General features: G+C 36.4%; 4 protein-coding genes and 1 long non-coding RNA gene across 8 annotated transcripts; 2 read left to right on the forward strand and 3 right to left on the reverse strand.

Moving 5' to 3' along the window:
- Positions 1 to 3,649: 3,649 nt before the first annotated feature.
- On the forward strand, positions 3,650 to 7,782 carry htr7a (5-hydroxytryptamine (serotonin) receptor 7a). Its single transcript, XM_067455567.1, has 2 exons — positions 3,650 to 5,031; positions 5,513 to 7,782. Exons 1-2 carry the CDS (start codon positions 4,424 to 4,426, stop codon positions 6,336 to 6,338), a joined length of 1,434 nt encoding a protein of 477 aa, XP_067311668.1. The 5' UTR covers positions 3,650 to 4,423; the 3' UTR covers positions 6,339 to 7,782.
- An 18,336-nt stretch (positions 7,783 to 26,118) lies between these two features.
- On the reverse strand, positions 26,119 to 56,170 carry kif20ba (kinesin family member 20Ba). Of its 4 annotated transcripts, none has more exons than XM_067455572.1 (35): positions 56,072 to 56,170; positions 55,622 to 55,735; positions 55,419 to 55,508; positions 55,203 to 55,322; positions 54,835 to 54,973; positions 53,306 to 53,490; positions 53,168 to 53,219; positions 52,850 to 53,062; positions 51,173 to 51,284; positions 51,004 to 51,075; positions 50,768 to 50,914; positions 50,525 to 50,681; positions 49,584 to 49,844; positions 49,211 to 49,350; positions 48,977 to 49,106; positions 48,615 to 48,822; positions 48,166 to 48,215; positions 47,880 to 47,999; positions 47,353 to 47,500; positions 45,657 to 46,629; positions 44,409 to 44,547; positions 44,203 to 44,325; positions 44,043 to 44,103; positions 43,799 to 43,924; positions 43,163 to 43,281; positions 42,909 to 43,064; positions 42,648 to 42,824; positions 38,011 to 38,139; positions 35,566 to 35,655; positions 34,258 to 34,470; positions 33,284 to 33,328; positions 27,535 to 27,609; positions 27,173 to 27,266; positions 26,925 to 27,061; positions 26,119 to 26,643 (listed from the first exon to the last, which is right to left on the reverse strand). In XM_067455572.1, the coding sequence occupies exons 2-35, from the start codon at positions 55,727 to 55,729 to the stop codon at positions 26,566 to 26,568; spliced, it is 5,187 nt and encodes a 1,728-aa protein (XP_067311673.1). In that variant the 5' UTR covers positions 55,730 to 55,735; positions 56,072 to 56,170; the 3' UTR covers positions 26,119 to 26,565. The 4 variants fall into 4 exon arrangements, with proteins under 4 accessions (XP_067311673.1, XP_067311671.1, XP_067311672.1 ...); XM_067455570.1 differs by having other exon boundaries at positions 33,284 to 33,331; XM_067455571.1 differs by lacking the exon at positions 56,072 to 56,170 and adding an exon at positions 55,925 to 56,015 and having other exon boundaries at positions 33,284 to 33,331.
- A 1,121-nt stretch (positions 56,171 to 57,291) lies between these two features.
- On the reverse strand, positions 57,292 to 64,174 carry ankrd1a (ankyrin repeat domain 1a (cardiac muscle)). The gene is made up of 9 exons (XM_067454598.1): positions 63,761 to 64,174; positions 62,199 to 62,378; positions 61,978 to 62,103; positions 61,357 to 61,464; positions 60,482 to 60,580; positions 60,275 to 60,373; positions 59,972 to 60,070; positions 57,936 to 58,034; positions 57,292 to 57,664 (listed from the first exon to the last, which is right to left on the reverse strand). Exons 1-9 carry the CDS (start codon positions 63,785 to 63,787, stop codon positions 57,551 to 57,553), a joined length of 951 nt encoding a protein of 316 aa, XP_067310699.1. The 5' UTR covers positions 63,788 to 64,174; the 3' UTR covers positions 57,292 to 57,550.
- A 12,627-nt stretch (positions 64,175 to 76,801) lies between these two features.
- On the forward strand, positions 76,802 to 87,898 carry pcgf5a (polycomb group ring finger 5a). The gene is made up of 9 exons (XM_067455574.1): positions 76,802 to 77,006; positions 78,553 to 78,801; positions 79,646 to 79,742; positions 79,843 to 79,898; positions 80,113 to 80,172; positions 80,277 to 80,422; positions 80,551 to 80,649; positions 80,947 to 81,036; positions 84,715 to 87,898. The coding sequence occupies exons 2-9, from the start codon at positions 78,690 to 78,692 to the stop codon at positions 84,760 to 84,762; spliced, it is 708 nt and encodes a 235-aa protein (XP_067311675.1). The 5' UTR covers positions 76,802 to 77,006; positions 78,553 to 78,689; the 3' UTR covers positions 84,763 to 87,898.
- Positions 87,899 to 97,436: 9,538 nt separating this feature from the next.
- On the reverse strand, positions 97,437 to 100,162 carry LOC137090652 (uncharacterized). Its single transcript, XR_010907936.1, has 5 exons — positions 99,929 to 100,162; positions 99,567 to 99,608; positions 99,163 to 99,230; positions 98,864 to 98,987; positions 97,437 to 97,905 (listed from the first exon to the last, which is right to left on the reverse strand). It is a non-coding gene; the product is annotated as an uncharacterized lncRNA (long non-coding RNA).
- Between the last annotated feature and the right edge of the window lie 10,353 nt (positions 100,163 to 110,515).

The raw sequence follows: 110,515 nt of genomic DNA on the forward strand, positions 1-110,515 counted from the left end.
AATGTCATTGCATTAGATTAAAATACTACTACTACTACTACTACTAATAATAATAATACTAATAATAATAATAATAACAATAATAATAATTTTACTTTTGCATTTACTTTTTAGCAGCATGGTCCCGGTATGGTATTATTTTAGTCAATTTATGAGTTCAGTTGCTCTCAACTGTACACATGTAAGAAGAAAAAAAATAAGTGTAGTTCAAACGTAGCTATCTGTATGTATGGGTAAATGTATTTATTTATTTGCCACAGGGAGGCGACAGCGCAGCTTTTCTAAATAAAACTTCCGGTAGGCTACTTTACAAAACAAGAGCACTGCTATTCCATCTGCTTTCTGTTTATTTATTTATTTATTTATTTATTTATTTATTTATTTATTTATTTATTTATTTATGCTCAAAAGTGTTTTACTTGGGGTGTACACTTTCCACAATACTTCTATTGGACCCACAGGCCTATTACACAAAAATGGGAGAGATACAGACACCTTCAGAACAAATAATAACACACACTGTGTTAGCCTACAATTTAAAACAATGTTTAACCATGTCCAGTTTTTTTCTTTCTTTTTTCAATTAAAGTGTCCTATATGGTTAGTCTACTATTTTTAATAAAAAGGTTTCCACAGAAACAGCAAGACAGGGCAGGAAATATCGAACAGTTCCTTTGTTTACATCACAGGACTGAGCCTTTGAGCTTTGAGATTGGGAAGGCCATCGTTTCCTTTTAATCTCCTCCATATTACTTTCTCCTCCATATTACATATTACTTTGCATTCTGTGAAGAATTAAAATGGGTACGATAGGTTTTGAAGTCTGGGCCGACTTGCGCATAATATCTAGCCTGACAAGCCAGACCCACATCAAGATGTTTGACACTTGCGGGCAAATTAAATTTGCTGCCGCTTAGGGTGCGTCTAGATTTCTAGGCTACATAATATCCACTCTGTGCTATCATGTCTCTGGACCGGAGCAGACGGTGTGCTGGCTGCTAATATGCACTAATATGCAACCAACCACTTCATTCGCCCAAGTGAAAAGCATATTTACACTGTCTGAATTGTTCCCTCCCAGCTAGCAGGGAACGTTCTCTGAAAGTTCTCTGAAAGTTATCAAAAACGTTCTTGCAGTAACGTTATTAGAACATTGTGCCAACGTTATTTGCTATTGAGTAACGTTCTAAAAACATTAGCTATAAAACTTTATTCTTACATTGTTAGTGGGATGTTTTAAAAACGTTACTACATTAAAAAAAATATATTAGTCATTACAAATTAGTCATACATCTTTTTTCTCAAACTTCAGATACATAATTTTTTATATCCAGAGACAACTTAATGACACTTAAATGCTATTTTCGTGTATATATTTATTTTTTTTACAATCAGAAGAAAAATCTAGTAAACTAATTATGTATTAAATATAAATGTAATATAAATAGTCAAAGTCAATTATAAAAGTGGTTTTAGCTTTTTTTTAAGAAAGAATAAGATGTCAATAAACAAAAGCAAGTACATTAAAGGAGAAAACAGGAATATTTTATTTGATCATACTTCACACCCTTGTAAGAATGTTATTTAACGTTCTTAGAACCTAATGAGAACGTTAATACAACCATCACCATGTACAAAATAGTAAACATGTCAACAAGTGACTGATTTAAGCCGCAGCTTCAGCTTTTATTTATAATATAAGGGGCAGGACACTTTAGAGAGAGCACTTGATTGGACAGAAAATCGGATTATAGTGAAGTGCAGTGCAATCATATTGGCGGAATTGAGAGCCATTAAGTTTTGAATGCTTATATGTTCTAAATTCGAGCACACTTACACACTTACAGATAACATTAAGGCTAACATATTAACATTTACATGTGTTAATTTAGCAGACAGTTTTATCCAAAGCGACTTACAAATGAGGAAAGCAATACAAGCATCAAACACAAAAATATGGCAACAAAATGCAAGTGCCTTGTACTTTTTTTAAATAATAGATATATAGTAAGTGTTCATGTTATTGTAAATTAAACAAATAATGGAGCATCAAAAACTCTAGGAACAGTTGCCTGGGAGAAAAGATTAGACTTGGGAGAAAAGATTTTTAACTTAGTTTTAAATTCAGATTCTGATTAAACTTATCTGAGGGAAACCAGAAGACTATTCCACAGTTTGGCCCAACAACAGACAAAGCACGGTCACCTCTCAACTTTAATCTAGATCTCAGGACCATCAACAAACTCTGTTAGAAGACCTGAGAGATACAGTGAATTTAACAGTGAATTTAGACTTAAAAGTTCACAGATATATTTAGGAGCTGATCCAGTAAGAGTTAAAAAATTAAAACATAACATTTTAAAATAAATTCTGTAATGGACTGGCAGCCAATTCAAAGGGCACAATATAGGGGTGATATGATCAAACTTCCAGGTCACAGTCAAGAGCCTGGCAGCTGCATTTTAAACCATCTGAAGTCAATTTATATTAGATTGACTAATTCCAATCCAAAGACAATTACAAAAACCAAGCTGAGATGACACAAATGCATGGGTCACTCTCTCTCTAACTCTGGATAGGATAAAAGGCTCTTAGCTTTAGATCGCAATCTTAATTGAAAATATTTAATTACAGAATTGATCTGTTTAACAGATTTAAGTGTAGAATCGAAAATGACACCCATATTTTTCACAGAAGGTTTTAGGAGACCTAGTCTCCCAAAGCCCTCCACCAGCTTGGAACATTCAAGGTAAAGGTCAGTGAAAATGATTTTGCGCCTCGTTGGGATACCGCTTACTTGAAGAATGCAAGCTTCCGTATGGCACGTGGGTCTGAAGTAATGAGCTTAGGTATAGGGATGTTGAGCCATTGGTTGTTCTTTAGGCAAACACCAGTGCCTTGAATTTGATGCAAGCAGCAATTGGCAACCAGTGTAATTTTATAAGAGGTGTGATGTGCGCTCTCTTCGGCTTGTTAAAGACCACTCTTGCTGTCGTATAACAGTTGCAGAGGTTTGACAGTCAATGCTGGAAGGCCTGCCAAAAGAGCATTACAATAGTCAAGTCTAGATAGAACAAGAGCTTGTGAGAGAGTTGTGTAAAATGCTCTGATAGGAAACGCCTGATCATCCTAATGTTTTATAAGGTAAATCTGCAGGACTGGGCAGTTCTAATATGTGATCTGTGAAGTTCAACTTATCATCTATCTCAACTCTAAGGTTCCTTGCTGTCCTGGATGGAGTTATGGTTGACAAACCTAACTGAATGGAGAAGTTGTGAGGAAGTTGGGTTGGCCGAGACCACAAGCAGTTCTGTCTTTACAAGGTTTAGTTGAAGGTGCATTCATCCAGAAAGAAATATCTGTCAGGCAGGCATATATGCAAGCATCTGGCTGGAATGAGAGGTAGAGTTGTGTCATCAGTGTAGCAGTGACAGGAAAAACCTGTTTCTGAATAACAGATCCTTGTGATGACATTTAGATGGAGAAGAGAAGTGTTCCAAGCATTGAGCCCTGAAGCACCTCTGTAGTGAGATGCTATGATTTAGACACCACTCCCCTCCACAGCACCACTAAAAGCCAAAAAACTTAATGATATCATGGGGACTTTAAGAATTTTATAATTAAATGGGGTGTGCTGGCCTGCTGAAGAAGAATGGCAAAATAATTATTTGATTACCATAATCTTAACTGACAACATTTTAATATAGTAGGAATGACACACATTTATCACGATTCTAAACTGCCATCGCGTACACTGTAAAAAATTTGTGGTGGTTTTTGTTGGTTTAACTTAAAAAAGTAAGTAACCTGGTTGCCTTAATATTTTGAGTTTATTGAAATTAAAAATTTGAGTTGATACAATGAAGGAAATTAGTTTAATAAATAGAAACTCAAAATATTTTTGTATCTGAACCACATAAAAAATGTGATAAATCATGAAAATAGCACAATTTTCACTGCATCATCAGAAATAACACACACATAAGTACCCAATATGCTTACAAAATGTTTTAATAATATTTTAATAAAGGTCGTCGAATCTCAAAAAATGTTCATTGTATTAACTCAAAATTTTTATTTTAATGAACTCAATTTTAAGGCAACCAGGTAACTTTTTTTCTAAATATTTTTTTACAGTGTAGAAATAAGTCGTTTTATCTTCCAAAATCTTATGTTTTAGTGAAGGATAAAACTGATATCAGTTTGCCAGAGCACTTGCTTAAAAACAACATGACAAACTTCTCTCATTTTTGTCAGAACATTGTGTGCAAAAATGACGAACCATCTCCTCTAAAAATAGAGAAATTATCCGCTCGTCAGTGACTGATCGCTAATCGGAGGCGCATCAGTCATTGCGCGCGCAGCTGTGATTTCGTGCCATCATCGGGCGCTCTGAAAAGTTCATGGATAAAAGGAGCACGGCATGGTGCTGAGCGATACCAACAGAACTATTGTCGCGCAAAGCCACAGACAAACTATGAAGCCCTTCATGGCCGAGGAGCGCGCGAGAGAGACAGCTGCATGTCTGGAAGCCTCTAACGGTATGATGATCTCCGAGATTCTCGTCCCTCGATTATTCAAAATTGCGCACGAATCTGGAGAAATTGCAGTGGGTACGGGCTCCGGTTCCTTGGAAATGAAGCCCTCCAGCTCCTCTATCCTACTGGAGATGATGGAGGTGGCAAACGGCACGCGCTGCGCAGAGCAGATCCTCAGCTACGGAGAGGTCGAGAAGGTGCTGATCGGTGGGGTGCTGACCATGCTCACACTCATAACCATCTGCGGGAACCTGCTCGTGGTCATCTCCGTGTGTTTCGTGAAAAAGCTACGGCAGCCCTCCAACTATCTGATCGTGTCTCTCGCGCTCGCGGACCTCTCCATTGCGCTCGCGGTGATGCCGTTCGTCAGCATCACGGACCTCATCGGTGGCCGATGGATTTTTGGCAAGTTCTTCTGTAACGTGTTCATAGCCATGGATGTGATGTGCTGCACCGCGTCCATCATGACCCTTTGCGTTATTAGCATCGACCGGTGAGTTTTATTAATAGCGGACTGATTTTGTTCATCATAATCATCAGCTTATTGATACATACATACATGACAAATGAATTGGCAACACTTTACAATAACATTCAGTTTGTCATCATTAGTGAATAAATTATCAATAACTAACAATCAACAATAATTGCATTTATCAATTAATTATAAAATAAAATATAAAAAGCCTTACCTTATTTTATTTTATTTCAGCTAATTGCCAAGTTGCCAACACTTCTTATTGTCATTTAATTTTAAATTGATGTACTAATTTAAATTGAAAAAGTATACTTATTAAAATTAAATTAAAACAGAACAAACACAAATAAAACATTCAAAACATGAATAAAAACTATAATAGTATCTCAGTGATACTAAAATAACAATGTACTGAATAATATATTACAAAAACTCCTGCTGCTTAGTTTTCTATGCGTTTCTGCATCTTTTCATCTGTATTTTTCCTCTATCACAGGTACCTGGGCATCACCAGACCCCTAACATACCCTGTGAGGCAGAACGGATGGTGTATGGCAAAAATGGTGCTTTCTGTGTGGCTGCTCTCAGCGTCAATCACCTTGCCACCGCTCTTTGGCTGGGCGCAGAACGTGAACGATGACCGCGTGTGTCTGATCAGCCAGGACTTTGGCTACACCATTTACTCTACAGCTGTTGCCTTTTACATCCCTATGACTGTCATGCTGGTCATGTATTACCGCATCTACCGTGCCGCCAAACTCAGCGCTGCCAAACACACCATAACTGGCTTCCCTCGTGCAGGACAAGAGGAGGAAGAGGAGGATGAGGTGGAAGGGGCCGATGGCACGGAAGAGCCCATGGGTGTGGATTGCGTAACCGTCGCCATCAAGCTTCAAAGGGAGGTGGAGGAGTGTGCGCGTCTGCCTCGAATCCTGCGAGGAGTGGGCAGGAGGAGCTCGGACCGCAGGAGCATTTCCATATTCAAACGTGAACAGAAGGCAGCAGCCACACTTGGGGTGGTGGTAGGAGCTTTCACCGTCTGCTGGCTCCCGTTCTTTCTCCTTTCCACGGCCCGGCCTTTCATCTGTGGCACAGAGTGTAGCTGTGTCCCACTGTGGGTGGAGAGAACTCTGTTGTGGTTGGGTTACGCCAATTCACTCATCAACCCCTTTATCTATGCTTTCTTCAACCGCGACCTGCGCACCACCTACCGGAGCCTGCTCAGCTGCCGTTACCGTAATATTAACCGCAGACTGTCAGCCGCCGGCATGCATGAGGCCCTACGGCTGGTGGAAAGACCGGAGGTGGTTGTCTCTGGGTGACCCGAACTGTGACAGAGCTCAGAGGTTAACATTTGCATAGAAACTCAAAAGCCTAAATGGTTATGATGGCATTTAGGACGTGCCAAGTTTGGAAGGTGTCACAGTGTACTAACAGTACCTACACAGTCAAAACAGAGGCCACTTCAGACAGAGGCGTGCATTGTGGTCAAATCAGTAGCATTTTCTCATCTTTGCTGATAAAGGAACACAATATGGCATTTCTTTAGTAGAATAGCAGTGAAAATACATCTTCTGATTAATGAATCTGATTAATCAAAGAGTCCAGCTTCTATTTCAATTTCAGACAATTTAAAATAACAGAAAACAAAACAAGAAATGGACCAACCCTTATTCATGTTGTAACAAATTATGTACATTTAAAACTGTATTTTTTTCCTGTTATATTACCTTAACAGAAATTTGCAAAACAAAAAACAAATTTGTGGAAAAAAGTATGGATTGTTTTTTTGTTTTTGTTTTTTGCTATTGGAGCGAATTTTAATGCAAAATGTATTTATGTTGTCTCCTGTTCACCGCTATAGAAGTTTACAGATTTTGCTTCTGAGAACCCTGGAAATGTGAAATGGGTCCATATATACAGCAAATGAATTCCATTATTCATATACAGGACATGTGTAATATTGCACCAGGATCGTGATATCTTGTCCCTCGAAGGATTTGAGGGAATCGCGATATACAGATCAACAGTACTGTAGAAAGAAATTGGTTTAGCTTTATCCCTTCTTGAGAACAGAAAACCACTATAGCTCCATTTCTGCTTTAAAAAACGTTTATCGAGCTGTGAGAAACTCATTTGTCAACTGTCGGCACCTGTTAGCTCACTAAGTGTGATTCATCTGTGTCTGATTCTTGCGACTTAATGCTAAACACAACTAATAATTTCTACTTTCAGTCTGCAAATGCTCATCCCTACAAAAGCACTGATTTTATGCATTGATGGAAAGTGCGTTAAAGCACAGATCTAATGCCAGCTAGCTTCTTTCTGCAGCTGCGGTGAAGACAGAAGGAACAGGAGTGTAATCTGATCACCGATCAGTAATTAAAGGGATTTTGATGAGATTGACGCGGGTCTCTTTTTTTTGTAGGCAGCTATTCTTAGTTTGATTCTGCATGGATCTTATGCAATTAGCTTTTATATCACTAGTATTTATTTAGAACACATTACAGAAAAGAATCATCTCGTGATCAGATTCACTATTTTGAATCCCTCAGAATTACTTGTGCATAAAAATAACATCAACAAATTTGCAATGACTTTGTATGGTGCTGTCAAAAGTCTGCTTGTGTAAATATCAAAAGCAGATGCACCAAAATGTAAAGATGCCTATCTAATGTGTCTTTATCGGTGTATACATGTTTTAATCTCACTTCTTGTGCATCTTGTCCGATATGAGTTGGAATAAAGGATGAGAAAATTGGAAAATTGTGTACTTTTGTTTACAATTCAAATAAACTCCAGAACATTGGCAGATCTCCATAATAAATAAAACTGAACTGCTGCCTATAGTTACCCCACTTATAAGAAAATGTTCCCATTAGGATGCCATTTATGACTGCACCATGAATATTGAATACATCCAGGCTGGATAAAGAAAAGAAAGAGAAGCGAAGTGCATGGGAGGTGTTCATATTCACTTAGAATCACTAGAGCACTTGTTATAACTCAAATCCAATTAGTTGGCCAGCCCTGAAGGTCCTGCTGGGAATTCTATTTTAAGGGTCCATCGTGCCTACCTGTGACAGCTACCTGCCGCCCGTGAAAGGTTCATTCACAGAGGCTGCACTGCTGCTGATGATGAAGAAGTTGATGATGATGGTCATGATTTTACACCATGTTTCAGTCCGCATGAATCTACTCTGGTCCATGAGTATTGTATGAGCTCCTGCTGACACAAATAAATCATTTCTGCCTGCTGAGATTCTTATGCTAAGAAATAACATAACATAAAGGCTGATGCCGCAGTGGTAGATGGACTGGAGGACTGTTCAATTATAGGTCAGAATAATTCCCTCTCATTTCACCCCACTGAGAAAATCCTTTCAGCCGTGAGAGCAAGAGAAGAGAATTTTGAGTGGGCATAAGCACCTGTGACACATTTATTTTTATCTTAATTCCCTTTTTTCCACCGGCATTATGGCGTTCTCTCCATTCATCATGACAGATGATCAGTGGTGAGGGTTTATAGAGTCCATTTCTCCTTATGAACACTAATTATATATATATATATATATATATATATATATAACCTTTTCATGATTCCATAATTTTTTGAGGAATTTTGGGTGTTCATGAGCTGTATGCCAAAATCATCAGTATTAAAACAATAAAAGACCTGAAATATTTCAGTTGGTGTGCAATGAATCTAAAATATATGAAAGTTTAATTTTTATTACATTATGGAAAATAATGAACTTTTATCACATATGCTAATTTTTTGAGAAGGACCTGTATATATATATATATATATATATATATATATATATATATATAGTTGCATAAATTAATTACATTTGGAACCTGACGATTTATTCTGAAAATCACATTAGGCCCAGCTAAATTATCCTGCTGAAATATTTTCTGTGAAACTCGTTTGCATCCTTGGCATTTGCACTTTGTCAAGTGCTTAGAGTATAGGACTCTGACCACAATAAATTATAATCATAATAAAACAATATCCTCTTGCTTTCCTCTCGTCTTGCTCTAGAGGCAGTCAGTGGATTGTTGAGCTGCTCTTTACGTGATTTATGTGCTAGAAAAATAGATACATCTGCATTCTTCATCAGTCTGCGTGCCATTTACATATGAAGTGCCTCAGAAGTATGTTGGTCACAGAAATGTCTTAGACTACCTGCTGAAAGAAAGCGAGGGAAATGAGAGCGCACAGAACAGAAAAATAACAAGAGGCTTGATCTGTGAGCACTCTGCGCACTTAAGACTGATTAGCTCATACTTGTGTTTGACTATGCTTTAAAAAAGTAATAAATATTCAAGCTAGTTTATTTCACTACAACAGTAATCATAGACACTGCTCATGATTACAGAATTAGCATTATATACACATTATTTAATAATCAGTGGCATTCAGAAAACAAAAATAATGACATCTTCAAATTGGTGTTCTGATTTGGCTGTTTACTAAAAGGACTTTATCCTAAATCTTACTCTTCTGTGCATGGTGAAGATGACTTTTACTCACAAATCTACTCCGATCTGTCTAATTGCTTCTGTCTGTCACTCATTGTTTTCAGCAGAGTGGAATGTTTTTTAGTGTCAAACTGCAGGGCTTTTTCCCGCTGCACTGATGTGATAAGCTAAGAAAAAAACAACAACAACACAGAACCACCCCTTTGAAACAATGTAAAAACATATGTTGTCATAACTTATTGAACATATAATTTTTTACAGTATAGTTTTATTGCTGCCACATAAGTCTTGTACCGTTGTCTGTTTTGTCTCTTTTGCTTCCAATTAAAGTTGCAATGTGATTTACCTCGTAACTGGCTGATGCAACATTTCAATGCAACATTTTTGACGTTTTTTTAATTTGTATTAATCTCTAAGACAAAAAATGTATGAAAAAATAATTCTGGAACCAAGGCCACTGAAAAAAAGTAGACAGGCACAAGTGCAATCTTTTGAGAAGTTTTCTGTAACTGTTTTACATTTAAAACACATTTAAAATAACATTGAAATGTTTTTTTTAACAGAATCCATTTTTAAAGAACTACAACGAATGGCTCGTTTGGACTATACGGTACTTATGAAGTCACAATGTCAACTCATTTAAATAATCCACGCCTTAGGAAAATTAACCATGGTTTTGTGATCAATTACTGTTTGTATTATCTTACTTTTCAGACAAATATCCCAATTAAATGGTGGATAACATCATATTCGTATCTATAATGTTTAAGAAAATTATATAAAAAAAAACCACTCTGAAACGCCCTGTGAAATCCATGCTTGCAAAATCTGTGTATGAAATACGTTCTGCACGATCCTCTTGTTCGTTAACATTGTCAGGGTCTGAATGAGACGTGAACTGATTTGAAATTAACACATCCTTAAAGTTGCTGTATGTATATTTTCCACTCTACTAAAGCATGAAAAATACCATAATATGTTAGCAGATATTTAGGAAACATGCTAAGTTCACATACTTGTTTCTCTAAAAAACAATGCTTCCGCCAGTTTCAACACGCCAGGTTGCCAGTTGGCGGAAAACACAGCGCATGCCATGAAAGCCAGCAAAAAAAATTGGGGTTAGAGGCTCTTCAATAGTTTGAATTTAGACTGCAGTACCCATTTCAACCACTAGTCAATAGTACATACTGCACCTTTAATATTTACACTAGAGAAGAACTCACAGTTATGGAGGGGCGGGACATTTCCTTAACACCTAACTGGGACAGCAAACCAATCAATTTCGTATTTCGGAAGGAGGGGCTTCATCGAAATCGGTGTGTTCAAACTTTTTACAGTCTACGTTTCGAGTCAGACTGGGGAAAGAGGTGCTGTGATAATGCAACATTTTTAGGAAATATGTGTTTGTCAACAATCTAGCATTAAATCATATTCTAGTGCACTCTAAAAATGAATTCGATACTTTGTAGAAAGATATAATAGGATCACTTAAAAAAAAGCACAAAATAAATCACCAACTCTTCATGAAAGAGACATGTTTGATGTGATCCGTGTACAAACTGCATATAACAAACTGTTTATTGCCCTATATTCTAGAGAACATTAGTCTTGAAGTGCCTGGAAATGTAAAGCTGCCCACTGCAAGACAACACCTGTCCAGATACTGATACGGGCACACGATAGGTAGAACAATATAAGAAAGCATGTCAATCTCTGGGAGTATTTAAGTCTCTATAGCCAGTTCCCCTCTGTGAGGCTGATTACAGAGGGCTTAGCTCACCACAGCCATCCCATAATCTCACAGCATGGTCACAGGAAGAACACATCCACATCCACACACACTCTCATGCTCTATGATACATATCTTATTTCATATTGGATGTTTTGAGGTATCATTTGTGTCCACATGCACAAACACTGACCACCCAAAGTTTAATACTTTAATGCTTTTTTCAAATCCATAACTCTAATTACATAGTTGCCTGCTATAGCAAATACTAATAACATTATATTGTATAGCAACCAGACTGTGAGTCTTATTATAGTATCATCTTCCTTTATATCTGGAATATCTTTCTGATGTAGAAGAGATTATCGACAATAGTGTGTGTGGGATATCCAGGTGGAAGAGAGGGGGGAGAGCAAACAGAAACAGGAGGAGGAGAGAAGAAGTGTATTTATAACTAATGCTTATATCAGATAATGGCAGAGTTATTTTTACAACACAGGAAGACTCTTCTGAAATATCATATATCATTTAGGGAATGCAGGCTAAAATTCTAGACTAAAATGACCAAGACTCCCATATTTGGATCAAATCATAACCGCACACATGCCCGTATGTTCTTCAGATGTTCCTACGCATCTAATTAGTGCATTGATGCATATTAATGACATATATTCCACTAGGAATATATGGCTAAATGTTGCATTGCAGATATGATTGTGCACATAACATCTTTAATAACTCACTTTTTATTACACTTTTTTATTGAGAAACAATAGCCTATGTGAGAAACAGGTACACAAACAGCTCTTCAGGAAACCTCTTTAAAATGGTCAGACCTTAATTTGATGCATCAAAATGATTCACACACACACACACGCACGCTCGCTCGCTCGCTCGCACGCACGCACGCACGCACGCACGCACGCACACACACACACACACAGTAGTTTGTATTTTGACCGTATATATTTTCAGCTTTATTTAGTGATAAAAAAACATTGAACAAATCTGTGGCTACTGAATCAACATGTGACTCATTTATTAAACTGAGTTATCATTACTTTCAATAACCCATTTTATGCACGCACACACACACACACACACACACACACACACACACACACACACACACACACACACACACACACACACACACACACACACACACACACACACACACACACACACACACACACACGTCTGGTTCACTATCTTTGTGGGGACTCTCCATAGATGTAATGGTTTTTATACCGTACAAACTGTACATTCTATCGCCCTACACTGCCCCTGCCCCCAGACATAAAAAAATGTCCCCGCAAGGACAATGAGTTTAAATTTAAAATTAAGTTAATTTTATTAAGTATATTTTTAATTATACATTAGTAAATATGCTAACATCAATACTCGCAAGTGTACTGTTTACAGTTTTTTTTTATTCGCTTTGGTACTATTTTCACAAGCAAGGTGTACATTTTCAAAATGAGTGAACATAGAGCAGAATAGAGTATAAGGGATGGATAAAATGGATGGAATCAAATGCAGCATTTTACATTGCATTATATGCCATGTGATACTGTACACAGATTGCCATGGTAGAGGCTGCCACATTTCTGTAACTCACCCTAATAAAGCTCAACTACAGTAGATTCAGTCATATGGCACAGTGAGAACATTTACTCTATTGGCAGCAAACTCTGCTCTATAGCCCAGAACCTCATGGCTGTGTCATAACTTTATCACACATTTTGATAACACACTTAATAGATACTATTACAAACATTATGGATTCAGTTACATAAGTTAGGTAATGTAATTATATTTTCTTATGTTGCATCTGTGGCCTGTGTTACTGTAATTAATTCAGAAACGAGGGTGATTTGAAACATCTTGCATTGTTTGCTGTTGGATGAACAGATTGTTAAAAGTACTGAATTGAAAAAGGAGCATACAGTTGTGTTTCAGTGATTAAACCAAATGTTCTTATTACATATTACAATAATTTTGTGTTTTAAACAAGGATAATGTGGGCTGAAAATATGTGCAAGTGAATTAAAGCTAAGGTTTTGAAAGAATGACTAGCTGTGTTACAAGTGTGATCAGTTTGGATTGAAAGTGTTTTGACAATGTACTCCTTACTTGTGAAAATAGTATCAAAGTGAATAAAAAAATTAACTGTGGACTAAATTGGCCCACTTTTTACACTAAAAAGTATACAGGAACAAAGGTATACAGGTACTTTAAGTAGGCTACAATACAGTGTTTTGTTTGTACTGCAACTATACTACAAGTGAACATATAGCTATACTGACAGTTTACTAGTCAAATACTTTAGTATTTTTTAGCTTATGAAAATACACTGGAGTTTGGTAGTTTTATACTGCAAGTATACTTAAAGTTATAATATAAGTTTTCTTTAAGTGAACATATCTACTTATAGTTTACTATTTGTATATATTATTTTTCACTTGAATTATAGCCTACTACTGTCATGCTAATGTGTTTTGCGCTCTGTGAGTTTTTTTTAATGTTATTTCTCTGTATTTTTTTCGGTGTCCTGTTTCCTGTGTATTTTTTATAGTTCTTTGTAGTTTTTCATGTTGATTAGTCTCCTCAGGTGACTCCCCGTTTACCATACCCTTTGTTATCTTGTTAACGCTTTAGTCTTGTATGTACTGTATAGCCCTTGTTTTCGCTGGTTCTCTGTTGGTCGTTTTTTGGTGTTGCAGGTGTATGATGTTCCCTGTTCTCTGTTTTGCTAGTTTGTTTTGTTTCTGAGTCCTTTTTAAAAAAAAAAAATTTTTTTATTTTTTATTAAAGTCTCCCTCATCTCTGCCTGCCGTCTGTTATTTCCCAGTTTCCTGACAGAACGACCGACCTAACATGGATCCAGTGGGGAGATTAACGCGCCTCCATCAGGGAAAGCTCAGCAGGTTGGCTCAGTTTGGCTCGCCTGACTAATATGTCCGAGGAGTGCCTGATGATCTTTTTTCAGAAGGGATTGGCCGAGCCACTCGGTTCATGCATGCCACTATGGGGCCCTGACAGGATGTTGGCGTGCTATGTGGCCCTTGCACTACAGCTGAGCGGCTCAGTATTGGTGGCGGGGGTTGATCCTAGATCCCAGTAGCCATGATCTTGGAGGAGGAGGAGGAGGACTTTAGGGCAGCACAGAGGTTCGTGAGACTGATATCGAGGCTGGAGGACATGGCACTTCGTTCGGTGCCAGCCACTGGCATTCTTGCTGTGGGGTCAGGCCTGAGAATTTCAGCCAGGATGCCCACCACATCTAGGCCTTCAGCCCATACCCAGAGCCCAGTGACATCCTCTGTCTCCATCCAGCGCCCAGAGATGGCTCAAGCCACTGACCAGTGTCCAGATATGGCTCAAGCCACCGACCAGCGTCCAGAAATGGCTCCATCCACTAACCAGAGAGGACTTCATCCCCTGTCAAGAGCCCAGAGGGGACTCCGTCCACTGCGCCTAGCCACTGACCAGTGTCCAAAGAGGGCTCTGTACCAGACTGTATCCTCAACCAGCGATCTGCAGTCAGTCCAAGTCCTCTACCAGTCCTCTGTCTGTGCCCCAGCCCAGTGGTCTACACAAACCCATAACCATAAAAAGCCACCTGGCCAGCCTGTGTCACACTGACTACCTGAACAGCTTGTGCCACCCAAGCCACCTGACCGACCTGGCTCTTACTGGTCACTTGATCTGCAATCTCTGCCCTGGAGAGATTTTTTCCCCCTTACTATGGAAGTCAATGGTTGCTCTATTGGTTACAAACATTCTTATCTTCTTTTGTGTTCAGCAGAAGAAAGAAACTCATACAAGTTTGGAAAAACTTGAGGATGAGTAAATGAAGGCAGAATTTTCCTTTTTGATTGAACTATCCCTTTAATTATAGTAGATCTCTATCAAAAGATTGAGCAAGTATAGGCCAAATACTACTTTTCTGTCAGTAAAAGTCAAGTATACATTAATGCAATTTGAAGAACTACAGAAAGTTGACTAAAATCACACTTTCTTGTTTTTAGTTTAAAAGAAGGATAGCACACTTGAATAAACATATTTTTCGTAAGGGGTATCAATATCTTTTAGTCAGGCCTAAGCAGGTTTTATTAAAAGCATTAAATGTGTAATATGCATTACGGTTCAGGTTTGAGAAGACTATTAAAATGATTTATTGGCTTACCTTACACACACAGAGTCTGAAAGTAATGGATCTGAAGTGATGGGTTTCTTTCTAAAGCCAAGTGGATTAACTTAATTAGTCCAGTCAGCAACATAACTACAGCAGAGACATTATACGGCTTACGTTCTACTGTTTTCTGTACTTCAAGGCTGAATGTTTATGGGAAGCCTTAACTTTGGGTTATTTTGAGAATTTAATGTCTACAAGAAAGATGTTCATGAGATTTTGATATGCTGATATTTGAGAATGGGATTTGCTGACAATTGGGTTTATTTACACCTATTTTCCTAAATCTTTCTTTTCACTTAACCCTTGACATTTGGTTCTCTATTGCTTCTCTTTTATGTTCTTTCATGTTCAAATTTTTACTGTGCCCCTTTCTGCCAAATTAAGCCCCCCTATTTTAATGAAATGCTTCTGTATGATGCCAATGGTATTTTGTAAAATAGCAAATGATACTTTGTCACTTTTCATCAGATTATGGAGTCGTGGAAAGTTCACTTATTTAAATAGACTATGTCGGAACTGTACAAAGAAATCAATTCACACATGTAATATCATGTGGAAAAGAATATATTATATTTACATACTATATATTAAATTACAATAGTTATGTACATTTAATCAAAAGTGAAATTAAAAATACTTTTTCTTTAATTTTAAATAAAAGCTTTGAAATGTCCTATAAAAAATCAGCATATTAAAGTAACAGTGAAAGGGACACGTGAAGGCCAAAACTCATACACGGAATTTTTCCTCTGCATTCAACCCATCCAAGTTAGTGCACACACACGAGTAGTTGACACACACTGCACACCAGGGCACTGGGCAGCCGCTTAGAATTAAAACTATTATTATATAATTAGCCATTTAGAAATTAGAATGATTTCTGAAGGATTATGTGACAACGAAGTAATTATTTAGTAATGATGCTGAAAATGTAGCTTTGCATCAGTAATAAATTACAAATAATTAAAATAGATTAAAATAAGTGTTATTTTCAAATTTTGTACAATGTTTTTTTTAATCAGTATATATTTTGACAGTATATATTTTCTGTTTTACTTAGTGATAAAAAAAAAAACATTGAACAAATCTGTGGCTACTGAATCAACTCATTTATTATAGTTATCATTACTTTCAATAATCCATCTCTCTCTCACACACACACACACACACACACACACACACACACACACACACACACACACACACACACACACACACACACACACACACACACACACACACACACGCACGGTTTCCATGTTTTATTGGGACTTTCCAAAGACATAATGATTTTATATAGTAAAAACTGTATAATCTTTCCCCTAACCTTATCACAGGAAACTTTCAGCATTTTTACATTTTTAAAGATACATAATTTAATGTGATTTATAGATTGTTGTCCTCATGGGGACCAAAAATATCCCCCCAAAAATATTCCATAACTTGTTTTTTTACCAGGACCACACCGTCTATGGACTACACGTACGCACACTACTAAAGTACTTAAGAGAACTACAGGATAGAAAGAGAAAATTGATTTGCAGCCAGGATAAATTAAGGGGAGTCCCTGAGGGGCTGACAGTTTGAGACCCTTTTGACCTAGAAATCTGTACACCATACAAGATCGACCAGCCCAATTTGGAAACTCAAATCTTGGAACATATTTTAAAAGAAAAAGTAATTTCATAGCTTTTATTGAGTGACCTTAAAAGGGGCAATATAAGACAGAAATAGTGCTTTTGAGCCCGCTGTGTGTCCTATTCACGCTCTGCAGAGCATGGCAAACAAGCATGTGAACACAGCAATCAAGACAAAATGCTCAACATTAACCGCAAAATGACAATAAAACATCTGAATAATAAAATAGACTAGTTTCACTCAAACATTGGTCTCCCTCATGCTCTTTATTTAGTTGTAAAAATGAAATTGATGCCATGTTACTTAAAGGTCAAAGCATCAGCGGTAATAAGGGTGGCGACCTTTAATGCAGACGGTCAGATCTGAGCAGACAGCCATCTCCTGCACTTCTGCTGCTTCAGGCGATTTTCTATGAAATGTCACACGCCATTCACCTTGGCCACATTTTCACAAGAAACCATACTGACAATCCCAGCATAAGTTTCAACGGTTATTTTACAAATTTCTATGGAAAACTGTTATGATACTTCTCAAAACAAGTCATATCTCACAGGTTGGGTGTTCCCTTTTAGCAAATTTTCTTTAAAATTATTTTAAAGTTAAATATATCTGTGTTTAACACTTTAACACTGGTTTGTGCAACAGTAATGCTCATTTAAAAGGCTTTATTCCCTTGCAATAATGAGTAACACTGAATTTTTACAGTCAAACAAATGCAATTAGATCTCGTTTTAAGTGGCCAGACGGAAATCTGTGTTTTTTTTGTCTGGCTGCCATATAGTTTAACTGCCTTTTATGTAGTTTTAAACATCATTTATGTCTTTGTGGTCAGAGAACAAAAGCAAATCCAAGGCCAAGTAACCCCCTGAAAAAAAGCAGAAGTATTCTTTTGTACTTTTTTTTTTACCCAGAAAGAACCAAGTTAGACTTTAATTAAGTCCAACAGCTATTTTTTGTAGCAGAGGCGATAAAATATGATTGAACGTGTTGTCTTGTTTTTTGATTTAAGGTTCCTACTTTCACATTAAATATTCAACTAAAGCACATACACAATTGGTCAAAAGTTTCAATATATTTTCTTTTTCCAGCAGCTAAAATAAATAAATAAAGGTTCCAAAAGTTTTTTTTTTTTACAGCGATACTGCACAGAACCATTGTTTTCTTTGTATGCAGAAAATGTTCCAAATCTAAATAACCTGATCTTTATGAAGGATGCAAGACATTTATCAATGTTTTTGAACTTTCTATTTATCAAGGAATCCTGAATAAAATGTATTATAATTTCAATTTTCCACAAAAATATTAAGCAGCAGAACAGTTTACAAAACAAGAGATGTTACTTGAGCATGGATCATGTGATGAAGACTGAAGACTGCTGAAAATTCTGCTTTACCTTCACAGGAGTACATTTCATTTCAAATAATTAAAATAGAAAAAAGATTATTTTAAATTTTAATATTACACAATATTACTGTTTTTTTTACTGTCTTTGATTAAACAAATGCAGCTTCGTTGAGCATAAGTGACATGCTCATAAAAAACAGTTAAAAAGTACTTTTTTACTTTTCAACAGTATAAAGTATCTTTAATTTAATTGACAAAAAATGAGGATGGTTCTCTAGTCTGATCAGACTCTTTTAAAATAATGCAAAAAAACCCTAATTATTTTACCTTAAAAAGATATAGTTCACCCAAAAATGAAAATGTGTTTATTACATTGTTCTTTCAGACAAATACAATCAGTTATATTAAAAAACGCTCTGGCTCTTCCAAGCTTTATAAAGGCAGTGAATGCTATTTCTCTTTTGAAGTTGATAAAATAGCATCTATCCATCATAAAAGTGCTCCACACGGCTCCAGGGTGTTAATAAAGATTTTATAAATCATGGACTAACTATCCCTTTAACTGAACAGTACAAGTCATGGCAGGAAGACGGAAGAAAAGAAAGAAGAAAAAGGTGTAGTAAGGAGAATTATTGAACAACAGCATGAAGTGATGTGGGGAAAATGAAAGGTGACAGTTTGTAGCCGTTCAGGGTCATCTTTGCAGTTCAGTTCATTTATTTATAAAGCACATTTAAAACAGTCACCAGGCTGACCAAAGTGCTGTACAAGCATAAGCTAAGGCAACAGCTAACTAAGGTACAGATTTAAAAAGAGGACAAATGAAGTCAAATACTTTATAGACATCGCAGTGATGATCCTCGGTACTTCATACATTCAGAGTTTTGAAATTTGTATTAGAAAAAGTTATTTAAACCTAAACAATATTATCACAATTGCAATTAGAAACATTAAGCAATTCTAGTTATGGCATAAAAAGGACCAGCATTTAGGCCTACACTGATCAGGGATCATTAGACCCAACACGACACAACATCCTACATGATAAATCCATTATGTTTATAGACAGTAAATACACTCGTAACTGTAGGGTGCTGGAGGTGTGAAAAGTGTTTAACAGCAGGTGCTAAATGCTATTGAACAAAAACACACAAATGTGTCACTGCTGTTTCTGATGTGTAAAAAAACAAAAAAACAACCTAAGCACTTCAGTAGCTGTGACCAGCTGTGTCTATGCTGAAAAAAATTATAATTTTTGTATTATTATAATTTTTTATTATAAATTATTGAATTAAATTATATATACAACATATACAAATAAGTTTGGACACATTACTATTTGTAATGTTTTTGAAAGAAGTTTCTTCTGCTCATCAAGCCTGCATTTATTTTATCCAAAATACAGATTTTTATTTTATTTTATTTTTTTACTTTTTAAAAAAAAAAAAATATTGTGATATATTATTACAATTTAAAATATTTGGTTTTCAATTTATCATATTTTTAATTATCATTTATTTCTGTGATGCAAAGCTGCATTTTCAGGAAGGTTACTCCAGTCTTCAGTGTCTCATGATCCTTCAGAAATCATTCTAATATTCTGATTTATTATGAGTGTTGGAAACAGGTTTGCTGCCTAATATATTTGATGAATAAAATGTTCAAAAGAACTGCATTTATCTAAAATAATTTTTTTTCAAATAATATAAATCTCCTTTACTATACATTTTTATCAACTTAACACATCCTTGCGGAATAAAATTATGGATTTATTTCCAAAAAAAAAAAAAACGGACCCCAAATGACTGACCAGTAGTGTATATTGTTGTTACAGAAGATTTCTAATTTTAAAACATTTGCTTCTTTTTTTTTATTTAATTTTTTTTTTTACTTTTTATTCATCAAAGTATTATAAAAAAGTATCACAGCTTATGAAAAAATATTAAGGGGGGGGGATGGGTGAAACACTCAGTTTCAGTCAATCTCATGTAAAACATGAGTACCTATAGAGTATTGCATCCTTCATATCTCTGAAAAGTCTTTAGTTTTGTTATATTTATAAAAGAAATATGGGCTGTACCCGGAAAAAAATGAGTGCCTGGAGGCGTATCATGTGGGCGGAGCTAAAGAATGACAAGCGCACAAAGCGGTGACGTCCTCAAACGTGGAGGAACCCAAAGCTATCGATCTCAGCTAATAGATATATGATCCAGAATCATTCGGAGGCTGAAATAAATTGAACAGGAGAAACAGCAACAGCAGGACGTCCGTCTCTGGGGTATGTACTGTATTTAGTGGCCTGTCAACATTTGTGTGTGTTTACTCGTTGTTGTGTGTTTACACAGTTTATGAGGACATGATTCGGTTTATGGATTCGCTTGTATGCGACTAAACCTTAGCAGTAGCAAGCAAAACGGTTTTGCACGTCAGACTAGTGTAACGTTATACAAACAATGGAGTCCGTTAGCGCATTTGACTGACGAAGCACACGATCGTGTCGTTTACTGATGTTTACTCAGGCGACGATAGCCAACAGCATAGACATTTGAAGCAGTTTTACTCACCGGCTGCTTCCAAAGCAGGACCGAACCTTTATCGCTGGAACCGCTCCGTCAAACACACACTTCTTTGGTATGATTTGGTGAAGTCCTGACAGCAGTGACTTGCTGTGCTGAAGCGTTGAAGTCGCTTGATGTCACAGAAAGGAATAAAGTGGAGTGCGGCGGGAGTGTATGGGCGTGCATTTCCTCTCTCTCGCTCTAGTCACGCGTGTGCACCCTACCGGGAGAAGAGCCCGTACGGCCCATACAAGGACCTTCCGATCTATTCATGTCAATCCGAGCCATACTCGGAAAAAAACTCTCCGAAACTTGTGAGAAACCGGAAGGAGTATTTTTGACACAGAAATACTCCATCAAACGTCCAACATTAGTTTTTGAAACTTTGTCTATGTTTAGGATGGGAATCCAAGCCTTTAACAGTGTAAAAAGCTCAGTATGCATGAAACAGCATATGTTCAAATACTTATTTGCAGCAGTATCATTCAAATGAATAGTTAAAAAAAATCATATATTGTGATTTCTGGATTTTACTTTTTTTTAGATTATGTCTCTCACAGTGGACATGCACATACAATGACAATTTCAGACCTCTCCATGATTTCCAAGTAGGAGAACTTTCAAAATAGCAGGGTGTATATGAATGCTCTCATAGACACAGCTGGTCACAGCTACTGAAGTGCTTAGGTTGTTTTTTTGTTTTTTTACACATCAGAAACAGCAGTGACACATTTGTGTGTTTTTGTTCAATAGCATTTAGCACCTGCTGTTAAACATTTTTCACACCTCCAGCACCCTATAGTTACGAGTGATTTTTTTATATATAGTAAAAAAAAAAATCGAAATCACCCCCTATATCCTCAAATAGGACATAATTCATCATTATTTTACACTATTTGCAGTGGTGCCATTCATTTTTAATAATGGATTGCTTGCTAAACACGTTACTTCATTTTTTTCCTTTCCTTTTTTGCCTTTTAACAGGAAAAAAAAATATTTATAGCATTGTTTGTCAGGTCTGTTACAGACAAATTAAGCAACAAATTAAGGTTGTTACTTTACTCTGGTAAGAATAGACCAAAAACTCCACTTGCTATAGCATAAGAGCACATGGCACTAATGAAATCAAGATTAAAAGACTTTTAAACAACCCACTGTGTGGTCAGTAATAGGCTACATTTTGTTTTTCAGTAACAATTTTTGTTTTACAAAATAACTCTTATGTGTAAAAACTTTTTAGATTAAAAAAATTTCTTAGAGAGAGCACACATACCCTGGTTAAGATCTTGCAAGTGAGAGAAAGGGATAATTTCCTCATTCTATAGTTGTGGGAGTATGGTATGGTAACAGATTTGATGCAAGATTTATGGACACTCGGATATTATTAAACAATTGAATGTTGTAAAATTAGGCTTTTATAAATAAAATGTTACCAAAAGAAAAGTCAAATAAAATAATTTGATTACACAATTATACACACACTTTAAAAAAATTGTGGTGCTTTTTGTTGGTTTAACTTAAAAAAGTAAGTAACCTGGTTGCCTAAAAATTTTGAGTTTATTGAAATTAAAAATTTGAGTTGATACAATGAAGGAAATTAGTTTAATAAATAGAAACTCAAAATATTTTTGTATCTGAACCACATAAAAAATGTGATAAATCATGAAAATAGCACAGTTTGGCATGTTTCACTGCGTCATCAGAAATAACACACACAAAATTACCCAATATGCTTAAAAAAATCTTTTAATAATCTTTTAATAAAGGTTCTTGAATCTCAAAAAATGTTCATTGTATTAACTCAAAATTTTAAGGCAACCAGGTAACTTTTTTTCTAAATAATTTTTTACAGTGCATGGACAAAATACCCTAATTTGGATAAGAAATGTTTTTCAGCTGTGACCAGGGGACACAAGATCCCGGGCCCTATGCATTGGCAGTCTTCATGGGCACCCATGTTCCCAAAATAAAATAGGCGGCGGCTATTTGTGCTAAGCAAAAATAGCATACTTTCTTAGCGATAATTACTAATTACACTAAGTGCAAATATAGCTGTAGATGCTATTTACAAAGTGAAATAGCTTTACTAAGTGAAAATAAATTATATTTACACCATATAAAAGTTATTTGCCATAATTGTAAATAGTAATAACATGCAATTTATACTTTATTTTGACAAATACAATTTGCACCTCAGTGTTGTTGTACATTAACAGGATGCAATAATAAGTGTTAATGTTTATATTTATTCAAATATTTAAATGGATGCCGCCTTAATGGCACAATAAAAGCCCCCCCCCCCCCCAAGCTAGGAGCTTTTTGCTTATTTTCACTGACAAATATTTGCAAATTATGTGGTGCTTTTCAGTCTTTAAGTATTTGTGATTAGATTGTAAACTTTATTTATTTGTGTGTACTACAGATAAGTATTCTCTAATTTTATATTGAAATATGTAGCATGTTAAAATTGTACTCTTATATTTTATTTTCTTGATTTATTAACGGATTACGCATAAAGGAAGATTTTTTCATGTAGAAGACGGATTATGTGGACTGTTTTTATTAGACATGGAGCGAGTTGACTGGAAAACTTATGCAATGTGAACAGACACTATCCAATAAATGCTTTTATTATTATTAAACATTTCATTAGACACTTTATTTCCACTTTTAGAACATTTTCTTATTTTTTATTCAAAGTAAATGGCTTTACGATATGGTGAAAGGGATATGAGCAAGCTCTGCAAAAGGCGGATTCGAAACCACGGGTCAGTTGCGTCAAAACAAAGATCCTTAAGCCTTCCACTGACGATGTTAATATTTGCATGTTTTTTTTATTATTCGGCGGAGCTAGTACGAATAGTACTTGCCAGCAAGGCACGCTATTTACTCCCAGTTTGACGCCCCAAAACATATTATTGTTATGGCCTGTAACATCTTGTGATCCATTACAATGAGTAACAAATTATCAAAATAATTAAGAATATAACCAATTGAATACAACAGAAAAAAATGGACTTTGGACAGCAACATGTATAGGACTAGCTGCAATTATAGAATCACCCATGATGAGCAAGGAGGACGTCTTTGACTTTTGGGCCATGTCTCGCGCATGAGTGCCGATTTGACAAGATGGAAGCCTGTTTTCGACATGAAAAAAAAGGAAATTGCGCAAAAATCTCAATTGTTCAATTAAAAAGTCGTAATTATTTTATTTTATTTTTAAACTCCCAATTCTGACCCGTTTTGAAATTGGGTTGCAGGGAAAAGACAGAATTGTGAAATTAAAATAGTTGGAATTTCTCTTTTATTCCGGAATAACTCTTTTATTCTGTTGTGAAACAAAGCTTCCATAACAAGACCTGTCAAGTCAGGAAAATGCGTTTTGGTACCAGATTAATTTAGTGTAAATAAGCTACTTTGTGTAACTCAACGCTTTCAAATGGTACATGAGGTCAGAGATCCTCCACAGACATTTAAAATGTAAAGTTAAAGTATATTATATATATATATATATATGAAAGTATAAATTTATACTTTTATATATATACTTTTATAATTAAAATATATACTTTTAATTTATATATAAAATTAGAGGCCTATTCATTCTGAGGTTAAAGGGTTTTTTTTTAAAAAAAATTTAAAATCTACTTAAACCTACTAGCAGGCGCCTTGACCGTATAGCTCCATTTCTATTTTATCAGTGTTAAGAAATTCAACTTTTAAAAGGAATATAAAAAATGCATATCGAGACTACATCTACCTTTTCCATATCTCCACTGCCTCATATGAACACCCTGCCTAACTCAGTTTTCCTGTTTTACTGCATGTCATTTAATTTATTTAAACTGTTTTTTATTTTATTTTGTGTACAACTAAGAGGCGGCAGGATATGACACCTCATTTAACAGTACACAGTCACTCCAGCTCTAGAGATCAAATCCTCACCCAGGCACAAATAGGGCAAGATGGCGCATGTGACGGCGCATCAAATTGCCTCACCGTCCAAATTGGTTGGATTAAAGCAATAAGATACACAAAGTGGAAATCTTCACTGAGCATTCCTCTCGACGGTATCACTACTTTGTCTCAGACCTATTTAAAGCGCATCTCCTGATGAGGCCAAGCAATTAGACCCATCCCTACAGGCTCTCCATTCTGCCTCTCTTCAGCACTCGACAGAGTGGCAGGAAAGATAGAGCTGCACTCTGCCTGTTTATCATTTCAAATGATGTGGTAATTTTCTGCCCTAAATTATAGTTGCAGCAGATGATTATTACTGCATTGTTTGCCAGGCCTGGATGCCTCGGATCAGACTGATGCTTTCATGCCTCCCTGCTGTTTTCTGCACGCAGAGGAAGAGACCAAAAAAAGAGAGACTACACTTTGTGTCAATTAAGTGACGCAATAAAATGACAGGGACAATGACTCACCTTGTGCAAAAACAACCAAAAAAACAAAACAAAAAAACAACACTTACTGAGTGACATTTTACACACAAAACTCCTAATTACAGTCTCTCTCATCATGACACTACATCACGCACTTAAGGTGTGCTGAAGTAGACAGGAAGGAAATGCATATAAGAGCATGCAATCAAAACAGACTGTGAATGTAGTTTTTAGACCTCATTCCTAATGGTCACACAATTTGAACAAGATAAATTGCACAAAAAGCACAGCTGGCTGCACGTGCTAATTCTGCATTACTGTATTTACTTCCGCTTCTCATCTCTCTTTATTCCTCCTCCAACAGTCAGTTTTCACTCCTCCATTTTGTCTTCACCACATGCTCCCACACTCTCACAACTGTGATTCACCATTGCAACAGCCACCCCGTTCATATCCTGTCAGTCAGTGCCAACAAAGAGATAGACCTGTTCCCAGTTCCTCACCCTTCCCCTCTCATTCCATCTTAGATAAGCACACCGAAATTAAATTACCCATCTGTTACATAAGCATTTGTTCAGTAATTCAAACGAATAGTCCTTTGGGTTTCATTAGGCATCTGGAGCACAGTTTTACTGACGTGGTAATGGAGAGTCTTTATCATGTGAGTGGCATATATTAATGGTTTGTGACAGGGTGATAAACAGAAGAAAAAGAATATTGAAAAACAGGGAAAAAAACCCACAAAACCCCATAAACTTTTACTTTGTGCTATATTTTGTGCGCATGTGTATTTTTAACAATTGAAAAATAGAAAATAGTTAGAGGGAAACAACAGTTTTGCATTGATTTGCATGGAGCATAAGTACAATGTAAACGAATAACCGTGGTTTAAATGTGAAGCGAAAGTTTGTGTCGTTCTAACTCTAGCAGCAAAAATGTGTTCAGTCCTCCATACATGAGCTTATGAAAACTGTCAATCGTTTCAACAGTGGCACTAGTGTTAATTACATTTCCAGGATAATATATTATGTGACATATTTTATAAAAAGTAAAAAGAGAATTTGACAAATAAACCATAGGTATAATGTATGAAAAGTGCATCACATTAAAACAACACAAAAAGAAAAGACTATAAAGACTGGTATGATTTACAATACAAAAAATTTAAAATACAAACTAAAACAAAACTTTCCTTCCAGTTCATTTAGCAGTCCTAGTACGAAGACGTTTCTTGATAAGGTTTTCACTCTCTTTCTCCCCTGGATTTCGGCCAATGATCTATAAGGAAGATCAAATGTAAGCGGTTACTGAAATGCAATTTTACATTGAAATAAATTGAAAACATAGATATTTATACAAAGTACACTCATGTCATTCATATTTAGGTTATGTAAGACTTCAAGTAAATGCTGTTTCTGAAAAAAATTGTCAGTCTCCAAAAAAATATTAGGCAGCACAACTGCAAATAATGAAATATGCACAGCCTTGGTGAGCACAAGACTTCTTGATAAAAAAAAAAAAAAAAACAAGACACCAAACTTTGTTCACCATTACAGTACCTGATGGGCCGGTATGTCCATTGGGGAAGAGATATCTGGTCTGTCATGTTTTCGTTTGTCACGCTTGGGTTTAAGTTTCATAGACATCGCCCCTCCATCAGGGGACTTTCCACTCATCAATCCCATGATCCTCTTAGCTGAGACAGAGAAAGAATATGATTGTCATATAAACTAACAGGATGCCTGAGTATGACTAAATCTAGGAATGAACAAAGGGGCAATAATGATAGAATATGTTTAATCCTGACCTTTACTCCCAAGAAAGGTGGGAGAGCCCTGAAGAAAATCTCCAATCTTCTGGATCGTTTTTCCTCTTTGGTTTGACTCCTGGGAAGTTGAGGGCTATGAGGAAGGAGTTCATCAGTCACTGTAATCACTCAATAGTGCTCGAATCAGGAATCACAACTCTCCCAATCAAAGTCTTCAAGTGTGTGATGCATTGAGTCTGAGTCACTTTTTCCTTTCTTAACTCCTCTGTCCATACTTCCTTCCTCTACCTTATTAAAATCTAATAAATCTCAGTATCATACAGTGAGATTGATTTCACTGGTCATTATCATAGAATACATTTCTTAATACATTTACTTCAATAGAATGGGTTGTTACTCACCTCTTCCTGATGAGGCGTTAGGTGAGGAGTCATTCTACTCCTTATATTCCTTATGTTCTCACTTTCCACCCCATCCTAAGGAATAGCAAAGTGCAAAAGTAAACAAATATTAGGGAGTTAGGAAGGCTAACATAAGGCTTTGGTTTCGTTTAGGCCTGTTTCACACATTCTATGTCTGCAGAGCATGAGCAAAACAACATCAGATTTAGCACTACCGATTTTTACACCGTTCAAATGTATTATATTTTTTATAAAAAAAGAAAGGAATACCTATATTTTATACATTTTTTTACTTATATTCAGCACTTTTATTCATGCATTAATTAATCTAAAGTGACAGTCAAGTGTGTGTATGTATATATATATATATATACATATACATACACACACACACACACACACACACAGATCCTTCTAAATATTTTTGCATATTGTGATAAAGTTCATTATTTTCCATAATGTAATGATAAAAAATTTAACTTTCATATATTTTAGATTCATTGCACACCAACTGAAATACTTCAGGTCTTTTATTGTTTTAATACTGATGATATTGGCATACAGCTCATGAAAACCCAAAATTCCTATCTCAAAAAATTAGCATATCATGGAAAGGTTCTCTAAACGAGCTATTAACCCTAATCATCTGAATCAATTAATTAACTCTAAACACCTGCAAAAGATTCCTGAGGCTTTTAAAAACTCCCATCCTGGTTCATTACTCAAAACCGCAATCATGGGTAAGACTGCCGACCCGACCCTGTCCAGAAGGCCATCATTGACACCCTCAAGCGAGAGGGTAAGACACAGAAAGACATTTCTGAACGAATAGGCTGTTCGCAGAGTGCTGTATCAAGGCACCTCAGTGGGAAGTCTGTGGGAAGGAAAAATTGTGGCAAAAAACGCTGCACAACGAGAAGAGGTGACCGGACCCTGAGGAAGATTGTGGAGAAGGACCGATTCCAGACCTTGAGGGACCTGCGGAAGCAGTGGACTGAGTGTGGAGTAGAAACATCCATTGCCACCGTGCACAGGCGTGTGCAGGAAATGGGCTACAGGTGCCGCATTCCCCAGGTCAAGCCACTTTTAGGCTACAGAGAAGCAGCATTGAACTGTTTCTCAGTGGTCCTAAGTACTTTTTTCGGATGAAAACAAATGTTGCATGTCATTCGGAAATCAAGGTGCCAGAGTCTGGAGAGAAGGAAATGCCTGAAGTCCAGTGTCAAGTACCCACAGTCAGTGATGGTCTGGGGTGCCATGTCAGCTGCTGGTGTTGGTCCACTGTGTTTTATCAAGGGCAGGGTCAATGCAGCTAGCTATCAGGAGATTTTGGAGCACTTCATGCTTCCATCTGCTGAAAAGCTTTTTGGAGATGAAGATTTCGTTTTTCAGCAAGAGCTGGCACCTGCTCACAGTGCTAAAACCACTGGTAAATGGTTTACTGACCATGGTATTACTGTGCTCAATTGGCCTGCCAACTCTCCTGACCTGAACCCCATAGAGAATCTGTGGGATATTGTGAAGAGAAAGTTGAGAGACGCACGACCCAACACTCTGGATGAGCTTAAGGCCGCTATCGAAGCATCCTGGGCCTCCATAACACCTCAGCAGTGCCACAGGCTGATCGCCTCCATGCCACGCCGCACTGAAGCAGTCATTTCTGCAAAAGGATTCCCGACCAAGTATTGAGTGCATAACTGAACATAATTATTTGAAGGTTGACTTTTTTTGTATTAAAATAAAAAATGTTTTGCTAATAAAATATGCTAATGTTTTAGATTAGGAATTTTGGGTTTTCATGAGCTGTATGCCAAACTCATCAGTATTAAAACAATAAAAGACCTGAAATATTTCAGTTGGTGTGCAATGAATCTGAAATATATGAAAGTTTAATTTTTATCATTACATTATGGAAAATAATGAACTTTATCACAATATGCTAATTTTTTGAGAAGGATCTTTATTTATTTATTTATTATATATATATATATATATATATATATATATATATATATATATATATATATATATATATATATTTATAGTTACCAATGATTTATATCTTCACAAAATGCATCACTGTTTCCACAAGAATATTAAGCACCACAACTGTTTTCAACATGGATAATAAAAATAAATGTTTCTTGAGCAGCAGCATATTTGATTTCTTAGGGATCATGTGACTTTGAAGAGTGGAGTTATGGCTGCTAAAAAAATTAATAAATAAAAAAGCTGTTCAATCAGAAATAAAATATATATTTATAAAAAATGAAAATAGAAACCACTTATTCGAAATTGTAATACAATTTCACAATTCCACTATTTTTACAGTATTTTAAATCAAATAAATGCAACCTTGGTGAGCATAGACTTTACTTTAGTTTACATGGTAACAAAATGGTAATAAAATCTACACTGGACCCAAACCAGTGTTTAAGTGTTTAACCAATTTAAGTGTAGCTATAAATTGTTTAAATAGTCTGAATTCAGTCACATACACTGAATAAAAGGGTTTGTTCCAATCATTTGAAAATGATTGTTTCCATAAACCAAAGAAAATGTTGAAAATGTGCTGTTAACCTAAGTTGAGTGTGAATGCTGTAACCTCGAAATTATTATGTGCAGTTCACACACCACAGACAGTGAAACAGGCCTTAGTTGAATCAGAATGTTTGGCTGTGATTGTTCATGCAAGATGTGATTGATGTTATGATGATCACTGATGAACTAGTAATGAAAAAATAATTACCCAGTCGCAGTGGTTCATTAACCCTCTGCTGATGTTCAGGTCAGCAGGAAAATTTTACAACGTAAAATGCTAAATGCATACGGAGAAACACACAGCACTGAGTATCTGACTGATCTGAACCCTTAATCCCTACTGACAAAACACAAATTGGTTTCAGGTCAGCTGGAAAGACGGGCGCTGAAATTCTTGACACTCAAAAGAGCATAAACCCCTGAGGATTAGATGACAGATCTAGTGCCAAGAGTGCGCGGTGCATTAAAGCATCTTTAATAAGACAGCAGAGCATCTGCCCGATCCCTCTTTTACACACACATGAACAAATGCTACATGAAAAATATTCAAATCTGCTAAATAAATAAATGATTCAGTCTGAAAGACTTCTTAGTCTCTCTCCAGTGACTCTCCAGTCACTTTTCAGTCTCTTCATTTCTCTCTCTCCAACCTATCTGCATTTTTCCTCTATCACTCCATTCCTGTCACTATCTCTCTCTATCTAGACAATAAGATTGCATCTGTGACATTGCATGTGACAGCTAATGCCACGCTCGTAACAGCCGCCAACCTAAACGGGGCGGATCTCCGCCTGTCACACCTGTCACCTGCTCTCTGACTCGCAGGTTTGCATTAAAAGCAGACTAATGCCCTGACTTCCAGGAACTTGCCAAGTCATTCACTGTTCAATCGCATCAGAGGGAAACGCATGAAAAAAAATCAAGACCGATGGCTTGTTCTGCTGGTGTTTCCCTGCCATAAAATGATAAAGTGTAATTACAATAATTCAGAGGTGTTGAGGGTGAACGCATCACATGATTACAATGATTTCCCCCCAATTACATGTGAAATGTCATGACCTTGACGATTGTGTGGGTGAATGATGAATTAAGGGTCTACAGAGCATTATCTCCCAAAGCCTTTGTCTTTTATGCATCATGTAGAAAAAAAAATGCCCTGCCAGAGGGGCATGGACAGCTGTTACAGATAATGTTACCATAACGGATCTGTAAACTACATAGCAAAACCCGCTCCATTTACAGCCCCACCTTGATGAAAGGATATTAATTATTTGATGCATCAAAAGCTTCAGGGATAAATGAGTCATAAGCTGCATTTCCACCATCAGGAACCAAATGGTCACCATTTTTTTTAGGAACTTTAAAGGGTTAATAGGACTACTGGTAGTTAAATTTCTACATCTTTACACTTTATAGGTACTCTGTTAAAAGAGGTCTGGACTATGCCATGTTCTTCTTTTAATAAGTGAATCAGATGCCTTTAAAGCCAACATGTAATCACATTTGCAAACTTTACTTGTGTAATTTAACATTTCAGAGTATAACAATATTCAACGAGAATAAAATAGATCTTGCCTATCAGTAATAGACTGAATTGTAAATTCTAATCTATTAAATCTCAGAATAGAGCTGGCATGAACGCAAGTTTGCAGTTAATTATGAAGGACTAGTCCCTGATTGACAGCAGCTTCCACATTTGAGGAGGCTTTTAAACGTGAGACATGGAGGCTAAAGCTCATTCTTAGGAGCATTTTGATGCATCCCAGCGACAAAGCTTTTTCAAATCTATTGACAAATATATATATTTGCTATGATTGCTATGACCTTTATTACATTAACTGTAGTCAAAAATGTAGTACAACTTTTAACAGCTTTAAAGGGATAGTTGACCCAAATACGAATATTACCCCAAGATTTACTCACCCTCAATCTCTCCTAGGTGTATATGACATTCTTCTTTCTAATGAACACAATCAATATTTCCTGGCTAATCCAAGCATTATAATGACAGACCAAAATTTGGAAATTTGTCAGAAGTCTCCCCGGAGCTAAGTGGAGTACTTTTATAATGGATGCATGTACTTTGAAATTTTGGGCTGCCATTCATTACCATTATAAAACTTGAATTAGCCAGGACATTTTTAAAGATTACTCCGATTATAAGAAGGAAGAAGAATTATACTGAAAGAAGAATGTCATATACACCTAGGATGGTTTGAAGGTGAGTAAATCATGGGGTAATTTTCATTTTTGGGTGAACGATTCCCAAAAATATGCCCAAATACATTACTGTTCAAAAGCCAGATTATTTTGAGGTCTGGATTTTGAAGACTAGAGTAATGCCATATTTGATCACTACATTTTAAAATTGTAAATTAGAAAACAGTTATTCTAAATTCTAAAATGTATTACGTTTTTTTTTAAAAATCAAATTAATGCAGCCTTGGTAAGCAAAAAATAAATAAAATAGTTTTCAAAAAGTTGTATGGTTCAAAAACCATAAAACTGACCTCAAACTTTTGGATGGTAGTGTAGCTAGAGTATTTGGCTACTGGCTAACATCATTTCTGGCCTAGGTCATTGGAAAGTGTATTAAAGGAATAAATGACTCGGCAATGAAAATTCTGTCATTACATACGTTTTTTTTTTTTTCTTGTGGAACTTAAGAAAAAAAAATCTGAGGAATCATTAAGTAGCGCTATGCTGAAATGATATTTGCTTGCCATTAGACTTCTGCTTACTGACATCCAACCAGCACCACGAGATTTAGAGTACAGTTTTGTCCTTTTTATTTGTATGAAGTAGAGCTGCATTCAAATTCCTTAGAATACTATCTTTTGTGTTTAACTGAAAAGATAACTGCATATCGGTTTGGAACGAAAGGAGGGCAAACAAATAACAATTTTCAGTCAAAAAGTCAATTTGGATCTCATGTTGACTTAAAGGAAGAGCTCTACCAGTATCTTATTTAATGGAACACTTCCATCACACAGACTTGCACAAATTGATTTGGTGTGGAGGAAAACTACAGAGGGCAAAAACAGTAATCACATAATTTATGGATTTATACTTCTAATGTCCAGCTCAGTGTAACCTGAGGACATTAACATGACCCTTTGTGTCTTGGCTGTCAATATCTGGTTCCAGACCATTAGGAGTCCTGAAGGTGGATGAGCTGTTGTAGTAGGATTAAACAGAAAGAGGGTACCTGAGGACTGGGTTTCTTTTTCACCACGCTGCTCCTGCCTCCTTTCTGCTTCAAGCGAACAAGAAGCGCCATAAATATGGTTTGTGCCATTCAATTACAAAACTCTCTAACAATTACCAGCTACAGAGCATGTGAAAGCGTGACTCTGTTGCCAGGGACAACCAGTTTGAGAGCACAAGATTCTTTGTCGATAAGAGGTCACTTTAAGCAAAGAGCATTCTTTCAGTGTGCAACATAACATTTTTGAGAGAATAGCATAACCTACCCAGACAAGAGACTCGTAAGTGCATGGCTACCCTTATTAAGCGTGATATAATAAAATATCAACACCCTGTTTAGTCAGCATTTATGGTAGTTTTGTATTTGTGTATTGTTAATCCCTTTGTCTGAACAATTCAATAAAGTTTCCATAAAAAGGTTCCATAAAAAAGATTTCTATAAACCTACTGTGTATTCTATAACTATTGTTACTGCTCCCAGAGCGAGTGTCCGCAAGTGTTTAAGTTGCCTGTAGAGAGTGTGTGAGGTTAGGCCAAAGCACACTCAACCACACACATAAATATATTCTCACACTCAGAACTACATGCTTAATAGGACTGCAATTTTGCTGCCCATGCACAATGAATCCAATCGTTAAGTGTAAGTGAGCAAAATTAGAGCCTTGTTAATGACTAATTAGGGCAATTAAAGGGCTGCTGGCTGTGCAGATTAGGTCAGCAGCAGATGGTCTATAGATTTTTGAAGAATTTTAATAATAATTTTAAAAGAATTATGAGAGAGGATGAACTTTGTGTGACAAATCTGAACTAACATTATACTAAATTTCCCATGACTGTAAGGCTAGAAATGGAAAAGATTAGACATTTCGCTCAAGCACAAGATGATTGAAGGTCATTCCAGTCACAGCACTTTATTTTAATTTGTGTGAACTAAGAACTATTTTCTAAAGCCCCTCCATCTGATTCATTTCTCACCTTATCCATCTCCCCGCTCTTCCTCTTACGCGTGGGTCGGGAGATTTTAACAGTAACGGCAGAGACTTCTCCCTGCCGCTTAAGAGCGAAACGATCCGGCTGCAAAGGGCTGAAGGAAATTTCCAGCTCTGGACGTGGAAACCTGGAACGTCTTCCTGTTTCCGTGGAGATCTCTGATGAATCTAGCACCAACGGACAGCTAGCGGATGAACTCTGCAATATGAAGATTATCATCATCTATTTGATTATCATAATCACTGGAATGATAATTATGGCTGGTAATATTGTGAAATATTACAATTTCAACACCCGTTTTGTATTTTAATACAAAAAAATACATTATATTGCTTAATATTTTTGTTGAAATGGCTTCATTTTTGGTTACACTTTATATTAGGTGGCCTTATACTATTTAATCACATCAAAAAATATATACAATGTACTTATTGTGCTCATATTGTATTGCAAAACACTTTTGTTGATATTGAGGTGGGTTATGGGTAAAGTTAGGGACAGGTGTGGAGGTATGGGTCAGTTTAAGGGTAGGGTTAGGTATAAGCGAGGTGTCAACAGCGTACTTAATGTAAATGTAACTACAGAAATAAACTATAGCTGTAATTACATACAGGTCACTTTAAAAATGTAAGTACAACATAAAAACATGTATGTACACAATAAGTGCATTATAGCAAATTATTAATTTAAATGTTAGTACATTGTAGTCAAGGCCATCTAATATAAAGTGGGTCCACATTTTTCAAGTTTCTTTGATGAATAGAAAGATCAAAAGAACAACATTTAATTAAAATATAAATATGTTGTAATATAAATGACTATCCAGCAAGGATTTTAAATCATGATACTAAGACAATAAAGGAGAAATCTTACTGACGCAACATTTTTAAATGGTAGTGTTTTTACATAAACTAATACATATTTAGCATTTTAAGCTTAAATTATTGAATTTTAAATTAACATTAATCTATTATGAACATATATATGAATTAACATTGAAAATTTGTATATTAATAAATGAATATAAATCTAGGATAATTAAAAACTGAATTGTTTTATTGTTAGTTCATGATAAAACTTTCCCTTATTACAGATGGATCATTCAAAACTAAGAGAGGAATATGCATGTTTGTTTTAGAATTGCCCCCCCCCCCCCCAAAAAAAAATTGATCTGCTAAGTGCAAAAAAGTGCAACAAACTAAATGAAAAGCTAAAAGAACATATTTAACAAAATGTAATTGTGATTCAACATTGATTCAACAAGGAAATGATAACCAGGTATTTCATTTTTACCTGACTAGTGATAGATCCTCTGGTTCTGCTCGCAAGTTTGAGCGTACTGGTGTTCAGAGGCTTCACATCAGACAATTCGTCTTCCATCGTCTAGCACAGCAATTGAGACATTCAATAAATCAATAAATTCTAATAAACAACACATATCACCTCAGGTTGGTAAAAATATACATTGAGAACTCCCTGAATGAATACATGTGTTCAAATCAGTTTGGGGACATGATTCTTTGGAAGTCATGTAGAGAACCAAGAAGTAAAAAGAAATTAAGGACAGTTTTTATTCTACTGACTATAATTATACAATTCAATCCATATAAAAGCTCTATTCATATAACTCTCAGTTCCTCCTAGCATACAGAGAACTCAGCTCATCTGAGGCAGGGCTCAACATTGAGCCTGTTCATTTTTTCCATAATCTTATTCAATTTAGGCTATGCTTCAGCATTCATTTTATATTCATAAATTTGATCTATAAATTAAAATTAAAATAAGACTCTATAGGACTGTTACCAATCAAATTAAATAATTTACACTGAAAAATTAACACTGCATTAAAAGAATATACAAATAACAAAATGTCGGAAAGAATGTTTAAACCACAAATAGCTGGCCGCCTTGATAAGCGAGTCATTCATTCAAACGATTTAATCAAATTTAAAGGTTTACTTTAGTGATTTAGCATTAAAGGGTTAGTTCACCCCAAAATTTAAATTATTTAGTTAATTACTCACCCTCATGTCGTTGGACACCCGTAAGACCTTCGTTCATCTTCGGAACACAAATGAAGATATTTTTGTTGAAAGCTGATGGCTGAGAAAGGCTTCAGAAAGGCCTCCATTGGCATTCTGTACATTCCCACTGACCCACTCACAAAACCCATAAAAGGTACAAAACGTTACAAAGTCCATCTCACTACAGTGACTGTACAATCATTTTACGTTTTACGACGAAAATAGTTTTTTGTGCGCAAAAAAATTAAAATAATGACTTTATCCACCAAGATATTGTCTTCTGTGTAGGTCTCGGACGTGAACTCACGCGTCGCTCCTCTTCGCTTCCGGGTCATGTATCTGAATGGCGGATCTGCGTCATATTCTAGCGCATGCATCAGTTCACGTCAATAATTTGGTGGATAAAGTCTTTATTTAAATTTTTGTGTGCACAATAACTATTTTCGTCGCATTGTAACATTACAGCCACTGTAGTGAGATGGACTTTGTATTGATGTCTTTAGTGCCTTTATGGGTCTTGTGAGTGGGTCAGTGGGAATGTACTGAATGCCATTGGAGGCCTTTCTGAAGCCTTTCTCAGCCATCAGCTTTCAACAAAAATATCTTCATTTGTGTTCCGAAGATGAACAAAGGTCTTACGGGTGTCCAACGACATGAGGGTGAGTAATTAATGAAATAATTTACATTTTTGGGTGAACTTACCCTTTAAGCTTTTATATTTAAACTGGGTCATTAATGTAGTTGACATGTGAAGTGAAAAGGATAACTATAATGTATGGTGGAATAGCACTTTTGAGAGTACTTCGTCTCGGCACTCCTCCTATTGACGGAAATGAGAGGGGGAGGGGGAGATGTGAGGGAGGATGTTTCAGCCGGGACTTTTTACTGCACAAGTCAAAGTACTCTCAGAAGTGCTATTTTGCCATACATTATAGTTATCCTTTTAAACCCGCTCAGAAAAGCGCCACATTTTATTTTGTTTCACCATACTTGGTCGTTCAGCTATTTGTAAAACTGTATTTAAATAGGGAAAACGTGGAGGTGTTTGGTCAGGTCTAATTTGATCTCTGTTTGGTACCATTAGTGGAATAAGCCAAGTGCTATCAAAATGTCACCGCGCGTCAGAGCGAATAAGTGCACGCACTGAGACGAGAGAGGTATGCATCAACTCGTCTTAAGGGAATAACTGCTAAATATGAAAAAGTGGTGGAGTATCCCTTTAACTGAGTTTCTTTGTGTGATCTGTGCTCATTTGTTTTCGATTTCTCCTCGAGAGACTGCACAAGCATCAACAGCGCAACCTTGTTACCATTAGTTCATTATATTATATTATCCACTATCAATTGCCACTTACACTAAATTAATGCGGATTCGCTAGTTATTTTTGTGATTTTTACAGGATACTTGTCCGGTCGGACAAGTAAAATTCTCTTTCCCTTGCCCTTCAAAAAATGCACTTGTCCCGGAGAAGCGTTAATGTGGAGCCCTGTGAAGTACATTATATTAAAGTAAAATTGATCTTTGAAGGACAAGGCCACACTTTACTTAGTCATAATGATATTTTTACAAAATGCACAGCTATGACATTCAGAGCAAACCCACTTCAAATTACATTCTGGGACTTTTGACAGTGATTATATTTGTCATATGCAGACTCTAATGAATCATCAAAGCTAATGGGTGAATTGTCAGTAATAAGGCACTCATGTCTGACCTGGGTAGATGAGTTTCTGCAAAGTCTGTCGTCTATGACACTGAGCTTTTCCTTTAGTTTCTGGATCTCTGCGTCCTTTGCAGCCAGCTCTGCCTGCAGTGCCTCGGCCCTGCTGTCCTCAGTGAACTCCTGAGACAGAGACAGAATGTTAAAATATGTAAAAATGTTGGAAAGAACGCTTTATGTAAGAAGGAATTAATTATAGAACAATATAGCAAACAATCAAGTGGTAACACAGCTATTAGTTTAGCTTTTGACGTTTAACTTTTTCAGTAATACACATTAAATGTAGTCACGCATGATTTGACGTGATATGATAAGCGATTGTTAGATTTGTCATGTCATCCAAGATGTCTTTCTTTATTCAATCGAAAAGAAATTAAGGTTTTTGATTAAAACATTCCAAGATTTTCTCCATATAATGCACTTCAATGGACCCCAAACAGATCAAGGTCCAAATGACAGTTTCAGTGCAGCTTTAAAGGGCTTTGGTGTCATGAACTGGCTTTATTTCTTTTTTATACTGTTGTCTGAGGTCAACTAATGATGTTTGTGTGGTTTTTACATTCAAAAATATTGCTGGGTTTTGATGGGCATGCCGCACTGGAGACTTGGAAGTAAACACCCACGGCTTGGATTGGATAAGATTAGCATATTTAATGAGCTTCAGCTCTGCTGTCATATCTAGGCCCCTGTCAGTTCTCATGAGGGAGAGATTATTTTGAACGAGGCAACTGCAAAGATTTTCTCGATCACAGGGCTTGTAAATGTCTTTATCAAGTAAATACAATGATTTATTTCTCATCCACCCGCGATTGATTGGAATATTATTTCTGTTTCAAATAGCCCACAGGATCGGAATATATAAGTGCAAACCGAGCACACACACACAGACAGACAGACAGACAGACAGACAGACAGACAGACAGACAGACAGACACACACACACACACACACACACAGGACTACTATATACTACTACTACTATTTACTACATATAAAAAAATATGTTTTACTCACATAAGTGTGTTGCACCATTCCTGTCGGATCCAATATAGAAGGCACAACATTGTGTCTGCAAATCCAGCACTTGAGACTTGTTTACAAACAATTCCGCAGTAAAATGAAGCAAATACATGTATATGGTCTTCCCCACGTGAGCTGGAACTTCATTATAAATATGAATAAACACGTTTGTGATTTCACGTAATATGCAATTATGTTAAAAGGTTCACGCTTAGCGTAGGCAGAAGTGTAATGTAAGGAAGGAGGACTATATACACATATTAAAATGTCTTTGTGTCAGTTTATTGTTTAAAACATTGTGACGTCACGAACGCACAATACAGAACAGAGCAGGGGGAGCATTTGTGCTTATAAAACTTAAACTTTTTATTTTTTGTTTAAATGACTGATCGTTTCGTTAGATAAGACCCCCTCGTCATCGTCTGTTATCATTTAAAGCCCTTTAAAGCTGCACTGAAAGGACCTTGAATTTGAACCTTGGAATCGTTTGAGGTCCATTGAAGTCCATTACATGGAGAAAAATCCTGGAATGTTTTCATCAAAAACCTTAAAGCTACACTGTGTGATATTTTCCCCCATCTAGCGGTGAAAAGGTATATGACCAGCCAGAGAATATTATTTTCTGTTCCTCCAAGTTCCGATTTCGTTTTAACTCCTAGGGTGGCCGATTTAGTCCAAGATTAACATGGCTTCCAGGTCGAGCTCGTCCATGAGTGCCATCGAGTGTTAAAATGCGAAAGGCGAAGCTTGAATTTATTTCAAGATGGAGGAGCAACATGGCGACTGACATTCGAACCCCTCTCCCGTATGTATGTTCAATGGCATATTATAAACTTACGAGAATACTTTATTACTTAAAAGAAGTAAATATACATTAATGAGCACATATTTTTGAAAGAACTAAGTGTTTTTAGCTAAGAATAAACTAAACATGTTATACAGTGTAGCTTTAACTTCTTTTCAAATGAAGAAAAGAAGACATTGACATCTTGGATGACATGGAGGTGAGTAAATTATCAGTAAAAGTTTATTTAAAAGTGAACTAATCCTTTAAAGCAGCAGTCCATAGTTTTTCCTCTTAGTCGCCATCTCTGTTCGAAATCTGGAATTACATTATTTGTGGAATTACCAACTTTAAGCAAGGTGTGCCTCGGTATGGTGTGCACAGTGCGGAGGTATCCAATGTTTTAAAGGGGAATATGCGGCTGTCAGTCACTGCGCCAATGTGGATACAGTCATTCAAAATCACAGATTTTATTGTTTGAAAGTATGACCAATGTCATTTGAACAAGCAGATAACATCCACTTTTGTTTTGACCAGCTAAGTGAAAAAAAAGCATTTCTATGAAACGCGATGATTAAATCTAGCGTGTGCTTATCATATCACATCAAACCGTGCAAATCCTTTGTTTTCAAATTTTTTATGTTAACATCAGCATAGCGTGGCTACATATTTTAATGTGTATTAGGGCTGTAGTTCAGTTTCCATTTCTGTGCAGTCTAATTTCTAATCGTCATATACCAACCAATGAATGTGGAGTCGAGGTGAATTGCTCCCTCTCATAGCTAGCACAAAATAATTAATCTTTATTATAATGCACATAGCAAAACGAGAAAGGCACAACAAAGAAAACTCAGTAACTGTACGAATTAAGTGAACAAGTATGCTATTGTTAGTGTCTTACCTGTCCAGCAGAAAAAAAGCTGATTTAAAACATGGAGTTCACGCCAACTTTTAAAAGCCCTATATCCTTTTTTTCGTATGATCCTGGTTGTCTCTTTTTTCTGTAGCCACTCCGAGGTGCAAAAATGTATACGTTTAATTATATCAAGTGCCGTGAGAAAAGGCTATAAATCTCCATATCCAACATACTCACATGCAATATAGCCTACTAGCCGAGACACCTTCTTTATGTGTACAGATGTGACCTAATGATGCAAAAATATGCTTGAATTTCCAGTACTTGCTCAAAAATTTATTTAGGATAATTTTCACGGGCTGCAGCTTTAAGTAGATAATTCTGCGAACAACTGCAATTGCAGATTTCAAACAGCGATGGTGACAAAGAGGAAAAACTGCAGACTGCAGCATTAATATATTTTAAGATTCCTGTGATGGTAAAGCTGAATTTTCAGCAGCCATTATTCCAGTTTTTAATGTCACATGATCCATCATAAATCATTCTGGTGCTTAAGAAACATTTCTAATTATGATCAATGTTGAAAAATGGTTGTCCTGTGGGAACTTTCTGAAATTTTCTGTGGAAACCATGATACATTTCTTTCAGAATTTGTTGATGAATAGAAAGTTCAAAAGCATTAATTTGACATAGAACATCATACATGCCATAACTTTCCCTTTCAAACTATTTAATAAATTCTTGCTGTATACATTTTTTTAAGGTGCCCTAGAATGATCTGAAAATATGTTATATTGTTCTCTGATATCTACATAGAGGGTATGCGGCTTATTTAAGGGTAAAAATTGCCCGGATACAGTTTTACAGGTCCATTTACAACCCTATAAATTGTCCCTATGATGTAATGCTCTGTTTTTGCCTTATTTGGAAGGGTCATGAATATTAATGTTGAGCTCTGCTCTGATTGGCTTATTTCAGCAGCTCACACAAGTTTAGATGTTCAGCGAAGCGGCCCGTCCCGTGAGTCCTGACAGAATACAGACTGACTGAATGACACTCTAAACAGAACATCTTAAATAGAGATTGCTAAAATGCAGCCTACATGTTTATTCAGATCATCCACGCACGAGAGAGCTCGGGTGCATATGGTTGCAAGATTGCATGTTTAGATAAAACACCAGATAGTATACGCGTTCTTTTCACAGAAAATCTCTGATTGTGGTATTTAATTTACTGAAATCTGGCAACGGCAAGCACGAAGGCTGGAACGTTCTTCTTTAGACAAGCTAGACAATGCTGTCTCTCTAAGAAACGTTCAATTTAATCAGAAATTGTTTAAACAGTCAATAAGTGGATAAAATCGCTACTTGCTGCTTGCAGGAATAGACTTGGAATTACCCTTTATTCAGTTTAAGACGCTGAGCGAAGCTTGCTTGAAATGGGCCGAGCAAAAACAAACAAACTTGAATTAAATTGTTGTGGTATCCGATTATAATAAACATCAACCATGACTATTGACATTTTTGATCTGTGGAAAGGGTTTGAAAAGTCCTCATGTCCCAGGCTGTGCAGGGGACATGACATTTGTGTCCATGAGCTGCTGTTTTTGCTATCCTGGCGTGACTCATGTTTAACTGATGATTTGGCCACGAGACAATCAACATGTTCAGACAGATGCAAATGTTGGGGGCGTATGCATTAATGATCCCAGCGATTGCATCACAGTTGGTGTTATGTTGAGAAGCACTTATTTTTCCTTGGTGTTTTTCATGCACAAGATTTACATCAGAAGTAGGAGGCAATGGTGTTTGAGACTCACAGTACGTGATGTCAATGTACTGAACTCTTATTATTTCACCATGGCAATGTTAATTCAATTTTTCATTCTAGGGCACCTTTAAATCTTACTGACCCTAAACTTTTTGAAGAGTTTGTGTACATGGTGAGGTCTGTAACAGGCACTTTACTGACCTCTGGTGTTTGGGGGGTATTACTGGTCTGTATGATTTTGATCTGTTGGTCTTTCTCTGCATTGGACATGATGAGTTTCTTCAGCTGAACTTCCAAAGCAGAGACAAGTGTGTCTCTCTCTTTTCTCCACCTTTCCATCTCTTCCTCACGAGCAGCAAGACGTGTGGTCAAAGACTCCTAATTGACGCATCAAGAGAGTCATTCTCTCTTTGACTGAAAATACATGTGATATTGTCTCTGGAAACACACACTGCTCTTTACCATTTCAGCCTGTTGACGGGCATGCCGTTCTCGATCATCAGCGAATCGTCTCATGTCCTGGTTCCTCCTCTCCTCAGCCTCTTTAGCCTGACCAATCAGATCCAACTTCTCCTCCATCCACTTCCTGCGCTCTGCCTGGTGCTTCTCAGTGGCCAGCTACAAACATGAACCCCGTAGAACCAAACTATAAGAACTCAAGCTCACATTTTGTCTTACAGTTGAAGAGAAATTGAGAAAACATTTGGACACCAGACCTGTAAGCTCTCCTGGGCCTGAGTGGTCTGTTGTCTGGCCTGTAAAACATCATCAGAGATCGGTCTAGAATCTCTTTTGTTCCTCTGTTCAGGAAGCGCATCTCTTAACCTCACCAATTCTGGAAATAAATACAGTGTCATATCCAAAATCTGAGACCAAAACTAGGATTCAGTATTAACCATGAATCCTACAAATATACAGGTTTTGAAACCATTTTGTTGTTGTTGTTGAAGTTGAACAAGATTTTGCACTTATTCTAGGTCACTATCAAATAAATACATTTATGACTGGTCATGTGAACTCATGTACACGTGTTCAGATCAGACTGTCAGATGTTCTTGTTTTTTATTGAACATTCCATTGAATGCTGGAGAACATGATTATGTGTCACTGTCAAAAAAGCAAATTAAGGACACTAAATAGAGTGTCACTAAGGCCGATCAGAAATTGCTGAAATGTCAATTTTTCTATTAAACTTTAACTTCTTGTTACTATTATATTAGAATAAGCAACGCTGAAATACATTTGTCATATACACATTTTACTTTTTTCTGTGTATAATCCTTTATATATACATATATTTTGGTACAGTATTAATGTATCATGAATGCAATATTGTCCATGTAATTTCATACCCTGAGCGAGGTCATGTATCTGAATCTCTCTGTTGTCAAGCTCAAGGTCCAGCTGTGTCTGTGTTTCCTCCTGTTCCGTCAGAGCCAAACGCATGTCTTCAATAACACGCTCTCGCTCTTGCAAATCTGCAGAAAGCATCAATAAACATTAACATTTATTATTTTAATGTTGTACATTTAACATTCACACATTTAATTAAGCACTTAAAAATAAATGGTATCCATTGTTGCAAACAAAAGATACCTTTACATGCTTTCTGATAGAGCAGCAGATTCTCATCTGATTTTGATTCAGAGGATAGTTCCTGTTTTAGAAGAAAGAGAAAATATTCAAGCCGCAAGGCAATTTCAATAAGTGTTTCTGTCTTTGTGGTTTTAGGTATTCATCGCTGTATGGTGCTTACAGCTTTCAGCTGGTTGATGATGCGGTCCCTGTTGGCGATCTCATTCTGAAGCTGCGCTTTCGTCTTTTCTAGATCACTGAGCTTCAGTCGTAGAGATTTCTCAGAATCTCGCATGGAGGAGATCTATATCAAACAACATAAGGAGCTCTGACACATTTTGACCCAGATAGTAAAGACATTTAAAAGAGTGAAGAGTGAGTTCTCACCTCTTTCTGGACCTGCTGAATCTGTTTCTTTGAGTCACCAAGTTTTTCCCGAAGATCAGATGAATCATCTTCACGTCTGCGTAGATCAACAGCCAGACTGCTGATCTTACACACGCTAGTTTTAATCTCCTCCTTTAACCTGAGAGATGACATACACAAAAAGAATTATGAAACAAAACATAAATTGTTGTCTGATTAATTGGCCAGTATTTGGGTAATTTTTCTGCATCATTAAACTGTATCTCTTCTTTATCTACCTTTCCCTTTGATCAGTTCCAGATTCTACTTTCTTCCAATGAAGTTTGGTAAAATGTTGTATAAAATTTGTTTTCTTTTTACTTCCACATGGCTGTGTACATCTCATGTGCTACTAATTATATATTGGTATTATATTACCCACCCTGCTCTCTAGATATTAACATCAGCTAATGATAAATCTATGTTGGTCAACCACTTGTTAAAAGCTTTAAAAACAGACCATTAATCTGACAGAATCAGATAGTCTACATAATCTTGATTACAAATACATACTTTTCGTGCTTATCCAGAAAGAACAAGCAAACAACAAAAAAAAGCAGCAATCTTGTGCAATATCTTTGACAAATCAAGCAAAAGACAATTTCAAACAACGAAGAGCTACATTTCTTAAACAAAAATCTTAATATATTACAATAAAAATTTGTATTTAAAAATACTCTTTTATATTTTTTTTATTACGCTACCATTGTAAAGTTTTAAGTTTTGAAAGTAGTCATTTATGCTCACCCCAGAATATTTTAATCAAAACTAGAGTAAAAACAATGGTTTTCTATTTTAATATGTCTGAAATTCAAAGCTGAATTTTCAACAGCCATTATTCCAGCCTTCAGTGTCAAACGATCCTTCAGAAATAATTCTAATGTTATTATTAATGTTAAAATATTTTGTGGAAACCATGAAACATTTTTTTCAGGGACTTTGATGAATAGAATGTTTAAAGGACAGCATTCAATTAAAATAGATTTTTTTGTAAAAGTTGTAAGAACAATGTAAAAGCCATTACTTTCAATTTTGATAAATAATAATTTCTTTTAACTGTTGAATGGTATTGGAAATAAATAAGATGCATGCAAAATACAAAAATAATGAATTGTGTGTCAGTGTTTTGCAACAGTAATTAATCATTAAATTGGACTGATTTTGTATGGTGGTTTTAAGTGACTTGTGTTTAAGGAAACTGTATTATAGTTCAGGAGGAAAATAACTGACCGGTTGATCTCTTCTTGTCTCTTCTGTAGCTCTGCATCTTTCTGAGCGATGGCCTCCTCTGCCACAGCCAGCAGCTCTCTTCTTCTCTCCACCTCCCTCCTGCGCGCCTCTTGCACTGCTTGTGTCTCCTCCTCCTCCAAACAAACCTGTGCTTCCTTCAGTCTCTTCTGCAGCACTGAAAGCTGAGCCTCCTTTGACGCTAGGTCTTTCTCCCTCTGTGCAAAATCGGCCTCCTTCTCAGACAGCATGTTTATTTTGCTATTGATGTCCCTGCTTTTAGATCCAAGAGTGTTAGGGTTTGTCAGCCCCACCTCCCCATCTTTAAGCCCCTGCTCTTTAGACAGAACTTCTGCATCTTTCTCCTTCTCTTCCTGAAGGCATTTGACCTTCACCTCTAGTTCAGCTTTGACACCAAGAAGGGTGGCAACCTCAGCCTGCAGGTCACAGTTGACTTTTCTGAGGGCATCATAGTCAGCTGATGTGTTTTTAGACTGAAGCAAAGCAAAGGTTTCAGTTTTCTGTTTCAGTAGTGTAATTTCCTGTTCAAGAGTCAAAATGCGTTTGTTCTTTTCTCCCAGTTCACCATCTTGCTTAGCCATTTGTAATTTGGCAGAAGCAAGTTCTTGATACACACCTTTTAAAAGTTCTGTAGTGTTGCTAAAACTGGATACAACGTCTAGCTTCAAATTCCTGCAATCCACTGCTGTTGCCATAGGTTTGGTTTCCAAGAATGTCTGACACAACTTCTCTGATGGAATATATTCTTGCGAAACTCTTTCTTTCAGTTTAGACTTCAAATCCTGTATGCAAACTTCTAATGTGTGGCATTCCTGCTCCAGATCTGTGATCTGCTTGTCTTTTTGTTTGGCTTCAGCAAGGCAACATTCCAGCTGACCTTTGACCTCAAGAAGGGCGGAGTCTTGACACTCATTATCTGCAACATCATCTTGGTCTTTTAAGTCCTCCAGGGGACCTATGAAGAATAGAGAACTTTGAAAACACTTATATTGATGTGTCAATGTGACAAGCAATAAAACAATGTGTTTATTTTATGTGCTTAATATAACTGGTCCAACAAGGTATTTCAAATGTATTGCTAATAGACTAGCAACAAAGCCAGTGATCAATTTAATCTAAAATGCACTAGTCTTTACTTGCACATAAGCATGCAAATAAATTTCAATTATGATTTCAATATGAAGATGAAAGAGGGGTATTTAAATATAAAATCACTCAGTCTTTAAGTCTCCTGTTTATACACAGGAAGCACCTCCTGTGTGCCTGGGATGCTTTGATACAGTAAAAACATTTATTTTATTTTTGTTCTTTTTTTAAAAAAGTTATATGAAACTGAAGCATACTTTGCCCTGCTTATATGGCTTTCAGTGCTTTTAATTTTGTGCAATGTTCTCCATGTGTAAAATAAAAAATAAAAAAGTACTTTATTCATTTGAGATAAAAAAACAATACACTTCATAGAAGTGGTTTGAGATACAGGGCATGACATGAAGTGTGGTAACTTTTTCTAAAAAAAAAAAAAAAAAAAAAAAACTTTATTATGATTATTTCTTTATGCTTGAGAGCCTTTTTCGGACGTGGAGGTATCGTCGTCCTTTGACCCGATTCTCTCGGCCAGCCCCTCTGGTTGTGACAAAAGCTGGAAGGCACTTTTCAACACCTGGGACGGAGTCTGTACCTTTCTTGAGTGGGGGCTGTCCATCAAGCCCCTCTACTTCCTGACGCCGCTTTCTGGTTTCAGTCCGGGAGCTGGGCCGCTGCTCAGAGCAGGAACAATTGCGTTTAAGTTGGATGATTTCCTTTTTGATGGAGTCAATTTGAGTTCTCTAGAAATCCACAACAAAAGAAAGAAAAAAAATGAAAATGTTAGTTGCTGAACTAATAACATCAGATAGTAACTGTATTAAAGGAACAGTTCAACCAAAAATGACAATTCAATCATTACTTCCTCACCCGTATGTTGTTCTAAACTTTTACTTTGTTTTGTGGAAAAAAAATTAAGAATGCAATGCATATAGATCTTCTCTACACAACAGTCTATAGTGACAATAGGCCGTCAAGCTCCAAAAGATACACTACACTTTAAAAGTTTGGGATCAGTTAGATTATTTGAATGCAGTGCAACTGATATTAAGCAGCAAAACTGCTTAATATCAGTTATTTATTATGGACATTTAAAAAAAATGTCTAGATGTTCACACTCACATCCTGAGCTGTGTTTTCTTTATGTTGGTCAAGAGCTGTCTGGAGTTTGGAAACCATCTCATCCTTCTGTTTGCACATTTCACTCAGATCCCATTCCCTTTGCCTGTGGCTCTCCAGAGCCTAAAAGCAGCAGAACAAGCCACAGCTTCACTACAAGATTTTTACCATTTCTGAAGAAAGTAAGTGGCGCTTGCTTATGCAAAACACACAGTAATGCATAAACTCGCAGTCTGGACTTCACATTGTGTGATAAAGTGGCAGAGGCATTTTACAATGTCAGTTTTACCTTCTTAACCTCCTCCAGTTCATCTGACAGTCGGCTCTGGGTTTCCAGCTCTGTGAGGGAGTATGGGGCTTGGTGTTAGATCAAATGATTAGGAAGCCTGGTAAGTTGGAGTATGAACACTAAGCAAGTGTATGTGGTTACAGTGTTACAATAAAAGCACACAATATAAGCACTGCGTCTCACAATATAAGGTTCCCACACTTTCTGGACAATTAATTGACATGACTTTTCCAAGGAAATGTTTTGGTTTCACAAATAGCCTTTTCTAGCTGAAGAATACAAAATTAAAACATTTAAAAATTCCATAATATTTGTAGGTTCTCCAGATCATGGGGGACCAACCTTATATTGAGAAAAATATTTTACAAACAAGGGGTAGGAGATGCACAACATATTTCAGCGGAAGTGTGCAGGTGGAGATTTGGTGCATGTAAGCTCATGTTTCTCACCCTTTGATTTGAGTGACAACTGATTCTGAGTTTCACTGAGCAGTTCTGAAAGTTCTCTGACATTTTTCTCAAGGTCATGCAGCATTGTAGAGACTCCAGGGTCAGAGGTCACCAAGCAAGACTGGGCAGCTTGGGCATCCTGTCTGATTTCAGCCAGGTCATTGCTCACGGAGTCAAGCATGCTGTCTAGAGAGACATGGTTCTCCTCCTACACACAAATTCTCAAATAAAATTACTTTTCCCAAAATAAATAAGATCATCTTACACAGAAAGTATTCATGTTTGTTTTTGTTTAACAAGTTAATGCCATGTTGAAAGTATTTATGTAACCTTGAATATCTATTCAGAAAGCATAACTGAACCTCTGATTTCGTCGAAGCTGAAACCATGCTATCATCCTCCACAGCTGTTTTTCCCACCAAATTTTTGAGAATCTCCAGTCTCCGTTCACACCGTTCTTCAATCAGTTCCCTCTCCCTGGATATGCGCTCACTAAAATAGAAAAGACACAGAAAGCGGTCTGGGTCATCATAAAGCACGACCTGCAATTTGTTATAATTACACATAATTGAGCATGGGAGCCTGTGATCTCTGACCTGTAATCTTCCTGCATCTGGGAAATCAGCTCAGAGAATTCTTTTGTAACTTCATCTCGAACACGTGCTTCGAGAGCTAAGTGTTCGGCTTTCTCCATCCTCAACTGCTGCTGAATCTCCTCTATGAACTGCAGCTGGGCCTTTACATACAAACAAAACATATTGAAGCAGAAACCTCACTGTTATACAAACATAAAAACATGCAGCAAAAATATAAATACATGCATCAATAATTCTGTGACCTATTTAGATCAAATAAAGCACAAAGTCTTGTAAGACATTTGTCTTGTTGAATTTATGGCTGATGAAGGCAAAACTAAATATCTATGGCTGATTAGGACAAAAAAAATACCATAGATGTGACAGATCTCACCTCATAAACCTCTTTACTGAGCAGCACAGACTCTTTGCCTTCTACCTCAGCATCCAGTATTGTGTCCTCCATTTCACTTCCCTCTTCATCCTCCTCCTCCTCAGTGTCAGAATCTTCCTGGACATCCTCAAGGCTGGGGTCCCATCGTACCAGGGAGCTGCGTCGCATTTCCCGCCGATCAACGTTGTCGATAATGAAGGAAACCTCTCTGGCACTCCTTTTCACCACCACTGGAACATTCTTAGCGGTGAGGACCACCACCTAAAAAAAACAAAACAAGACAGAACTGTCCATAACATAGCTGCAAGTAACCATTCAGCATTTTAGCAGAGAGAGAGAGAGAAAAAAAAAACATTTCAGCAGTTTGAATGTCAAGAAACATGATGGGAAACCAATACAATTCTCCAAAAGTGTACAGTGTGTAGAATACAGTTCTCCAATACAGAATACAGTTCTTAAATATATTTTTAATGAGAATTATGTTCATCCATTAAATCTACCGAAACTTTGACGCTTAAAGTTCATAAACACTTAAAACTGTAAAAATAATTCAAAATAAAATTGAGTTTAGTCCAAATCCTCTGGAAAAAAAAAAAGATTGCTTTATATGACGAACAGATTTAATTACGGCTTTTATTCACATGCAAACATTGTATATAGAGCACATCAAATATGGTAAACGGAGGCTCAACTGTACAACCATATCACATCTCTTTAGAAATCTTGGATTAAACCGCTATATTCATATTGATTTATCTTACAATCTTCTTCATGGACTTTATGAAGCATTACAATTTGGAAATGGACTTTCAATTGAGAGAAAGAAATATATTCATACATTCTTTTAGATATTCATACAACAAAACATTCTCAGGGCCAGACATACAAACAGACAGAGAGAGAGAGAGAGAGAGAGAGAGATTTATTAGGATATTACATACCTTTTGAGCTACGGCAGAGAACTTAAGCACATTGAGTGTTTCATCATACATGGAGGCGCACTGGTTAATGTTTACTATCATACAGGCTTTGCCCCGGCCCGTAAAGTAGCCCTGCAGATAGTGAGTAAGTTTACTCTCTCTGAATGGAACGTGCTGTCTGAAAGGGAACAAATAATAATGATTAAAAGAGAAAGAAAAGGGAGGGGGGAAAAAAAGAAAGAAAAAAAAAAGACACTTGCATACCTGGCCTGCTGATTATTTCTGAGTGCACTGATGCATTTTCCCAGGCTGAGCAGAGAGGTGTTGATGTTTCCCGCCTCTTTTAGCCGTTCACCTTTATTTTGTGTCTTAGCACATCGCTCTGATCCTGCAAGATCACATAGTGCCAGCCTGGAACCAGAATACATACTTTTACAAACCATTCTGAAACACAACACAAACACCCTGTAGAAAGCTCAGATCAGAACACACAGACTCACTCGCTGACTGACTCAAATCTGGGTATTCCCACATCCTCCACCTTCAGGATCCGGACAGAGAAAATACTGTGGCTAAAAATCAAACAAAGAGGGACATAAAGTCAGAATAGCAGATCAATAATCAAATCCACCGCTTTATAACAGATAACCACCAGGAAGGAATTTATACCTCCTGCTAGAGAGAAGGTTGAGTTTAGTGCTGGAGATACTCTGATTCCTTTTGCCCAGTTTCATCACTTTTAAGGCTTCATCAGCACTGCTCACCTGAACCCATTTCAGATCTGGAAAATAAACATTTATGAGCAACAACATAATCTGCATAGGCTACACACAGTTTTCTTAATCAACCAACTGAATCAACTATAGAAATGTTATTATTGCTTTAAAAAATATATTGTTGCTCTAGCACCAGCACCTGGCCAGTTTTGGCTATTACACAATTCCAAACAAAGTCACTCTCTGGAGATGAGACAGAGAGTGATGGTACATTTATTTGGGGGGAGGGGGGAGTGGGGGGGTACTCTCTGGAAATGAGACAGAGAGTGATGAAGCCAATCAGGATATGGGGATGATTAGGAGGCCATGATGGACAGGCCAATGGGCAATTTTGGCCAGGATGCTGGAATTACACCCCTACTCTTTTCCAAAGAACATCCTTTTTTTTTTTTTTAAATCTCATCTAAAAGATGGTGCTTTACAGTACACTGTCCCCATCCCTATACTGGGGCGTTAGGACACACACAGACCACAGGGTGAGCACCCCCTGCTGGCCTCACTAATACCTTCACCAGCATATGGCAATAGAAACGCCAATGTCATAAGTTTGAATCCTAAGGAATGCATGAACTATTAAAGGGTTAGTTCACCCAAAAATGAAATTTCTTTCTTTAATGACTCACCCCAATGTCGTTTCACACCCGTAAGACCTCTGTTCACCCTCAGAACACAGTTTAAGATACTTTAGATTTAGTCCGAAGCCTTTCTGTCCTTTGAATGTAAGTGTATGCCCACTTGCTGTCCACGTCCAGAAGGTAATGAAAACATCATCAAAGTATTCCATATGTGACATCAGTTGGTTAGTTGGACTCTTGAAGTGTCGACAATACATTTAGGTCCAAAAATAACAAAAAATACAACTTTTTTCAGCATTGTCTTCTCTTCAGTGTTCCTCAAATAAAGAATCAAACGGTCATGATTCAAGATTCGGGTCGCGTGTCAAACTGCTGAAATCACGTGACATTGGCGATATGAATCAAGATTTAATCTGCTGATTCGCGATCGTTTGATTCTTTATTTGAGGTTTAAAAACAAACGCGGAAGAGAAGACAATGCTGAATAAAGTCGTATTTTTTGTTATTTTTGAACCTAAATGTATTGTCAACGCTTCAAAAGAGTCTAACTAACCAACTGATGTCACATGTGGACTACTTTGATGATGTTTTCATTACCTTCTGGACGTGGACAGCAAGTGGGCATACACTTACATTCAAAGGACAGAAAGCTCTCAGACTAAATCTAAAGTATCTTAAACTGTGTTCCGAGGATGAACAGATGTCTTACGGGTGTGGAACGACATTGGGGTGAGTCATTAATGAAGGAAATTTCATTTTTGGGTGAATTAACCCTTTAAAATTCTGTAGATTAATTTATATTATTTTTATTTTTTTTTGTAAAGATGCACATTATTACATTCCCATGATCCTAGCCTTAAAAGCAGGATTCATTTTGTTGTTACATGCAAAACTTTATTATTTCAGTATTCACATTTTAATTGGACACACCATCGGCTCCATCGTAATTTATAGAAAGAATAAGCAGTAAATTACAGAAGCAGGTGCTTCTTTACCTTTGATGAATGAGTTTCCTTTGACATCTTGACAAAGGCGGAGGTTAGTTCTCCGTGTAGCATTGCTCGCATGCTGTTCTAGCAAGTCGTGGATGTTCTCATTGTAGATCTCACAGAACGAGACCCAAATAGAAAACTTAGTGTGTATGTCCATATCCAAAGCCAAACTCCTCTCATTCACTGTAGAGCTTAAATCGCCGAGAGTGGAACCATCTAACAGATAAATTAAAAAATAGTTTCAGGCAGTCAAACAATTTAAACAGACTGCCAAGCACAACCTTAGAGATGTAGGTACTAGCTGAAAAATCCTCTCTTTACCTTCAAGATCAGACTTTGAGCTGTGGCAAGACATATTCTTCTGTGCATCAGTCTAAAGACAAGATTAAAAATAAAGATTCTGTCAAATGAAACACTCCTGCAAAAGCCAAGTGTGTTGAACTCAAGACATTACTGTACCTCTTTGAAAAGCTTGAGCAGGTTGCGTTTGGAAGCTGCTTCCTCATTTTGCTGCTCTTTGGTGAGCCTGATGAAATCCCGGCACCTTTGGGGTTTCAAGCACATCTGAGTGAAGATGCGACCATCCAGACTACTGAAGATCATGTTGAGGGAAAGAGGCAAGATTCCTGGATCTGTATCTGGACCTAAAACAAAAACGATCAGGACATTATGCTTGAATTTGAATATTTTAACAAAAGCAAAGCACTGTCAAATTTAGCATGAAAAGCATGTTTTGCTTTCACAAAATAAAAAATTCAACTTAGTTTAACTAACTAAAACAAAAATAAATGTCAAAATGTCATTGCTGTTTTTTCAGTGAAACGTTAGCATTATCTCTGATGGTGTATTCGGGAATTTTCCAATCAATTAGTCTGCTTAATTAAAACTCTGCACTTATCTTACAAGTTTACATTCAGATCTGCCTCCATTTAACCAACAACCAGATAGAACCATGTCCTCGGCACCATTCTTTTTTATTTTCAATACTACTTCAGTTTCATTATGTGACTTTAATAACCAAGATTAACAACACAGACCCAATTTTACAAGGTTGTAAAAAAGGTTGTCCAGATCAAATCAGATCGTAAAGGGTTAGTTCACTCAAAAAAAGAAAATTCTGTCATTAATTACTCTCCCTTGTGTTGTTCCAATGCTTTAAGATCTTTGCTCATCTTCAAACGAAGATATTTTTGATGAAATCGGAAAGCTCTGACTTCTCCTTAGACAGGAATTTAATTAACAATTTCGAGGTAAAGAATGGTATTAAAACCATTGTTAAAATAGACCTTGTGTCTCCAGTGGTTCAACTTTAAATTTATAAAGCAACGAAAATCATTTTTGTGCAAAAAAAAAAAAAAGGATTTTGTGAACAGTTTCTTCATGTCTGTGTCAGTCTCCTACGCAGTTTATGTTGGCCAAATCCTGCATCATCCTGCATATGATATGCAAGAATCATGGTGCTTGTCGGCATAGCCCTAACGTAACTCGGAAGCGCAGTACTGTATTTATTACATCAGCAGCACAGAAGACTGACACATATGTGAAGAATGTTTTGTTTTTGGTACACAAAAAGTATTTTCCTCACTTCATTAAATTAAGGCTGAACCCCTGGAGTCACATGGACTATTTTAACAATGTTTTTACTAGCTTTCTGGACCTTGAAAATGTTAATTACATTGCTGTCTATGGAGTTGTTAGAGAGCTCTCAGATTTAATCATCAAAAATATCTTAATTTGTGTTCTGAAGATGAACGAAGGTCTTACGGGACATGAGGGTGAGAAATTAATGACAATTTTCATTTTTGGGCAAACTAACCCTTGAATTTGTTGACCCTAATACACATTCCTGGCCTTTACTGCAAAACAATTATTAGGTGTACACTACTTCAAAGAAAATAAAATCTTTGTAATATTTAAAATGTAGCTTAAAATGTACTTTTTGACATTATGTCAATTACAAAAGAAAATGATACAAAAAATATACAAACCTAAAAATGTGAAGGTCTTTCCAGCATTGGTGACACCGTATGTAAAGACCAGAGAATTTTGTCCCTCTAGCACATCCTTTACAAGAGCCTTCACTGTGCCATCAAACATATCCTTCTGTGTAGTGTCTGGACCATAAACCTAAAAAAAAAAAAAACAAACAAAAAAAACATTAACATGTACATTTAACGTGTCAAAAAGTTGCACATTATAACCATGACTCAAGACAGATCAGTAGCTCAAAACAGAGGATTATTCTTTTCTAAAGATACATTTGAAGAATCAATTACTGGAAGATGGTTGTCAAAAAGTACTAGCTCACACAACCATTTACTATCTCTACACACTGTGTGCTGATGGGTCTGCTTGCCTGAGAGAACTGAAAACGTTGAGCTGTAACAGGCACTGATTTATCACTGAGCCTGGCAGAGAGAGATGACCTTGGAGCTTTGAGAAGTACAGTATCTGGAGGCTGAATGGCCACACATTCCTTCAAAAGCAGAGAGAAGACGCACCATATCAAAATGCATTTTGGGGTCCTTGAAATGTGTGAAATATGCCTGAACAATTTCTTCCTTATTTGTACCTGTGATTCTCCGTTCTCAAACTCAGCTGCTGAAAATGGTCTTATTCTAAGATAGACCTTCAAATGCTCCTTCTCCAGGTCAGAAGGGTCCTTCAAAAAAAAAAAAAAAATCAAGGATCAAACCATTTCATTATCATAAATTAAAAAAATCTGACTTGTTCATTAACTCGTCAGAGCCGTCTGTCATCTTAAACTTATGTTACCTGGAAATCTGAACACTCGCTGAACTCTGAGGACAGATTTCTCCTTAGATCTTCAACAACCATCATCTTCGGTCTTGCTGGATCATCCTTTAGCCCTGATTCCATCATCCTGCTCTAAGCATTTAAGAAAACATCACATTTGAGGATAAAATAGCAGCCTCTAACGTAATAAACAGAGCACAACTGTGTACACCCTTTTATCAAATCTGATGCTAATAAGACCCTTTGACATTTGAAAGGTCCCATTTATTTTTACACTTTCTCAATTATCTTACGTGCAATTTAACAGACAATGTAACTTACACGACATTGACAGAGGTAAAGTGAAATCTGGGGGGGAATGACAACAGAACACTCCCAAACTCACAATCTCAGACGTTCACAGAGTAAAGCCACCAAATAAGAACAGGTCAGCCAAGCATACGCATTAAATAAGTTAAGATAACTTACGGGGCTGTCAAAGGATAAAGTGTGTTTTATATTGCGTTTTTTGACTTCGTTGTGGAGTTTTATTTGTGTTGCCTCATCTCCCAAACAGTCGCGCGTACTTATTTTCAAATTCTACCAATCGGATAAGCGAGAGCAAATGCAAAGGCTGCTGGGAGTGCGTGGTCGATAGCATCATTGTGGCGCTATAAATGCGCAGAAGTTGGATTTGTGCATTTGGGTACTCAGCTATATATTTAACAAATCTACAAAATAACAGTAATAATAGCATGAACAAAAATCAGTAAAAAACTATATAAAAACGAAATGTTAATAAAATACAAATAGTAATAATAATACAAAGAAAATAAGCAACAAAATAACAAGGACATACACAGAGGGGTATTGAAATCAAATACATATCTTTAATTTCAAAAAAGAGGATAACATATCAAGGCTTTACAGCAGTCTAAAGTATTGTAAAGAAACCACATTCGTCCGCACCAAGCACGTCCATAGATATAATATACGTAGACCCCCTTACACTTACGCTGCCTATTGGAGCGGACGTATCTGCGCGGCGCCATCTTGGATGGGTCCCCAATGCGCCGCCCCCGCATATTTCTACTGAGGAAGATGTATTCTCAACTACAATGATCATAACTCCCCGAGTTTTTACCGGATTTTCACACGGTTTGGTTTGTTACAAACTGCAGAGACTTGGTTATGATACAGGACGCTGTCACACATTGAAAAATTCTGCTTTCATGTAGAAAGACTTTGTACAAAAATGTGTTATTTTGAAATGTTTGTTATAAAAAAGGTGGAAACACATGGTGACACATACAAAAACACTTTATTCACAATTGATTAAAATGATTACATTTACAAAACACAATTCATAACGGAGGCCCATGTACCCGATACCAAATCTTTCACAAATCCAGTCCAAAAAACCCAAAACAATACATTACAACAATAATATCCATCATAATAAACATTCTCAGACCAGCAATTCACATTCTGTTCCATTTCTGAAAACTTAGTTCAGTCTCTGTCTAGACATTTTCCCAGTAGAAACAGTCATGGACATTTTTCAAATTAATTTATAGGTTTAATATATATATATATATATATATATATATATATATATATATATATATATATATATATATATATATATATATATATATATATTCAATAAAAACACAGAACAAATAAACAAATATCTAACCACTCACACATGTTCATGTCTTGTGTCACTCCCTCAAGAATTTTTGCTCTCAAAACCAATCGAGACAAGTGATAAAACAATATTTACAAATAACCTCATCAATATTTTGAATGCTCTATTGCCAGCAATTAGCGTCATCATTGTAAAAGTCATTTTTTATTGTTTACCAAAGAAAGAAAGAAAGAAAGAAAGAAAGAAAGAAAGAAAGAAAGAAAGAAAGAAAGAAAGAAAGAAAGAAAGAAAGAAAGAAAGAAAGAGAAAGAAAACATTCAAAACAAAAGTTGAACATCTGGCTTTGGTGCTTCCTCTTCATTCAAGTTATTCAGAATGTTTTTTACACCTTTTTGCCATGAAAGCAGAGTCTCCATTGGTGTCTTTCCATCCTGTAAAAGACAGATAATTTTAGGATATAGCCATTAAAGATATACCTATTTAAAATAAACTTGTACAACTAAGACTTCTAAGGAACACAGTATGAGGTTGTTCTTTAATTATTTGTAATCTTTTTTTTTTGCATATCTTGCTTCTTAAATTCGATATTGTGGAGAGTCAGCATTGGGGCATAATCCTGTAGTGACTCAATCTGTCTCTAGAGGGCACCGTGTAAACTTCAACTTGTAAAGTAAAGATTGAATGCATCCTGATTGAACTTACGTTATTTTTGGCATGAAGACTGGCTCCATACATCATTAGCAATTTTATCATTTTAAATCTATTTATCCTCACTGCATCGTGCATTGGTGTGTCTCCATCCTACAAAAACACAGAACATTAGCATTAGCAACATGTGGGACAATGCATTACTAATATTACTCTGCATTATACAATGCATTACTTTGAAAGCCCAGTGTGTTGTCATTGGTCTACCGCTTAGTGCTTGTTGGAAACCAAACGCCTATTACCATATGTGATTTTTTTAGATTCAGATCTTCATCTGCATTTGTAAACAAAACAGGCCTCATTTAGGAAACAAACCTACAACCATTTCCTCGCAAAACTTTGCATTTATCAATATGGATATGAGTGGTGACTACGATCAAATCTCATGTCAGGTTTCAACTTGTGTATGCAAGTTTTTAAGCTAGCGTGAACTTGTGTGCAGAAAATCTGATGGAGAATTGTAATGAGAGGATTTTGTTCGCTTACATTATTTTCCTGACCGGCAACCAAAGCTCAATCAGTTATTAACCCTTAAGATTAGAATGTCAAATTAAAATTAAATTAAATTTGAATAGAACGGTGTCTGTGATTTTTTTTCTTTAGCTTTATATGAGTGAATAACAGCATAAACAACAGAAAATGAGGATTCTCACACATTCCGCACCTGCAGCGCTTCTGTGAACCGAGGAAAACAGAAATAAAGTAGTAAAAAGAATTATATTTAACAAAATAAAAAACTGTGTGACAAGTAGTATTGGCTACACTCATTTTTGTACACTAACACATTGTAGTTTTCTTTATCTTTTTTTAATCCAACTGATTGTTCAGGTGCCTCAGGCCTATCATGTGCACACATATTACATCCGTGTGGGTAGGAGCTGACAGTTGTGGGTTTATAGTATTAAAATCTTGGCTTTCCAATACAAACAGTCTGTTCTGAATTCTGTTCAATTGAAAGAACTTGTTGTCGAGTGAGGGGAAAATAGCCTAGGATAGCGGTTACAATGTTTGAAAATATTTTGTTTTATTTACCAGTATTTAATACACATATAAATTAATGTAATTATTTGCAATTACAAGGTTAACAGGTGTTTTTGGAGTAAGATCAATTTCTCTTTCTTGAGATTGTCATCTTGGCTGGGTTCTGTTTCTCCATGTCATAAACTCTAGGGGCAAGGCTTTTAAACCATTATATTTAAAGGGGTACTTCAGCGCTGGGAAGATGAATCTGTATTTAAACTGGATCATTAATGTCGTAGAAATGTAAAATTATTTTTGAATTTGGTGCTTTCTATACTGAGAAAAGACAGAAAATTTATTTTTGTCTCATGGGGATGAAAGACAACAATTCCAGGAATGCTTCAAGATCATTTGAATATACTCCACGGTTTCTATTGATAGAAAGCCATATGCTAATCGCTGAAGTAACCCTTTTAATGACGGTTGTTTTCAGCCGCCACATACGTCAATGTACAATCATTCGTACTATGGGATTGAGAGCATACTTATGTTTCATGAATCACACGTGAACCCTGTCAAAAGATGACTTCTGGGATCGGATCTGCGCTCGTTTCTACATTAGATTGATAAATGAGGCCCAATATGAGCCGTAAAAATTGAACTGGAGATCTCATTCTTTTGGAAGTACAGGCGAAGTGGATTTGCAGTGTTAAAAAACATCAACATCTTGACATGTTGATAACATGTACCAAACTCATCCAGGCCTCAGCTGCAACTACAGTGTTTGAGGCCAGATCACAGTAGATGAAGTTCGCAGGTAGCCAATGAAGAACATATGTAAATGTATGTAGGTAAGACTGAGAACTTGTTTCAGCAGTTCAAAATCATTTCTTTATTTTAAGAGGTAATAACTTTATTTGTCATGCACTTTGATCTTTAAATCGTTGTAGGCCTTTTACGATTACTAACAGCTATATTACACACTGTATGAAAGATAATATTTGAAAAAGCATAATAGTTGTACTTTAAAGCATTTAAATGTTATGGAAATGTGTAAAAATAATTCTTACCCTGTCTTTAGCATTTACATCAGCTCCACAGTGAATGAGATGCTCAGCACAGTCGTAATGTCCCGTCCGAACTGCAACATGGAGGGGAGTGCTGCATAGCTAAAGATACACAACTAGAGTTTAGTTAGTGCAAACTACAGTGCCACCCCAGAGGCACAAATTTGAAAACTTTAAGCACATTAACGCTTTATCATTGTTTGCTACAGACACTTTAGCATGTAAAGCATTAGAATGATTTGTGAGGTTATAACCACTGTCCTAATACCATCTGGTGTCATACACTCACAGGAGCTTTATATCTACCTTGTCTCTGGTGTTGAATTTGGCTCCTTTATTGACAAGCAGCTCTAGGGCAGGCAGGCTTCCACCTCTACAGGCCCAGTGCACAACTGAAGCATCCAGCTATTAACATAATTTAAAAAATGTTGCATCTCAGAATTATAATATAAAATAAATGTGAGATAATAATCTGTAGCACTGGTGAAACATCACATCAGCCATCTGTGCTACCTTGTCTTTTTGATCCATGGATGCTCCACTCTCCAGGAGCTTCTGCATGATCTCTGTGTGACCTTGTGCACTGGCTTTATGCAGAGCTGAGCGCTTAAACTGAGAGAGAACAAGTGAGAGTCAGTGGTGTTGCAGTTAAGTAAAAACTAAACTATGGTACTTTAAATAAAAGGAAAACAATTAAATATAAATAGGTAAAAAGAATTACTACAACTAAAAGCTGATATATATATATATATATATATATATATATATATATATATATATATATATATATATATATATATATATATATAGTCAAAATAAAATGTATTCAGGCACCTTCGACTTTTAAGATTTTACACTATTAGATAATACTATTAGATAATACCATTTTAGGTCAACCAATTAAGTATTGCTTAATTTTGTTTAGTATGTGGTGTAAAAGGTCACATTAGCAATTAAAGCAAAAACATTTAAGCAAAACATGGTCAGGTCAAAGTGTCCCAAATTTTAATAAATTTGACTTGTAATCCACTAAATGAATAATATTTGGGTATAATATGTCACAGTATACTTTATTTTGTGTTAATTACATTAATTATAGTGTCCTGCACCCAGTAGTAAAAATGTTTACTTGGTGTCTGAATAATTTTACTGTATATATAAAACCTAATATAAATGACCAGAGCACACAACAAAATTACTAAAATTAAAATGAAAGCTGAAAATAATAGGTACTTATGTAATTTTGATTAATAAAGACTATGATAGAATATAACATGGGATGTGTGTGTGTGTGTGTGTGTGTGTGTGTGTGTGTGTGTGTGTGTGTGTGTGTGTGTGTGTGTGTGTGTGTGTGTGTGTGTGTGTCTTTTTTTGTGTTACACACTTACATGATCGCAGGCATTGGGGTCTCCACCATCTGATAAATATTTCTCAACAACAGGTAGTTTATTCTCTGTGACAGCCTTCAGGAACAAATCCTGGTCCACTGTCTCAGGCTGAAAAAGCATTAGGCAATAATTACATCTCAAATCTGTACATTAAAGCTACACTGTGTGATATTTTCCCCCATCTAGCGGTGAAAAGGTATATGACCATCCAGTGAATATTAGTTTCTGTTCTTCTCAATTCCGATTTCGTTTTAACTCCTACGGTGGCCGATTTAGTCCAAGATTAACATGGCAGCCCCCTCTTCACATTCGACACGGTGCCATCGAGTGTTAAAACGCGAAAGGCGAAGCTTGAATTAACGGGTATGTCCCTCTTTGGCTAATGTACTTTCAAGATGGAGGAACAACATGGAGACCGGCATTCGAACCCCTCACCCGTATGTATTTTCAATGGCATATTATAAACTTACGAGAATACTTTATTACTTGAAAGAAGTAAATATACATTAACGAGCACATATATTTTTGAAGGAAAGAAGTGTTTTTAGCTAAGAAGAAAGTAAAAAAGTTACACAGTGTAGCTTTAAGGCTTTATAGCAATATAGAAAAAGAATTCCTTACCAGGATATCAGGCTCTGGCTGTTTCTTCGCCACTTGAATCTTCCTTTCCTTTCTCCTCTTCCTCAGCTCCAAAATGTTAAAGAGGTCTTCTACAGTTTCTAGTTTTAACTGTCCTGACCGGTCAACCTAAGAAAAATAAAAAGATAGATGTTTTTTTCATCATGCTACCGCGCAGAAACATTAATCCAAGTTCACTTTTATCAAGTTGTATTCATTCTTACATTGAGTTTGAGCTTTTCTTTGCTCAGTTGAATGTCTTTCTGGGAGGTGTCATTCTGGTCCTGTTGTGACTGAACACCATCCTGTTTCTCCTGAATGATGCTGGTCTCATATTCTCCTGCAGCAAATGCCTCTGCACAGGCACCCCCTGCCACCTTTCCCTCACCTCTCTTCCCAGTGACCTGTGATTGGATGTGACACCCATCAGTCTTGGATTTCTCATGCGTATGAACGGAAGTCAATGGAGCACATGCATCTGTGGTTTAGTGTGACCACAGCTTTTAAGCACTCAGTTTCTAGGAATGAACAGCTTCCAGCGAAAGAACAAGTGTGTAGTTTAAAGTAGATGTCATTAAATTCAGTGATTGTGTGGGTGGAGTGGAGGGAGTGTTCAGCTGTTTTGAGAACCTAAATAAAATAATTACACACATTTCTGCTGTTTAAAATAGGAAGACAGGCCTGTGCAGTTGGCTTATTCTAGACATCCTGGAACCTTCTTAATCGCTGACAGATATTTAATAACACCACATCACTCCCTCCCCCTCTACATCACACTCATTCTTTCTTTTTTCCCCTTTATGCCTTTCCCTTCTCTTATTTTCTTTCATGTATTTTCTGTTTCTTATATTCTTTATTTCTTCCATTTCTCTAAAGAATATGTAACATTTAATTTACTCTATATCCTAATTATTTTATGTTCTTAATTTCTTTCAACAATAGTTGTATTATATTGTAACTGTGTGCAGTGTAATATATTATATCAAATAACATATCTTTATTAATATATTTATTGAGTATTAATTTTAGCTTAAGTAATTTTGTTATCTGCTTTTTATTATTTTAAATATATTTATTTACCTTTATATTTAATCCTGTTTACCTTTATATTTAGAAAATCCTGTCATTATTTATTCACCCTAAATTGTTCTAAACCTGTGTGATTTTGTTCTTCTGCTGAACACAAAAGAAGATTATTTGAAGAATGATTTCAATCCCCATTGATTTCCATAGGTGTTTTTTTACACTATGTAAGTTAATGGAGACCAGCAACTGTTTTGTTACTTATACACTTAAAATGATCTTCCTTTATGTTCAACAGAAGAACTTAAAACAACTTAAAGTTAAGTAAATATTGACATTTTAATTTTTTTGTGAACTATCCCTTTAATATTGTGTGTAATTTGTTTTTGCTTTAAATGATTTTCCTATTAAAGTGTAGTAACTTAATTTAATTGTTTTGATAACGTTATAAATTGGGCTTAGTAAATAGTAGTTCCCAGCATGTTTGAACAGGACAGAATACATTTAGAAATTAAGTGTTAATTTATTTATTTATTATTACTTATATTTATTTTGTAAATGGAAAGACGTTTAAATTATAGGGTTTAATGCTGTAATTTGTGTAATTACAAATGATTAAATTCTTCAAACTAACCCAATATATTTTTTGGTCAAATTAACATAATTTAATTCATTAAAATTATATGCAAAAGGTTGAGCCAACACATTATTTTTAGAGTGTGCCAACATTAAGATGAGAAAGCACTGCATGCACAAAACTTACCAGCTCTTCAACATGCAGCAGTCCCATGTCTTTGATCTGGAGTGTGTGTCTTCAGCTCTCGGTTGTGAGTTTTACTGTAAGGTTGTCAGTGGTGATTAATTAGAGTCCTAAAGCGATTGGCGTTGCCTGCTGCCCTGCTCAGCTCCCTGATGGTCTGTACGTCTCCTCTCCATCACCACCCAAATATATATATATATTGTCCCAGACTCTGGCGCGGACCATAAAAAAGGTTAGATCATATTCCTTACTTTCTCTCCCTCTCTTTCACCGCCCACAACATTCCAATGGCGCGAGACACCTTCATTCATCCTTCCCGCACCTCTCCCGAATCTCGTGTGAACGATGACTGCACAAGGCAGGAACGCTCGCCTTCCGTTCTGGCATGAATGGCTCGCGCTTACCAGTAGCTACTAGCTCCACTAACACGTGGGCAACAGGTGCACGACGGCATGACTGCATTATCTATTCTGCCCGTGAGAAAAGCAGTAAAGAAGTGTGACGTGGCCTTTTGTCAATTATAGTAACGGAGACAATTGTCGCACTTTTCAGGCCTGCTGCTCCAATAAATATTTCTCAGGAAAGATCTACTCTTTACTTCAGCCTCTGTTAGGCACATATACTTATATAGTAGGCTATTTATTCATATACTAAAAAAAAGTGTTCGATGGGACATGGTGTCACACTACATGAGGTTATAAATGGTTAACTAATTTCACTGTCTATTATAGGCGTTTCATTTAAAATTAAAAGTATATCATCCTATTGGTCAAGAGAATATGTAAACATATGATAAAGATGCAATGTGACAAGTAGCCCCAGTCACCCCATAGAGCAGTACAGTAGACCTATAATAGTCTACAGTACAGCACTTTATTTGAGTGTTTGTTTATGAGGATAACATTTATATTCAAGGACATTTATTTATTCTTGTGCTCTCTGTTTTCACATAGTCTCTTTTTTAGTGTTCATGTCTCCATGTGCTCTTTTGCAATCGAGACCTGTTAACACTCACTAGATTTAATGGCTGTTATAATTCATGCCTCCATTGTAACAAATGTTCAAAAATAATGTGCCAGTCTGTGAAGTTGTGCAAGTTTGGCGTGAGCATGACAGGTATGGAATGATGTTTCTGAACTTCCTTTCACATGACAATACTGTCTGGTGACCGTCGGTAACATAGGCTTTTAATAGCTTCATGGTAATGACAGAGTGACATGTTTGAGACACCCTTTCACCTCTCATGGACATGGAGAGCAATATGTACAGATAAATCTCAGCTGATGTCATCCGTCAACAGCCGTGTTTTTGCAGGTGCATCATGTTTCTGTAAGGCACTCATCCCCTTCAGACACAAGCTGAGCAGGTGCAGAATTGCATACAAGTGTGATCACTCATACGATCAGTGATACATCTGAAGTTTACTGTAAGGAGCTCAACCAGTCTATCAGCCATAAATCAAAATCAATCGCTAGATGATTTGCAATGGTGTTTTCCTTAAAAGGAGACACTTAGGGCAGGCCACGGTCTAGACCTATCTGAGAGATACCAAAGTTCATGACTCAAAATGACGAAAGATGACTAATAAGAGAAGATTTCATTTTCAAGTGTCTTGCATCTTGCAGCACTGTAAAATAAATTCAGGTCTCCAACTGAAAATGTTCTAGTGATTGATCACATCTAAATTTTTCAGTTGGCCAAACTGAGTTTCAATGTATTAAATTGCATCATTCACAGAAATTGAATTTGGCCAGCTGAAAAATGTAAATACAAATTTTCATAATTTCTTTTTTTTTTATTAAAATTTTCAAGTGGAGAAATTATTATAATATTTTTTTACAGTGAGGGTTACAAAGCTGGATTGCCGTTTGTGGTATTCAAACCTTCAACCTTCTTACCAATCTCAACAACAACCACTCCAAGATATTCTGATGTGATTAACGTTTATGATTAACGTCACATTTTTTTTTTCCCACTCTGATCATGTTATTAGGAAAATATTCACGCAGTTGCTCAGGTAAGGCGTAAAATTAGCCTTCTGTCCGTTCAGTTTTGATTTACTTGCTTGCTTTCATCACCTTTGCTTTTATTCTTGTGCACTCGCTAAACTGAACAGCCAATCAGAGTTCTCTCTCACACAAATGGCCCGACGCCAATTCTGTGTTGAATTGGCCAAAAAAAAAAAAAAAAAAATCCTGCTGCTATCCAACTATAGAGCCAACAGTGTGGAACCCTTGGTGTTGTCCCTGACTTTATAGGTTTGGCAACAGTTCTTCTAACCCTAATTGACAGAGTGTAGGAAGACACAGGATGACAACGCCGAGATTCATCAAATTCTGAAAGAATGATTTGGAGGCAGCATGAAGAATTGGCACCACATGAATCCAGACCTTAAATTCATTCTTTGGGATGTTCTGGAGCAGATTTTACAGAGTTCTTGACTCTTACATTGTCATTTTTTGGTCATAATTTAATATTTGATAATAAAACCTTAGACCTTTGGTTTTCCGTTAAAAAAAAAAACTAAAAAAATATTAATAATAATAATTTATTGATTCTTAAATACTTCGTTTTGTAGTTTTTTTTCTTTTCTTTTTTAACAGACATTTAGGTCACAGACGTTTTATACATTGTGTGGCCTGTGCTACAAATCTTTCATACAACCCTGCTCTTATGCCTATTAATAGTAGGCTATAGTGTAAATTGAGTGGTGGTGTTAAAATCTTTTATGAAACAGCTGTTCATGTAAAAAACAAAAACAAAAGAAAAGCAAATTTTAAAGGTGCCCTAGAATGAGTTGAAACTATATTTTAAATTGTTCTCTGATATCTACATATATGGGGTATGTCTGTGACATAATTGTCCAGATACGGGTTTACAGGTCCATTTACAACCCCAGAAATTTTCCCTAGGATGTAATGCTCTGTTTTTGCCTTATTTGGAAGGGTCATGAATATTAATGTGGAGTTCGGCTCTGATTGGCTGTTTTACTACGGTTCAGTTCAGTGACAGAAAAACATCTACCATATACTGTCAATCATTTAGAGATTATGCATACAACCTTATGTTTGATGCTGTTTCTGATGATGATAAAGATTTTAAGGAACAACCAATTGTTTTGAGATTGGAAATTGACTTTTTTGAGTGGTGAGTTTAGTCTTAGGCCCTGTCCACACGAAGCCAGCGCTTTCCCAATCCGATCTTTTTTTCCCCTCGTTTCAAGAAATATCTGCGTTCACACGAGATTACAAAAACGGACTAAAAACGATGTACTTTGCATGCCAGGCCAGTGTGTGGCGCTGTAATTCTGCCACAGTAATACACTAAAAACAGAGAAGAAGAGTTGTGGCTAGCAGGGGTATAGCAGTGGTCGGAGGTGAGAAAAAATCTCACAATAAAATAACAATAAATTCATTTGCTACTTAACAGATTTGTTTTATTAATGCCTGCAACTACCCCAACCCAAAACATAACCTTACAGGTATGCAGATACGTTAATTAAATGACGCGATATTGATGTGCTCATGCCCAGTGCCCGTAGTTGTATCCCTTACCTCTTTCACCGTGCTGGACGTAGTGTGATGACATCACCGTTTCAGAAAATATACGGATTCGCTGTACACACTTATCCGCTTTGGGACCCGGTTTCGAAAAATATTGGATGCATGCTTCTAAAACGCCGGATCCGTGTGGACGAAACGCTGATACGGTACAATCAGCATACAGCTATACAGCTGTATACAGCTAAACGCGTCTCCGTGTGGACGGGGCCTTAACCTTCAGTAAGACCTGCAAAACGTAACGTCAGAACTATAACTTCAGCCTACATGTGAACTAGCAAAAAACATTAACTTTACACATTAACTCATATCGTCAGCAGTCACAACTTTGTTTTTTGCATTTTAAAAACATTTTAATCACTTTAATGCGTCACCGTTTGATTTTTACAAGGATAGCTTCTTAACTTTGAATCACAAACTCTAAACGGTGAACTGGCTAACGTCAGCACACAAATATGTTGTTTGTACAGTACAGTAGCCTACAGTTTTTTATTTTTTTTAACAAATTGACAATGCCTTGTCAAATTACTACCGTTTCAACTCAAGTGGTGGAGATATTTAGCCTAGAAATCTAGATGCTCCCTAGCGGCAGCAAATCTAATCTGCCACGCGTTTCGTCTAGTACATTTACATTTACATTTAATCATTTAGCAGACGCTTTTATCCAAAGCGACTTACAAAAAAGGGGAGAGTAATAGAAGCAACGGAACAGACAAGGCAAAAAACCTGTAAGAGCTGTAAGAAATCTCAATTAATTAGCACAATACACAACAATTTTTTTTTTTTTTTTTAAAGACAGACATCTACAACAAAAACTCACGTCCGCAAAGTGCCGAACACTGGATTTTGATAGCTAAGATAGCTACAACCCATTAGGACTAAGGCTGTTGCCCCAGCTGTTGTCGTTAATGCAGATTCAGTGGCCCAATGGGTTGGTTTTGTATTCTAGCTAAACGCGCAGCAATAGCCATCTACAACAAAAAACTCACGTACGCAATATACAGAACACTGGATTCTGATAGTTATGATAACTATGTAACATACCCGCCTGAAGGCACAAATCCGGATGAGAGACGTCGATATGATCCAGGAGTGTGCGCTTTTGGTCGTTGCTGTGGTGATCAGTAAGTGCTATTCTGTATTGGTCAAGTGCAAATGGAAAAGATGTGTCTTAAGAAGTTTTTTAAGAATGGCTACAGACTCGGCAGCACGAATTGAGATCGGCAGGTCATTTCACCAGGTGGGAACGGTCCAGGAAAATGTCCGTGAGAGCGATTTCATGCCTCTTTGGGATGGAACCACGAGGCGCCGCTCGCTCGCAGAACGCAAGCTTCTGGAGGGTGTGTAAGTCTGAGCAAGTGAATTTAGGTATATTGGTGCAGAGCCAGAGGTTGTTTTGTAGGCGATAACTAGTGCCTTGAATTTGATGCGAGCAGCCATTGGCAACCAGTGCAGTTTGATGAAGAGAGGCGTAACATGCGTTCTCTTCGGCTCATTAAAGACCACTCTCGCCGCTGCATTCTGGATCAGCTGCAAGGGTTTGATAGTGCATGCTGGAAGCCCAGCCAGAAGAGCATTACAATAATCCAGTCTGGAGAGAACAAGAGCTTGAACCAGGAGTTGTGCAGCCTGTTCTGATAGGAAGGGTCTAATCTTTCTAATGTTGTATAAAGCAAATCTGCAGGACCGGGCTGTTGCAGTAATGTGGTCAGTGAAGTTTAACTGGTCATCAATCACAACTCCAAGGTTTCTTGCTGTCCTTGATGGAGTTATGGTCGATGAACCAAGCTGAATGGAGAAATTTTGATGAAGTGCTGGGTTGGTTGAGAAAACAATTAATTCTGTCTTAGCAAGATTGAGTTTAAGATGATGCTCTTTCATCCAGTCAGAAATGTCTGTCAGACAGGCAGCGATACGAACACTGACTGTAGGATCATCTGGTTGAAATGAAAAGTAGAGTTGAGTGTCATCCGCATAGCAGTGATAGGAGAAGCCGTGTTTCTGAATGACAGAACCTAATGATGACATGTAGATGGAGAAGAGAAGTGGTCCAAGGACTGAGCCCTGTGGAACCCCAGTAGCTAGATTATGAGACTTAGACACTTCACCTCTCCAGGACACCCTGTAGGACCTACCAGAGAGGTAAGACCTGAACCACTGGAGAGCAGATCCTGAGATCCCCGTCCTCTTAAGTGTTGACAGGAGGATCTGGTGGTGAACTGTGTCAAAAGCAGCAGACAGATCCAGCAGTAACTCTCAATACACATCTGAGCTGTAAAAGCCAAACTCTGGTTGGGCTAATCACATCGTGTATAGAGTCGGTGGGCGGGGCTAATCATAATGACGGCCGAGTTGCGCTTGCGTGCTACTAGTAATCACAGAAACTGGCGAACGGCGGCCTTTCGAATCAGCTTTGACCGCGACTCTGGAAGACTTGGAGTTAAGCTTTTCTCTGAGAAAAGAACAAAGAACGGCACTGAAGTCATTCTTAAGAAGGGAAGATGTGATCAGAGTTTTGTCGACCGGATACGGCGAATGTTTAATCTATCAACAAGCTCTGCTTCACCTTCGTTGCTCTGGTTGGTTGCAGCGCTATCCTATCGCGTGCAGAGGGAGTTTGAAAGACAACCGTTTATCCGCCCCTCGGATTGAGCCCCGTCAATGCTGAGTTTCCAGACCAAACATCTTGATGTGGGTCTGGCTTGTCAGACTATTTTAGCTAGAAGGATCGAGTGAGCGATCTGTAAGCAACTAAACTAACATAGTTAGCTGCTGAGTTGTGTTGTTGATGAAAATAGCCTATAGGCAAAAATATAATTCTATCCGACAAAAGGAATTGCCATATGTATCTACGGTTGTATTTTGTAGATTTGTATGACAGGAAATAATATTAACTTTGACATTTGTTATACTGATGTATACTACTTGGAGTTTCCTATTGTTGCTGTACTAGCATCTTGCGTTGGATCTAGTCAACACAGGAGATATTATTATGTTGTCTCACTAAGAAACTTCAAGTTTAATCCAAAATTGTTTATACAGTCAATAGATAAAATCACTTACTGCTCGCGGGGATATAGTTTGAATTGCCGCTTCTCCAGTATCAAACGCTGAGCAAAGTCTGCTATTTACCAGGTTAGAAAAACTGTCCGTGAAATGGGCCGAGCAAACAAACAACTTTTAATTAAATTGTTGTGGTATCAGGTTATAGATAAACATGCCTGTTGACAGTTTTGTTCAGTGGGAAGGGTATGCAGAGAATCGCCTGTTTTTCCGTGGTGTTTTTCACAAACAAGATTTACATATGAAGGAGGAAATAATGGTGTTTGAGACTCACTGTATGTGATGTCCATGTACTGAACGCTTGTTATTCAACTATAGGCCATGCTTAATTAATTCTTATTTTTCATTCTAGGGCACCTTTAAGTTTACCTATAGCTGTAAACAATATCTTGCATTGCAGTATTTTTGCCCATCTTTTAAATTGTGCAATGGTTAAAAAAATGCTTAATTTTCTCTGATATTCAGAATGAAATACAGACTGAAAAGCATTGACTCCCGACCTCACAATGCTTTCCATGCTGAATTGCTCATTAAATGATAGCTGTCAATCTGTCAAACTAGGTTTTAAGGCATAACCCCACATGTTTTCATACACAATGGTGTGTCTATATATTGACAGTTTAGTTAAATTTAGCCATTGACTTTGTGGGTGTCTCTAATAAGGGTTATTTACAGGGTGTTACCAATGTGTGTCAGTATCACTGAGGCTTGTAGGGCTTGTGAGCTCTAACCCACTAACCTTGGCAAATGGCTTCTCTGGCAAGTGATTGCATATGTGCAGCACATTTAACAGCTGCCTTAGTTATTATTAATATAGTGATGATTTTTATTTTTGTAGATTCAAACAGACACTACACCAGAATAACTGCCCCTCCTCAGAGTTTAGATAAGCAGGATGTTCAAACACAGGCCATTCTTCCCGGCCCATATGCATGGCCGGGCAAACATATTCAGACACATGTAGAGTATATTATTTATTAATCATGAAGAAAGATGCATGCCTAGATAAACTAACACATTATGTTCTGCTAAAATAAAATAAAAATCAGTTCCTAACACAAATGGCTATTTGGAAACCTTATTTAAGACCTGAAAACCCAACTGTTAAACCCAGTCCATACTGAGACAGGGGGCAAATCAAACAAGAATTTTAGAATCATGTTTTCACAATGGCAGGGGCTTGGAATGCTACAAGGATTCGGAAGTGCTGTGAAGTTGTGGGAATGGTGAGAGGAATTAAGATTCTATGTCCTCAGCTGTGGCCATATGGCTCATGTGATGTTTTAAGACAATATATCTTCCCACATGGTTTACATGATAGCACACATACGTAGCCTATCACTTGATCCCTCAATGTGTCTACAACAAATATATTTCCTCAACGCCTGACCATTCCAAGAGCACCTAGGAAGGTTCTATGTCAAAAATGTTCTCTGCTGATTTACAATACATCTATTAGAATGCGTCCATATTTAGGTCTTAGTGAAGAATGGGGACAGTCTGTTTTAACAATACAATACACAAAAAAAATTCATTAAAGGATTTTACTTCAAAATGAAAATGTCCTGATATTTTACTCACCCCCATCTCATTCAAGGGGTTTGTTTGTTTGTTTGTTTGTTTGTTTGTTTGTTTTCTTTCTTTCTTTCTTTCTTTCTTTCTTTCTTTCTTTCTTTCTTTCTTTCTTTCTTTCTTTCTTTCTTTCTTTCTTTCTTTCTTTCTTTCTTTCTTTCTTTCTTCAGTTGAAGAGAAAATATTTTTCTCTTCTCCCCACCATTTACTTCCATTGCAACCAACATGTTGAAGGTCCAAATCACTGCTGTTTCGAAGGGCTTCAGATAGCTCTGCTCAATCCCAAATGAGAAATAGGGTCTTATTTAGTGAAACTTATTAATCTTACTTATTAATCGTTAATTTAAAAAATGTATATACTTTAACTGAAATTCCCTGATGAAAACATCACACTAGACATAGGCAGAAGCGAACGTGCAAGGACTTGCCCTTTACCAAAAAACACTCCATCTTCAACTTTAAAGTCATCCAACATCATTGTATTTCCTTCTTTTGTTTCTTTTTTTGTTGAAAATAAATACCCCCTCTGAAACTTAACCAATTCAGCAATTACAAGAAGACGTCATGTTACAGTTGTTTAGTGATTTAATGTTTCAGGAAGTCTCCTTGATCAATTACCAAAGAAGCATGTCAAAATTATTCAAGAAAATAAGATTTTCTTTTCAAAGTGATAAAATGTTGCGTTGCAAAAACGAGTACACCCTCCTGAAAGTTACTAAATAAAACTAAAATAATTTTCTGGATAGCATGCTTATAAATGGAAGCAAATGACAAACATAACACTTTAAGAATTACAAAATAAAAGACCAAACCAGACCAAAACCTAAAAACAAACGTGACAAGTATTACCCCGCCCACTCATACTTTTTTAATCTGTTATGTGTCTTGAAAAAGGAAGTTGCTAACAAGTGGCTTAACAATTGGGAATACAGAGGCTGTTGGTCGTCATCAAGCCGAACAAGAAAGCTCAGTTCACTTTACAGCCACATTATGCTTCTAATTGACCTTGTATAAACTATTCTATTATGAACTATAAACTATTCTAGATAAAAACTGAACGAGTTGTTGGAAGTTTAGACATTGAATTTGTGGGTCCGTTATAAATCATACACTCTAAAAAATGCTGGGTTAAAAACAACCCAAGTTGGGTTGAAACTGGACCGACCCAACAATTGGGTTGTTTTAACCCAATGGTTGAGTTGTTCTTACCCAGCAATTGGGTTGTCTTAAGCAACATTTAACCCAACCACTGGGTTAAAACAACTCAACCATTGGGTTAAAACAACCCAATTGTTGGGTCGGTGCAGTTTCAACCCAACTTGGGTTGTTTTTAACCCAGCATTTTTTAGAGTGTACCAGCTTTTTACTTTTGGTGACTGCATTAGGCTTAAAAATTCATAAAAATTGTGTTCATCTGTGATCTTGATGGACCAAACGTGTAAGTAAACTGTTGATCAGAGCTTGTTATAATCTAAAAGCCTATGAAAAAGTTGTTGGGATTTTGTTGAGGGAACCAGTGTGATAACTGCCGGTTGGCCTAGTGATGTTGTGTGGTGTCACCTTCAATACTCAATATCAATCAGCATAACAAGATTTTTTATACAGCTAAAAGTAACTGGAAACGAATGACACTGGAAGTCAGACACATTAAAATTACAAATGGCCGTGCCTACTCTTACTTGAAAATCGCTTGTCCTGGGTTGACATTTAAATTAGTAACATTAGGCAGTTTTGATGTTTAATGTTGATGATCATGTTATTTTACATATATGCATCTTCTTACATATACACAGTTGTTTCTCTCTGCTTTGACACCTGTGTTTTGATCAGGAGATTCAGTACTCTTTCAGAAGACTCTTATATATCTTGCCTCAAATGAAATGGGTAAAAATGAGATCTCAATGCTGAAGGTGATATTAGTCATAAACACAGACGGCTGAGTTGTCCAAAAGCAATGTAAGCTTAAGTGCATATGTAAAACCATCATTATTACCACCAATGGTCTCTAAGATCAACTTAGCTCACAATGCTTTTGAGAAATACAGCCCTGTTTCAATGGGAATATGACATTTTAGAATGTGTTTGGTTTTCGTGTAAGGTTTCTGAGACTCCACATGGATTAGTCTGATGCTTTGTGTGTCTAAACACTAAACCAGCCACAAACACTGGTGAATTCAAATAAAGTGTGTGTGCTTCTATACAGCAGACATTTGAGAATGCAGTCACACACTGGTATGAACATTTGGTTTTGAGATTTAAGATTTTATTTTTACGACCGTTCTTGCAGCTGTTGAAGTGTTAAAAAGTACATGGACACACACACATGGCTTGTATTCTGTTTCCCTTCTTTGCGCAAAATTTGAGTCATAATATGATCACTTGATACGCAGGTTCTTCTCACAGCTGTTGTCTTTTAGCTGAAGCGATTCTCAGTAATTTGAATGTGTGTCTCATGAGTTTTTGTGTTATGATTTAAGAATTTGTTTAGCCTATATTAGTGTTATAAAAGCACTGTTTATCTCTTACTCGATACTCCCTTTATCGATTTCTATATGCGCAAAAAACGGACACATTAATGATTCCATTATTATTTCTCTTTGCCTTTTTTTGCATAATATCAGATTTTTCTTCTTCATTTCTTCTTCATTAGTATGACAAAAAGTTGGATGGAGACAATAGCTTAAAAAAGTTTAAGAAAACAATCAAGTTCAATGTCATTTTTCATTTGTTAGATGTTTACTCAGTTCCTATTTTACTCCTTTGTATGGTCTTTAACTTAATACAATTAATAAATAAATAAATAAAATTGAATAAATAATACATTAATAAAAAATAATTGTATTAAATATTTTGCCCTGTATTTTTCTTTATATAAATAACAGTATTGCATGATGTTCAAGAAGTGCTTGAATTAATAATCACGGTCACTATAGGTGTCTTTAACCACTATGCACATCAAAAAATAAGTACAATGCACTTACTGCATTCACATTGTATTCGAAAATCAGTGTCATAGCTGTACTGTAATTATTCAGGTATTTCTTAAATATAAGTACAATGTAGAAACAATAAGTGCATATATAGAATCATTAATTTAAATGTAGTTAAAGGCACCTAATATAAAATGGGACTGTAGTTTCTCTCAGTGACCATGAGTAACATTTTTATAGCTACAGCTACAGTATGTGAGGGTGAAGTATTTTTTATTAATCGATTGATTGTCAGAACATGACAGGTTAGGCTTTGATAAGCAAACGACTAGTCTTTGACAACGCAGCTGTCAGAGTGACTCAACAGACAAAGCAATCTCAAGCATTATGCTCTGGTTTGTGAGATTTATCTCTGATGTTATAATGTATCTGTGCATGCTTTGAAGATCTAGTCTTGAAAATGTTATTTGCATGTTAACAACTCCAGTTCTTGTACACATTAAACTCCTTTGAAATGACAGGTGATCACTTCATTTGTTATTTCCCCACATCTCATCGTGTTCCTTTTTTTCCTTTCTATAAATAGTGCTGTCGAATGACAACTGACATCACAAGGATTTGAAGGACAACATCTCTTAAAAGAAAGTCTCCTAAAACCATTTTTTATGCACTTTAAAATGCATGTAAACATTTCCACTGTGTATGTTTGCGTGCACATAAGGAATTTTTTTTTTTTATTCTATGTCTATACACATACTTTTAGCATCCATGTAAGCAATACATTGATGGGCAGCTATATGAACACATCTGAATTAAGACATCAAAATGCATGAGGGAGCAGAGATGTCAGAAAATCGTTCCTCCAGGAGCTGGATATTCAGTTCAAAGGGCACTGCACTGATGTTCTGTTGCTATGGGAACACACTAATGCAGAATGTTTACATTATTCAAAGCTATAACAGATGTGTATCTCATTAAGAAATGTATCACCATTCACCCATCAGAGCCTGTGGAATCACCCACACAAGAACTCACCCACACACTTAGGAGTGGAGCGAGGTCTTTTTTAGTACAAATACTATCCATAAAAAATCGGCAATGTTAGTAGAAAGGTTTCCAGCATCTTAAACAGTAGAATACATGGGCTGAAAACTGAGATGACAGCCCATGACATCAAAGATGACAGAAAGTCACCATACAGGGACACATATGTCTTATCAGCAACTATAGGTTTGGAGTCAAGAGAAACACTTGAGTCATAATCAATGTCCTCTTCAGCAGTGATTTTGCTTGCTGGTTTAAAATAGCCTACGTATAGTTAAATGCTGCATATAATACTGAAATGTAAATTAATTAAATTCTAAACGTTTTTTGTAGTTTGTGTAAGGAGGTGAACATAAGTTAAAGTGAACCCCGTAAAATACATTCAGGAGGTATATATAATGAAGGAAGATTTAATAAAGGCATGTAAAACAAAAGTTTGAACTTCTCATCAAGACAAAAAACTTAAATATTTAAAATGTAAATATATAATACATTAGGCTATAATAAAGACTAGTGTCGTATTATCGGGGCATGTTGTCACAGGGGTTAATTTATTTTGTCATGTTGTCACAAAGGTTGTTTTATTTTGAAATGTATTAATACATATAAAAACATCAGAGCCAAAACGTATTGTCAGCGTGTCGGATATATATATATATATATATATATATATATATATATATATATATATATATATATATATATATATATATATATATATATATATATATATATATATATACAAACACACAATTCAATCTGTCTTTGTACTGGTCCAAGTCATTTTCTCTTAATAATGTAACGAATGTAGAGAAACTGTTCTGAACTGTTCGCTCCCTCCGCTGGTATCAATCTTCACAGCACCGCGTAAACAAGCGCGTGAGTCCCCCGCCCCTTCTCTGCGCGAGCGCTCCTCTCTCTGCGCGTGCTGCTGCCAGTTCCGTGTCGGCCGCGAGTTTACCAGCCACGCACTGCCTGCACGCGCTCAATTCTACGCCGGGCTGCAACGATGTGACTCTCTCTGGCTTTTCAGTCTCCATTAACGGCCCAGCACAGAGCGAGGCGAGGGGATACGTAACGGTAAGTGTATCTCGGATGGCCACGAAACGTGGGAATCTGCGCTACGTTATCGGTTTGGGGGCACCGAATGTGTGTAAAGTTTGGGGAGGGGAGAAATTGTGTCATGTGGTACGACAGAGGCTGTGTGGCCGTCAGTCCGCACTAGTGGAGCAGATAGATACATCATTATAGAATGTTAAAACGACGACGCGAGACGAGCTCAACTTGCCATGTGTTATAATTTCCATGGGGATGACGTCACGCAGTCCTTGACGCCGTGCGCACCGCACAGCTAGCGCTGATGAGATAACGGGACTGTGACACACTACGCGTTTCGGATGCACACTAAAAGCTTCATATGAACAGGTTATGGGTTTATAGTGCGTTTAAAAGGGACGATCACAATCCATTTATGTTAGTTATTAATCGAATAGCAGCCTATGAGTTTCTGTTTTCCTCTTATACAAATATGTATTACATAAAAGGCAGAGAGCATCGTAAGGAGTACGTCATCGTGAAAAATTATTAACCGATGGCGTTGTGTTTCTCAAACACAGTAACAGTGCATGTGTAATGTGTAAATCTGTTTAAAAGTTTAACCCTCAGAGACCCAAGTAGTCTATTTACAAGTGTATGTTCTCGTTAAGTGCTACTAGTTATAAAAAACAACATTTTTGTGAATTTCGACTTCAAAAACGACGAACTTATAGTATAGTCGTATAGTGCCATACTATAGGGGCATGTTGTCACATAGGGGTCAATATGTGCAATGGCATACTTTCATGTCATGTTTAAAGGCCTGTAATGATCACTTCGAGTAGTTTATCTTTGATTTAGTTATTTTCAGTCTATTTATCTGTATTCATTTGCTTAACAGAATTAAGAAAGAACAGTTCAAATGTTTACTTGAAAAAATAGGCTATTTGTTTAAAGGCATAGCTTATTGTATAGTTTTCTTTTTCCCCACCAAAACATTTGCTGTGGTAGTTCAGAGTGTTACTTTAAACTAAAAATAAATGAATAGATGTTAATAAATTGGTTAATTAAGTGTTGCGATTTAGTGAAATGCATTGGTGAAACATTCCGAACCTTGTCTGACCCACAAAAAAATATTATTTCATTCTACTTGCTAGAAGACTTCACTCAGTACTAAATTTAGTTTTAAATGGGCAAGACTTTGTTGTGTGTGCATTTGATGCAAAAGAAAGAGGGCCTCAATATTCTGCAGTATCTGGTGGTTATATTATGACCACACAAACTTAACATCAAGCCAATGAAAACTCAAAAGAACTCCTGAAATGACACACCCTTTGCTTTCCTCGTCTCTTCTGACAGGGACTTTCCTAAAAGTTTTCATACTGAATGGAGTCCTGAACTCTACACTTTGACTAACAAGGTTCAGTTCAAGTCTGTTTGAGTTGGACTGTTTTTAAAACCAAATATGTGGTGTAATCAGTTTTGATACCTTGCTTGTTGTGTGGCATTAAAATATGTAACTGAAAATTCAAACTAAAAGTTGGTAATTGGTATTCTAACAATAAACCTATGTTTTATTTTAATGCTAGAGTCAATCTCAACAATAATGTCTTCAGATCAGAGTTACAACTGCCTCAAAACAGAGGCAATGATGGAATCACCGTGGCAACCCTATGTGGGAGCGCAGGCAACAGTGTGAATCTCCTGACCTCTGACCTTTGAGTCGAGATGGCGACCCACCGAAAGCACCTGATCCGAGATTTCAACAGACACATAACCTGCTCAATTTGCCATGGATACCTGATCAAGCCCACCGCTGTCACGGAATGCCTGCACACTTGTGAGTAATTCATGTCTCGCTCATCTGCATTATGTTCTCTATGACCATATCTCTTTTCTGATAATAAAAACAAACCTAATCCTTCTTCTCCCCAAATAGTTTTATCTTTCTTTGGTGTTGTAATCTTCATTATCAAAAATAAGAACGAACTGGCCTGTTGTTCTGTTTCATTATATGATGAGTGTATTTGAAGGTTTGTGTAAAATGTGTATGGTTCAGCTATATCCTGAAAAAGGGCTGCTATTATTGTCATTAATATGTAATGGAAAACGGAATTATGAAAATGGAAAATTAATATGAAAATGGAAAATGTTATTTAAATAAAAGTAAAAACAGTAATATTGTAAAGAAAAAAAGTATTTAAATGAAATGTATTCCTGTGATGGCAAAGTTGTATTTTTATCAGCCATTATTTAACTCGTCATTGTCACATGATCTTTCAGAAATCATTCTAATATGCTTTGGTACTCAAGATTTTTTTTTATTATTAATTTTAAATAACACTTTTCACTGTTTAATATTTTTGGGGAAACATTCAAAATAACATTTATTTGAAATATAAATCTTTTTTTAGCATTGTCTTTAATGCATCCTTGCTAAATAAAAATATATATTTCTTAAAAATAAAACATACTGCCCCCAAACTTTTCAACGGTTGTGTATGTTGAACAGTTATTTTAAATGCAGACATTTTTCATTTTTTAATTATTTATTATTATTTTAACATCAGTGAGCTTCAATTTAAGTTTTAAAACGTTTTAAAGTTTTAGAGTACTTTGCCCTCATTCTTTCATTATCTTGTCCCTCTTCTGTTCTTCCTTCTCTTCCTTTTCCACTCTCCTAGTTTGTAAGAGTTGTATTGTTCAGCACTTTGAGGAGAGTAATGAGTGTCCAGAATGTGGGATACAGGTCCATGAAACCAATCCTTTAGAGATGCTGAGGTAACCAAACTCACCCTCTCTCATTTCTCACATGCACAGATTAAGTACACACACAAGTCCTCTGTGTTTTATTTGGTATCTTGGCTTCACTTTTTTGCAGGCTAGATAAAACCCTGGAGGAGATCATCTTCAAGCTGGTGCCTGGACTAAGAGAGAGTGAGATTTGTATACACACACACACACACACAAACATATATATATAGAGAGAGAGCGAGAGCGAGAGAGAGAGACACAGAGACTTTATCCTATATAATGCACTTCAGAGATGCACTCTGTAGGTCATGTAGTTGTGCTTTGGTTGGTACATGTTTCTATATCTGTAAATTGATTCTTAATGTACTTTCTTTAAATTATTGTGTTTATTTACTAGAGGAGGAACAACAGGAAAGTGAGTTTTGGAGAAAAAATAAAATCAAAGCAAATGGAGAAGGTAATAATTAACTATTCTATACACAACCCCTCACACACACAGTCACATGTACCACACATACAGTAAATATACCAATATATTTTAAGATTTCCTTTGTCTTATAGATGGCCCTAGGGCTAAGAAAGCTCATCTGAGTGATGAAGAGGATGATGATGGGAAAGGTGGAGACTACCACAGGAGTGATCCTCAGATCGCTATTTGCCTGGACTGTTTACGTAACAATGGCCAATCAGGAGAAAGCATAGTTAAGGTGCACAGAGACAGTATAGTTCAATATAATGTGTGTATATGTTGGGTTGTGTGTGTGTGTGTGTGTGTGTGTGTGTGTGTACGTGCATGTTTATAATTTGCACCCCATAAACCCTGTCTCTGAAACAGGGTTTAATGAAGAAATTCATCCGTTGCTCCACCCGTGTTACGGTGGGAACCATTAAGAAGTTCCTCTGTGTAAAATTGAAGCTGCCAAGCTCTTATGAGGTAAAATATTGTTTTATTACAGTCTCACTGGGCTGTCAATGCATTTGTGTGAGTGTACTGAGAATTAATAGGGTTCTTTACAGTTCAACTACAGATATTAATAAATAAGCCCTTGATGGGATTTACCCGTCAGTTGTGATACTTAATATTCAATGAAAATTGTTTCTGAGGATGTTTTTCTTAGCCTCTCCTGTTCAATGTTTGACTAAGTGCATATATAACACAATGCCATAGTTTTAATGTGCCTATTATTATTTCATAAAGCTTATAAAACATGCTTGTCTGTGTTTTGTACAGCTCGACGTTTTGTGTAACGGGGAGATCATGGGGAAAGACCACACCCTGGAATTCATCTACCGCACTCGCTGGAGACTTCAGGGTGACAGCGTAAGTGTGTATGGGTCAATTTCTACCAACATTGTTTGGACTGAATGTCCCCCAAGGATAGTAAAACCAGAATGACTTACATTACATGGACCAGCCTACCATCTTCAGAGGAAAATGGCTTTATAAACACGTATTTTCTACAGGGTTCATGGATGGAAAAATATCATTATCTCAGTGTAAAAACAATAGAAGTCATTGGAAAGTCACCACCATTATTGAAAAGCAAATGTACATGTGTATGTGTTTATGTGTGTGTTTGCAAGATTACCTTTTAAGTTATTTTTAGGGCTGTCAAAGTAACTGCACACTTAGGTTACAGCTTTTTAAATTTACCGTCACATTCACCAAATCTGGTAATAATACTATTTTATTCTGCTGTTGGCCTGTGATGCTGATATGGTAATACAATCAAATACTACCACTACTACTATTCTGCGTTCTAAAAACCTATTAAATAATGAGATTAATTGTGATTGTTTTATTCAGGCATTCTAGTTTTTATCAGTAAGAACAAAGCAAAGCTACATATAGTTTTGTCACCAAAACACTTACTAAAAACTTCATATTTTCCCTGATAACACTTTAAAGGTGCACTATGTAGTATTTTTGCAGTAAAATATCCAAGAACTAGCCTGACAAGCCAGACCCACATCAAGATGTTTGGTCTGGAAACTCACCATTGACGGGGCTCAATCCGAGGGGCGGGATAAACGGTTGTCTTTCAAACTCCCTCTGCACGCGATAGGATAGCGCTACCACTAACCAGAGCAACGAAGGTGAAACAGAGCTTGTTGATAGATTAAACATTCGCTGTATCCAGTTAGGCGAATACAGCTCAGAAGGGTATTGAGAGTTGCTAGACGACACTCGCGGCAGATTAAATTTGCTGCCGCTAGGGTGCATCTAGATTTCTAGGCTATCCAAGAACCACTAGACCAGTGTAATATATTTTGTTCATTTGAGTACTTACAATATCGCAAATGTTTCCAACTATTTGTAAATTGTGAGAAAATTGCTATTTTAACCAAGGAACGGGAACGTCTGAGGGAGTCATATCTGTGTTACCCTCGGGTTCCAGTTTTATTTGACAGAAGTGCTTTACTCTTAGCAGTGTGCAAAAAGTGACAGCAGCCGCCGAGCAAATGCACAGTAACATATCTACACACTCAAATGTATATAATATGATAAATAGAGCTGCGTTACCTCATACCCATGATCGGAAAAGCGGAAATAGCACTGGCGCCTGTAGACTGTGTCCCGTCATATTAAAAGTCCCGCTGCTCACAAGTCGTTTGTTGTTCATCTCATTAACAATCGCTCCAGCTGCCTTGCTCAGCTCTACAACACTTTGTCCTGCTCTACTTCCTACTACAGTAACATTAATAATCGCATCAATGAACATGATTTCTGCCAGACTCCCATCCCGACAGTGCTGGGTGTAATTAGTTACAGTAATTTAATTACTTTTCCCTTGAAAAAGTAAAGTAAGGAATTACTTTTATTTTTTCTGTAATTTAAATACAGTTACTTCTGATGTAATTGAAGTAAATACTAAATATAATTATACATAATTCAATTGTGGACTTAACATTAACATTTAGAGTCTCATGTTTTTATGTATCCTTCTCACATTTGTAATACTTTGGACAGTTAATAAGAGTAATTTATGTAGTTTCATACTATGTATTTGAATGAATTACAAGAGCCGTTTCATGTCTAACCCTTTTTACACTGTTAAAGACTTGGATTCCCATCCTAAACATAGACAAAGTTTCAAAAACTAAGTTGGACGTTTGATGGAGTATTTCTGTGTCAAAAATACTCCTTCCGGTTTCTCACAAGTTTCGGAGAGTTTTTTTCCAGTATGGGTTCCGCTTGACGTCGGTAGAGCGGAAGATCCTTGTATGGGCTGTACGGGCTCTTCTCCCGGAAGGGTGCGCCCGCGTGACTAGATGCACGCAGCCCAAAAACACTGCTCTCAGGTGCAGCAGATCCACTAGTCCGTGCTACACGTCTGTCGCGCCGCACTCCACTTTATTCCTATGGGTGACATCAAATGACTTTAACGCTTCAGCGCAGCCAGTGCTGCATTTGAACCGATTTGAACGCAGAAATGACGGGAAGCGTCACAACATACGCTTCGTTCGTGTTGCAAAAGTGGATCTCCACAGTCACTTCTGTCACAGGACATCACGAAATCAACAGTTACCAAAGAAGTGTGTTTTTGTTTTGCTACTGCTAAGGTTTAGTCGCATACAATAGTCCATAAACCGAATCATGTCCTCATAAACTGCGAGTAAACACACACAAATGTAGACAGGCCACTAAATACAGTACATACCACAGAGACGGACGTCCTGCTGTTGTTCCTTCTGTTCAATTTATTTCAGCCTCCGGATCTGATTCTGGATCATATATGTATTAGTTTGAATCTGATTTAGGGCAGCGTTTTCTTCTCCACGCTTGAGGACGTCACCGTTTTGTGCACGCTCGTCATTCTTTAGCTCCGCCCACACGATACGCCTCCATCCGCTCGTTTTTCCCCCCGGAAAGACTCGGTACAGCCTATATTACTCTTATGAATATAATAAAACTTCGGAGATATGAAGGATGCAATACTACTCTATAGGTACTCAAGAATGACATGAGATTGACTGAAACTGAGTGTCCCCCCCCCCCCCCCAAATACTTTTTGGAGAGAGTAATTTGTACAGTAATCTAATTACACTATTGAAGATGTAATTAGTAACTAGTAATTAATAACTTTTTAAGAGTAACTTACCCAACACTGATCAAGAAGCTGCGCTCAAACGTGGCATCATCAAACTACGCCTTTGTTTTGAATAGGCACCCTCTAGCGGACGGAAAAGTTGCATAGTGCACCTTAAAAGCCAGTATAAAACAGAAATGGAACTCTAATTTTATTGTAAACTATTTATTACATTTTTTTGTAACTCATATAGTCCACTTAAACCCAGCACTTTTCTTACAATCGACCGCAAGCTCGCATTTAGATCTGCCTCCATCCAATCAACAATGGATGGGTAGAACCAAGACCCACCGTGCATTTTTTTCACTTGGATATATGTCACAATATGGAATATGGAAAAAAAAACCTCACTACTTTTGTTTCATTGTTTGTTATAATTACAATATAAAAGTTAATTATTTAATTGTCTTCATAGCATCACATTCATTTCACACATAAATATATATTTTTTATAAATTAAAATATATAGCTGCCTTTATATTTTAGGATAGGGGATCATCATATTATATTCTGAATCTTTGCCTTTAAAAAGTTTGAAAGACTAGAGACTAAACTTTGTAAATGATTGAAAAGTTAGTTTGACCCTGAAAATGTGGGTATGTGTTCATGAGAAGTGTGAACAGCTGTCTCGGAGTTGGTGGTGATTGTGGGGGGCAGAGGCAAAAAAAAGAAGAGAACCTTGCTCACAGCTACTGACAGATCTATGAGTCATATTTCTCCAGTTACACACACACACATGCACACTAGAGGTTGATATAAAATCAGAGGACACAATGATGGCCATAGGTTTGTGTCCTTGCCTTTTACACCACAAGATAATAGGAGACAACTATGACAATATAATGGATATGATGTGGTGCTTGAAATAGAAAATGTGAAGTCATTCTTTACTTTTGTTTTCACCCCAGGCTTACCCCATGGTTCTCGAATACCGTCCAAGGATTGACTTTGGTTAAACAGCACTTACGGCTTTGTGGAAATCTCATGCAGACTGATGTCAAGAGATGGACAAAAAGCAGAAAAACTGAATGATTGTGCCTCTGTTGAAAATCAACAACACAAAGCTTCATGACTGACAGGACTGCTCTCCTTCCTGTGCTCTGCTTCAGCCTCTACTTCTCCATTCCTCCCTCCTCCATGTTCCTGTTTGACAGTTGTGGCTCCGCCCACTGGCACTGTATCAAGTTTGATGATTATATTCCTCCAAAGCTTTCTCTGCATGTTGTCTCTATGACAACGCCTTAGCGTTCAGCGGCCCGTTGGGATTATCTGATAGCAATCTAGCACAGAAAGTAAGCTAAAACTCGTCGCAAAGCTGCGTCTTGGCCAGGTGACAGGAGAGAAAGGAAATGGAGACGATTTTAAAATGAAGTCTCGATAGAAGGTAGATTTTAGAATGTTTTATTAGGTGTTTTTATCCAAGAGTTTGCACTAGAGGCAAATCCAAATGTCTCGCTGTAGTGTTCCTGTTCTGTCTTACCTTTTACACACTCTCTCTCTTTACTTTACTTTACTTTTCTTTCCAGCGCTCACCGCCCACATTGTCCCTCATAAATTCAGTGACTCTTTTTCATGTCATCATTCTCTCTTTCTTTCGCTCACACACACACACACACACTCTCACTCTCTTTCTCAGCCGTTTTCCATCTTCCCTCACACTCATTTTTCTCCAATGGTGTTTTTGGCTCTAGTCTGAAGTATTGATGGATCTCATTCAGTTGGAATTGAATGAGAGCACTGTAGATGTCCCAAAATAACAGCACTGAAAAGCACTCTGGGTAAGCATTTTTCCTTCACACTGTTCTAAGGCCAAGTCTTACATTTACCCAAACCAAATCATTTTCTTAATAGAAATTAAAATGACATAAGATTAACTGATGCCAAATATGCTTATTGCATTAATTCATTGAAAATTCTTTAAAAACAGCTGAATGGGGAATGACTGAAGGGCGCCAGCTGCATCTCTCTAAGAGCAGCTTTGGCTCACAGTCTGTTAGTTGTAAACATTCTGTTGTTTCCTGTTTATTCAGAAATATATTTGAGATATTCCAATCAAATCCACCTCAACAGATGATTGAGTTTTTAAACCCCAGAATGTCAATAATATCATTATTTACAGTGTATATTGAGTGAAATGCAGCAAAATGCCATACTGATGCAACAATTTTTGGTGGATCAAAATTAAGTTCAAAACGTGTTTTATTGTATGCACTTTCTAAAAATGTGTGAAGTGTAGGAAAAAAATTGTGCAAGAAACATGCAATAATAAACATGCAAAGTGGAAGAAAAGTCAAAATCTGATATTTCTCAGTGTAGTCCTCTACTACGCGGCTATATCAAGTCATGGAGTTAAAATTTAGTCGTCGTATTTTAAATATTAAGGATGTTTTTTGGAGCATTAGTTCAGATAAGGTGATAGGTTAACTTTGTAAGTTTGTTTACATGACAATGTACATCTTTAATCTATGTGTAGTGGGCTATGATAGGAATCATTTAAAATCATAAAAGTGAACGCCAAAACTGAAAAAAGTTGCCAAACCCATTTCATGAACATTCTCAGAATGCTTTTTGAGAATTAAGGGTTCAAAACATGGAACGTTGCCAATCAAGATTATATTCGTAAAATGTTTTGTAGAAAAGGATTACATGAATCATTATGTGAACCTTTGATTCGGATCATCTCAGGGGGTGACAACTGGTGAAATGAGGGTTTGTCCTGTGTTCTGAAGTAAGTTTTGGAATCAAGGAATCTTAATGGATGTTAGAAATTAGAGTTGCTTCAGTGCTGTAAGTCAAAAGATAAATCTAGAATGAGAATTGCTCAGCAACACTGTTTTAAGTGGATTGTACCTATGTCTACCAATAGTAAAATTATATTTGTCCAAATGTTTCTTATGAAAAGCTAAAACTTCATGTTATACCAACATGATGTATTGTACTTAATCTTAAAAATCATTTGCACTGTCTGTCAGTTCAGTGGAATTCTTGACGTTGTTGTTTAGGACAAAGGCCACTGGCTGCTCTCCAAAATCCAATTTCCTCCCCACTAAAAAAACATGCAAATCAAATATAAAGTGTCTTTGAGCTCTGATTATAAATACAATGTATTTTTGTATGTTGAAGCACTTATGTATATTTGAACCTATAATCAAAAGATTTTGTCAATGCTTGTCTTTTTCCTAATAGATGATGCTGCTTGGGGTAATTTATTCCTTTTTTTATACGTCCCACCGCCTGCTATATGTGTTCCCCTTGTAAAATGTTCGCACTGTACATGAAAAGCTACCTAATGCTGTTCATTACATATTGTTATTTAATTAATGAACATTAAAATGTTACAAAAATAGTGGATTTTCTTCGACTATATTCCATGAATATATATTTGCAATATATACTTGTTAGAGATTAAAATGGCCTGAGGGCAGCAGACCTTAAGACAGAAGCTAAAACCTTTGAAGTAGTTGAAAGCGTTCTTCAAAACAACCATTTCAAGTGTGTGCTGATATTAGTGTGTGAGAGTTTAAATCTGACAATGAAAAACAAAGACAAGAATGTTCCTTCTTTTAGACTGTTTCTATGCACTGCTCCGTTCTCTCTCTCTCTCTCTCTCTCTCTCTCTCTCTCTCTCTCTCTCTCTCTCTCTCTCTCTCTCTCTCTCTCTCTCTTCTTCCCTACTCATGCACAAGAAAGTGGAATGTGACATGCATTCTTCTTTTAGTCTGTGCATCACTTGTTCAGCTGTCTGTTTGCCCTGTCGTTCATCTTGCAAAAGAGAAGGTCAAAAATACTTTATAAAGGGCAAAGGCAACACACACACATAATCACAAATATGTCCATGCCTGGCAACACTTATTTTATTGTAGTTATGAACTGAAGTTGTTCAAATGTTTGCTGTAGGATTTTGGAAGAACCATGTCAGCAATAAGTTTGTTTGGATGTTTGCAGTACAGTGCAAGTGTTTGCAGATTTTGTAAACTGAAATAAATCAGTAACTCAAAATACTTTAAACATGAAACCTACATAATGAGACAAGAATATAAACATGTTCGAAACACATTCATCACACAAATGTAAATAAACAAAGAAAGCCTGCCACTGTCTTGCTCTCTTTTTTTATCTTCTCTTTCATCATAGCATGTCACAAACAACTCTATTTTCAGTCAGGATGAGTTGAAGAATTCACAGCTCATTTATTAAACAGAGAAAGTGAGACTGAATCCCTCCACCCCCTGCTAACACTCCAACATTAAACCATTACAGAAAAAAAGGGATCCCATTTCATCTACAAGCAAATATATATAGTGTTCTAAGGGTTAGTTTTGGTGGGAGGCCAATGTCATGTGATTTCAGCAGTTTGGAATCAATAATCAATATGCTGATTCATAACCTTTTGAATCTTTATTTGAGGATTGAAAAATAACCCGAAAGAGAAGACAATGCTGAATAAAGTAGTAGTTTTTGTGATTTTTGTGATCTCTCATTTCTGTCAATAGGAGGGAAGGAGAGATGTGAGGGAGGATTTTTCAGCCGGGACTTTTTACTGCGGCGAGTCGAAGTACTCTCATAAGTGCTATTCCGCCATACATTATAGTTCTCCTTTTTAATCCACTGAGAAAAGCACCACGTTTTATTTTGTCACCATACTTGATCGTTCAACTATTCGTGCAACTGTATTTAAATAGGGAAAATGTGGAGGTGTTTGGGCGCTTCTAACTTGATCTCTGTTTGGTACCATAGTTCAGTGGTTCCCAAACCTGTCCTAGGGACAACTCACCCCCCTAACACATTTAGTGTTTATCAATGGAGCCAAGTAGGGCCTATCTCTTTATCCGACCGATATATATATATAACGTATTTAAAAATGATTATGTAAGCATTTGCGCCATAAGTTCAGGATCAAATACAAGACTGTTCTTGTATTTTCTTTCTTGGGACAGAATATACATTACAACTATAATTTCAGATTGTACTAAGGCGGTTCCATATACAAGTGCTTTATTTGACATACTATTTTGATTCTTTGACGGTCACCATTAGCCAGTGCAACAAAAGGCCTTCTAAATGTGCAGGGAGACACAAACTAGTGTTTGATTTGTTATCCTCTTCACTCCTTGCTGCTTTGTTGCATCATTCTGTTGCCGTGTGTATTAGCCTGTCTATCCACTGGCTAACTTCATTATTTATGAGAGTCACAGTCAAAGTCCCTCCTGAATGCTGTCCAATGACTCACTAACACAACTGTTCTCTTATAAACCTGTCACTGGCCAGATAATGGAGCGGATCATTGGGTATATTCTGGTAGCTCTGTGTTCATTTGAATCTTGTTAACATGGATGATCTAATTGAAACTTCTCTTAGAGGTTGCTTTCGGTCACTTTCTTTCTCTATTTCTCTCACCTTTTCTTCCCATGAAGTCATAAGGTTGATGTCAGTGGTATCATGATCTTCCAAATTTAGACCTCAAGAACAGGCCACACGGCACCAATCTGATCATATATAGAAGTGACATCACCGACTTTCTTTTTTGGGAATGACACCCCAGTGTGCTGAGTTACATTTCAGTGATGACATCACCACTGTGCCAAAGGTCAGAACATAGTTAATATAACTTTCTATTCATCAAAAAATCCTAAAATAAGTCTCACAGTTTCCACAAAATATTAAGCAGCACAACCGTTTTATTTTATTTTTTATTTTTTTTAAACTTTGATTATATTAGAATGATTTCTGGAGGATCATGTGACAAGTCTGGAACAGTGGCCTGTGAAAATTTAGCTTTGCCATTAAAGGAATCAAATTACATTTTAAAATGTATTAAAATAGAAAACAGTTCAATTGTTTAAAAATTGTAAATTTTTAACAATATTACTGTTTTTTTTTATCAAATACATAATACATTTACTCTGTAAACCCTAAAAAGTTTGCAAAACTTAAGAAATGAATTCATAAAAATGAAGGCAATCGGTTATTACAATGCATTTTCGTACATTTTATTTGCTCTTAACTTCAAATAATAAGAGTAAGCTAATTTATAATACAAAATTATAATTAAAATTATTAATACATAATTTTAGTAGTGGAAACTAGCTTTAACTATAGCTAATTCAATAAATACTGCCTTGCGAATTGGTAACACAAATTGAAAACCCATCATAGCAGAAACTTTTCTAAACTAGAAAAACATTGATTAAACAATACACTATTTTCACACACACACACACGCGCACACACACACAGTCGTGTTTCCATGACACGACTGACACGAGTCGTGTTTTTTATGGGGACTTTCCATAGGCGTAATGGATTTCATACTGTACAAACTGTACATCCTATCCCCCTACACTGCCCCTGCCCCTAAACCTACCCATCACAGGAAACATTCTGCATTTTTACTTTCTCAAAAAAAACTCCTTTTTGAGTGTAATGGCAAAGCATGCTGGGAAATAGAAATTACATCCCCAATTCAGTTAAATTTAAGTTTAAGAATGAAGAATTAAAAGAAACAAGTTCATAAAACTAGAAATAATTAAACAATTCAGATTACTTAAAGGTAGGGTAGGTAAGAATTGGTTAAAAAACTTTTTTTCCAAATTAGTTTAAACGTTATTTATATATCAATACATAATTAAAATGTAAGCACTCTAAAAAAGAAAGTATAAAATTTGAGTGTCTGTAGACCTCTCACGACTGTTTTAAAGACAGCTTATTATTTCCATTCACTCCACCTTCTCCCTGCTGGGCTCTTTCCAAAGCCACGCCCCCAAAATACATGAACGCTACACCGACCAATCAGCTGGAAGATGCATTATTTACCTGAATGGAGTGGTGTGCATGTAGTGACATCATGTCAGAATCACATGTAATAACAAATCAAACTTTATCAGTATGAATATAAACAAATACGATGTCTTTTAGTACTCACTATCAAGCTAGAATACCTGTACTGGTAAAGTTTAAAATATATTTTTGTTTAATTCGGTAACAAGCTAGTTATATTTATAAGGCAAAGCTAAAAACGGGTAGCATTGATACATCCCCCCCAATAACATCAGTTATACTGTGATGAAGATGAATTTCGGGTAAGATTCATATCATACACTGTGTTTTGCATGTAAGAGTTTCCATGATAAAAGCATTGTTGATTAGTAGTAGCTAAAGCTAACTTAGTTCTAAAAAAAGTTCCTGGATGCGGTGTACTAGCTTTTACACATGCATTATGTTATCTAAAGTTACATTTTTCACAATTCAACATGACAGCGATCAACTTGAATTAAGCATATTGAGTATTTATCATCTCTACTAATGGCTAAGTGTATAATATTGTAACTTAATGCTAAGTAATGTTATGTTAGCTATATTAGGCAGCTACATGTGCTAGTGATACATGCTTCATGAAAACTTAAACCAAAAAAATGTATAATCAAAATGAAAGATTACTTGTCCAGCAGAAATACAGCCAGCAATGAGTCATTTTTCAGCCCCTTTAGGTCCCTCAGTTCTCAACATTGTTGTAAAGTCACGCCTATATTTACTCGCGTTTGATTTCTTTGTTTATCCAAAGACTTTCTGTGCATTGCCTTTACATGTAGGCCTACTCTCTTCCTTTTTTTTTGCATTGTTTGCCTTCGCTGACTGCAAAACCTGGCACCATGCATTTTGAATGCTTTTGCTCTTCCTAGGGGTGCGCTCGCATGTGTGGGCGGAACCTGTAGCAAAAGCGGTGGTTGCCATGGTAGCGAGAGAGAGTGACAGTCGGCCAAGCCAATCATTTGTTTCGTCCCGAACGAAAATAATGAGCGGTGTTTATTGAAGATTAAACAGTCTAGAGTACTCTCTTTTTCAGAGTACTTACATTTGAATTATGTATTGACATATAAAGAAAGTTTAAACAAATTTGGACAAAAGTGTTTTAGATCATTCCTACCTACCCTACCTTTAACATGTCTTGGTTTTGTGAACTCAAAATAAAAAGAAAGATGAAAGAAATTGAACTAATTTGTTTAATTTGAGTTGGCTCTACTCAAACCAATTTTGTATTTTGAGTGTTCAGGTTTACAGTGTACATTATGTTTTCAGTAAAACTGAACTTGTACAAGTCAATAACGTTGTACATCAGGGATTATTATTTAAATGACTTTTAGTACTAAAACGTTATGCAAGTTATTTCCACATCCAAGGGATCTTTGGCCTGGTTGAAGACTCTCAGTGTTATCTTATCTTTAAGAGATCAATTTTGCATGCTACTTGTCCAGGACATTGCATTTTACATTTCTTATAACTGAGCAGCGGTTTCAGAGAGAAGCAGTCTAATTATATTTCTTATATCGCACTCACCTGACTGCACTCACCTGACACCTGACTTTTTTACTACTGTAAAAAAAAAGTTACCTGGTTGCCTTAAAATTTTGAGTTCATTGAAATAAAAAAATGAGTTAATACAATGAACATTTTTGAGAATCGACAACCTTTATTTAAATGTTATTAAAATATTTTGTAACCATATTGGGTAATTGTGTTTTATTTGTGAAGACGCAGTGAAGCATGCCAAATTGTGCTATTTTCATAATTTATCATTTTTTTTATATGGTTCAGATACAATAATATTTTGAGTTTCTATTTATTAAATCAATTTCCTTCATTGTATCAACTCAATTTTTGATTTCAATATACTCACAAATTTTAGGCAACCAGGTTACTATTTTTTTTAAGTTAAACCAACAATATTTTTTTACAGTGTAGAGCTCATTCTCTGCCAGAATCTGAACCCATGTTTAACCTCACAGAACTGCTTTCTCCTTACCAGTACAATTCAGATCCACTCCCCAGCCAGCAGGATATTGCACATACATGGGTGCATCTTTTACCCTCATTCTGAAATATCTTGAGTGTCTAACCTCTGAAATGGCCAGTGTGGGATTACACATTTTAAAATGTGTTTAAAACTAAGGGACGTACATATTTTGCATTTACGATAAAGATTATGACATCAGATTAATTATTCTGTTATGCAAAGTTTCCAGGCCAGTTCCTGTTAGCCAGATTACTGAGATTCTCACCTTTTTGTTTTTAATGACTCTTGGAGCCCCTGTCCAATTTCTGAATGGTCAGAGTGATTTGATTAGCATCTGTGCATTTGAATGACACTCTTATACTGATTCGATTAGGACTGGTGACACTCTAATGTCTGGGGCGTGTTCCTTTACCTGGACACAACTTTTCCTTGCTTTGTTTAGACTGCGCAAGTTCTCAATAAAGAATCCTGCTTGAAGATATATCCCAGTCTCCTGGTCTCTGCTTCAATAAGGAACGTAGTTTCCAACACCAGTTCCTGTCATTAGCCACTTACATAAGAAAACTGCTCAGTATATTTACTCTATACCGCCCTTGTGCCAGATTTTGTTTTACTGCACTGTAAATGTGTGCACAAACAAATTGCATTGAAAGACAAATAATATGATCGCAAATGGTAATCATCAGGATCTAAACAAACACCCAAGCATTTGGACATAATGTGGTCAACATTTAAATTTTGAATACAGTGAATCACGTCAATGGATGTTACAGGACACGTGAATGTGAAGATATCATTTGTTTATTTATCCGAAGCATTTATCTCAAGGCCCTCAAGGATCATTTATAATCTTTTTAGAATTGTAGAATTTAAATAATCTTGGAAAAGACAAGTAGAATTGTGTTTGTTTTAAAAGGACAACAATTTAATCATGTCTGCAACTTGAAAAATATGTTTTATTGCATGGGGTCTATAAATACACTTTTAATCTATAAGCATTTCACAGATGTCTCTCTATATAATTATAATACTATACTGACAGTACACCATAGTTATGCAATAATAACTATAATTTCCCTTCAAAGAGATGGAAACTGATAAAACATTTCTTAAAAGATTCTTTATTCTATCTCTTTAATAGGCAACATTATCACAGCCTTCATCTTTCAGTTGAATTCTTTTAATTTGCTGTTGCATCATACATTTATGAAACATTTTTGCTACGAATAACTTGTTCACCATATCATATGTACATTTTTTTTTTGAGACTTCAAACAATATATATAGACATAATGGTTCATACCAGACAAATAATAATAATAAAAAGATAAATAGATTTATAGATAATTCTTATGATAATTTTTGTCCACATGCGGTTTTCAATTTTCAACTTCATGGATCATACTGTTGCAGAGTGATAAAATTATGGTTTATAATACACCAGTAAATAAATAAAAAAATCATATTTGTTAATATAAATACAAATAATAGTATTTTATTTGTAGCACCCCCTATTGGCTAATTTCTTGATACTTGGTGTGTCCAGAAAGTCATGTTGTCACTCAAAAAAATGATTCAGGCCCAGATATGACACATTTAAATTGTGTTAACTTTACTTAAACATATCTAATTTTGACACAACTTAAACAGTGATCTTTGCCAATGGACGGAGTTACACTAACCTTTTCTTAAATTTTCATTATATACATTGTGTATGATAATGAAAGTTTGACATGTTTATAATATAATTTATGTTTTACAATATAATTTAAACTGTATATGATAAAATTGAGTTGGACCAACTCAATTACATTTCATTACATTAATTTGATTTTAATGAGTTAGGGCTACACAAATGTATTGGTCCATTGAGTTATTTTTTTGAGTGTATGTTTTTGTGTTTTGGCCTATGGTGGGGCGGCGCCCTAGCACCCTCAATTAATAGGTCTAGATAAAACATGGGCTGAATCCGAAATCGACCTCCTAAAACCACATTTACCACTACAAATGGCTGTCTCTTCAAATAATACCCTATTTGATGGGTATAGGGGGCGATTTTGGATTTAGCATATATCTCACTCTCCAAGTAGGAATCAGTGAGTCATGTTCACTGCACTTGGGAAGAATTTCAAATTGCTTCAAATGTTGATTAAGTCTTATTTTAAACAGCAGGGAGCACCACACAGCACCACAAGCTCTATTCTCTCTCCAGATTAAGGAGAGCACAAGGCTCTAGAACCTTCTACTGCTCTTCTTCTTTTTTTTCTACGCTAAAAGCAGTGGTGGAAAGTACTTGAGTACTTTTTGAGTATCTGTACTTTACTTGAGTATTATTTTTTCTGGAAACTAAATGACTTTTACTTCACTACGTTTGAAAGACAAATATTGTACTTTTTACTTCACATTTCTATCAAAGTCCTCAAAGTCAAAAGTCGTTTCTGTAGCAGCTTTGAGAGTCAGTTGATGATTTTTTTCTTCTTTAAAAGGTGTTTGGGTTTTTACAGAAAGCCTATCAGGAAATCAATGATTTCCCAGCATTTTTTGAACACTGATCAGTTAGCAAAAAAATTGTTGTGAACTATGAAAATGAGAAACATTTAATCATGAACTTGCTAAAAAAAATTCTTTATTTAAAATATGTTTTAAGCCTTCAAAATATATTTTGACTTCATATGTTTTCTTTCTGTTAACATTTTTCTTTAACTTTTTTTCCCTTTACCCTTTCATGCATGGGCACTACGGTGGACATCTATTCAAAAAGCACGTTTCGTGCATATGGATGAATTTTGATGTCATAGTTGCACATCAGCCTCCCTAGTCGAGCTTTGTGCATCATCTTATTCATTGTCACCATGGCAAGTTGTTGTATGTCAATGCACAACAAATGCATGTTAACGTGATAATTTAAAGGGGTCATATAATGCCATTTTTTGTACAAGTTAGTATGATTCTTTAGTGTCTAAATGAAAACTTTGTAATATACTTTAATTAAAAATTCTCATTAGTATTGTAAGAACCATAATTCCCCCTGGTCAAGAACAGCTCTGTTTTCAGCAAGCAATATCAGTGCATGTGACTTTAAATGATAATGAGCTTTGCTCACCCTGCCCCTCTGTTCTATAGGGCGCTTTGAGTGTTGCCTTAACCACAGTTGAGGGGAAAGAATGGCCATTGGAGTCTCTTAGGACACTGTGTAACCGTATCAATTTAAACCGGAGTCGGACCCGGAACAAGATGACAGCTCCAACGAAATTCGAAAATTAAGGCTAAACAGGATGTTTCTGAATGGTTGGTTAAAGCTGCAGTCCGTAACTTTTTGCACTCTAGTAGTGGTTAATAAACAGAAGTGCATGCATCTTGCAGAAGAACATTGCAGCCGGAGCTACTTCTCTCTGTTTATGTCTATGAAGGTGCTCCTCCGCAGCTGTACCTACCAGTCTGGCCTGAAATAGTCTAATCTAAATATTTATTAAGTGTACCATAATGATTCAGGATAAGACAAAAACACGGTTTGGAAAATGGATTCATGTTGTACATTCTCATTATATAATTTTTGTAAATTTTTGTAAATACACGGACAGCAGCTTTAACATAATGTCACTTTGATCTGTCTTTGTACTGGCTGGGTAACGTTAGTGTAGTGAGATACGAATGCTATGTGTTTACTGATGCACACGGTAGTTCATTGACAGATTGATGTTACAGCTAATCAGTGTTGGGCAGTAGCGAGCTACAAGTAGCGATGCTACTAGCTTAACTACATTGTTCAGTAGCTTGTCAGTAGCTCAGGTACTTTTAAAACATTGTAACTTACTTATTTTGATGAGTTAAAACAATGCAAACACACATGTTGTCATAACTTATTGAAAATGTTTTACAGTGTAGTTGGTACCGATCCTTTTTCAGGAGCAGCTTCTTAGCAAAACCTGCTTCATACTGACACTCGTTTATAAAGAAATCTGGTGAGAAATACTTCACGGTTCATGCAAACATAAAAGCATTGACACTGATTGGAGGAAATATTCCCTTCGAAAACAAAACTTTTTAGGAACATCCGAATGACTGCTGTGTTCATTATTACACCCAAGAACAGAACACTACAATGGATTTTTATCATTATAGGCTTGCTGTGTACAGGCACTGCCAACACATATTTCCATAGAATCAACTTGTAAAAATGCATGTACCATTATATGACCCCTTTAAAGTTGGCATTAAACTAGAAGCGGAATCTGTGATAGTCAATAGCCTTCCCCTCTCTATGTGATACAACAGCTTCTGGAACAAGAAAAAATGTAGGGCTGCACTCGGTTTTTGTCCATTAGGAATTGATTGGATATTTGTGATGTGCTGTTGGTTGATCGCATGATGTGGGTGACAGGTTGTAACCCTCACTGTAAAAAGATAACTGTGAAAAATACAGCAACTTGCTGGCAGCAATTAGCTTGTAAGTTGCTGTATTTCATTTCACAGTATTCTTACTGTAAATATAATCGCAGTAACTTTTTAATTACTGTAAAAAAAATGTACAGTAATAATCACAGTACTGTATTTTATAATTATACTGTAATCAGGATAACTGCATTAATTTTGTGTACTGTAAAATAAAGACACTGTCACAAATGCCATTTATTTTCTCACTTTTAATTTCAAAAATTCATAAAAAAAATAGTATAGCATAATTTGTTCAATGTTACAATTTATCTGTACATTTTTTATTTCATCACTTTTCTGAACATACAAAAAAACACTTTTCTGAACAAACAAAATCAATATTTATTAAAATGTTTGGATAAAATTACAAATGTATAAAAATGTAATGATTTAAAAACAGCAGGATTTCAAATCTATATATTTTCTGAACATATACATTTTTTTCAATAAGTTAACATTTCTCTGTGAACAATTTATTTCATTTCAGCACTTTTTTGAGCAAACAAAACAATCAATATGTATTCAAATGTTTGGGTAAAATTACAAATCTATAAAAATTAAATGATTTAAAGGGATTGACTTCCCATTGACTTCCTTAGTAGAAAAAAAATACTAAGGAAGTCAATGGGACCCATCAACTGTCTGGTTACCGACATTCTTCAAAATATCTTTCTTTGTGTTCAGCAAAAGAAAGAAATTCATACAGGTTGAGGGTGAGTAAATGATGACACAATTGAAATTTTTGGGTGAACTATCCCTTTAAAAACAGAAGGATTTCAAACCTGAATATTGTTTTTCTCCAATAATGTTTTTTTTCCATAACTATTATTCTTTTAAAACTTGACCTGGACTTCCTGGGCTTGAGTCTTCTACCCTGTAGAAGAAGAAATTCATTATTAATGTAAAAGTTTAAAAGTAAGACAGATGGGTTGATGACATACACATAAAGTTTTAAATAAATATTAGTATTTTTTATATGCTTTGTTGGTGGTTTGTGGAGTAGCATCCCCCGGGGCTGATATTTTTTTTTAGCTTTACAAAAGATGTAAAATGTAAATGTATTTTCGTTAACACAAACTGTAATATCTGTAAAAATAACAACCTATTTTTAAAAGATAAAATGTAAATATTATGGAGTTGCAACTCGACTCTTATTAGACAGAATTGGTTTCTGTCATTTGCCATTACTTTAATATTTAATAACTGTCTACATGAATATTATAAAATTGTACATGAATATCCCACATTTCTGCCACAATACCATGTTTGCAGTTAGTGATACAACAGTGAAATTTATGTTTGTGAGTTCTGAATGGAAAAGTATTCTAACTGGCTGGTGTTGTCACACAATGTTCCTCCTGTTTTTCATGTCAGTGTTGTTGAATCACCTTGTGTTGACGCTGTAAAACTGCCTGATTTGAAAATTATGCTTGGCAGGCCTAAAGGGATAGTTCACTTTAAAATGAAAATGCTATTATCACATACTCAACCTCAAGTTGTTTCAAACCTGTATGAATTTCTTTCTTCTGCTGAACACAAAAGAGAATATTTTGAAGAATGTCGGTAACCAAACAGTTAACTGGAGCCAGTGACTTCCATAGTATTTTTTTTTTACTATTATGGAAGTCACTGGCTCCAGTTAACTGTTTGGTTACCAACATTCTTCAAAATATTCTCTTTTGTGTTCAGCAGAAGAAAGAAATTCATACAGGTTTGAAACAACTTGAGAATAAATTTTAAAGTGAACTATCCCTTTAATAGACAAGTTGCTGGCCACCCCTGACTTTCAATCACCATTTAAAGGTATTCAAGGTAACAATTAAAAGTCTCACCTGGAATTAGTTGTTCTGCCAGTCATACTCGATGAAGTCCCTGATGACCACCTTCCCAGTTTGTCTGCTAATCTGGACCTTTGAATTGCACTCGCTGTGCTCTGGGTTAATTCTGACGAAGAATCTGAAAATAAAAACATTAGGCTATGCATTACCCTATCCAAGAAAAAATACCTATTTTTTTTTCTATTGGATCAGTAACAACTAGAGATTTTTGGAATGTAAGTGCAAGATGCTTTATATGTGAAGTAACCCTTAATATTGGCATCTATTGTGTATGTTGAGTGCTTGGATCTTACCGAGCATGATGAGTCTGGGAGTGTTTGGCAGGAAATCTGAGCCTCAGCGTTTGCTTGGGTGGAAGTTTCTTGTAACACAAAATAAAACGAAAACACAGTTTTAGAAATCACAAGTTCAATATTCATAAGAGAAAGTGTGTGGCAATACTGTAAAAAATTACAATTTCAAATAATTTTTATTTAAAGCTAACGTAGCTACTATTTAATAAAATAAAAGACGTTATAAATGTAATGTCGCCAGATAAGACAAATATTAATACAATATATGCTCCCAAAAGTCGGGAATGGCACTCTATTAACAATCTAACTTATAGTTTCTGCAGCTTGAAGGCAATGAAGTTCAGAAAAATCATGAAATTATTAAGAATATGTTCAAAGTAACGTAGCTTAACAAATAACGTTACCTCTAGCTGGCTGCGTTTTCTCGGCCCGCTTAACTTCAATGTCTGATTCCTCAGGCGGCAAAAGCAAGCAAGAGAAAAGAAACGAGAGATTATTAAACGGCTGCCGCGCCAATAAATACAAAAAATTACACCATTTTAAATTAATGTCATTTCCCAATGCTAACGTTAGTCTTTAATCAAATTAAAGACGTTAAAAATGTAATGTTGCCGGATGACAAATCTTAATACAGTAGCCTACAGCCCATGCATGCTCCCACAAGTTTGAATAGCATTTTACCAATCTAGTTTCTGGGGGTTTCCATTCAGAAAAATCATGATTAATCACTATGAAAAATATGTTAAGTTAGGCCTAACGTACATACCTCAGCTGCGTTTGCTTTCAGCTCGAGACCGTCGAGAGTCGGCAGGCTTTGGCTCACTGCCTCACGCGCATGTGGTGACAGGAAAAAAAGCGATCACATTATGTGACGGATCAGCACCAAAAGAGATCACATCCACAATTTAATTTTTATTTAACAATACTATCCTTCTATAAATTAATGACGTTATTAAATGTTGCCAGACTAGAAAATATATCGAAATCATGCAGAAATATTTGTGGAAATAAAATTATAAAATGCACACACAGCATGAGACGAGTTTACTAGAAAGTGTGCTGCTCATTACTCTTTTCTCTCTCAGTGCACTCTTAAAGTTGAACAAACAGTTGACTTTACAAGAGTAAACTTTGGAAATACATTATGTTACCTTTCTGAAGTAAAAATTCGGATGAAAGTGGGGAATCTCGTAGCTTTCCTTGGCTGAAAAAAAAAATATTCTAGAAAATGCTGTATTGTGATTCACAGGAGAGAAAAAAAATACTGTAGAATTTACTCGCCATTGAAAAAAGACCATGATGCTTTGCAGATCTACAGCAACATGCTGTATACAGGTTCTACAGTAAGTATTTTCTCATTTTACAGTAATAATGCTGTGAAAACTACAGATATTGGTTACAGTGCTCGCACCAGTAAATGCGTCATCATGCGTCATCAGAGAAGTCTTTACAAGAAGGAGGGAAGTTATTTTGATTAAAGTTTATGAGGGCACATGCATTTTAATTAAAAAAATAATAATTCCATTGTGACTTTAATGGAGTTTTTGTGTTGTTCTGTCAGTTAACATAGGCAAAATCTAGTGACTAACACGAATAAAAAAAGATGTTTCTTTGTGCACACCATATAAAGACAGTAATGTTGGTGATTACGAGTCTTCATAGAAGATGGAGTTTTTTTTCACAGCCATTTGTCATGCCTAAAAATTGCTGGTAGATTTTGTTTTCACACTCACTCAGCCTGGTCAGTAGCCTACATGAATGGGAAAGCTAATGTTGGTGCTGGAAGAGCCCTTTGGCCAGCAGGGGATGCTCGCCCTGCACTCTGTGAGATGATACTGTAAAAAGGCACCTTCAGAAAGACTACGGGTGTAACCCTGGTGTAAATTGGCTAGTCTCTACATTTGAACTGACCACAGTACTAATAATAACCCCCTCCACCTTCTGTTGTATCCCATGAGGGGGAGACAAACTCCAGCTTTTACCAGAGTCAAATCAGACTTCACTTTGACTGGTGTATAATCTATCCATTTTTTCTGTTGCTGTATAATGCATATTTATTTAACATATGTTGCGTCTTGGCTGTGGGCTTTTATATTGATACGTTTAAAGGAATAGTTCACCCAAAAATGACAATTCTGTCATTAATTAGACTTCCGTTCATATTCAGAACACAAATATATATATATATATATATATATATATATATATATATATATATATATATATATATATATATATATATATATATATACATTAATTAGACTTCCGTTCATATTCAGAACACAAATATATATATATATATATATATATATATATATATATATATATATATATATATATATATATATATATATATATATATATATATATATATATATTTTTTTTTTTTTTTTTTTTTTTTTTTAAGAAATCAAGAGCTTTCTAGCTCTCAATAGACAGCCAACTACCACTCTGAAAATTTAAAAAGTTAATGGAGAGCCTGTAAAGTAAATTTAATCCACATGAACTGATGTGAATAAAAGTCTAAATCTAAAAAGAGAGAGAGAGAGAGAGAGAGAGAGAGAGAGAGAGAGAGAGAGAGAGAGAGAGAGAGAGAGAGAAAGAAAGAAAGAAAGAAAGAAAGAAAGAAAGAAAGAAAGAAAGAAAGAAAGAAAGAAAGAAAGAAAGAAAGAAAGAAAGAAAGAAAGAAAGAAAGAAAGAAAGAGAAAGAAAGAAAGAGAAAGAAAATGAGGGAAGGAACTAATGAATGAATGAATGAATAGCGCTTTCATGTGTACTACTATACACCAAAAATGCTTTACACTCATGACAGGGGTCTCTCCTCAACCACCAGTGTGCAGCATCCACTTGGCAGCCACAGTACAACACGGCGCCAGTGTGCTCACCACATACCAGCTATATGGAGAGAGGGTGATGGAGCCAATTTAGTGGATGGGGATTACTAGAAGGTCATAATAGTAAGGGCCGGAATTTGGCCAGGACATCAGGGTTACACCCCTACTCTTAACGAGAAGTTCCAAGGGATTTTTAATGACTACAGAGAGTCAGGACCTCGATTTAACGTCTCATCCGAAGGACGGTGCTTGTTACAGAGTGTCCTCGTCACTATACTGGGGTGTTAGGACCCACACAGACCTCTACCACCTCACTAACACCTCTACCAGCAGCAACCTAGTTTTCCCAGGAGGTTTCCCATCTAGGTACTAACCAGGCTCTGCCCTGCTTAGCTTCAGTGGGAAACCAGTCTTGTGCTACAGGGTGATGTGGCTTCTGGGAAGAAAAGAGTAAAGAAGAGAGGAGGACCCAAGAAAGGAAAGAGTCAGAGAATCAAGAGCCAGAGCAACAGTTGCAATATTCGTTTATCCCTTCCTTGACCATGTGACTGAAACCCAAATGTGAGGGTTCATTCAAACTGACCAATCAGATAATTACATCTTCCCCCACTGGCACACATTTTGCCTTAAGGGCCTATCAACATCTCTTTGTCGCTAGGAATTCCAAATGGCTTTTGTGATAAGAAAGATGGGGGTTGAAACAATAAAGCAAATGTCTTTGTTCAGTTTCAAATAATCTTTGATTATTCTCAATCCTGCAAAGTCTTACGGGTTTGGAATGACATAAGGGTGAGTAATTAATGAAAGAATTAAACATTTTGGGTGAACTATCTCTTTTGAAGGTATATTTCCCCCCTATAAATCTGACTGATCCAATAGAAGCAGCCAAAATAATGGGTTACTTGACATAATCCCGGGTTCTCTGATAAGAGATGACACCACCTCTGTCCGCCCCCCACCTTTAACACTCAGGTCGGCCCCTATCGAAATCATTACAGAGAGATTTCTTCCCATTTCTGTGCAAGGATGGAAGTGTTGGTGAAATTGTATATTGTATTTCAGCCTTAAGAGGGGCTTGAGCAAATTTGCGAAATACTATTTGAAGGGTGCTCATTTTTAAATCTTGCACTATGCGCCAAGTGGCTTAGATGTAGGGGTGAGTGGGGCACTAAACCTAACCCTAACCCTAACCCTAACCCTAACCCTAAACCTAAACCTAACCCTAACCCTAACCCTAACCCTAACCCTAACCCTAACCCTAAACCTAACCCTAACCCAGAGATAGTTGTAACTCACATGGTTTAAAACTTTACACACATGCAAGGATGACAAAACTTAGTGTATATACTAGTTGCCATATCAACTCTATTTAGAGGAAAACATTGCTGCAAAAAACTAAATCTTTGGAAGATATCACTGAACATGTATTAAATCATAGCAACTAAATTTTTCATCTCTGTTTTTTACTAATCAGCAGAAGACATGAGCCGGGTTTAAATCCCATTTGCGCAGATGGGGTATGTTGTCACACTGCATTACAATGAGGTCCTATTAGAACTACGCTATTATATTCTGTTCTTTTATGAATTCTTCCGAGAAACCATGATAAAAAGGTGAATAATGACTGAGAGTCAATGTTCAGAAGTTATTCATTATTATCATGTTTTGTACTATGATAATGATTAAAAAATTGCATTATTTTTATTTTATCTTAGTTTGTCTTAGATAACATTTTAAGCCGTCATATCGTCATGTTACAATGTTTCCCTCATGTATTACAATTTACCCCACCTGTGGGGCATGTTGTCACATTTCACTTCCATTCTTTCAATATAATCAAGAAAAAAGATGTATTAATGAAACAGAACCACATAATTGTACAAGAGGTATGAAAGTAATGTGGGGAAAAATACTGTAAATACTCTGAACCCCAAGTGGATTTACACAAAATGAAACAGTCAAAAGCGTTAAGTTGTGCCCTGCTCTCCGCTATTTTCTTTATTCATATATACCCAATCAATTTAAACTATTCAACTATTTAAAACCTGTAAGATGTCTGTACAGCCTTTATTTGCTGACACAGCTTAAATCAGTTTTCAGAAATGAGCTCTGAAAGAACAATAAGAGCTTTGTGAACAAAATGCACCACAGCAAAGTCACCCTTAGAGTGTTGTCACTGCATCTGTCATTAACCACCTAGGTTTTGTTAACAGATATAGAATCACAGCTGTGCCTCTGTGTCTACACGCACGCATAATTTACAGCAGTATTTGACTTGGCTAACATTTTACTTGGTAAGTGTCGTAATAATGAGTCCATGGATGACCGAAAATCCTTGAAATCCTAGGCTATTGAAATCCATGAGTTTAAAGGTTTGCTGGTTTAGATAACTTCATCTGATTTTGTTACTAAAAGGTCTTGTGTTTTTTCCCCTTTCAGCAAAACTCTGGTGTTAAGCCTTTAGATACTTTATCTTCTGCTGTGGGAACTTTAAAGTCTGATAGCTTAAGCCTTTGTTGCCCTTTTGAAAGGATCATTCATTCATTCATTCATTCATTCATTCAATTTATAGGCGCCTTTAATGATACTCAAGGTCACCTTATAATTTTTTCCTAAAACATCAGCATAACAACAACAGGCAAAGCAAACTACAAATAAATTATAATATATACATTAAGACACTAAGGGTTAAGATATATATTACACAACATGTGCAATTACAAATAAGCATGTTTAAAGCGTTTTAAGACAAGACTGACACTGTTATAGATGTCCTTGGGGAAGGGCACCTGGCCTGGAACCCATACTTCTCCGACGAATATGTGATTGGAATAAAAAGATTGATGAAGAGGATCTTATGGAGTATAGATTTGAAGGAGATCAGAGAGATATGAAAGAGCTAAATAATATAGAGCCTTATAATTTTTAAATCAATTTCGATGCTGCGTTCCACTCCACTAATATGCACTTGCGAACTTCCCTAAGCACTTCCCCTCGGGGGAATCCCCGCCTCCATTTTGAAGTGCGTTCCACTTCATGAAGTGGACAAGGGAAGTTTATATGGACAGACCCTTGCTCCCTCAATTTTGACCGAGGGAGCGAGTCTCCTTCATACACTTTAAGCAGCTTCATATACCACAATGCAACGTGATTGTGATGTCACTGTTTATCGCATTCAATTTACCACAACACAAAGAACTCTATGATATTTTTAATATTTTTTAAAACATTTAAAACATTTTTGGGGATTTCCGCCTGGATTTGGCCTACCCAAATTGAAAAGCTTCCCATTCATACATACAGTGGTCTAGGTTCAAAATTTTGGTGTCATTTTACAGGAAACCCTTTGAAGTTACAAAACACTGCTAAAAGTAATAAACATGTAAGTATATGTTGTCTAAGCTGTAATAACCCCCCCCCCAAAAAGTGGGTGCTTTTTGATTTTTTTTCTTCCATAAATTCATTTTTGAAAGTGTGTAACTCAGGCCCTAGTAACTCTAAGAGCTCTAGGAACCTGCATGCAGACAGTTTGGGCTGTTTCCACTAAATTACAGAAAATAGCGGAAAAAAGAATTTTGTTTGTGTCATGTTGTATGCTAGATTTACTCAAATGGGTCTGAAGGGATGACCCCCCTTTCCCCCCCTTTCCCCCCCTTTTTGCCCCTCCCCCGACCCTGCTACCCCTTCAAAAATTAATTTATACTGTATAACAAAATCAAATAGCGTCTATTTTTTGAGGGGGTTATAACAGCTTACACAACATATACTTACATGTTTATCACTTTTAGCAGTGTTTTATGTAACTTCAAAGGGTTTCCTGTAAAATGACACCAACATTTTGAACCTAGACCACTGTATGTGTGTATGGGAGGCTTTTCAATTTGGGTAGGCCAAATCCAGGCGGAAATGACATCAGAGTAATTTAGTGTAAATACATTACTTTGTGTACAACAAATGCCAAAGTGATGCATGTTTCCAGAAAGTAGAGACTCTAAGCTTTCAAATGGTACCACATATGACATCATAGCTCCTCCACAGACATTTAAAATAGAAAGCAAATACATGATGATGTCATTCCGGACCCTGTACAGGGTCCTCAGAGTTTAAGTTGTTAAGTAAGGCTTTAGAAGGAACACCACAGTTCAGGGTGAACTGTAAAAAGCTGAATTCAGACTGCCTGGTCACCCATACAAAGCCACAGTGCTCTCCGGTCCCCGCACAAGGTATACCATGGTGGGGCAGCAGAGGGGAGGCCCTGCGTGCCATCAGGCCCACAGCACACAACCCCCTCCCCCCCCCAGGATCTACCACGCCCCAACCCCACAGCCAATTCTCAACACACCACTCTCGCCCTATGTATGAGTGTGAATAACTAAATTATGGGCTTGTCAGATGTACTGCATTAAAAGAAGTGGATATGCAGGGTGAGTATCTACCCAGATCCCCCCTTCCTGCACAATGCACTCCCCCTATGTATTAGTCGATATATGCTTTCTCTGTGCATTAAAAGAAGTGAGGTGTGCAGTGAAACACCTGCTAAGGCATCCACATGTACATCTCACATACCCTATTTTGATTTTTATTCTTGTTATTGGTAGAAATATGATGTGTGCAGCCTAATGTGTAGAGCATTTAAAAGAGAGTAAGGCGTGTTGAGTGCTACCAGGGTGTGGCGCGCGCATGCCTGAGTGGGGAGGGGGGCCCCATGGGGGCCCTAGAACCCACAGATACCTCACCGGACTGGCCGACACCAAACCAACATGGCAACCCCACAGGACCGGGCCGTCCGAGCCATCCATGGGGCCCAGGCACAATAGAGACGAGTAGAGAGAAGTCGAGAGAGAGAGAGAGAGAGAGAGAGAGAGAGAGAGAGAGAGAGAGAGAGAGAGGAGGGGGGGTAAATAATAAAGTTATTAGAAAAAATAAAAAATAAATAAAAATAGAAGATAGAAGGGGAGGGGGAGATTATATTGATATTTAATTAATAATAATTAATAATAATAACAACAACACTATTATTATTATTATTATCATTATTATTATTATTATTATTATTATTATTATTATTATTATTATTATTATTATTATTATTATTATTATTATTATTATCATTATCATTATCATTATTATCACCATCATTGTTATCATCACCATCAATGATGATTGTTCCAGCTACCATCCTCTGCCCTAGTGTTTGTGGCTATTGACATGTGAATATGAAGAAATATGTGGAAATGTGTGGAAAACAGGTGTTTAATTTCAGACAGCTTGACAGAAAAAGAGGAGGAAACACTGTATTAGGTATGGAAGAAGATGCTGTGTGTCATGTGCACAGGCAATGAAAATTAATTCCATACTTTTGTCCAAGGATCAGTAAATAAATAATAACGAAGAGGCCCCAAGACAGAGGCTTGGGGAACTCCATGCATTTAGTGCAACATGCAATAGCTCAGATTTTTGCGTAATATGAACTGAGTGTAATCAGAAAGATACGATCTAAACCAAGACAGACAGGTGCCCATAACTCCCACGGAGACCAGCCTGAATGATGTTATATGAGACAGCAGCACTCAGGTCAAACAAAAGTATAGCCAGCTGTGCAGAATCTGCTGCGATAAACAGATTGTTAGTCATTTTAACAAGTGCGGTTTCTGTGCTGTGAAGTGGACAGAAGCCAGATTGATTTTTTTAGGGCAACCAGGTTACTTACTTTTTTAAGTTAAACCAACCAAAAATGTTTACAGTGTAGTATATAGATTTCTGAATAATACAGGTTATCTCATCAACAATAGGAAGATTCGTAGTCGAAAAAGTGGACAGGGGATCTAAAGAGCCACAGCCAGTACTATGTGAAGGTATTTGCTTATGAATATTTCCATTTTTTTTTAAATTAAAAATAATCTATAAAAGTATAGTGGAATATTCAGGAGACTGTAAGAGCTTATTAGAGAAGAGAGCTCTAGTATTTATTTTGCTTTTTGGCCTAATAATTTTTTAGTTCAAAGGAATTTCCTTTACCTAAATACTTAGAGTGTAAGTGTGCTACGCTGTAAACCACTCCACCCCTGCCAAAAAAAACTTTAATTAACTTAAAAGAGTAAGTGTTTGTGTTGCTTTAAAAATGTAAGTTTAGTTAACTTGAAATGTAAAGTTTTACTAAGTGAAGGTTCTGAACGTAAATTAGCTGTTTTGTGTGTGTCTCCTTTAAATGCAAATGAGCTGCTGCTCCCCAACCAAGTGAATGAAAACTGAAACATGATATATATTTGTTTGTTTTACATTTTATCATTGTACATTACATTGTGATGTACATTGTACATTACATTGTACATTACATTTTATCATTGTACATTACATTGTACGTTTTACATTACATCCTACATTTTGTATAGGAAATAGGGGAGGGGGTTTGCTTGAATTGTGTGGTTGTCTGTTGTATTGTATTGTTGTTAGCTGTGTATTGATAGTTGTATATTGTTTGTTGAGCCTCTTGTCTAAAGACAATTTTCTACCCCTGTGGGGATGGACAATAAAGCTTTTTGAATTGAATTGAATTGAATTGTTTTGATGATCATCTCATGTGACATTGCATTTTTTATCATCATGAAATATTATCATCGTCATGGGTTTTAAAGCCTTATCTCTCTCAACTTTAGCACACAGACTTGACACATGGAAAGCTGGATGATGTCAGTGTATCCATGGCTATTAAACTAGACTAGCTCTCTTTCATGTGTTATTGCAATTAAACTGTCATGCTCACATGTCAGAAACACGCAGGTTCAAGTTCACATGAAAACAGTTGGTTATGTTTGTGCACTTATGCAGCAAGTAATAAATCCTGTGTGTATATTAGATCTTTGTACTAAAGTGAAACAGAAAATTACTCTTGTAACTTTAGTAGCTTTATTAAGAACACATTTCTTACTTGAATACTGCTGTTAATGCTCTGGCAAGGAGATAAACATGGCAGACTGTGTACAGCTCTCTGAGGGTGGGGTCTATGCTAATACGACAGTGTCCATCAACACTGGTGAGCGTGGCCTGTGAAATGTATGTCACATTCCCCTGAATCTGCAAACAACGTGTTCTGAACACTGCTTATGATTTATGGGGATGAAAAAGTGGTACATTGCAAACACACATTTATGTTTAAACCATAGACCGTAAAAAAATATGGAGGACTCGACATCCGTTTCCGCTTGCCAGAGTTGAAGCTTTCAGGCTGCCTGCACGGCGCTGACATCTTGGGACCGAGTCTGTGCAGTAGTGATTTCGGGACCGGAGTTGCGCAGTAGAGCGCAGGAAGTAGAGCAGGAAGTACAGTTGTGATATCAAAAGCCCGTCCAGAGGTGGGTAGTAACGAATTACATTTACTTCGTTACATTTACTTGAGTACATTTTTTGGGTAACTTGTACTTTTAGAGTATATTTAAAAATGGGTACTTTTACTTTTACTCAAGTACATTTCTTGTGAAAAAACTGTACTTTTACTTCGTTACATTCGGTGGCGTTCCTCCGCTACTGTCAATGGTGATAATTAATTATATATTTTAAAATAAGTTATGACTTGTTCGCAAGTCTCGCGAAACGTTGGAGAGGCTGCTTCGCGAGAGGTGGATACGCATCACCCGCATAAAATTAGCGCGCGTTTAGTCAGAAGATGATGGCCGAAGCAGAGGGAGATGTGTGTGAGCGGCAGATCACCCGTACGTGGCCTCAAGTTCAGCCTGTTTTCAGTCCAAGATGTCAAAAAGAACAGTTTCATAATTTAATGCATGCTGTGTGCACCAATATGAACTGACATCTCAGCATAATTCCAGCTCCAACCTGAGAAAGCAGTGGTAAGTGTAACAATGATGCCTATATTTGAACACTATTAATGGTAATTTGGTAACTATGGGTGTTTTTCCTTTATTGTAATACTATTTCACACACTGTCCGAGTGTTTTCCTCATATGCGCTCTTGTGCAAGCATTGACAGTTTGAATCCTCCGAACACACGTCCACAAACAAACGTTCACATCTGCACATTTACATATCTTTTTTTTCTCATAAAACGAGCAACCTCATTGGCAAAATGTACCTGTGACAATGTTTTTGCAAACCACAAAATACGTACCAATACACACTGCAGAAATTCCAACAGAAATGAACACTAGGCAGAAAAACTGCATTTTTTTAGTCTATGGTTTGTAAACTAAAACATTTTGAATTTTGCGTCACAGCTCCATGTTCTGCTTTTCTGATTCACCAGATTTGCTCGATAGTTCAGCTGATACAGATTTGTATTTGCAATGCGAAAAGCTTGAGAACGAACCCCATGAAGAACGATGATAAAATAGCTCAAAGACGAGTTCTAAACACAAGCTAAAAATACATGGACACAATTTTATTTTTGTCACATTTGCTTTTGTTAACACTTTCGGGTAGGTTTAGTGTGGGTGTACGTTAAAAACACAACGTAACAAAACATGTCAGATTCACGCAAATCTGTTCTGGAAAAAAATGAGCTTTTA

Source organism: Pseudorasbora parva, chromosome 10 (genome assembly GCF_024679245.1).
Source record: "Pseudorasbora parva isolate DD20220531a chromosome 10, ASM2467924v1, whole genome shotgun sequence".
NCBI lineage: Eukaryota > Metazoa > Chordata > Actinopteri > Cypriniformes > Gobionidae > Pseudorasbora > Pseudorasbora parva.

Excerpts from the sequence above, each read along its gene's own strand:
- pcgf5a (XM_067455574.1), top strand. The coding sequence starts at position 78,690 with ATGGCGACCCACCGAAAGCACCTGATCCGAGATTTCAACAGACACATA. Across the intron at positions 79,743-79,842 it reads AATCCTTTAGAGATGCTGAG|GCTAGATAAAACCCTGGAGG; the intron begins GTAACCAAACTC and ends ACTTTTTTGCAG. Across the intron at positions 80,173-80,276 it reads AATCAAAGCAAATGGAGAAG|ATGGCCCTAGGGCTAAGAAA; the intron begins GTAATAATTAAC and ends TTTGTCTTATAG.
- htr7a (XM_067455567.1), top strand. The coding sequence starts at position 4,424 with ATGGTGCTGAGCGATACCAACAGAACTATTGTCGCGCAAAGCCACAGA. Across the intron at positions 5,032-5,512 it reads TGCGTTATTAGCATCGACCG|GTACCTGGGCATCACCAGAC; the intron begins GTGAGTTTTATT and ends CCTCTATCACAG.
- ankrd1a (XM_067454598.1), bottom strand. The coding sequence starts at position 63,787 with ATGGGACTGCTGCATGTTGAAGAGCTG. Across the intron at positions 61,465-61,977 it reads AGCCAGAGCCTGATATCCTG|CCTGAGACAGTGGACCAGGA; the intron begins GTAAGGAATTCT and ends ATGCTTTTTCAG. Across the intron at positions 57,665-57,935 it reads GTCTTCATGCCAAAAATAAC|GATGGAAAGACACCAATGGA; the intron begins GTAAGTTCAATC and ends TGTCTTTTACAG.
- kif20ba (XM_067455570.1), bottom strand. The coding sequence starts at position 55,729 with ATGATGGAATCAGGGCTAAAGGATGATCCAGCAAGACCGAAGATGATG. Across the intron at positions 34,471-35,565 it reads GAGGATCTATCACTAGTCAG|AGTTCATCCGCTAGCTGTCC; the intron begins GTAAAAATGAAA and ends TTCATATTGCAG. Across the intron at positions 27,267-27,534 it reads TAACGCCTCATCAGGAAGAG|CCCTCAACTTCCCAGGAGTC; the intron begins GTGAGTAACAAC and ends CCTTCCTCATAG.